General features: G+C 41.6%; 4 protein-coding genes and 1 long non-coding RNA gene across 7 annotated transcripts; 2 read left to right on the top strand and 3 right to left on the bottom strand.

Moving 5' to 3' along the window:
* Positions 1–46,455: 46,455 nt before the first annotated feature.
* LOC109870058 (uncharacterized) lies at positions 46,456–51,343 on the bottom strand. Of its 2 annotated transcripts, none has more exons than XR_004205417.1 (2): positions 51,011–51,343; positions 46,456–47,925 (listed from the first exon to the last, which is right to left on the bottom strand). It is a non-coding gene; the product is annotated as an uncharacterized LOC109870058 (long non-coding RNA). The 2 variants fall into 2 exon arrangements; XR_002252091.2 differs by lacking the exon at positions 51,011–51,343 and adding an exon at positions 50,503–50,754.
* Positions 51,344–55,677: 4,334 nt separating this feature from the next.
* Positions 55,678–62,906, bottom strand: ifngr1l2 (interferon gamma receptor 1-like 2). The gene is made up of 7 exons (NM_001360948.1): positions 62,659–62,906; positions 60,083–60,203; positions 59,633–59,805; positions 57,946–58,106; positions 57,550–57,718; positions 57,212–57,333; positions 55,678–56,939 (listed from the first exon to the last, which is right to left on the bottom strand). The coding sequence occupies exons 1-7, from the start codon at positions 62,726–62,728 to the stop codon at positions 56,553–56,555; spliced, it is 1,203 nt and encodes a 400-aa protein (NP_001347877.1). The 5' UTR covers positions 62,729–62,906; the 3' UTR covers positions 55,678–56,552.
* Positions 62,907–78,550: 15,644 nt separating this feature from the next.
* ifngr1l1 (interferon gamma receptor 1-like 1) lies at positions 78,551–98,138 on the top strand. Its single transcript, XM_020460377.2, has 7 exons — positions 78,551–78,821; positions 90,156–90,276; positions 90,554–90,729; positions 90,967–91,127; positions 93,928–94,096; positions 94,313–94,434; positions 96,241–98,138. Exons 1-7 carry the CDS (start codon positions 78,755–78,757, stop codon positions 96,625–96,627), a joined length of 1,203 nt encoding a protein of 400 aa, XP_020315966.2. The 5' UTR covers positions 78,551–78,754; the 3' UTR covers positions 96,628–98,138.
* Positions 98,139–105,879: 7,741 nt separating this feature from the next.
* On the top strand, positions 105,880–110,208 carry il22ra2 (interleukin 22 receptor, alpha 2). Its single transcript, XM_020460376.2, has 6 exons — positions 105,880–105,983; positions 106,104–106,236; positions 106,701–106,879; positions 107,002–107,171; positions 107,651–107,827; positions 108,243–110,208. The coding sequence occupies exons 1-5, from the start codon at positions 105,920–105,922 to the stop codon at positions 107,798–107,800; spliced, it is 696 nt and encodes a 231-aa protein (XP_020315965.1). The 5' UTR covers positions 105,880–105,919; the 3' UTR covers positions 107,801–107,827; positions 108,243–110,208.
* Positions 110,209–111,677: 1,469 nt separating this feature from the next.
* On the bottom strand, positions 111,678–127,593 carry map3k21 (mitogen-activated protein kinase kinase kinase 21). 2 transcript variants are annotated; one of them, XM_020460370.2, is made up of 11 exons: positions 125,876–127,593; positions 120,145–120,325; positions 119,391–119,539; positions 118,830–119,005; positions 116,776–117,016; positions 116,170–116,286; positions 115,864–115,968; positions 115,152–115,302; positions 114,956–115,053; positions 114,081–114,845; positions 111,678–113,955 (listed from the first exon to the last, which is right to left on the bottom strand). In XM_020460370.2, the coding sequence occupies exons 1-11, from the start codon at positions 126,648–126,650 to the stop codon at positions 113,561–113,563; spliced, it is 3,153 nt and encodes a 1,050-aa protein (XP_020315959.1). In that variant the 5' UTR covers positions 126,651–127,593; the 3' UTR covers positions 111,678–113,560. The 2 variants fall into 2 exon arrangements, with proteins under 2 accessions (XP_020315959.1, XP_020315960.1); XM_020460371.2 differs by lacking the exon at positions 115,864–115,968 and having other exon boundaries at positions 125,876–127,592.
* Positions 127,594–140,965: the final 13,372 nt, after the last annotated feature.

Here is a 140,965-nt window from a genome sequence, read left to right as displayed (position 1 = left end):
TCCAATGATCATAGGACACAACATGACTCATGATCACCTGAGTATCTGATGCCTGTATCAATAGAGACAATCAAAATAGTGTATTCATGCACATCAAACAGAACTTTGTTTGTTGAAAGCATTTCCTCATTATCATAGTCTTGGACATTAGTGAGACAGAGCGTTTAGTCGCAGTGATCCATCATGTGTGTGTGTAGGGTGAATCTTAGTAGACAGAAGGTGGGGGGACATTCCCCAGAGAGGGGGAAAGGAGGGAGAAGGGTTAAAGGGGTAGAGGGGGTGCCCGTGGGCGGTGGTCTGTGTGCCAGCTCCTAGCCTGGCAGAGGGCACTGTGGCTTGGCCCCACTCAGCAGGAAGTTGCTGTGTGACAAAGTGAAACATGGACGTGTGAGGAGCAAGCCATCACTGTGTCCCAGACCACAGAAGTTAAACGGACACGGCAGATACAAAGAAGCCGATACATTTTCAATGTGGGGAAAATAAATTGAATAAATTCATTTGAATTTATGAGACTAAAATGAATCAGAACTTTTGAATCAATGACGATTTTAACCTTTTGAGCGTCTCCTACTAGATCTAGGGTCCACCATTTCCAAAATCTTAAATCTAAAGTAAGCTTGCTTACAGCACTGGAAGACTGGGGAGTATGACATGCTCAGTAATCCCTCAAATCTCCTGCACAAGTCGACTATCAGCTAAGACATCCTCATTGGGGCTGGGGACCACAGGTACCCTTAAGACACACAGATTTTTTAAAATGAATTTGCTCCCTAGAAGGGATATGATTTCAAAATACATCAGATTGAACAGAATTGATACAATGAATAGTTAATCACACACACACAAAGGCTAGTCTGGACCACTAATTAGGGGCCGAATGGCAGTGTCCTCTTGTAGCTCCTTCAGCTGACACATCTCATTGGCTTCTATAATGGGGAAGCTGTTTAGCAGGGAGACGGCTGATGCGCTGACAGCTTGGCAAAATGTGCTTGCCTTAGCGCCACATGATGCTTATGGAAATGAGGAGGATGCAGATGGGACCGCGAGGGCCCGTGATCAAACTACATAGACTTGATGGGAGTTTACCGCGTGTGGACAGTTAAGGTATGGTGAGATTCAGGTAAGGGAGAAGACGCTGTCGGCTCAGTCGTGGCTCTATCCAACAGACAGAGTTTATTTAATAGCAGCCATGCGCCAACACCACAGTCCCTCCTTACCCTCATCTCACTTAACTCCATCTCACAAGTCTCTTGGCAGAGCGGCAGTTGGCAAGCCTCACCAAAGTAATCATGTGCCAAAGTGAGTCCGTCACAGTTGGTGATTTTGATCAATTTCAACTTAAACAACGGACAGACAGCTTGCCGCAACAAACAAACATGTAAATATATGTCAACACATTTGTATGAGTTGGAAGGGCTGCTTTTAAAGGGGAAGACACTAGATTGATACCAACAGCCACTTTATCAGATGATAACTACGATCTAAAGGACAGTGTATTGAATATAAAGTGGATCCGCCTTCATCCAGAGTGCACACTGTTGGGAGAGAGGAACCACACAGCCCATGCATCCCTATAAATCCTAAATGTTGAATGGAGAGCTAGGAGCAGTGAATAGATCTAATTATAGGCAGGAATTAACAGTGGTATGAAAACAGAAGCGACAGCACCAGTGGTCTGCCTGCAGCATGGCAACGAGAGCCCTGACGTCTGGATGGGCCAGTCATCATATGGACAAATCACAACTGATCTGGGAATGTAATGGCTGCCAGATGTTAGCGCTTTGTACCAAATGGCTCTCCTGGGAGCTCACCTAATCTGTGAGGAGACATCACATGGGGGGGATGTAGCGTATGTTTGTGTGTGTGTGTTTGTGTGAGAGAGAGAGGGAGAGAGAGAGAGAGAGAGAGAGAGAGAGAGAGAGAGAGAGAGAGAGAGAGAGAGAGAGAGAGAGCGAGAGAGAGAAAATAAAACAGAGAGAAAGAAAGAGAAAAAGGGAAAGCTATGGAGTAAGTAGAGTTAAGAGTGCTAGAAGCCTACTTAGCAAATGTGAAAGTCTTCCCACACCAACTTTTACTTTTACAGAGGAAAACCTTTACTAGACATTCTCTAATCTGAATTCACAACCAAGAGTTGAACAATAAAGACAAGGGGATGTTTACCAGCCGTCAAGCCCCGCTATGTTCCTAAGCTGTAGTTTTGTTTATTGAGCCCTGTGGACGGGTAGTACAGCAGTCAGTATGGTTACAGCATGGCACTCTCATTGTCTTCCATCTCACAGCAATGAGAGATGTTATAGTATGGGTGGAATTAGCTCGCTGCCTCAATCTAACCTGCTATGGTAAAGGCAGCAGATGTTGGCTGATAGGTGTTGGATGCTGTGATGGAATCCAGCAGCTGGTCACCATGACAGTCCCAATCAGGGAGGATAGTGACACACTGCTATAAAAAGGCCCCGATCCAAGCATTTGGTATGTAAAGTGTCACTTTATTTGTAGGTGGACATGCATTATGCCCACATTACCATCTGACTCAACTATGAGTACTAGTCTAGGAGATTATTCAATCTAGAAGATTTGGATGTTTCATAAATATGTGTCCTTGAGTTGTTTTGACCTGCAAGAGTGACTACAAAACACATGCATGATGGCACAGCCTGGTTTGGATAGGAAGTCATCAGTAACTGGTGAGAGGGTATTCATCGACACACTTGCATTTCAACTTGGTTGTTTTGGTCCCCCTCTCAGGCCTGTTGAGAGGGCTCACCATGCAGCACCCTCTCTCCACAAGCAGAGGATATGCGACAAGGTGTCCACTGTCACTTTCTGACAAGGGGGACTCCAAGCTTCCAATGTCCTGCGATGCCTCATCACTCAAACCTCTCATCCGTTCTGAGCCATTGGTCTGTCAGAAAGGAACTCCCCCATCTGTCCCTATCCCTGTCACTCAGGGGGCAGGACACAGCCTGATTATCCCATTAGAAAGTCATTAAGTAGCCTTAAATGTAAAACACCATCTCCACTGGATCCTAATGTTATTGGAAGCTGCATGTGAATACATGCTCCAGACCCCATGGTGATGCAGGCTCAGCCTGAGGAAGCTCTGTGCAGTTCTGTCACCACTCCAGACAATGAGCCAAAATGGCACACTTCTCTCTTGTGTTGTTGGTCTGCTGAGCTTTAATACCACTTCACACATCTGCCACACAGGACACTACAGCATGTCACTTCCTTTTTAACAGCCAGGCTCAGTGGATAGACTCAATGAGCAAATACAGATGTAGGATCTTAATTTGAGCCAGTTTGCTATTCCTGCTGCAACAGAAAATTATAATTCTTATGTGGATTATAATGTGGATTATAATTAAAGGATTTTGTAGGGTTGATACATATTTTGTAAAGGGAAAATCAAGTCTGAAATGTCAAAGTGGAAATCACAAACTTCAGACGCCTATTTAAACCTCAAATACACTACAAGTTCTCCTGCAACATGGTGATCAAATTAAGATCCTACATCTATAGAGATGCTTGCAGTATGCTCAGGTAATCAAATGAGCTGGGCAGCTATGTGTTGAAATATTTTTGCTTTAGCTAGTTTTCTTTTCAGAAAAGTTCTACATTTATGAGCCGATTTCATTTACTTGTTTCCATGGCGGCGCATTTTAAACTGCCACTTTATAATTATACTTACTCAGACAATTCCATCTAAATCTCAAAATATACAGTACATCTATATAGTGCCTGTATGAATGTATTGTGTCAGTCTGTTCGGACACAATACACGAAGAAGCAACACAAAGTGACTGACAATGACAGTTGACCAATAATAGACACCGATTAAACCAAATGGGATGAGCCTGGCTGGGGCGTAAGGCAACAGCTTGGAACATCTCTCGAAAGACAGGAAGGCTAGGTGACACGAGGCACCACTGTCACTTTCTGACAGGGAAGACCAGCAGTCATCTAAAGGACTGTCATAATTCACCTCCTCACATCCAACCTGATCAATCAGTCAATCAGAGAGAGAGACCAATTCCACCCTCTCCATCTGTCTTTATCCAGGCAGAGAAAAGAACATGATTTCCCTATTAGCAGCTCATTAAAGGTAGGGACACAGTTTCCACTCTCTCCAGATCACATTGTTAAGAGGGCCATTTGAATACCTGCGTGGGTCTTTGTTCCTGAGCCCTGGCCCAGGGAGCTCCTATGTTATGCACAGGGCTGCTGTGGTCTTAGATGGGGATGATCCAGGCTCATCCATCTCCTACTGTCAATGTGGTCACCTCCTAGAGAGATCAGTGCCCCTCCCAGAGACTGCACACACACACGATTGTCAGTAGCTTGAATCTGATGGAGAGGGGGCTATGAGGACAAGACTGCTGCCACACCCTCCCGCCCCCCACTGCTGTCTTGAAACATTCATGGATGAATTGTTCACACTTTAAACACTATTATAATTGTGTGGTGATGTGAACTCTGCTGCACCATCACCATCGAAGTCACTACTCAAAATGCCTTCTCCATTGCGCCAAACCCAACTGGAACTCTCAACAAACCGTGTTATGATTGTAGCGCTTGCGTATGAGTGCACACATACATTTCTGCTGCTACTGTAGTTACATTTCTAGGACAACTTATTAACAAATATCATTGTTATTCCAACCTGTGTTTGTTGTTCGCCATCTCGTGTTGTGTTGTGCTGTTCATTATGTTGTGTTCACTTTTTATATCTAGATAAAAACCTGCAACCTTTACCATATCCCCTTCTCTTTATACCTCCTTCTCTTTATACTGTCTTCTCTTTATACCTCCTTCTCTTTATACCTCCTTCTCTTTATACCTCCTTCTCTTTATACCTCCTTCTCTTTATACAGACTTCTCTTTATACCTCCTTCTCTTTATACCTCCTTCTCTTTATACAGACTTCTCTTTATACCTCCTTCTCTTTATACAGCCTTCTCTTTATACCTCCTTCTTTATACCGCCTACTTCATACAGTCTACTTTATACAGCCTTGTTTTTATACCTCCTTCTCTTTATACGGCCTCCTCTTTATACGGCCTTCTCTTTATACTGCCTTCTTTATACCGCCTACTTCATACAGTCTACTTTATACAGCCTTGTTTTTATATCGCCTTCTCTTCAGACCGCCTTCTCTTCAGACCGCCTTTTCTTCAGACCACCTTCTCTTTATACAGCCTTCTCTTTATACCTACTTCTCTTCATACCTCCTTCTCTTCAGACAGCCTTCTCTTCAGACCGCCTTCTCTTCAAACCGCCTTCTCTTCAAACCGCCTTCTCTTCAGACCGCCTTCTCTTCAGACCGCCTTCTCTTCAGACCGCCTTCTCTTCAGACCGCCTTCTCTTCAGACCGCCTTCTCTTCAGACCGCCTTCTCTTCAGACCGCCTTCTCTTTATACAGCCTTCTCTTCAGACCGCCTTCTCTTTATACCTCCTTCTCTTCAGACCGCCTTCTCTTTATACCTCCTTCTCTTCAAACCGCCTTCTCTTCAGACCGCCTTCTCTTCAGACCGCCTTCTCTTCAGACCGCCTTCTCTTTATACAGCCTTCTCTTCAGACCGCCTTCTCTTCAGACCGCCTTCTCTTCAGACCGCCTTCTCTTCAGACCGCCTTCTCTTCAGACCGACTTCTCTTTATACCTCCTTCTCTTTATACATCCTTCTCTTCAGACCGCCTTCTCTTCAGACCACCTTCTCTTTAAACCGCCTTCTCTTTATACATCCTTCTCTTCAGACCGCCTTCTCTTCAGACCACCTTCTCTTTAGACCGCCTTCTCTTTATACCGCCTTCTCTTCAGACCGCCTTTTCTTCAGACCGCCTTCTCTTTATACAGCCTTCTCTTCAGACCGCCTTCTCTTTATACCTCCTTCTCTTCAGACCGCCTTCTCTTTATACCTCCTTCTCTTCAAACCGCCTTCTCTTCAGACCGCCTTCTCTTCAGACCGCCTTCTCTTCAGACCGCCTTCTCTTTATACAGCCTTCTCTTCAGACCGCCTTCTCTTCAGACCGCCTTCTCTTCAGACCGCCTTCTCTTCAGACCGCCTTCTCTTCAGACCGACTTCTCTTTATACCTCCTTCTCTTTATACATCCTTCTCTTCAGACCGCCTTCTCTTCAGACCACCTTCTCTTTAAACCGCCTTCTCTTTATACATCCTTCTCTTCAGACCGCCTTCTCTTCAGACCACCTTCTCTTTAGACCGCCTTCTCTTTATACCGCCTTCTCTTCAGACCGCCTTTTCTTCAGACCGCCTTCTCTTTATACAGCCTTCTCTTCAGACCGCCTTCTCTTTATACCTCCTTCTCTTCAGACCGCCTTCTCTTTATACCTCCTTCTCTTCAAACCGCCTTCTCTTCAGACCGCCTTCTCTTCAGACCGCCTTCTCTTCAGACCGCCTTCTCTTTATACCGCCTTCTCTTCAGACCGCCTTTTCTTCAGACCACCTTCTCTTTATACAGCCTTCTCTTCAGACCGCCTTCTCTTTATACCTCCTTCTCTTCAGACCGCCTTCTCTTTATACCTCCTTCTCTTCAGACCGCATTCTCTTCAGACAGCCTTCTCTTCAGACCGCCTTCTCTTCAGACCGCCTTCTCTTTATACAGCCTTCTCTTCAGACCGCCTTCTCTTCAGACCGCCTTCTCTTCAGACCGCCTTCTCTTCAGACCGCCTTCTCTTCAGACCGCCTTCTCTTCAGACCGACTTCTCTTTATACCTCCTTCTCTTTATACATCCTTCTCTTCAGACCGCCTTCTCTTCAGACCACCTTCTCTTTAAACCGCCTTCTCTTTATACATCCTTCTCTTCAGACCGCCTTCTCTTCAGACCACCTTCTCTTTAGACCGCCTTCTCTTTATACCGCCTTCTCTTCAGACCGCCTTTTCTTCAGACCACCTTCTCTTTATACAGCCTTCTCTTCAGACCGCCTTCTCTTTATACCTCCTTCTCTTCAGACCGCCTTCTCTTTATACCTCCTTCTCTTCAGACCGCCTTCTCTTTATACCTCCTTCTCTTCAGACCGCCTTCTCTTCAGACCGCCTTCTCTTCAGACTGCCTTCTCTTTATACCTCCTTCTCATCAGACCGCCTTCTCTTCAGACCGCCTTCTCTTCAGACCGCCTTCTCTTTAGACCGCCTTCTCTTCAGACCGCCTTCTCTTCAGACCGCCTTCTCTTCAGACCGCCTTCTCTTCAGACCGCCTTCTCTTCAGACCGCCTTCTCTTTAGACCGCCTTCTCTTCAGACCGCCTTCTCTTCAGACCGCCTTCTCTTTATATCTCCTTCTCTTCAGACCGCCTTCTCTTTATATCTCCTTCTCTTCAGACCGCCTTCTCTTCAGACCGCCTTCTCTTTATATCTCCTTCTCTTCAGACCGCCTTCTCTTTATATCTCCTTCTCTTCAGACCGACTTCTCTTTATACCTCCTTCTCTTCAGACCGCCTTCTCTTTATACCTCCTTCTCTTCAGACCGCCTTCTCTTCAGACCGCCTTCTCTTCAGACCGCCTTTTCTTTATACCTCCTTCTCTTTAGACCGCCTTCTCTTTATATCTCCTTCTCTTCAGACCGCCTTCTCTTTATATCTCCTTCTCTTCAGACCGCCTTCTCTTTATATCTCCTTCTCTTCAGACCGCCTTCTCTTCAGACCGATTTCTCTTTATACCTCCTTTTCTTCAGACCGCCTTCTCTTCAGACCGCCTTCTCTTTATACCTCCTTCTCTTCAGACCGCCTTCTCTTCAGACCGCCTTCTCTTTATATCTCCTTCTCTTCAGACCGCCTTCTCTTCAGACCGCCTTCTCTTCAGACCGCCTTCTCTTCAGACCGCCTTCTCTTTATACCTCCTTCTCTTTATACAGCCTTCTCTTTACACTGCCTTTTCTTTAGACTGACTAGTTCATACAGTCTACTTCATACTGCCTTCTCTTTATACCGTCTTCTTTATACCTGAAAGGCGTAGGGGGTAGAAATCGCAATGTAGTTAACTTAAAGTGGGCAGCATAACCCTTTTGCCACAATTTAAATAGCATGACATTTTCTTAGGAATGATTTCTGAAACAACATTACAGTAAAGGCCTTTAAAGGGTTTCTAAAGGCTCATTCAGCTTTTAGAGTTACAGTTGGTTTAAGACCAAGTATTTTGAGAAAAGTGATACTTTGCCTTCACTTTCACTGGCATGTTCTTGACCAGTGTCCAGGCCATCTGTTGTGTTGTCTGAGCTGAGACGTGTGTTAGCAGTGCTTGGATTGTAACATTACTGGGCTGACCATGAAGTCATGTTTGCAGATGGTAAAGAAATACTGATTATGACTCTATTGTCACAGTAACAGTGGGAAAATATCCCACAATCTGGCAGATCAAAATAAACACATTCATATATGGGAGCGAAGTCATCTGGAGAACATAGAGACCCTGAGTAGGAATGGATTATCATTGACATCTGTATAAAAGAATGTGTGTGATAAATACAAGTCTTCTGAGGCTTTGTGTTTGTGTTTGTGTGTGTGTGTGTATTTTATTCAGTATTGTATTCAGTAAAGCACTTTTGAGCAATGCTGGAATATTGGAGAATATTATTTGTTGTATCAATATTGACAATTGCTTGTCAGAATTTATTTCAAGTTGTCAAAAACACACGGAAGACATTCTGACACAGATAAAGAAAAGCACTGATTAAAAGCACTTTTTTTCCCCCAATGTCACACATCTAACAAATAACATACTGCACACAAAAAATGTTTTAAAAAGTACTATAACATATTTCTGATTTATGAATAAAGAACAACTATTGCAAGCCTGGGGGTCAGAATAAAGCGGAGGACACCTTCTTCCTTTTTCCTCTGGACCCATGTTGTGCTGCGGCTGCACAGCCATTGTGTGCCACTCAGCAGTGTCATGAGACAATCATCAAAGCCCTGCAGCGGCCCATCGCCCTGCCTGCTCCTCTCTCTCAGCCTGGCCTCCAGGCTGCAGGCGCCAGGCCCGGCTCACCACTGAAAGCTCCCACCCCAAATTCTGAAGGGTGTGAAATCAGCATGATTAATAATTACAATTATTTGCAAATGTGCCAGCTGCTCTTGAGCAGTGGGTACCTTTGATTTATGGTGGCGTAAACGCTTCTATCCATTGTGTTCCGGAGGATGGAAGGGGAAAGAGGAGAGGGAGGGGAGATTCTTTTGGACGTCCGCCCTGAAAATATGATTTTATCTTCCGTACCCCCTTCCTGTCCCCCCTCCACCCCACCCGTCCATACCCCTTACCTATTCCAAAGTCCAGAGTGGCTTTTCTTCAGATCTCAGAGGACAAAACCTCTTCCACACGGGGCCTCATAGGCGACTGGGGCCAGGAGCGCTGTTATCATTGTCTGCAGGGTTCTTTGATCCAGATCTGCCTGCCGCCCAACAATGACAGATTCTTTATGCTTCAGAACCGATTTCAATATGAAGCAGACCATTTTTCTAAAATAATATTGCTTAAAGAACCTGTATGACGCAGATGTCCAGAGTAAGGGGATTAAAAATACATTTTAGGTGACATTTTAACTACTGTAGATCCACATTGTTGATAAACATTAGGGCTGGGAATTGCCAGGGACCTCATATGTATTGTGATTCGATACTATGATTTTATTGAGGTTCGAGGTTCCAAACATATTGCTCACGATTTGGCTGCTGCAGAGGAACAAGAGAGACACATGAGAAAATGAGTTTTGATCAGTCATGAAAATTAAAGTACTGAAAACAAATTAAAAAGCTATGAAGGAAAAATACTGGAGTTTTGGTGCAGGTACAGCCAACTAGAGCCAAAATAATATTGCGATATTGTCAAAAGAATACGATATATCGTCAAAAATAATATCCCATATGTAACTGTATCAGTTTTTCCCCCCATCACTAATAAACATGTCTGTGTTTGAGAGCAGGTTCCCATCACAATGCGTCATAGCCATAGTGGCCACTGAACCGATGCCAGTTTTCCCATGCAGCGTTATCTCAGTATGCCTGTTTGGCTCCAGACCCAGAGGAAATCAGGCTGCACTCTGGCAGGCCGAGAGGGCCCGGTGATGTGTCCATCAGTGGCGGGACGATGCACTGAATTAACACACTCATTAATCACCATCAACACAGCATTAGTCCTGATCATCTCCAAGAAGAGAGAACCTGACAGCGAGTGGCCACGAACCTGTCCAAAACCTAATTCGATTACTGTCCCACCAGCATCTGGGTCTTTTCGAGGGGGTTTGGTTGTGATGAAATGAAAAAGACAAGCCGTTCATGCGTATAATAGACATCTAAATAATCTTCATGCAGAGACCTGTGCCGAGTCGACAGGAGTTGCATGGTCACAAAGTTTTCGGATCAGGTGATGAGAATCATCATAGGATTAAACAATCTTGAATCTGTAAATCATTGTGATATATGTAGGGTTTGCGGGAGTGTGTAGTGGGGATTGCTTTATCAGTGACTAGAGTAACAGACGGAATCAGCACAGCCCCTACGAGCATTCTACAGTATGTACAACGCCTATAGGCAGCCAGGCAGTGACAGGTCATAGCCAGCAGAAGCCGCTGCCCAGAAGGCACTTAAGACCTTGCTGTAGCCGCACTGTAGCAGCCTGAGGCGAGGGGAGGCTGCCAGTCAAACAGCTCCGACTTGCAAGCGGCCCTATTCTACCTGACATCCCTCTGCAGATGGACCAGTCCCCCAGGTAGAGGCCCGCTAAACATGCCATTAATCATTGCATAAACCCAGCCCAGAGGGAGGACCTCAGGTTAGCCATCATTTGGAAATAAATTGGGTGAAAAATAGCTCTGGCAGTCTGAGGACTGTGTAAGGCTGTCCCTGGAGGGACCCTGCTAAGTGTGGAAACAGCCTTATCCAAGTCACTAAGTAATCTGTCAGTTAGTTAAAGACATCATCATTCATTTGGCCTAATAGGGCTGCAAGTGATGACAATATCGTCTGTTTGCTTTCAGCTTTTGTTATTCATCTTCTTTATTTGACTGCTTACATGCCTCTGATGAAATGCTTTAGGATGCTACGTGCCTCTGAGGAAATGCTTTAGGATGCTACGTGCCTCTGAGGAAATGCTTTAGGATGCTACGTTCCTCTGATGAAATGCTTTAGGATGCTACGTTCCTCTGATGAAATGCTTTAGGATGCTACGTTCCTCTGATGAAATGCTTTAGGATGCTACATGCCTCTGATGAAATGCTTTAGGATGCTACGTGCCTCTGATGAAATGCTTTAGGATGCTACGTTCCTCTGATGAAATGCTTTAGGATGCTACGTGCCTCTGAGGAAATGCTTTAGGATGCTACGTTCCTCTGATGAAATGCTTTAGGATGCTACGTGCCTCTGATGAAATGCTTTAGGATGCTACGTGCCTCTGATGAAATGCTTTAGGATGCTACGTGCCTCTGATGAAATGCTTTAGGATGCTACGTTCCTCTGATGAAATGCTTTAGGATGCTACGTTCCTCTGATGAAATACTTTAGGATGCTACGTTTCTCTGATGAAATGCTTTAGGATGCTACGTTCCTCTGAGGAAATGCTTTAGGATGCTACGTTCCTCTGATGAAATGCTTTAGGATGCTACGTGCCTCTGATGAAATGATTTAAGATGCTACGTTTCTCTGATGAAATGCTATCAGATGCTACAGATTTTTTATTTAACTAGGCAAGGCAGTTAAGAACAAATTCTGATTTACAATGACAGCCTATGAACAGTGGGTTAACTGCCTTGTTCAGGGGCAGAACAACAGATTTTTACTTTGTCAGCTCTGGGTTTTGATCTAGCAACCATTTTGGTTACTGGCCCAACACTCTAACCACTAGGCTACCAGCTTTGAGGGTCATTTGGAAACGAGGACAGTAGGAGAGGGAATTTTCAAATCCATGTGCTGTCAGAAAAAGGTTAGGCAAAGGTCAACATGCAACTAAACCATTCTACTAGAGCTACACTGGTAAATATATGAAATAATTTGGAGTCAAACCATAGCCTCAGATGATTAAAAAACAAAGATGGACTATGTTTTTAGTGAGGGGAGGAAATCTTATAAACACATGAACACATTGACTGACATGGTGACAGAGACCGTTGATGCTGAAATTAACTGGTAATTCATTTATAATTCCAACAACTGTCAAAAGATACACTGAACATAATGTCATAATAATATCAGAGTAACTAAAGAATTTCTGAAATGGTCTTTAATGGTCTCAAATCTATCCTTAAGGCCAGTCCAGTCATGATTGTACGCATTGTCACCTTCATGGTCACCTCTGGGGTGACGGCAGCGAGCGTTCCCGTCTGTTCTCCATGCAACGGATTAGAGGAGCATGTAGCAGAGCTGTCTACTGCAAGATGATTTATGACTGCTGGGACACTGCCTTCCACTGACTGCTTCAGCTGTATTGACACTATAGTTATTGTCAGCAGTGACAGTCCACAAAGCCTCAGGCCAGGGCAGGAGTACACGGTCATATCAGAGCCTCTGACGATGCAGTACATTTAATATTAGTCCACTTGAAACAAAGCAGGTCCATGCATGGAACTGCTTGGGTAAAATATGTAATTAATCTAGCCTGTTTCTTAGCTTAATTCGGTGACAACAATATTGGGAAAAGTTTGTGATTGGCATGTGACTAGAGGGATTCCAAGTCTTTGCAAAACATTTGCCTTTGATATTATACTGTGGACTATGGTCCCAATTCATGAGAGCAACAGCTTGTGGGGGTGTGCATTTAACAATTCTGATACAGTATTAACATTCTTAGTGAGCCCCTCTGCAATTGATTGAATTGTGGCCTACTGTAGGTTTCTACTGAGGCAAACCAAACTTGCTATAGCTACTCTTGCGCTTAATTAAGGGTGGCAGATAGCCTAGTGGGCTGAGCATTGGGCCATTAACTGCAAGATTGCTGTTTCAAATTCTAACAAAAATCTGTTGATGTCCCCTTGATCACATCAACAGAGGGTGCTGTACTACTATGTCTGACCCTGTAAAACAACACATTTCACTGCACCTATCCGGCTGGTGTATGTGATAAACCATTTTGTTTTAATACACTAATCACAATCCAGACTCCCAACCAGCACTGTTCCCACAGAGTAGCTGCATGGCCTAAATATTTAGAACCCTCTTCCCGAAAGTTAAACAACTGAACCTTCTGCGAATGTGGGGGATTCCCTTCTTTATGCACAATTTGGCTGCAAATTCAGACATTTTGGCTGCCCAGAGGTGGAACAAGCTACTCTGGTGAATTTCAGTCATGTGCTGTTTGTCAAATTATGCTGTGTTGTATGATCATTTAGATGCAAAATAACAGTTGTAGCCTATGTTACTTGTGGTTAAAATTCAGATTGTCTGCCCCATTGCAAGTGTAGACTGCATCTTGCTAGTTTGTGTTGCAATATCCTTAGTTATAACAGATAGATAAGGTTATTGGTTATTCAACTGGTGGCCCAGATCCGGCCCCTTTATTAAACTGAAATAAAAATATAAACACAACATGTAAAGTGTTGGTCCATTGTTTCATGAGCTGAAATAAAAGATCCCAGAAATGTCCATACCCACAAAAAGCGTATTTCTCAAATATTTTTGGTTTACATCCCTGTTAGTGAGCATTTCTCCTTTGCCAAGATAATTCATCCACCTGACAGGTGTGGCATATCAAGAACCTGATTAAACAGCATGATTATTACACAGGTGCACCTTGTGCTGGGGACACTTTTTTTGTTGCCGTTTTGTCACACAACACATTGCCACAGATGTCTAATGTTTTGAGGGAGTGTGTAACTGCCATGCTAACTGCAGTAATGTCCACCAGAATTGTTGCCAGAATTGTTGCCAGAAAATGTCATGTTAATTTTTCTACCATAAGCCGCCTCCAACATCGTTTCAGAGGCCGGTTGGCAGTACGTCCAACCGGCCTCAACCACAGATCACATGTAACCACGCCAGCCCAGGACCCACACATCTGGCATCTTCACCTGCGGGATTGTCTGAGACCAGTCACCCGGACAGCTGATGAAACAGAAGTATTTCTGTCTGTAATAAAGCCCTTTTGTGTGGAAAAACTCTTTGGCTGGGCCTGGCTCCCAGGTGCGTGGGCCTATGGCTGCGCCCCTGACCAGTCATGTGAAATCCATAGATTAGGGCCTATTGAATTCATTTCAATTGACTAATTTCCTTATATGAAATATAAGTCAGTGAAATCGTTTAAATTGCTGCATGTTGAGTTTATATTTTTGTTCAGTATAATTTAGACTGGCCCTTTGATCAATTCTGAACATGAATAAAATATCTGCTAAAGTTGTAATAGTAGAATGCACAAGGTGCAATTTCAAAATTGGGTAGTGCATCATCAGTTCCTCTTGTCATGTCAGTCATTGCATACCTTAGAGAGCTATCTATAACGTGTAAGAAATACCCAGATCAACTAGCCCATGTCAGCTATTGTTTTTTTAGCCAGGTTTATATTAAGATTAGATTAATTTTAGATTAATATTAATATTAGCCTTTTGATTACAATGAAGAGCAAGATGTGCCGCTTTGTTCTGAGCCAGCTGCAGCTTAACTAGATCATTCTTTGCAGGACTTGACCATATGATTGGACAATAATCAAGATTAGATAAAACTAGAGCCTACAGGACTTGCTTTGTGGTGTCAAAAATGCAGAGCATCTCTTAATTACGGACAGATCTTTACAACCATTGAATCTATATGTTTTGACCATGACAGTTTACAATCTAAGCTAACACCAAGTAATTTGGTCTCCTCAACTTGTTCAACAGCCACACCATTCATTACCAGATTCAACTGAGGTCTAGAACTTAAGGAATGATTTGTACCAAATACAATGCTCTTAGTTTTAGAGATGTGCGGGACCAGTTTATTACTGGCCACCCATTCCAAAACAGACTGCAACTCTTTGTTAGAGCTGCCCTGCAGTACACCACACTACATGTTTGACATTAGAGAAGCTTCCATTAAAGTTAAACCCTCTGAGTTCTATTAGATAGCTCTGAATCAACAACATGGCAGAGGTTGAAAAGCCACAATACATGCGTTTTCTCAACAACATGTTATGATCAATAATATCAAAGGCTGCACTGAAATCTAACAGTACAGCTCCCACAATCATCTTGTTATCAATTTATTTCAACCAATCATCAGACATTTGTTTCAGTGCACTACATGAGTTGAGTGCCCTTCTCTATAAGCATGCTGAAAGTCAGTTGTTTATTTGTTTACAAAGAAATACCATTGTAATTTGGTCAAACACAATTTTTTCCAACAATTTGCTAAGCGCTATCAGCAAGCTCCTGAGTGGCACAGTGGTCTAAGGTACTGCATCACAGTGCTTGAAGCGTCACTACAGACACCCTGGTTCGAATCCAGGCTGTATCACAACCGGCCATGATTGGAAGTACCATTGGCTTCCTTCCAGGCCTGAGGACAAAGACTTTCCTCTAGGCTCTAGGCTCAGATTAAAGATAGGAGAGGCTATAGAGTCAGTTACCATCCTCAGTAGCTTTCCATCTAAGTTGTCAATGCCAGGATGTTTGTCATTATTGATCGATAATGTTAACTTACATTATTCGTTTTTTTAATGCATGACTATGATGGCTTACTGTTTGTTGTTGGCATTTCCTACCTAAGTTTGCCACTTTGACAATGAAGTAATCATTAAAATAATTGGCAACATCAAATGGTTTTGTGATGAATAAGCCATCTGATTCGATGAAAGAGTTGAATTTGTCTTTCTGCCCATAATTTCATTTTTCCCCCATCATTCGTTATATCATTGATATTGGCTTCATAATACAGTTTGTTCTTCTTTTTGTTGAGTTTAGTCACATCATTTCTCAATTTGCAGTAAGTCAGCCAGTCAGGTGCATGTTTATCAATAATTGGAAGAAGAAATTTCATAAATTCATAAAGTCCAGCATCTGGATGCTCCTTATTAAACACAACAGACCCAAAAATATTTTGTACATCATCCACATAAGAGTCACAGCAAAATATTTAGTTTGATATCAAAATATTTAGTTTGATACACTATTTTAGGCCCAGCTGTTGGAACTTTGGTTTTCCTGGATATAGCCACTATACTATGATCACTGCATCCAATGGGCACGGATACAGCTTTAGAACAAAGTTCTACAGTATTAGTAAAAATGTGATCAACACATGTGGATGATCTTGTTCCTGTAGTGATTGTAAACACCCCGGTAAGTTGATTAACAACGTGAACCAGATTACAGGCACTTGTAACAGTGAGAAGCTTCCTCTTGAGATGACAGCTTGATGAAAACCAGTCAATATTCAGGTCCCAGAAGAAAGTATACCTCTCTGTTTACATCACACACACTATCAAGCATTTCACACATATTATTTAGATACTGACTTATCACTTGGTGACCCATAGCAACACCCCAAAAGAAAAGGCTTTAGATGTGTCAGGTGAACCTGCAACCACAACACTTCAATAACACTTGACATAAGATCTTCTCTAAGCATTACAGGGATATGGCTCTGAATATATACAGCAACACCTCCCCCACAAGCATTCCTGTCTCTTCTATAGATATTATATCATTGTATTGCTACTGCCGTATCATCAAATTAATTATCTAAGTGAGTCTCAGAAAGGACTAATATATTAATGTTATCTGATGTTAGCAAGTTATTGATTTCATGAACCTTATTTCTAAGGCTACATATATTAATATGGACTATTTTCATCCCTTTCCTGGGTAGTGTATCAGAGATAGAAATAATATGGAAGAGCAAACAAAGCAAGATAAAAAAGACTTTCAGCAGTACATTAATCAGTTGATGTGTGTAAGTGTGTGTGTGCTGCGGGGTTGAAGTTAGGAACCCATAGGTTTGTCTCTCTCATCCCTTCCAGGCTTCTGGGAGGGTGTACAATGAGCCTGTCATAGCGGACGTAAGCAATGTCCCCACGTGCTCTGGGAGCTTTCATGACTGGGATCAGTTATTTTCTCTCCTGGCGCACAGCTTCAGTATAGTCCTCTTTGAAGAAGATACAATTCATTTGGAAAGTATTCAGACCCCTTGACTTTTCCACATTTTGTTATGTTACAGCCTTATTCTAAAATTGATACAATTTAAATAAATTCCTCGCAATCTACACACAATAACCTGTAATGACAAAGTGAAAACAGGTTTAGAGACATTTGAGCAATTGTATTAAAAATAAAAAACAGAAATAACTTATTTATTTGGAGGGGCGTCAGGTAGCCTAGTGGTTAGTGCGTTGGACTTGTAACCGAAAGGTTGCAAGATCGAATCCCTGAGTTGACAAAGTAAAAATATGTCGTTCTTCCCCTGAACAAGGCAGTTAACCCACTGTTCCTAAGCCGTCATTGAAAATAACAGCTTAACTAACTAGGAATAACTTGACTAGTTAAATAAAGATAAAATAAAAAATAAATGTACATAGGTATTCAGACCCTTTGCTATGAGACTCAAAATTGAGCTCAGGTGCATCCTGTTTCCATTGATCATCCTTGAGATGTTTCTACAACATGATTGGAGTCCACCTGTGGTAAATTCAATTGATTGGACATGATTTGGAAAGGAACACAAGGTCTTGTGCATGTCAGAGCAAAAACCCAGGATTTGTCCGTAGAGCTACGAGACAGGATTGTGTCGAGGCACATATCTGGGGAAGGGTAACAAGAACACAGTGGCCTGCAGAGATATCATTCTAAAATGGAAGAACTTTGGAACCACTAAGATACTAAGAGCCTGGCCAAACAGAGCAATTGGGGTCGGGTCCTTGGTCGGGAAGGTGACCAAGAACCCAATGGTCACTCTGACAGAGCTCCACAGTTCCTCTGTGGAGATGGGAGAACCTTCCAGAAAGGTAACCATCTCTGCAGCACTCCTCCAATCAGGCTTTTATGCTAGAGTGGCCAGACGGAAGCCACTACTCAGTAAAAGACACATAACAGCACGCTTGCCAAAAGGCACCTCAGACCATCAGAAACAAGATTCTCTGGTCTCAAGAGGCTTGAATGCCAAGTGTCACGTCTGAAGGAAACCTGCCACCATCTCAACGGAAGCATGGTAGTGTCAGCATCTTGCTGTGGGGATGTTTTTGAGCGGTAGGGACTGGGAGACTATTCAGGATCGAGGGAAAGATGAACGGAGTACAGTACAGAGAGATCCTTGATGAAAACCTGCTCCAGAGTGCGCAGGACCTCAGACTAGGGTGAAGGTTCACCTTCCAACAGGACAATGACCCTAAGCACACAACCAAGACAACGCAAGCGTGGCTTCGGGACAAGTCTTTGAATGTCCTTGAGTGGCCTAGCCCGAGCCCGGACTTGAATCCGATCGAACATCTCTGGAGAGACCTGAAAATAGCTGTGCAGCTATGCTCCCCATCCAACCTGACAGAGCTTGATAGGATCTGCGTAGAAGAATGTGAAAAACTCCCCAAATACAGTATTGCCAAGTTTGTAGCGTCATACCCCAGAAGACTTGAGACTGTAACTGCTTGTTGAGCTTGTTTGGTTTGTTTAAAAGATCCTTCACCTATGATAGAGAGACACCACTGACCTCAACGGTACTCCTGCCGGCTTTGGTTTTTGTCACAGTAGCAACGTAGGCTACACTGTTACTCCTCATAGTTCCAGACAGGGCAGGTCACAGGGAAGATTGAAAACAAAAACAACAAACAGCAGGGATCTAGACAGCCACAAGCCTGAGACAATCCGCTGTCCCAGCCACAATGGTTAATGGTGTCGCGGGCTGTGTTCAAGCCCTCAAGAAACCCCCCCTAGCTTAATAAACGGCTCCTCTGACCCGGCCGGTCGGCAGGATCACTGGACATGCTGGATTTTCCCCAATGCTGGAAGAGGGGCCTGAGTGTTTCTGAAAGCTAAGATTCTCAGGAACACGTGCATACCGTACTCCTTAGAATGGACTGTGACAAAAAATGCACCTAATGACTGAGGAAAATCAATTCAAAGCATACTAGCATTAATTTGGCATTACCTGATTTGACATATATTTGGTGTTACTTATTGAGATGCTTAGTTTTCAGATGATTTTTAAATGATCTAATTACTTTTAAGAAGCTTTTAATAGTAACAAAAAACAATTGAAATAAATGGTGAGAGAGCATTGCGCCTTTTCCTTTTCAATGGTAACCACATTTTTTTGGATGCAACTTGACTCACGTTGGTTGTCTCTTATTATGTTTAGCAACATATAATAAGTAGCTAAATTGGTGTGCGTGCTTTGCTTTTTTTATACAATTTTTCCAAAGAATAATCGCATGTGGAAAATGTTCAGCCCCCCTGCAATGAACCTTTTATTATTATTATTATGATTTATTTTTACATCTGGCCCGCGTAAGGGTATAGCCCTGTTCTATATCCTAAATTAGCCTCCAAAATATTTTTGGAATGTTCATTCAAATAGCTTCTGGGTTTTTAGTTCAGCTGTTCAGAAATATGAGGCAGAGATGTAGGCTACATCATAGGTATAGTAATACATGCCCAGAGCGTGATTTGGTTGTTTAGTTCTGGTAAACAGGCATCCGGGGGTTGGCGGTACTCGGTCGCGCAGCCTCAGCCAAGATATTATATAGTTGACAGGTCTAGTAGTATTTCAACCACTTGAGAAGGTGCTTAAAATGAACAAAAGAGTAAATATGAATGTCCAGGTTACGATCCTTAAGACAAGTAGCCATCAGTATGCTTCCACGGCGCACTATGTAACAATAGGACTTAAAGGGAGAAGGCTTACACATTCCCTCTGATCTGCAGATATCCATTGTGGACTGGACTTTTGAATGAATAGGCTGCGGAGGAAGAGCATGGCCTTTGTTTGTCCCATATCTGTTTGTTCCCATTCCCACACAGTCAAGGGCACAACATGGGAGCTCATCAGTCACAGGGGTATCACTCTACCTGCCTGGCTTTGATGGCAACCTAAAAGAGGATTGGCCTGAGTCAATCTATCAACGTTGGCATGTGCTGACCTAACCTGGCTGTGTTTTAGTGAAGCCACAGTCCTTTCCCCATGAGGCTCAAATAATTATTAATCCACTGTGATTGTCCAGCAACTTTTTAGTCATTTAGGGTCATCAGGGAAAGGTCATCTGAGGGCGACACAGTGGGGATGAAACAATGTGGTGGTTTTTGGGGGAGAAAGTGGGGGTTTGGATGCCTCCCATAAACAGCTTTAGGCTGTCAACAAATGCTGGGTCAACAAATGCCAGTTTTCAGTCTGCTAACACTTGGGGACTGGTGAGTGTATATCATTGGCTCTCTATAGAATATTGTTCACCTCATGTACATTTTTGATTGAATTTATTTGCCCCCCCCCCCAAAAAACTATACTCTGCTACATTTTTTGTATTTAAAGTAAAACGATTACCAACTGCTTTATTGATAGAACTCCATCCATATCATCATGAATATCTTCTTTACAAAATGTTATGCTTCAGAAAATGCTTACAATATTTTTATCAGAACAATAATATTTAAATACATAAAAATTGTGGTAAAATATTTTAGTCACTAGTTCTATGGTGACAAAAAGTTGGAACATTTCAAAATTCATTGCAAACACTAACCAGGTTTCCATCCAACCTTTTTATCTGAGTAGTACATTCGTGACAGGCCTGATGTCCACAAATCAAAATACGCTAGACAAGGTGGGATTTTTTGTTGTCAGTAAAATGTATTATGCAAGAAATGTCACTGGAAATGCTTTTATGCACACATATTTATATAATAACCATCATATATTCTATGTGTGCGCTCTAGTCAACAGTGTGCAGATATGTCAATTTGATGGAAACACATCTCTGGTGGGAAAATGCGCATATTGTTTCTATGCAGATTTATGAATATTCGCATGAAAATCTGTCGCCAATTGTATGGAAATCTAGCTCATGACATCAAAGTCCCTTTAAAGCCAACGTTTACACAAGTTTCCCAAGGCCCTCAGAGGGACTTAACCTGGGAACCACAGGGATTTAGTATGTGGGAGCTTCCATATAAAACCCTCTACCTCAAATACAAGGCAATTTATGATGCACTCTCATTGTGGCCTAAGGAGGCTTTGTCTGGAACCATACAACACATATTCTAAAGATGTTTGGGTTCTGTAGTTCATAAATCTCCACCTCGCCTTTGCAGTGCCGTCTGAGAGCCTGCTCTATATCATATTCAGTTAGGTCTCAGTGCCACTTATGAATGGTCAGTCTGAGACTCAGACACTGGCGGGTGGTCTGCCACATGAGGGTTAAGTATGGTTCCGTCCAAAGAGCTCTCAGTACCCGCGGTTGTTAAAAAAATAAGTTATGTGGGCTTTATATCTTTTGGCAGTCAGAAAATTGACAATACTGGCGAAGTAACACATTGCTGCCCTAAGGCTGAACTTCATGCTTGAACAACATTGCTTCCAAGAAATGTATCAGACTGGTCATCAAAGCAAGGTAAGAATCTTCAAAAATGTAATTCATTGCATTCCTTTTAATCTAAGAATAGGGAAAAACAAAAAAAAGTTATCTAAACTTCACTGAAAAGACCAAGAGAGGTGCTTAAGTGTTGAGATTCATAATTTAACTGGTCGGTATAACTAACATTCAATTTAAGGGCTTTAAATAACCCTCAAACATCCAAGCAATATACATTTTTCAAATGACTACCAATGAAATAGCATTTTAAGTGAGACTGCCTGAATCTTGGCTTAGCCCCTGATTAAGAATGAGGCGAATATTAACATAATACAGTATTATATGATAGTGTAACCTGTGGATTTGTGAAGTAGTTGTCTCTACTGAGCTGATCGTATGCCGTCCTCGAAATCAATGCTTCTGGACTTCCTGACGGGCTTCCCCCAGGTGGTGAGGGTAAGCAACAACAAATCCACTATGCTGACCCTCAACACAGTGGCCCTTCAGGGGTGCAAGCTTAGTCCCCTCTGATTCTCTTGCACCAGCTCTATGCACACTCACTGGACTCTACCTACACACTCAAACATACTACACTGACACTACAACACACACACACACACACACACACACAGATACACACACACACACACACATGAATATCGACGCCACACACACACACACACACACATACTACATTGACACTACAACACACACACACACACACACACACACACACACACACACACACACACACACACACACACACACACACACACACACACACACACACACACACACACACACAGATACACACACACACACACATGAATATCGATGCCACACACACACACTACAACACACACACACACACAAACACACACACGCACACACTGCTGCTACTCTGTTAATTTTATCCTGATTGCCTAGTCACTTTTACCTACATACATGTACATATTCCTCAATTACCTCAACTACCTTGTACCCCTACACATTGATTCGGTACTGGTACTCCTTGTATATAGTCTCGTTATTGATATTTTATTGTGTCACCATTTCCATTTTTGCTAATTTTTCTTACTTTTAACTCTGCATTGTTGGAAAAGGGCTCGTAAGTAAGCATTTCACATTAAAGTCTACACCTGTTGTATTACGCACATTTGACAAATACAATTTCATTTCATTTCATTCTCTACCGTTGAAAATATCAAAGGAAATACAAATCATTGATGAGTGAGAGCTGAGACTGGAGACATGAAGACACGTCACTCAGAGCCTGACTGGAAGCTCCCCTCCTCTGCACATGGTCCATTGTTTAGCTGCCACAGAGAGCACCATCCCCATTCATCACAATGACAAAGTGTCCTTTGGGCCATTCCCACACAAACAAGATACACTTAAAGCCACAGCGGCCAGGTACATCACCACGGAGACCAAGGGATAGTTGAGAATGGGCCCGGCTAAACCGAGGGGTGGTGTCAGTTCCACGGCTACACTATAGGCTGGCGCTCACCTTTGACATGGCCCACTGAATGGGAGTTTGTTTTCTGATTTCCACGGTTAATCTTCACATGGAGGAAAACAAACACCCGTAAACAGGGTGGCTGGAGGTTCAAAGCGGGCTGGAAGGCCAGGGTCCTCGCTTCAGCTGTGTTCACATGAGAATCAATCTGTTTCCATTTTTTTTAAGTGAAAGAGGAATAAAAAAAAATTATGGGGGTCAAATTTGAAAAGGAATGAGGTTCAAAGAACTTGCAGTGGACAACACTGTACCTCTCGATCAGGGCCTCCCCAACAAGTCTCTAGATGTCTAACTCACACCAGGGACTCAGATTATCATGGAAAACATTTTTTAAACATCTAGGGCAAAATCTTATCTTGATTGCAGAAGTAATCAGACCTCAGTGAAATGTATAGTACATTACATGCACAAAAATAACTTGCTTATGTAACTACTGTTCTGGCCTCTATTGCTTATTGTCATTTCAACTTCATGGATAGACTAGCTAAGCAATTTAATTTATTGTGAGAAAACGAATAGCGAATTTCTATTTTTCATGCTATTTCATCATACAGTGTAAATTATTTTTTAAACACCAACAATTTCTCATTAGATAAAGGATTGTTTGAATTCCTAATGAGAGAGTGGTGAATAAACCAGAGGACTTCCTATATCACTCTGCATTCTGTTGTCAGGCAGTTAATTCTGACAGGAAGGAATGTTGTTTTATTTGTATTCCCTTTCGCAGAAACCAAGATTTCTGTCAAGAGACAGCACAGGGACAATGCGAGGGGGAGAGGGATGCTTTTGGCTCTTTCTTTTTTATTTCAGCACAAATGCTTAGACATCGCTCGGCTTTCAGCTAATTAAGCTGTTTTAAAGAGAGCTGGTCTAACACTGACATCTTGGTAGGGAATCATGGAGTCAATGGGGCGATAGTGAAGGAGAGACATTTATGGGGTGGCTTTTGCTATTGTTTCCCCCACAAGGATCTTTTCTACTTGGCCGCCTCTGCCGCAGTGACCTGTACAAGGAAAAGAATGCAAAACCTAACCTTGTCGTTCCCCACAAAAGGGACAATCGCAGAATAAGAATTTCACGGTGCTGTGCTATAGCTCTCCCCTGCCAAGATTCCAGGGATATTTAGTCAGTTCTTCAGGGATTGTAATTCACTCTCTTTAGAGCGACACAGTATGGCAAAGATCTGGGGCATTCTGTAACACAGATGGGCCATACTGGACATCATGGGTTAGGCCTGCTATTTCCTTTGGGCCACATGTGTATTGTTATAAGAGTATTATCATAAACCTTTGGGCATTTCAAGCCATTGAAAAGGTGATTGTTGCAAAAAATACTTCCTATTCACAATGCAGGGTTAATCAAGACACTGGAGAGACCATAGGATAATTAAGCATTATGGCCCGAGGAGGTGTGTTATGTGGCCAATGTACCACGGCTAAGGGCTGTTCTTAGTACGAGGTAACGCGGAGTGTCTGGACACACAGTCTTTAGCTGTGGTATATTGGCAATATATCATAAACCCCTGAGGTGCCCTATTGCTATTATAAATTGGTTACCAACGTTATTACAGCAGTAAAAATAAATGTTTTGTCATACCCATGGTATACGGTCTGATATACCATGGCTGTTAGCCAATCAGCATTCAGGGATCGAACCACCCAGTTTACAAATAAATACAGTTTATCCAGCCTGATGGCCACATGAATACTGTTAGCTACTACCACTAAAATTAGGAAATTGGGGAGGGGACTGTGAATCTGTTTCCGTTCGTCTGTACAGTACGTTAGTCACACGTGATATCTCAGACAGCACTGAGCACATTTTGATTAAACTTGGGTGAAAAATGCATCTTGCCATAGGGATCCAGCATTTACAAAATTACACCTATTGGCCAAAGGTGGGAGCTATAGTAATGAATTGAAATGTGTTAGTCACAAGCGATATCTCAATTGACCCGAGGGGGCACTACATCATTTGTGGGGGACGACATGTTTACGGTTGCCTTGTTTTCTCTATAAATCCATGTAAGTGTTTATGGAAGCCACTATCCATTAAAAAATATGAAATATAAAACAAAATTGTCACAAAAAGCAGAGGAATGGATAATTCAACTGACTTGGTAGCCAAATGTTTCAGTAAATTATTTAGCAAAGTTTTCAAGAAGGGAAAACAGTTGTTTCTGCCACCTGTTCCTCCTTTAATGAGTGTTCTCAACCTCTTAGATTAAAAAGGTATGATGAATGCAAATGAATGGACAGCTTTGAGAATATCCACTGGTTAATCTACAGAGGCTACAAAGCCCCCTTCTGTGTCAGCTAGCTATATTTGATACCTTTCCAACTTGTTTTGTCTGTACAAACCCAGGCTTATTGCTAATAGCAATGCGGACCCTTCCCTCGGTCAGATGGCAACACTGACGTTGGGCTCAAGACTTCTATTATCTGTAGTCACCATAACTTTTTCAAACAAAATTGTCAACACCACCTGCTACTTTTCATCACTTTGCCAATTTTGGTCTCTTTTGCTAGAGCCATGTGTTGTCATAATGTAGCGCCATTACACAAAGTGTTTAGCGTAGCTTCAGCAGAGCCAGCACATGATAAACAAAGCGCACCAATTATAGAGTCATTTATGTGTTTGTTGAGGCTTCAGATTGGTCCAGCTTTCTCTGGGTGACCATATTGCCGGGGTCACAATGAACATTTGAAATGCTGTTTTATTAGCGAACATGTGATCCCTCTTTTTTTATGCTCAAGAAAAAAAAACTTTGTTCCTTGTAACAATTTGGCTCCAAGTCTCCACACATTGCTCCTGCGTCTGTACCAGCATGTGTTTCTGGGATTGTTCTGGAAGGGAAAATGCCGAAACAGCAGGGAGCAGAAGATAAACAGGCAATTCGTGACTCATTAAAAAAGGCAATGGTGGCCAACATTGTAGAGGGTGTAAGGACCCTCGTTCCAACTGGGCTATAAAGTTTTTCTCCACCAGCTGGACCAAGCATCTGTCAGCCCGCGCAAGGAGAGATAATCTGTTACAAATGATATTGAAGCGCCGCGTTTAAAAAATCTGACGACTTACATAACCGTGCTGATTGAGAACCCAGGGAACGGTTTGAGCAATGACACAGCTTAAAGTCATCAAGTTATGGCCGCCGCGGCTGCTGTGCAGGGTGTCTGGGTGTGGCACCCTTCTCTGGACCCTAATTGTGGTCAAGCCAGGTCTTACAGACTCACCCTGGATCTGGTTTCACAAAGCAAACACTCTATTACAGTCTGGCTGGCTGACTGGAAGGACAGGGTTTAGTCCTACTTGCCTACTTGGATTGGTCTCACCTATTCCGAGAGAGAGAGAGAGTTACATTATGAAGGCTTTGCCTCATGGGCCATGGTACATTGTATACAGTAGGGTATGATATGGATTCTTTATCAATACAATGCCTTCCCCAAAGCAGGATAATTCAATTCTGCTCCTGGTGGGCCAAAATACTTCTGGTTTTCATTCTTGCCATCTAATCAGGGATTCAGGTCTGGGAAACCAGGTGAGTTGAATAACTCTAACCCTGTTGGAAATAAACTGTGAGGAGAAGATGAGATAGTAGACAGAGACTAATGTTGCACTAACTTACGGCACCTTGAATGCAAGGTCATCAAAACTACTCAACATCTAAAAAGTGTATATCAGCATAACTTTAGCATGAGGAAAGTTCCCTCCTTCCCTGGGATGTATAACTATGTTTACTACCTAATTAAAGTACAAGTGCAGATAAAGGCATGAAAAATAGATAAGCTGGGACAATGCCACATCTAGTTCCCTTCCAAAGGAGAAATGTCTTCCACTTAAAAGTCTTTGCAGCGCGACAGAAGGCTCCGTTCATCCCGCTGCATCAGGGTATAATTCAGAGTTTAAGAAACTTTACGAGTCCCTCATCTCATTTTTCTGGAATATAAAAACATCAGCATATGGCTGAGAACAGCACAGGGCTACGAAGTCAATTTCCCCGATGTCACATTGGGACAGGGGTGACATTCATATTAATACTATCCCCTTGGCCCTGTGCTCTATTTTACTTGGGACGAGACATGGGAGAGACATGGATTTTTTTGGTACCGCCAGGTTTCCTGAAGAATCGAAGGCAAATGTTTAGCATCGCCACCAGAGCGACAGAAGCGGCATGGTTCTCAGCTGCCAAAGGTTGAGGCTCTCTCCATTCTCAAAGCAGTATTAAAAACCTGCTGTTTCATGCCTATGAATTACAATATTTATGGCGTTTATTGAAATGGCCCTGTTCTTGTGCAGGGTTGTGCCCACACTGAGTCCACTCGGCAGATGGGATGCAATATGGCCCGTTTCTGCCTGGACAGATGTGGCGCCCAGCATCACACGGCCCTGAGGAAAATCTGCACCAAACCAACATCTGGAGCTGTGGGCACCTTCACCCTCTGCCAACAAGCTAACTTCTCCTTGGTGGTGAGCTAGGTTGCCAGATCAGCAGTGAGACTCACACATCTCCTAGCAGTACCTCCAGTGGTGTAAAGTACTTAAGTAAAAATAATTTAAAGTACTTTGCTGTATCGATACTTTACTGTTTATATTTTTGCCAAATTGTACTTTTACTCCACTACATTCCTAAAGAAAATCATGTATTTTTTACTCCTAACATTTTCCTTGACACCCAAAAGTACTAGTTACATTTTGAATGCTTAGCAGGACAAGAAAAATGTCTATTTCACGCACTTATCAAGAGAATATCCCCGGTTATCCCTACTGCCTCTGATCTGGCAGATTCACTAAACACAAATGCTGCATTTGTAAATGATGTCTGAGTGTTGAAGTGTGTCCCTGGCTATCCATAAATTAAAAAATCACGAAAATCTGGTTTGCTTAATATAAGGAATTTGAAATTATTTATCCTTTTACTTTTGATACTTCAGTACATTTTAAACCAGATACTTTTAGACTTTTACTCAAGTAGTATTTTACCGGGTGACTTTCACTTTTACTTGAGTCATTATCTTTGAAGGAATCTTTACTTTTAGTCAAGAATGACAATTGGGTACTTTTTCCACCACTGGTCAGGACATATCAACATTCCTCCACGTAAGGGTTGGCTTAGGACAGTAGCTGAGTGAAGAGGAACCCCTACAGTTCAGAGGGGCCATGCTCCTCCCTGTTTGAACGCATCCTGCTCAACACTTATCAAGTTACAGTCAAGGGTCTCTACCCTTTGAGTTAGGCATGGAGTGAAAGGGTGTCACTCATCCTGGCTGCTGAGGGGTCCAGTGTTGGAGAGTAGTGAACTAAATTCAAATCTAGGTAGTGATTTCAGCAGATAATAACTTTTTTTTGTTGCCATGCAACAACTGCTAGAACTACACCATATTTTTTTTGTTGCAAAAATAAAATAGAACATGAGTGAAGTAGGCAATAACTGTCTTTCTTATTCGGCGTCAGACATGCCTGTTGTGTTAAATATCCTATTTAACTATTACTGTACATATACTTTTCTTCAGATATACTACATATTCTATCCACATACTGTCCATATTGTCTATACATCCCATCACATACATATATATACAGTACCAGTCAAAAGTTTGGACACATCTACTCATTCAAGGGTTTTTGAAGATTCTTCAAAGTAGCCACCCTTTGCCTTGATGACAGCTTCGCACACTCTTGGCATTCTCTCAACCACCTTCATGTGGTAGTCACCTGGAATGCATTTGTGTGGTGCATTTGTGGGGTGCACCTCAGCCACGCTCAAGGTCCTAAACGCTATCTTTACCGCCATCGGTAAGAAACAATACTGTGCAGCCGTATTCATTGACCTGGCCAAGGCTTTCGACTCTGTCAATCACCACATCCTCATCGGCACTCGATAGCCTTGGTTTCTCAAATGATTGCCTCGCTGGTTCACCAACTACTTCTCTGATAGAGTTCAGTGTGTCAAATCGGAGGGCCTGTTGTCCGGGCCTCTGGCAGTCTCTATGGGGATGCCACAGGTTTCAATTCTTGGACCAACTCTCTTCTCTGTATACATCAATGATGTCGCTCTTGCTGCTGGTGAGTCTCTGATCCACCTCTACGCAGATGACACCATTCTGTATACTTCTGGCCCTTCTTTGGACACTGTTAACAACCCTCCAGACGAGCTTCAATGCCATACAACTCTCCTTCCGTGGCCTCCAATTGCTCTTAAATACAAGTAAAACTAAATGCATGCTCTTCAACCGATCACTGCCCGCACCTGCCCGCCCGCCCGTCCAACATCACTACTCTGGACGGTTCGGACTTAGAATATGTGGACAACTACAAATACCTAGGTGTCTGGTTAGACTGTAAACTCTCCTTCCAGACTCATATCAAACATCTCCAATCCAAAGTTAAATCTAGAATTGGCTTCCTATTTCGCAACAAAGCATCCTTCACTCATGCTGCCAAACAAACATACCCTTGTAAAACTGACCATCCTACCGATCCTCGACTTCGGAGATGTAATTTACAAAATAGCCTCCAATACCCTACTCAATAAATTGGATGCAGTCTATCACAGTGCCATCCGTTTTGTCACCAAAGCCTCATATACTACCCATCACTGCGACCTGTACGCTCTCATTGGCTGGCCCTCACTTCATACTCGTCGCCAAACCCACTGGCTCTAGGTCATCTACAAGACCCTGCTAGGTAAAGTCCCCTCTTATCTCAGCTCGCTGGTCACCATAGCAGCACCCACCTGTAGCACGCGCTCCAGCAGGTATATCTCTCTGGTCACCCCCAAAACCAATTCTTCCTTTGGCCACCTCTCCTTCCAGTTCTCTGCTGCCAATGACTGGAACGAACTACAAAAATCTCTGAAACTGGAAACACTTATCTCCCTCACTAGCTTTAAGCACCAGCTGTCAGAGCAGCTCACAGATTACTGCACCTGTACATAGCCCATCTATAATTTAGCCCAAACAACTACCTCCCCCCTACTGTATTTATTTATTTTGCTCTTTTGCACCCCATTATATCTATCTCTACTTTTCTTTCACTGCAAATCTACCATTCCAGTGTTTTACTTGCTATGTTGTATTTACTTCGCCACCATGGCCTTTTTTTTGCCTTTGCCTCCCTTATCTCACCTCATTTGCTCACATTGTATATAGACTTATTTTACTACTGTATTATTGACTGTATGTTTGTTTTACTCCATGTGTAACTCTGTGTTGCTGTATGTGTCGAACTGCTTTGCTTTATCTTGGCCAGGTCGCAATTGTAAATGAGAACTTGTTCTCAACTTGCCTACCTGGTTAAACAAAGGTTATTTTTTAAATTAAATTAAATTAAATTAACAGGTGTGCCTTGTTAAAAGTTAATTTGTGGAAATTATTTTCTTCTTAATGTGTTTGAGCCAATCAGTTGTGTTGTGACAAGGTAGGGTGGTATAAAGAAGATGGTCTTTTACCAAATAGGGCTAAGTCCATATTATGGCAAGAACAGCTCAAATAAGCAAAGAGAAATGACAGTCCATCATTACTTTAAGACATGAAGGTCAGACAATCCGGAAAATTTCAAGAACTTTGACAATTTCTTTAAGTGCAGTCTCAAAAACCATCAAGAGCTATTATGAAACTGGCCTTCATGAGGACCGCCACAAGAAAGGAAGAACCAGAGTTACCTCTGCGGCAGAGGATAAGTTCATTAGAGTTACAAGCCTCAGAAATTGCAGCCCAAATAAATGCTTCACCGAGTTCAAGTACCAGACACATCTCAACATCAACTTTTCAGAGGAAACTGCGTGAATTGGGTCTTCATAGTTAAATTGATGCAAAGAAATCATCACTGAAGGAAGGGCTCTCGAGTGGCGCAGTGGTCTAAGGCACTGCCCGTAATTGGGAGTCCCATAGGGCGGTGCACAATTGACCTAATGTTGTATGGGTTTGGCCGGTGTTGGCTGTCATTGTAAATAAGAATTTGTCCTTAACTGACTTGCCAGGTTAAATAAAAATGACATGAAGAAGAGACTTGCTTGGGCCAAGAAACAAAGCAATGGGCATTCGACCCATGTAAATCTGTCCTTTGGTCTGACGAGTCCAGATTTGAAATCTTTGGTTCCAACCTCTGTTTTTGTTTCAGTTGAACGGATGATCTCCGCATGTGTGGTTCCCACGTGAAGCATGGAGGAGGAGGTGTGATGGTGCTTTGCTGGTGACACTGTCTGTGAGTTATTTAGAATTCAAGGCACACTTTACCAGCATGGCTACCACAGCATTCTGCAGCGATATGCCATCCCACCTGGTTTGTGCTTAGTGGAACTATCATTTGTTATTCAACAGGACAATGACCCAACAGATCTCCAGGCGGTGTAAGGGCTATTTGACCAAGAAGGAGAGTGATGGAGTGCTGCATCAGATGACCTGGCCTCCACAATCCCCCGACCTCAACCCAATTGAGATGCTTTGGGATGAGTTGGACCACAGATTGAAGGAAAAGCAGCCAACAAGTGCTCAGCATATGTGGGAACTCCTTCAAGACTGTTGGAAAAGCATTCCAGGTGAAGCTGATTGAGAGAATGCCAAGAGTGTGCAAAGCTGTCATCAAGGCATTGGGTGGCTAGTTATAAACTATATTTTGATTTGTTCACACTTTTTTGGTTACCATATGAGTCCATGTGTTATTTCATAGTTTTGATGTCTCACTATTATTCTACAATGTAGAAAATAGTACAAATAAAGAAAAAACCCTTGAATGAGTAGGTGTGTCTAAACTTTTGACTGGTACTGTATATTTCCAGGCTGCATCACATCCGGCCGTGATTGGGAGTCCCATAGGGCGGCGCACAATTGGCCCAGCGTCGTCCGGGTTTGGCCGAGGTAGGCCATCATTGTAAATAAGATTTTGTTCTTAACTGACTAGCCTACTTAAATAAAGTTTAAAGAAATAAAGAAATAAAAATATATACATATATATATATATACACACATATATATATATATATATATACACACACAGTTTATAGATATACTGTACCAGTCAAATATTTGGACACACATACTCATTCAAGGGTTTTTCTTTATTTTTTACTATTTTCTATATTGGAGTGGTCTGATGCAGTCTGGCTCCACATGGGTCTGTCATGGGCTGATGGACCAGTGGATTTTCCGACCTCATAGGGGGTCAGGCAGGGGCTGCCGGGACAAAGCCTTACAGAGATAGCAGATATACACAGTTCACTTTCAAGCAAGTGCAAATGTGAACTTATTCTCTGTGAATTGTACAGATGTTGTGAGAAAAACTTCAACAACAACAAAAAAGGTCTGAAATACACAGATAATAAAGAAAAGTTCCCACAAAGAATGTAATGACAAATCTATTTCAGTTGTCTTAGAAACGTTTTGCAGTAGGTAAAAATAATAATAGACAAGGTTTGGAGCCCAATTACACAATCTCAGAACAATTTCACACTACAACAGGCAGCAAGCAATTATCCAACTTACTGATGCAATAAAGGCCTTTAATTTAGCTATTCTTATTTTACACGGTGGCATACTCAGCTGTGATATATCAGTATTGCAAGCTGCTCACAAAGTTAAAACACACAGTGCCCTCATAAGGGTAAAATCAACTGGGCAGTAATTAAAATCCATGCAAATACAAAGAGTATCATATTAATTAGATATTAAACACACGCCAAGAGTTAAAATCAGACAAGTGACATCTTAATAACCGCATCTACCAAATGTTCTATTGTGGAGAGTGGACTGTTCACCATCATCACTAATAACTAAATAACAATTACTCCCAATTTACACAGTTTGTTAGGTACACCAACCCGTTCACGAAAATGGTTAGCTCCTACAGACAGTGGGTCATGTGTCCATGGCTTTTTATATAAAGCAGGCAGACAGGCATCAAGGCATTCAGTTATTATTCAATTGAATGTTAGAATTGGCAAAACAAGTGACCTAAGCAACGGCCGGTCTCCTGGGCTTTTCATGCATGACCGTGTCTAGGGTTTACCGAGAATGGTGCGACAAACAAAAAACATCCAACAGCTTGTTGATGAGAGGTCGAAGGAGAATGGCAAGAATCGTGTAAGCTAACATGCAAAACAGGCAAATAACAGTGTAGTACAATAGTGGTGTGCAGAACGGCATCTCGGAATGCACAACTTGTCGGTCCTTGTCACGGATCGGCTATTGCCGCAGACAACCACACCAGGTTCCACTCCTATTAGCAAAAAACAAGAGGCTCCAGTTGGCACGTAATCAACAACTCTGGACAATTGAGGAGTGGAAAACCATTGCCTGGTTCGATGAATCTCAGTTCATGTCGCGTCATGTTAATGGCAGAGTCGGGATCTGGCGTAAACAGCATGAGTCCATGGCCCCATCCTGCCTGGTGACAACGGTACAGGCTGGTGGTGTAATGGCGTGGGGAATGTTTTCCTGACAGACGTTAGGTCCCTTATTAATACCAATTGAGTAACATTTCAATGTCCAGAAGAATTCAGGCTGTTCTGGGGCCAAAAGGGGTTCTGACCCAGTACTAGATGGGTATACCTAATAAACTGTCCACTGAGCGTAAGCAGACATTTCTAAGTAAATGAGCATGTGTTGGAATAGTGTGTCCAGCGGTTACAGTGTTGGGAATTATCCCATGGGAATACAAGATACTTAAAATGATGTTGTCGTATCGGCCCAGTGGTTCACTAAGATGTATAGCAAGACCAATATATTTTTTTTAACTAGACAAGTCAGTTAATTAATTCTTATTGTCAGGGACAGCCTAGGAACAGTGGGTTAACTGCCTTGTTCAGGGGTGGAACAACAGATTTTTAGCTCAGGGATCTTGCGGTTACAAGTCCAATGCTCTAACCACTAGGTTACCTGCTGCCCCAACATGGACCGAATTAATCCGCCGATGACTTACCTCACATTTAAACTTATGTGAAAAACATAGACAAATAGAACATATACAGAGCCTTCAGAAAGTATTCGCACCCCTTGACTTTTTCCACATTGTCTTAATCCCTGTAATTTGTTGGTCAACGATCTACACAAAATACTAATGTAAGGTAATGTCAAAGTGTAAGGAAAACTCTAACATAAAAAATAAAAAAATTATGACAATAAAACCCTATTCAACCCCTGAGTCAATACATATTAGAATCACCTTTGCCAGCGATTTATCATGACACAAGGCGAGAACCAGGAGGCAGATGGTTGGAGTCTTTCAATATTTATTAATCCAATATTGTAAGGCAAGAGAATTGTCGTGGACAGGCATAAGGGTCAAAACCAGTTCAGTCTAAAACCTTTGCAACTGCACCCTGGACGTTGGTTGAGTCCAATCCACCACTGCTTTCACCTTTCCAGGATCCATCTGAACATTGCCCTCAGCAATGACATATCCCAGAAAGGTGATAGAAGAACAGTGGAACTCACACTTCTCGGCTTTCATGAACAATTGATTATCCAGGAGGTGCTGAATTACCTGTCTGACATGGAGTACATGTTCTTGGGCAGATCGGGGGAAAAAACAGGATGTCGTCCAGGTAGACGAACACAAATCGGTTTAGCATGTCCCGAAGCACATCATTGACCAAAGCCTAGAAGACAGTGGTGAGTCCAAATGGCATGACCTCGTACTCATAATGTCCACTGGCTGTGTTGAAGGCTGTCTTCCACTCATCCCCCTCGCGTTTCTGAACCAGGTGTTAGGCATTCCGAAGGTCCAACTTGGAAAACATGGAAGCCTCCTGGAGAGGTTCAAATGCCGAGGAGAGGTAGGGCGTAACGATTTTTGACAGTGATATTGTTAAGTCGGCGGTAGTCAATGCACGGGCGCAGGGTCTTGTCCTTCTTCTCCACAAAGAAAAACCCTGCGCGGGCAGAAGATGCAGGAGGACGGACGGCCCCAGTGGCCAGAGACTATGTACTTCTCCATAGCAATGGTCTCTGGTCCGGACAGAGAGTACAACCGACCCAGAGGTGGTGTAGTGCCCGGGAGAAGATCAATGGCACAATCATAAGGATGGTGTGGGGGAAGGGAATTAGCACGTGCCTTGCTGAACTCTTCCAGGAGGTCATATTATTCCGTGGGATAACAGAGATATCCACCGTTTTACTAATCTCCCGAGGAAGACGACTAGGGGAAGGCTGTGCTGCTTGAAGGCAGTGAGAATGGCAAAATGGGCTCAAACCCAGGATGGAGCTTGTGGTCCAGTCAATCACAGGATTGTGCTTTTGGAGCCAGGAAAATCCCAAAACAACCGGAACATGGGGAGACGCAATGAGAAGGAACTGTATTGTCTCACTGTGGTTACTAGAAACCCATAATTGAACGGGCACAGTACTATGGGTGACTTCCCCTATAGAGTGGCCGTCCAGTGCCCTAGCATCCATGGGCACAAAGAGAGGCTGAGTGGGAATACCAAACTCCGAAGCTATTGTGGCATCCATAAGACATTCATCAGCCCCAGAGTCAATGAGCACTCGGAGAGACTTAGAATAGTCTCCCCACAGCACAAGAGCAAAAAGGTGTGTGCGGGTGATGGAAATTAGGGAACTCCCAGTCTGACTCACAATAGTACTGGTAATCAAACTGATAGCCCAGTTCTTCCCAACTGCATAGGCTCAGGAGTATCCAACTCACCCGTCATAGATTCACGAGCGAGCTCGGGTGACTTCAACGCCTCTCGGAAGAGCTTTGGATACTTCTGAATTCCATAGGAGGTGAACGCACCATATCGGGTGCACGAGTGTGCCCGAGACCAGACTTCCTTTCACTCTTGCACTCCCTTAGGCGTCCATCAATTTTAATGGTTAAGGCGATAAGAGAGTTGAGGTCCACCGGCAGTTCCCGAGCAGCTAGCTCATCCTTTACCTCCTCAGATAATCTGTGCAGAAAATAATTGAAAAGATACTCCAGATTCCAGGCACTCTTGGAGGCAAACGTGCGAAAGTCTACCGCGTCAGGCAGGATGATCAGGCAGGCGGGAAAGAAGTCCAGAGTCCATCAGGAGTCAAAACCGGGAAGACTATCAAAAGAGAATATCAAAAGGAGTACGGGAAAAACACGCTGGTTGACTTGACTAAACATACAAGATGAACAGGCACAGAGAGAAAGGAAACACAGGGATAACTACACTGGGGAAAATAAGCGACACCTGGAAGGGGTGGAGACAATCACGGTGACAGATGAAACAGATCAGGGCATGATACAGTGTCTGTTGGAAAGCAGACTGAACCAGGTTTTCCTCTAGGATTTTGCCTGTATTTAACTCTTTTCCATTTATTTTTATCATAAAAAAACTCCCTAGTCCTTGCTGATGACAAGCATACCCATAACATGATGCAGCCAACACCATGCTTGAAATTATGATGAGTGGTACTTAGTGATGTGTTGTGCTGGATTTTCCCCAAACATAACACTTTGTATTTAGGACAATTAGGTAATTTCTTTGCCACATTTCTTGCAGTTTTACTTTAGCACCTTATTGCAAACAGGATGCATATTTTTTACTATTTTTATTCTAGAGGCTTCCTTTTTTTCACATACAAATTAGGTTCGTATTGTGGAGTAACTACAATGTTGTTGATCCATCCTCAGTTTTCTCCTTTAACTGTTTTAAAGTCACCATTGACCTTACGGTGAAATCCCTAAGCAGTTTCCTTCCTCTCTGGCAACTGAGTTAGGAAGCACGCCTGTATCTTTGTAGTGACTGGGTGTATTGATACACCATCCAAAGTGTAATTAATAATTTCACCATGCTCAAAGGTATATTCAATGTCTGCTTTTTTTTAACCTCTCTACCAATAGGTCAACTTCTTTGCGAGGCATTGGAATACCTCCCTGGTCTTTGAGGTTCAATCTGTGTTTGAAATTAACTGCTCGACTGAGGGACCTTACAGATAATTGTATGTGTGGGGTACAGAGATGAGGTAGTCATTTAAAAAGCATGTTAAACACTATTATTGCACACACAGTGAGTCCATGCAACTAATTATGTGACTTGTTACGCACATTTGTACTCCTGAACTTATTTAGGTTTGCCATAAAAGGGCTGAATACTTAGACTCAAGACATTTCAGATAAAAAAAATTCATTCATTTGTAAAAAATAAAATAAAAACATAATTCCACTTTGACATTATGGGGTATTGTGTGTTGCCAGTGACCAAAAAAATCTAAATTTAATACATTTTAAATTCAGGCTGTAACACAACAACATGTGGAAAAAGTCAAGTGGTTGAATACTTTCTGAAGGCACTGTGAATCGGAATGGTCTTTTTAATATGTCCCAAATAGAATTCCAGACTCAGAGGTACAAAGCTGTGACAGAATAGGGACCTGGGATGCCACCTCTGTTCAGTTCCCTTTCTATGAATAATTAGTGATGTGTGTCAATATTGCGCCCCATAGTAACCATATGGTTAGTCCGGGCAGACAGGCGATTGTTTGGTGCTGTGAAATATTGTGTTGCCCTGTGAGTGCTGGAGCCAGTGGACGCAGGAACTGACAGTTACATTGTGTTAGTGAATGGGAAAACTTCTGAGGCAGAGATGCGAGTGGACCCAGACAGAATGTCCTGACCCTGGATAGAAAGGCCGATTTGACATGGTATAGGCTCTTCCTTCATCTCCTCAGACTAGCCATTAGGCAGACCAAAAGGAAGCCCACTTAACTTATGGATGCCTTTCAAATAGGACATTTTCAAAAAAGAATATATTTATGTCAGACATGTTGTGGGAAAAGCCTTTCTCCTCCACTTTGATTTAGTTAAACTGGTTACTTAACAGGAGTAGCGTACTGGTTAGCTTTCTTCTTTAAAAAAAATAGAGTTAATACTATGATACCAGAATACAAGTATTTTGTAAGATATACCAGAAACAATATCTCTATAAATGGTCATATTCAGTGACTGTCTTGGTATTTGGATGTCAGCCATCCACACATTTTCATTATTTTATTTGTCAGGGACCATATGCAACTTTATTGCAGTCAAATGCAGCCTTTTGATGCATTGCACCAAATTTTGCTTTCCAATTTGATTTCCATATGCAGTTACTCTATCCCACAGCAAATTCAGTGTGTATGTGAATCAGAAATGTATTATGGCAGCTAGGGACCACGTAATTGACTTTTTTGTTTGCTTATTTATTATATTTCTAAAGTAACAAATTCTAATTAATTGTGGCTACTTTCTCACCCATAACTATTTTTGGGGATTACTTAGTTATCTCTTTTGGGAGTTTATTTTCAATACTTAATATAGAAATAGTACTCAGAGCCAACCAAAACTATACTATTTATATATACAGTAGGCTATTGCTTCCAAAAATGTGTAGTAAGAAAGTTTAGGTATCTCAGAATTAAAGTAATTCCAGTAAGGCAGCTTTATACCACCATCATATGCTTCTCATTGTCATTTAAAGGCCCAACACGGCTGTTTTATAGCCTAGTGGTTAGAGCGTTGGGCCAGTAACCGAAAGGTTTCTAGATCGAATCGCCGAGCTGACAAGGTAAAAATCTGTCGTTCTGCTCCTGAACAAGGCAGTTAACCCACTGTTAACCCAATGGCCCTCATTGTAAATAAGAATTTGTTCTTAACTGACTTGCCTAGTTAAATAGAGGTTAAATAAAAAAATACAAATAATAATAATAATATCTCAGTATCAAATCATTTCTGGGTAACAAGGAAGTACCTTACTGTGATTCTTTTCAAATAAAATTGTAAAAAAAAGAACAAACATAACTACTTAGCAAAGAGCAATTTCTCAAACAAGAATTCTGCTATGACTGTCTGGCAGTGGTCTGAGTGGGCAGGCCAAAACTCCATCCCACCAAATCAAGCTGAAATTTCAGGCGGTCTTTTCAAACTACTCCTACACTAAAATGGCATTTTCACAATATTATTCCAACCTCATAGTGTGGAAAAATATACAAAACACAGGACAATCAGGTTTTTAACTGCACTGGGCCTTTAACAACTGTACAGGCCATTTGATATAGACCATATGCATAGCAATTTTGTTAAATCAATTAATAAAAACAAACAATATTAAGTTGTTCTTCCAACAAACATTTGATATGACCATGTTATTTATGATACAGTATATTGCAGAATAGCTGTGCTTAAGTCTGAGAAAATGAGAGCAAGTGCTTATATTGTATGTGCAACCTGATCAAAAACCCATATCTCCTCTGATGTAGTAATCCACATCACTTTCATCATCCCTCTGCCAATTAGCATTCTGTTAGCCCATTCGGCTTTGTTCTCTAATAAAGACAGGCTAAATTGATGCCCCGTCCGCCTTTATCTTAAAAATAAAGTTGAACAATTAAGGCTCATGTCTCTTTGCACAGCTTTTGATCCTTCACAAAGCTTTCCCACTTGCTGCTTTTGGGGATGTAATGTGAAGCGCCCTGGTGGACCTCAAGCGAGGCAGTAACAAGCATGGGACGGCTCCCTTGTTTTTGCTCAATCAGGGGCATTGAGCGGCAGCGTTTAAACTATCAGTATGATTTATTTGTCTACATTGACCTGCAGACACTGCTTAATTACCCTGGGATAATATCAGGCAGCGCCTCCTGACACCAACAGAAAGGCCAGCCCCTCGTGCTCTGTGGACCAACTGTTGACCTGATGGTCGGCATGACAGGCAGGGGTTATAGGTCAGGCCCGCACTGACCACTCCACACTGTTTCTCTGTGGAGACCGGAGCCGAAGACTATGCCCATGTAGTCAGGCCCACGAGGCTGCTGGGTAAATTATTCTCATTCCCCTTAACGAGGTGTTAAAATAGGACGATGGACAGGACAGTCCCCAGTAACGTCGTGATGGCACTTAACCAGTCAGTCTGGCCCAGAGTGATAAATCCTTGACCAAATGCACTCCTCTTTTGCAAATGCTAAGCTCATAATTGTCATGTCCAACACCTTCATCATTAAATATTCAGTGTTCTTCTGCTTTAGTTTGATTACCTAAGAAAACAGTAATGTTGGGGAATTGAACTTTTCACTTTCTTTAGAAGTTCATAATACATGACGGAAAGGAAAAGTAATTTTGCACTTTAAAAATGTGAAATAAAATGTAATCTTTGCAACAGTCAAGGTAATGAAAAAGGATATAGAATTGCTTGAAGTGAATTAAGGCAAAGTTAATTACAAGGCGAATGATGTCTGGAAAACAAACATTTAAAAAACACAGCTTGATACTAAAGAAACATTTAACATGTTCCTTCTTTGTTTATTCAATTGTGTTTTCTATATGCTTTGACACCGGGGGGTAAGCTTTTTTATATCAATTTGAACAGTCAATGAAAGTAAATGAGAAGGTATGAAAAAATCATGAGACAGAAAGTCATTAAAATCCATACTGAATCACAAAGTATTTTACCAAACAAAGTGCTGCCTTGTCATTGCAGAAAACTGAAAAGGAAGTTGTACCCTGTCATTAGATGGTTTCTCTCTGTCGCCTTGATAGAATATGATAACTTGTTGCAAGTCAACACATTATCAAAACAACACGAAATGTCTCTGATTTGGAAAGAATAGCAAACACGATCAATACAGTAAGTCTTCAAGGGTTTGGCTATGCAGCTACAGTATTACTTTGATCTCTCCTTGACAGTTCTCAGCTACAATAAACCATTTTCTTTCTCATTATTTATTATCAAATTGACTTTTCATTTCATGACTAATGAAAGTTTTTCTTTAGGTGGGTACATTTGCAGATGGAATTTCACAAATTAAAAGTGTTAAACCCTTCCATCAAGGCATCAGTAAGGCAATATAATGGACGTAAATACCTTATGTGCAAAGACAAACAAAGTTCCATTAAAGTTGTTGCCTCCTATGTTTGACTGATGTTGGGGGTGCCAGATACAGATAAAAGTAAGGTAGCCTGATTCTTCTAGTGTGAACAAAAGCCCGTCTCTGCGGGCCACAGCCGCGCTCCCCACAGACTCCAGTTACCTGGGAGCCTGCAGCCTGGAGTCTGAGTAATGCTCCCCACACAAAGAGCATGACAGCAGAAGTGTGGAGAGAGTGATGAGGCGCCCCACTGGCCCTGCCTCTGCGCCTCTTCTCTGGTTCTCTTTCAGCCCTGTCCATGCCCTAGTGCCAGAGGAGAGTAAACACTGTGTGTTCACACCAATAGCCTCTTTTCTCGTGCCGCCATTGGGGCCTGCCAGCAATGTGGCCGGAGGAGCTAGTGAAAGCCAAGATCTACTACAAACAACATCATTTGTGATTCAAATTGAAAGGGAGTTATTTGATAGACATGTCAAATTAATCTTCCCCTCAAGACTTCCCACTTAAGTTAAGCAAAATCATTACAATAATCACAATTACATTTGGTGTAATACTAAAAAATATATATAAAAAGAACGCCATCCGACAAAACAGACTGTTAAACAAATCCCAAATATTGATATATCTGATATTGAGGTACTAATGCATGTTGAATTAGAGATTGATTTGTAACCAGTAATCAATAATAATATATTGAAACTAAAATGACTCAATGCTTAAAGCCTGATGCAAAATTGCTGCTAAACAACTGGACCCTCTCTCATATCTTATCACCCACCCCATGCCATAAACACCCTCCACCCCCTCCTCCCACAGCCACAAGTGTCCCACAGGGCAGAAGCGCCAATCTCTCTCCAGGGTGAGGCAGCCCTCCCTCTACTCAGGGCCCCATTGTCAAGGAACCCACATCCCCTGGCCTTGGGAACTGACTCGCAACAGTTTGCATGTCTATGTGCTTTGCTCAGAGCCTGCAGATACCTTTGTCTACACCAGGCAGGGGAGCTGATAGCGAAGTTGGAACGTGTCATCATAGGGCACCCCAAGTCTGCAGAGCAGCCACATGGCTCCTGGGCCTCCCAGCCACCATATCCAACAAGGACATTCAAAGCACTGGCCATTCGTTAAACAGAAACTGGGACCCGGTCCCCATGCTCTTCCTGGTCTCATCGCTGTGGCAACAAACAGTAGAGTATGGAGTTGTAAAGGCTAGACGAAGCCCTGAAGTACCGTTTCTAAAGGGTCGTTCTTAAGCCCTCTTTAAGCTCTGGCTGAACAAGCCTAAGAGGCTTTTGGTTGGTTGGGGGGTATTGTCCCATTGCATCAATGCAATAATATCTACAGTGCCTTCAGAAAGTATTCATACCCCTTGACATATTCAACACATTTTGTTGTATTACAGCCTGAATTCAAAATGGATTAAATATATTTTTTACCCATCTACACACAATAACCCATAATGATAAAGTGTAAGCATGTTTGTAGACATTTTTGCAAATGTATTGAATATCTAATTTACATAACTATTCACACCCCTGAGGAAATACTTTGTAGAAGCACCTTTGGAAGCGATTACAGCTGTGAGTTTTCTGGGTAAGTCTCTAAGAACTTTCCACACCTAGATTGTGCAACATTCGGCCATTATTATTATCTCTTTCAAATTGGTTGCTGATCATTGCTAGACAACCATTTGCAGGTCTTTCCATAGATGTTCAAGTAGATTTAAGTTATAAATGTAACTCAGCCACTCAGGAACATTCACTATCTCTTGGTAAGCAACTCCAGTGTAGATTTGGCATTGTGTTTTAGGTTATTGTCCTGCTGAAAGGTGAATTAACCTCCCAGTGTCTGGTGGAAAGCAGACTGAACCAGGTTTTCCTCAAGGATTTTGCCTGCGCTTAGCTCTTTTTTTATCCTAAATAACTCCCCAGTCCTTAACAATTTGTAAGCATACCCATAACATGATGCAGCCACCCATCCTGACTGGTTGCATCACTGCCTGTTATGGCAACTGCTCGGCCTCCGACCGCAAGGCACTACAGAGGGTATTGTGTACGGCCCAGTACATCGCTGGGGCAAAGCTTCCTGCCATCCAGGCCCTAAAAATTGTCAAAGACTCCAGCCACCCTAGTCATAGACTGTTCTCTCTGTTACCGCAAGGCAAGCAGTACCGGAGCGCCAAGTCTGGGTCCAAGAGACTTCTAAACTCTACCCCCAAGCCATAAGACTCCTGAACATCTAATCAAATGACTATTTGCAATGGCCCCCACCCCCTTTTACACCTACATATTACCTCAATTACCTCGACTAACCAGTGCCACGGCACAAAGACTCTCTACAGGTACCCCCCTGTATATAGTCTCACTATTGTTATTTTACTGCTGCTTTTTAATTACTTGTTACTTTTATTTCTTATTCTTATTATTTTTTCTTTTTTTTTAACTGCATTGTTGGTTAGGGGCTCGTAAGTAAAGCATTTCACTGTAAGGTGAATCTACACCTGTTGTATTCGGCGCATGTGACTAATGGATTTGGATTTGATTTGACTATACTGAGTGGGCCTCAGTAATGTGTTGTATTGGATTTTCCCCAATTATAACACTTTATGTACACTTTGTTTGCCTTGTTGCAAACAGGATGCATGTTTTGGAATAGTTTTATTCTGTATAGGCTTCCTTCTTTTCAGTGTCAATTAGGTAAGTATTGTGGAGTAACTACAATGTTGTTGTTCCATCCTCAGTTTTCTCCTATCACAGCCATTAAACTCTGTAACTGTTAATGTCACCATTGTCCTCATGGTGAAATCCCTAAACAATTTATTTTCTCTCCAGCAAGTGAGTTAGGAAGGACGCCTGTATCTTTGTAGTGAGTGGGTGTATTGCTACACCATCCAAAGTGTAATTAATAACTTCACCACACTCAAAGGGATATTTAATGTCTGCTTTTTTTTGCCTTTTATCTAACAATAGGTGCCCATCTTTCCGAGGAATTGGAAAACCTCCCTGGTCTTTGTGGTTTAATTTACATATGTTTGAAATGTACTGCTCAACTGAGGGATCTTACGGATAATTGTATGTGGGGTACAGAGATTGGCAGTCATAAATAAAATCATGTTAAACACTATTATTGCACACAGAGTGAGTCCATGCAACTTATTATGTGACTTGTTAAGCAAATTTTTACTCCTGAACTTATTTAGGCTTGCCATAACAAAGGGGTTTGTATTTGTATGTATTATGGATCCACATTCGCTGTTGCCAAGGCAGCAGCTACTCTTCATGGGGTCCGGCGAATTTAAGGCAGTTACACAATTTTAAAAACATTACAATACATGTATTACAGAATTCACAACACACTAAGTGTGTATACTCAGGCCCATACTCCACTACCACATATCTACAACACAAAATCCATGTGTACGTGTGTGTATAGTGCTTATGTTATCATGTGTATGTGTGTATGTTTGTGTTGCTTCACAGTCCCCGCTGTTCCATAAGGTGTATTTCATCTATTTAAAAAAATCTGATACTACTGCTTGCATCAGTTACCTGATGTGGAATAGCGTTCCATGCTGTCATGGCTCTATGAATACTTACTGACTCTTGACATATCACCAAATGATTTTATTAATTTGTTCTATATATAAAAACATATTAATTAAAAATGAAAAGCTGAAATGTGTGTATGTGTATATATATTTAATCCATTTTAAATTCAGGTTGTAACACAACATGTGGAAAAAGTCAGGGGTTGTGAATACTTTCTGGAGGCACTGTAGACGCACAACATACAATTGCTTCAGAGCAGGTGAAGATGTGACATCTTGACATAAACAATGTATTATTTGAATATCAATTGACAAAACAGTTGGGGCAGGATGGCAGGATCAAGGAAAATGTTTCATTTTGGATTAGTCATTTAATACTTGAAAAGAGGTGTGTACTGCAAGTAAATGGGGAAACGCCATTATCAACAATTATTGATATATAGTGGCAATGACATAAGATATTTGGTCCTATTTGCCACTAAAATACTGATATTGTTCACATATAATTTGATGATATGTCAATAACATAATGGAAATACATATGAAAAGAAAGTTAAGGTCACCATACAGCTAGACCTTTAAAAGAGGGTTGTCTCAGGAATACCTTCCCAGAGAGTGAGCCAACAGTCAAGGCAGGAGACGTAGTCAAGCAGTTAAAGAGTGACATGGGATGAATTGTTTCTGCCTCTGCCTATTTCCCAGCCCCCGGTTGCCACAGTAAATGTCACAATGACCATGGGATCAGTTCAAAGCCCAGCAGGGAAGGTCAATGTAATGTTATGTGTGACATGATATTCAACAATTCCCGTCCTTAGCAACAACACAAGAATGCTGCTGAGCCAAGCGCTCAACAAAAATCTATGAAATTGCATTAATATCAACAATATTTCCATGTCTTTGTGGAGGAATGGATGGAGAGGTATCAGGATCAAAGGACTGTTGGAGACATTGATGGGTTGAATATGCTGCATGAAAGGGAAGGGTAGCCTAAATAATTGTAGATATTACTGAGAAGACTTTATATAGCTACAGGTGTAAAGGTTAATACACTATTTTCTACCCCCCAAAATGTTCATCCAATTCAACCAAGTGTTGTTTGTGCAACTAACCCAAATATTAAGTGTGACATGAAATTCAAACTTGGAAACTCTCCAGGCAAATAACCTAACTTACAGAGGACCACAAGGAAAAACATCAAGTGGTCAATAAACCCAGTTGAGTCGACCAAAATGCAAGAGACTAGAGGGGTATGCACAGGAGTACTGGGACGTGTGCTCTCCCTGGTGGAACAGAATGCCTCTGTTCCTGAATCTACTTACTAGGACAAGTGTCTGCCAACACACTGGCCTCGTAGTTCAGATAAGTCTACACTGCCACCAAGTGGTTATTTTTTGCAACCCCTTACGGTCTTTCAAACACTGATGGAACACAATCCCATTGAAAGTTGAGGAAGATTATCTTTTTTATTTTATTTGACCGTTATTTAAGCATAGAGTCAGATTGAAACCAAGGTCTCTTTTGCAAGGGAGCTTTGCATGTGCCATTATTCATACAAAACAATCAGGTTGTGTTCCCTGTCGTAAAGCACGAAAGCTAGGGCTCCCGGGTGGCGCAGCGGTCTGCAGCACTGCATTGCACTGCTAAAGGCGTCACTACAGATCCTGGTTCAATCACAGGCTGTACCACAACCATCTGTGATCGGGCAGTGGTCCAGTGCCTGATCACAGTTGGTCCAGCGTTGGTCCAGGCTGTCATTGTAAATAAGAGTCTTAACTGACTTGCCTAGTTAAATAAAAAAGCTAATGGAAGCAGAAAACATTCATGTCCACATCCAGTGTAGAAAACTAAAATATGTTCTGCTTCATTATCATTATACACACACAAGCATGTAGTTTACACAAATCACATAGATAGTTTCTATGGCGATTGACTGAAGATAATTCTTTTTTTTTGGTTTATCAATGGGCCTTGATTTCTATTTCTTAGTTTAGGGGTTGGGTCAAAATTGGTAAACATTGTCATCAACCATGTTTATTGTTCATATTACTTTCATATGTGCTTGCACTGTGCACCCAGCAGGCACATGTTTTTGACTGCGTACAAAACAACTTGCCGAACAGAGATGGTGGTAATTTGCAGAGCATTTAATTATGAAGTGTCATGCAGAAAGAGACAGGAGCAGGTTGCATGCATGTTCCCTCCCATGAGGGGAACAAGACTTTTGGCACCAGTGGAAGGCAGGAGCCATTTATTGCAGTGAGCCAGTGTTGGACAACTCAGTCCTCCCATCTGTACCCTTAAAGTCTGTTGTTGTTTAGAGAAAGAATGACATAACATGTACTTTCTTTTCAAGAAATGGCACTCTCTGTGCAGAGCCATGTTGTAGTGGAAACATTCCCCGGAACAAGTCGCATGTAAGACTCCCCGCTGGGGACCAGGGTTCAATCCCCGTGTCCACTGTTCCTCCCACCTGCCGGTCTCCCCCTCTGATTTCCTTACTGTCTAAATGAAGTGAAAATATCTAAAACATATATCTAAAAAAGTAATGGCACAATTTGAGACATGCTATTATGTAAATCTAACCCACCCCTAAAAGTGAAGTACGAAAATATACCATCTGCAATGATTGAATCCTGACCTTATTATATTGAAATGACCACAAGGATAAACATTCTGTTTGGTCAACAGTGATTATGAAGATTGTAGTCACAGACATAGGTAGTGGTACATTGGCAATGATAGCATAGAAAAAAATAATCTGCATTAGTACAGTATATAAAAAATTACAAATATACAGGAAGTCTCTGGTAGCTTGACTTCAGACAGGAGATATGAAAAAGGGAGGATTCCGTTGCTGTCTATATTGGTTTGAAATGTATAGGCCTTCAACATTGGATTCTCCCATCAGCACTGAGCTGTGGATGATTCCTAGCCTGGTCTCTTCATAGTAAGGTGCACCCATTTCCCTCCCCAGTATGATGTCATGTGTCTGGCCAGACCAACACAAGGGGTAAGACACAGTCAGCCTCTGCAGATGTTGTACTGTGAAAGAGCCCAAAAAGGCTGGCTTGCTTCCTACAGAGTTGCACTTGATCAGCGTGAGATGCTACACCTCCGAGTTGTTCAGCAGGAGGTGGGCTAGTTTGTGGGCTAGTTTGAACTCTGGCCTGAGGAGGCCAGAAAACGCCATCCATATCAAGCAGTACAACAGAGCCTAACCAGGGTGCCTGAGGGCCAACATCTCCAACAAGGCCCTCACACAGCACAGCAAGCGTGATTAAGACATCTCTGTGTGGGAGAGAAAACAAACCACACAGTCCATTTAAACAGAGAAGCACATCTCAATGAAGTCAGGCCAAGATGGTGCCTCTGATCCCTTTATGAAATGGATCCTGTTCCCCAGACAGAGACTGAGGAAATCTTCAGACCAAACTAAACAGCTTTTGGACGATGAAGAGAGAATGCCCAATCACAGACTGTCTTTATTATCTGTTTGTAGCTCTGTCCAGGCTGAGCTGCTCCATGGGCTGTTTAAGGCTGTCCTGACCAGCTGGAATGGAGGATATTGGCTCAGGAGCCTTGTTAGCACAGGGTCACATCTGTAAACAACAGAATGAACAGTAAATAGAAACAGTTCATCCTGGTCCTCACTCAAAGATGATTCCCACAGTACATCTAGCAAGTCATTAGACGTCTAACATGATTTTAATCTATATACTTGGAGCATTCCTGTGTCTTTCCACATTGGTTTGTATTTTCAGGCCAATGTGTGTGATTAAGTGACATATTGGCAGATATTAGCCTCATACTTGTTGTAATTGCCTGATTGTTTGGAGGTGTTATGCAAAAACACAAGAGGGCCTTGGATGGAAAAACAGATAGGTTAATTGTTTTTAGAGACAAGCTATTGCTTAGCAGTTCATTTCTAGTATGTTTCAGGGATTCTGAGAACATCTGTTAAAGATGTGAGATGTGTGACAGTAACTAGTTTGAGTGTTTGTTGGTTGTGATCACTGATCAGGAACGCAAGACACATCCAGCTGTGGTCTATTAACTCCCTCCCTGAGAGATGAGTGTGTCCCTTTGTTTCAACTCGGAAGGGTCATTGGATACTATGTGCAGTTCCTTATTGAATCATATTCACGTGCCCGCGTGGAGAGACACACACACACTTGCTGTTTAATAGTGCAGAACAAAAAATGTAATTATGGACAGGATTGCACAAAGGCTGTTGTTTATAAACTCAGCAAAAAAAAGACAACCCTGTCTACCAAAGATAATTTGTAAAAATCCAAATAACTTCACAGATCATCATTGTAAAGGGTTTAAACACTCCTGGTTTCTCCTGGTCGGAGAGTCCTTTAGGTGCCTTTTGACAAACTGAAAGCAGGCTTTTACTGAGTGGTTTCCGTCTGGCCACTCTACCATAAAGGCCTGATTGGTGGAGTGCTGCAGAGATGGTTGTCCTTCTGGAAGGTGACCGTTAGGTTCTTTTTCACCTCCCTGACCAAGGCCATTCTCCCCCGATTGCTCAGTTTGGCCGGGCAGCTCTAGGAAGAGTCTAGGTGGTTCCAAACTTCTTCCATTTAAGAATGATGGAGGCCACTGTGTTCTTGGTGACCTTCAAAGCGGCAGAATTTTTTTTGTACTCTTCTCCAGATCTGTGCTTCTACACAATTCTGTATGGGAGGTCTACGGACAATCGCGTCGAGCTCATGGCTTGGTTTTTTGCTCTGACATGCACTGTCAACTCTGGGACCTTATATAGACTTTCCAAATCATGTTCAATCAATTGAATTTACCACAGGTGGACTCCAATCAGCTCAAGGATGATAAATGGAAACAGTGTGCACCTGAGCTCAATTATCGTGTCTCATAGCAAAGGGTTGGAATACTTATGTAAACAAGGTATTTCCGTTTTCTAAACAATTGTTATATAATTTCTAAACTTGTTTTTGCTTTGTCATTGTGGTAGTGTGTGTATGTTGATGGGGAAAAAAATATGTATTTAATTTTGCCAACCAAAGTGCCTAACAGCAGTGGCTGCTTATGAAAATGAGCTAGGTAACCAACGACTGTAGTTACGTGTACAACGCAAGTTACCTTCCTTTCAAGTAGAAAGAAATCCAGCATAGACTAGTATAATGACTTGTGACCTTTTATTGTTGAGAGTACATTGAGTTGGTTAACGTTAGCACGTGTTTTGTGTAACAAACTCGTACATCGCCTTAGTCCGTACAAGTGCCCTTATTTTAGCGCACCAAAAACTTAATACTTCCAGATCAACACCATTTTAAAGCACAATTTCTCCCCTTTCCAACAGAAGCAATTACATTACCTAAACGCTGCCCGTTTCTGCATAATTCAAGCAGGAAATGAGCCCCGTCGGGTCTTTTTTAAATATTTTAAATGGCGGGTGGGGAAGCGAAACTAATGTGTGATAGTGAGAAGGAGAGATGTGTGGGATTTTTTTTTTTCACTCGATCTGTCCAACTTATCACCTCTAAAATGTAAATATAACACTATAAAGAGTTTGTGTGATTACATACCTATCTGAAGGTTTGTGTCGAATTTGAATCGGGTTTTTAGGGCGGTGCTAAAGTGATCTTAGAAGTAAACAGCGGCTTTGAGAATGATGATCACATGCAATGATGACGAAAAAAATTACTTGGTATCCCCCCCTTACCCTCGTCACTGTCCATTTCTTATTTTTAAAGGATGATAGAAGTGCTACACCTGGTGGAAAGAGATGGTAAATACAGAAATAGTTGCTTTATACGTGCTGTACGTTACGATACGTCAAGATGTAACGGAGGGTCAATTTTCTCAACTTTTCTCCAATACTATAGAGCCATTACCATGTCGATCAACGCTTGAATAGAAACCTAGTTCACACCCCCGATTTTGACGTCAACACAGTCCCACTTGGTAGCCTCATTTGAATGTTGCGGTTGCGCACATTTGTACGGAATGGGGTGCGTTTACGTTAGTGACATGCAAGCTAATGTTAGCCCACCAGTGCCGGGATACAGCTAGCTAACTTAACTATTGTCTGGTGGGCGCATCTAGTTAACCACAGATTTGACCTAAACAAAATAGTTAAAAAGGCTATAATATCTACTTGCTAGGTTACTTTGCAATGAGTTTGCATGGAGAAATGTGGAGGTTTTTCCTACCCTTAAGTGATGACGTCAAAGGTTGCGACAGGAAGTGTAGTTCTGTATGATAGCCACATTAGCGCTTCATTATAGGCAAAACGTAATGCAAACGTTTTGAAACATAGACCTTCCATAAAGTAGTTCTAAAACCCCCCACGGAAAATGTATCTTGGAAAAACAATTGGAATAATTTCCGGGTTTTACCGCTCGTTGTATAGGTATTATGACTCGAACTGTGGAACTCAATTCGACGAGGGTTGTTGACGTCAACTGCATGCGTTCAATGGAGAGACTCATATCATGAATATGCATAGGCATCCTCGAGACAACTCCAATATAAAGTGTTTTTTCTCAAAGTTGCCGGGATGTCACGTGTCCTACTTATATCAGTACTCTCGTAACAACTTAAGCATTACGAACATTTTATTATATCAAATAAACCTCACGTAGCAAATAAGCCATTCATGTTTGTTGTTGACCAAATTCGACACTCTCACTGACCTCCCATACAACGAAAAAACGTCACCTGCTGGAGGGAAAATATTTTCCGCTGAGTTGGGTCTCTATTTTCTTCTCCGTCTACACCCATTGCATTTGCTAGGTGCGCTTGAGCTACACATTGAGCAAACGGTGCAAATCCGCTGTCAGACCGAACAAACCAAAGTACCATAAATATATCAACTTTACAAATGCCGCGTTCAAAACAACTCGGAACTGGGTACTCGGTAATCTCCGAATTCTGTGCGTTCAAAACAACTGGGACCAAGGGGAAAAACGAGCTTCGATGGGGAAAAAAAGTCGTTTTGAACGGTCATCCAACTTGGAATTCCAACTCGGAACTCGGTCATCTTTCTAAAGCTCAGACTTTCTGTCCAGAATATTACTGACGTAATGATTTGATTTCGTATTCTTCGGAGTTCCCAGTTGTTGTGAACGCAGCATCAGTCAAAGCGTGGCCTTTTGGGATAAGTAGTTCCCACGTCAGGAAAATCATTATTTCCCCATACCCCTTTTCAGTCCTGTAAGCGGTGTTCAGCGGTGGTTGCTACCGGGGAGTGACGTCAGTGATAAGTTATTTTTCACCAAGACATTTCCAGTTCCAATTCCCAGTTTATGATTTGTAGCCCTATCAGCAGCACTGATTTGTTCTAGGCCTAATGTGTTTTTGACAGTCCAGACGAAATTATGATTTTTACCATCTTTTACAAAAAGGAAGATCGCACTTCTGACTCCAGGGTAATTGGTCAAAGCGTGAAATACTCGTTCTTAAAACTATTCTTGTTTGCATATGATTTTGTAAACCTTCAACATCAATTTAAAGCTGCAATATATAACTTTTTGGGCGACCCAATCAAATGTACATAGAAATGTGAGTTATAGACCAGTCATTGAAAGCAAGTCTAAGCGGTAGATCCGTTCTATGTGCGCTGTTTATATGCTTCCCATTCTTAAGTAGATTTTTATCACCTTTTACTTTTGTACACCAGCTTCAAACGGCTGAAAATACAATATTTTTGGCAAATGAAAATATATTTTACAGTGGTTTAGATGGTTCAATGATTTTCTACACTATAAATTGCTTGTTTTGTCACATCAACTGAAATTAGGCGAATTTATAATTTTTGCATCTATGAAATGGTGGAGTGATTAGAACGGCACACAGTAAGTTGTATCTTTTGTAGTTGTAAAATCATTTTTGGGTGATATGAAGGTAGACTTCCTAAGCTTTCCAAAACCGTATTGCAAGCGAGGATTATTAACAGTTAACAGAGCATTGGAACTGTTGTACACATTGGCCACACTGTGGTACATGGTTTGAATGAGAACCAAAGAGGTCTGGATATGGCCCCTTAGGAGGAATGGATGAGTCTGGGTCTGGTCTGCATGGTCTTGGCAGTCTGGGAGGATTTCTATTTCTCTATTGGGGCTCAACTGCTTGCAAAACAAAGCTCTGGTTCTATAGGGAGACCAAAACAAAGCTCTGGTTCTATAGGGAGACCAAAACAAAGCTCTGGCTCTATTGGGAGACCAAAACAAATCTCTGGCTCTATGGGAAGACCTGTGACAGATAGGAAGACCCTCTTGATTTGTTTTGTAACTGAACCAGTCATGAGTCTTCATCAAAAACAGAAAAACTATTAAGTTGATTGGCTGTTAAATTGAAATTTGACCTCCAGACATTTTGAACAAAGGCTAATTTGAACAAACTAAGAATTGTATCACCCTTTTTATCAAGCCAATGCATATAAATAACAGCCTTTGTGCAAACCTGTCCATAATTACATTTTTGTTCTGCACTATTAAACAGCAAGTGTGTTTGTGTCCGCGGGCACGTGAATGGGATTCCAGAAGGAACTGCACATAGTATCCAATGCCCCTCCCGAGTTGAAGCAAAGGGACACACTCATCTCTCAGGGAGGGAGTTAGTAGACCACAGCTGGATGTGTCCTGCGTTCCTGATCAGTGATCACAACCAACAAACACTCAAACTAGTTACTGGCACACAACTCACATCTTTAATAGATGTTCTCAGAATCCCTGGAACATACTAGAAATATACTTCTAAGCAATAGCTTGTCTATAAACACACTGCTAAATAATCTGTTTTTCCATCCAAGGCCCTCTTGTGGTTTTGCATAACACCTCCAAACAATCAGGCAATTACAGCAGGTATGAGACTAAATGTCTGCCAATATGTCACTTAAAAGGATCCAACCCTGTTTTTCAATTTTCGCCTAAAATGACATACCCAAATCTAACTGCCTGTAGCTCAGGACCTGAAGCAAGGATATGCATATTTGTGATACTTATTTGAAAGGAAACATTTTGAAGTTTGTGGACATTTTAAATGAATGTAGAAAAATACAGCACATTAGATCTGGTAAAACATAATACAAAGAAAAAAACATGCATATTTTTATTTGTACCATCTTCGAAATGCAAGAGGCTATAACGTATTATTCCAGCCAAGGTGCAATTTAGATTTGGGCCACTAGATGGCAACAGTGTATGTGCAACGTTTTGGACTGATCCAATGAACCAGTGCATATATGTTGAAAATGTTGTATCAAGACTTCCCAAATGTACCTAATTGGTTTATTAGGTACATTTGTAGGACTGTTACGCACGCCTACAAAAATTGCAAACATACAGTTTGTAAAAACAAAAACCATATCGCATCCCCAGTTACTAAACTCGTGATAGAGCGTCGGCAACCACATTTGCCGAGCCCTTCACATAGGCTATCTGTACATTTATATCCTTGTACAATCAGAGCCCACCGCATAAGGCGGCGGTTCTGATTGTACATTTGTTTCAAGAACACCAATGGATTATGGTCCGTGAAGACCATTACAGGCAAGGCACTGGAGCCCACATATACCTCAAAGAACTGTAAGGCAGGCAATAAAGCCAGTGTCTCTTGTTCAATTATAGAATACCTTGACTGACACGAGTTGAACTTACGGGAGAAGAAACTGATAGGCCGATACACTCCGTCTTCATCTTCCTGTAAGAGGACCTCTAATGACTTGCTAGATGAACTGTGAGAGTCATCTTTGAGTGAGGACCAGGATGAACTGTTTCTATTTACTGTTCATTCTGTTGTTTACAGATGTGACCCTGTGCTAACAAGGCTCCTGAGCCAATATCCTCCATTCCAGCTGGTCAGGACAGCCTTAAACAGCCCATGGAGCAGCTCAGCCTGGACAGAGCGACAAACATAAAAAAGACTGTGATTGGACGTTCTCTCTTCATCATCCAAAAGCTGCTTACTTAGGTCTGAAGATTTCCTCAGTCTCTGGCTGGGGAACAGGATCCATTTCATAAAGGGATCAGAGGCACCATCTTAGCCTGACTTCATTGAGATGTGCTTCTCTGTTTAAATGGACTGTGGTCTGTTTCTCTCTCCACACACAGTTGAGTGCTAATCACACTTGCTGTGCTGTGTGAGGGCCTTGTGGTGTTGGCCCTCAGGCACCTTGGTCAGGCTGTTGTACTGCTTGATATGGATGGAAGTTTCCAGCCTCCTCAGGTCAGAGTTCAAACTAGCCCACGTGACTGACCACAACCTGTTATACTGTGCAGGTGTCCATGATCTGGTGGCCTGTGGAGTCATCAGCCCAAGAGTGTACCTGTAAGGACCACTCATTCTTTTTGCTGCACCAGGCAGACAGCTCCAGCTTGGTGCAAATAAGATGCCTGACCATCTGGTACATGTCCCCACTCAACATGGCCCTCCTGCTGAACAACTCGGAGGTGTGGCACATCATGCTGTTTAAGTGCAACTCTGTAGGAAGCAGGCCAGCATTCTTGGACTCTTTTGCAATGCAGAATCTGCAGAGGCTGACTGTGTTGTACCCCTTGTGGCAGTCTGACCAGACACATGACATCATACTGGGGAGGGACATGGGTGCACCTTACTATGAAGAGACCAGGCTAGGAATCATCCACAGCTCAGTGCTGCTGGGAGAATCCAATGTGAAGGCCTAAACCGTTCAAACAAATATAGACAGCAACGGAATCCTCTCGTCTAGAGTGAAACTACCAGATACTTTTCTATACTAATGCAGATTCCTTTTTTTCTATGTTAACATTGCCAATTTACCACTACCTATGCCTGTGACTGCAATCTTCATGTTCACAATCTTCATGGTCATTTCAATATAGTAAGGTCACGATTCAATCATGTATTTTCACACTTCACTTATAGAAGTGGGTTTGATTTGCACAGCAGCATGTCTCAAATGGTGCCATTTACTTTTTGTTTCAAATATATATTTGAGGTATTTTAACTTAATTTAGACAGTAAGGAAATCAGAGGGGGAGACAGGCAGGTGGGAGGAACAGTGGGAAGGGTGGACACTGGGACTGAACCCTGGTCTCCGATGGGGAGTGTTATATGCGACTTGTGCAAACAGACATCCGACAGCTTGTACTCATTTAGTAATACCTTTCGAGGAAGCATTTCAATAACAGCAGTTAGGCTCTTTCCTTTTAATTAAAGGTCTGCTTCAATATTCATCAACACAATACCTGTTGTTTGGCTTTGCTGAAATATCTACTTCCTTTACGATAGAATTTAATTGACATGAAATAGAATTTCATTGACAAATGTCCTTCAGTCTACCCTGCAAGGATAACAATTTGTTTGCTCTTTCAAATCTGCATTTATTAACATAGTAATTACAATAATCCATTGAATTAGCTTTGATTGTATATTATGCAAAGAAAATACAAAAAAATGAAGACAAGGGAAATTGGGGAAAGATGATTTAAAACAAATACAACATAATTAGTTTGCACAGAAAATAGCTAAATCATTAACATTATTTTTTATATATAATTTTAGCTGTATGAAAAGTATAGCGTCAAAATTGTACACAATTAAAAACTAAATAATTAGGTATAGGGCAAACAGCAAGGCACTGATAACAACATTCATTATTATCACCACAGCAGTTCAATTGCATTGGTATAACTTGGTCATCTGAATTTAATAGGACCTAATAATACATTTTGAAACATTGTACATGTATGCCAGTCATGTAAAAAGTGCAAATAGAACTAATACACAGCACAAGACAATAACCTAATGAATATAATTAATTCTGCTCTTGCAACCCTTATTCTCTTGCTACCTTAGAAAACAGTAATGTCACTCAAGTAGGCACAGTAAAAGAATGGACAAGAGGAACACTTTTTTTGTATTTTTTTTGTTTTTACAAATATGCTGTTGGAAATGTATTAATTCTGTCTAATGAAATTCAACATTACAATGGGGCAGTTCCCAGCATTCAAGACCACTTGGTTTTCACTATCCCTGGTTCACCTGAGTAAGCAACAGTCCCAGGTTACCCCTCTGATTATCCTCTCCATCTCCACCATAGGCTGCCCATTTAAATAGTTAAAGGAACAGGGAAAGTATTGGTAGGACTCCAGGCCTAGAACAACCAATCAAAGACTAAACTGAATACCCTGCTCTACCCCAAACAGATTCAGGTGCGGTTAAGTAGATGCACGAGCTGAGCATATCTAAATAAATCACCATACTTTCTCTTGAGAGAAACTCAGATCTTGTATCCTGTAACATTGTCCCCAAGACTCATCTCCTCTATCACAGGAATAGTCACAGGTCTATGGGGGCAGTCATAGTCCGACAGCTCAGATAAGTCACTCTTCACCTCCAGTCCCAACTCTCTCGTTACCTGCAGTGAAGAGCCTGACCCCTCGTTAGGCAACATGACCTCCCCACCGCTCCACTCCTGGTCCTTCAGTCCAATGGGGAGGCGGAGGACCTCTTCCTGGGGGGTACTGATGACTGTGAGGGTCTCATCTGGCAAAGATTCCATGGGGGTCTGCAGCAGGGGGGAGCCACCTGTTTGTAACTCACTCAGAATGTCTCTTTCAGGGTGCATAAGGGACTCACCTGAACTCATATGTGACAGCATGGAAGCCTACCAGAGAAGGAGAATATGCAACATTCAGTCAAACATTCTGTGGGTGAAATATGTTTTAAAATTTGCTATTGTTTTGACAGTGTTTACAGGTAGTAGCATATCAATAGTTTGATAACTCCAATAGGAACATGACACTCCTCATTTCTACAATGTACCACCAAGTGCTCTCCTGAAACTATCTCTGCATGACTATAATCTAGTCTATATGTAGTAGCTTTATGACTAAATCCACTGCAGTGCAGGCCAAACAGTTGAAAAGCTGAACACACCAAACTCTTTGGTTGAGGGAATGAGCCGCTTGTCAGTTTACTGTATATCAGCCACACGATGAACGCAATCACCACTATGGCAACGATAGGGATCACAATGTAGAGGGCAGTGTAGCTAGGACCTACAGGGAACAAGTCCAGCAGTTAGACTGACAGTCAAACTGATTTCACATTCAAAACTGTACAGTGTTCTAATTGAGCATTTGCTGATCAAATCAGCCATAATATGACAATACAGACAAATATAACTTTCAAAGGACGTATCAGATATTAGCAGATGTGGTTTAGAGCTAATATGACTTTGACGCATCCATCATGTGAGAAATTAAGAGTCTTACCGGAATCCCCATGCTTCCCCTCAATGCATATGTTCTGGTGAGCTGAGACATGAACATTGTTCATTTTTCCTTTCATCTTGATGCAGTGCCTATCCATCTTTCCATCGACTGGTATTTCAGCCTCACACACATGGTGTTGCTTGTAGGAGCAGGTAAAACAATGCTCTTTCTGGGGAAATAAAAAAAGGAATATATTTAGCCTATGTTCCAAAAAAAACTTTTATATAATGTTCATAAAAATATAGGAAATGTGTTCCCTTTATAAAAATAAAGCTTCTTTGCTTGCAAGTGAAAACTATTTGCAGTGGGTATACACATGAGAAAAATCTAAATTTCTACAAAGGTGGTTCCCAGAAACCATCATATAGTAAGTCATGATTTTCCAGCAGTTCTCACCAACGGATCTTCTGCGACAACCGTGTAATGAAATTCCTTATGATCCGGTCTTTCATTTTTGATGATGGCATATTTGTAGATGTGAAACGGGTGAATGAATTGAACTTTGATAATTTGATCAGATACAGCAGAGATGTTGACAGGTGGGAAATCCAATGAGCCTAAAAAACACACAAAAGACCATTACTCTGTGAAGAAATCTGAGGTCAGAAAATATGTTCAAAATCTCCCGGCTCGGAGCATTGTGTGGTCAGATCAACAAAGAAATGCTACATGTGCTGCAGTACATACAGTGTACTTACAAACCCTTTCAAGATACTACCCCAATTCAATCACTACATACTGTATATTCACCTTTTGGTTAGCTCAGTGTTTATTTTATTTTTTATTTATTTCACCTTTATTTAACCAGGTAGGCTAGTTGAGAACAAGTTCTCATTTACAACTGCGACCTGGCCAAGATAAAGCATAGCAGTGTGAACAGAGAACAACACAGTTACACATGGAGTAAACAATAAACAAGTCAATAACACAGTACAAAAAAAGAATAAAGAAAAAAAATATTTTATATACATTGTGTGCAAAAGGCATGAGGAGGTAGGTGAATAATTACAATTTAGCAGATTAACACTGGAGTGACAAATGATCAGATGGTCATGTGCAGGTAGAGATACTAGTGTGCAAAAGAACAGAAAAGTAAATAAATAAAAACAGTATGGGGATGAGGTAGGTAAATTGGGTGGGCTATTTACCGATGGACTATGTACAGCTGCAGCGATCGGTTAGCTGCTCAGATAGCAGATGTTTAAAGTTGGTGAGGGAGATAAAAGTCTCCAACTTCAACGATTTTTGCAATTCGGTCCAGTCACAGGCAGCAGAGAACTGGAAGGAAAGGCGGCCAAATGAGGTGATGGTTTAAGGGATGATCAGTGAGATACAACTGCTGGAGCGCGTGCTACGGGTGGGTGTTGCCATCGTGACCAGTGAACTGAGATAAGGCGGAGCTTTACCTAGCATGGACTTGTAGATGACCTGGAGCCAGTGGGTCTGGCGACGAATATGTAGCGAGGGCCAGCCGACTAGAGCATACAGGTTGCAGTGATGGGTGGTATAAGGTGCTTTAGTAACAAAATGGATGGCACTGTGATAAACTGCATCCAGTTTGCTGAGTAGAGTATTGTAAGCTATTTTGTAGATAACATCGCCGAAGTCTGATGTTTGATATGAGTCTGGAAGGAGAGTTTACAGTCTAGACAGACACCTAGGTACTTATAGATGTCCACATATTCTAGGTCGGAACCATCCAGGGTGGTGATGCTAGTCGGGTGTGTGGGTGCAGGCAGCGAACGGTTGAAAAGCATGCATTTGATTTTACTAGCGTTTAAGAGCAGTTGGAGGCCACGGAAGGAGTGTTGCATGGCATTGAATCTCGTTTGGAGGTTAGATAGCACAGTGTCCAAGGAAGGGCCAGAAGTATACAGAATCGCCCGCAGCAAGAGCAACATCATTGATATATACAGAGAAAAGAGTCGGCCCGAGAATTGAACCCTGTGGCACCCCCATAGACTGCCAGAGGACCGGACAACATGCCCTCCGATTTGACACACTGAACCCTGTCTGCAAAGTAGTTGGTGAACCAGGCAAGGCAGTCATTAGAAAAACCGAGGCTACTAGTGTGAGAACTTACACTGTACCACCACATCTGAATACACTGTATCATCGTAGGTGAATGAAATTTCGGAGTAATTGGTATTCTGTCCAACAGCAGTCAATATGAAACGGTAGCCCTCTTCTATTACTTTGGTAAATGAGGAGACATCGCAGTGGTAGAGGGAAGTGTTTGAACAAACCAAGGCAGCACTGAAAGAAAGAGGAAAACAATTGTTGTGGGTTAGTGGCAACCTCTGATTTGGACTAAAATGTTAGTTCACAATTACAATGGAGAAGCTGACAAAGACCTGTTGACAGGACTTTACATTTGTATGGGTCTGACAGTGCATGTCAATTTTCCAATTTCTACTTGAAATTGTGGCAAGAAAGACTTAAATAATATTCACTGGCTATTTAACCTACATTGGATAACATAGGCCCTATTTGGTGAGAGATTAAGAAACCTCTTAGGTGCTGCAGCACCTACCCAGAATATTTTCTTGTCATTTCCACATTGAACTGTGGCTGCAGAGATGGTTCACTGTAGTTCCAATAGATCACATTGTGAAAATTGTGGCAGATGAGGCTCATGTTGACAGGAGGAGGAACTGTAGGATAAAATAGTAGAAAGTCAGTCAGAACCAGTTTCTAAAACTGTGCTATAATTAAGCAATAAGGCACAAGGGGGTGTGGTATATGGCCATTATACCACTGCTAAGGGCTGTTCTTAGGCACGATGCATCACGGAGTGCCTGGATCCAGCCATTAGCCTTGCTATATTGGCCATATACTGGTAAGTTGGTGGTTGAAGAAATCCCTCTAGTGGTGTGGGGGCTGTGCTTTGGCAAAGTGGTTGGGGTTATATCCTGCCTGTTAGGCCCTGTCCGGGGGTATCGTCGGATGGGGCCACAGTGTTTCCCGACCCCTCCTGTCTTTAGCGTCCAGTATTTATGCGTCTTGGGGCTATGGTCAGTCTGTATTTCTCCTGTCTTATTCGGTGTCCTGTGTGAATTTAAGTATTCTCTGTCTCTCTCTCTTGGAGTACCTGAGCCCTAGGACCATGCCTCAGGACTACCTGGCCTGATGACTCCTTGCTGTCAACTCTCTAGAGACAGCAGGAGCGGTAGAGATACTCTGAATGTGATCGGCTACGAAAAGCCAACTGACATTTACTGCTAAGGCTCCTTAACAGCTTCTACCCCCAAGCCATAAGACTGCTGAACAATTAATCAAATGGCCACCGGACTATTACATTGACCCCCCCCTCCCTTCCATTTGTTTTGTACACTGCTGATACATGTACAAATGACCTCTAACCTGTACCTCCGCACACTGACTCGGTACCGGTATCCCCTGTATATAGCCTCGTTGTTGTTATGCTATTGTGTTACTTTTTATAATTCTTTGCTTTAGTTTATTTGGTAAATATTTTCTTAACTCTTCTGTTGGTTAAGGTAAGCATTTCACAATAAGGTCTACACTTGTATTCGGCGTATGTGACAAATAAAGTTTGAATTGAATGTCTGTTTATGTGAATAAACAAGCAATGAATAGTGTAGAGAATATTGTACCATCTAAATTTCTGTGAAATATATTTTCAATAACCAAAAATATTGTATTTTCAGCTGTTTGAAACTGTGTACAAAACCAGAAGAAAAAGACGTAAGAAATAAATGTAAGAACGGGAAACAAAGAAATAGAGCACATCTACCACTTTTTAGATATGTATTTTACCTTTATTTAACTAGGAAAGTCCGTTAAGAACAAATTCTTATTTTCAATGACAGCCTAGGAACAGTGGGTTAATTAACTGCCTTGTTCAGGGGCAGAACGACAGATTTTTACCTTGTCAGCTCGAGGATTCAAACTAGAAACCTTACAGGTTACTGGCCCAATGCTCTAACCACTAGGCTACCTGCCGCCCCCATATGCTTTCTATAACTCACATTTCTACGTGCAGCTTTAAGTTCACTGGGATATATTCAAGATATGGGCTGCATTGTGTGCAAGTTAAACAACCTGATAAATCTCCAGCACAACATATGGTATAGTAAGTGATTGCAGGGAAGATAACATCTCACTTGCAGTAGAAGCCTGGCACTATTAGCTGAGGAAGGTGAATATATCAGACTGTATGAAGTCAGAAAGGAACTGGTCTCATTGTCAGGGGATAATTGGATGTTGGATATAACTAAATGTTTTTAATTCATTAATTACAGAAGAATTACTCATGTTTCAGTGGGCCATTATGTATGGTATGTAGTGCATGTACAAACGATTGAACATTTCCTCACATAGCATCTGTGCTGTTTTGGGGAAATACACTTCCGGATTTAGTTTCACAACATAAATGTTACTTTAGAGTGGAGAAAGGCAATATCCTCTGTTCTGTGGAGCACAACACACTAGACTAGATCACTCCATAAAAAACACTGAGGGTACAGTAATAACCCACACATGAAGTTAGACATGTGTCAGATCACAGAGGTGTCAGACCACAGAGAGGTCTTACTGTAACTGTATGATTTTCTCTGTGGTGTAAGTGTGAAATCTACAGTGAATTTCCCACTGAGGTTGAAGGAACAAAAAACTTGACTTAGGCTACTGGCATACAAACAGAATGCCAAAACCAACTGACAATAAACAGTGCTCACCACTTATTGCGAACTAGCACCTTATTTATTGACAACAACTGACTACTTTAAGGACAACTGTTTGTGTATCAGTCCACGCCTGAATAAAATAAAACACATGGACTGACAATATTGTAGCGAATTTGGGGGGTAGGTTCGACCGGGACTCGAACACAGGTCCAGCGACTGTCAACCCAACACCTTACGCCAAGAGATCCTCGAACATATTTTCATACTAAGTATACTTTTGGAATAGCAATATAAATTCCAAGAACATTAGCATATTGTACAGTGGCCTATATCCTGCATTATGTTGTCGAAAAAACTAAGCAGGAATACTGTACTAAATACTTAAGAGTAACATCAGCTCCAAGTGATTAATCACAAAGCAACATTTATAGCCAACCATTTTAGGGCAAGAATTACTTACCGTAAGAGTCGACATGACGTTGACTTAAAACGAATATCAGGGAAATGTGGGCTAATCCTATCCCGACCATTTTTTATTTTGTCGAGTCTATAGGCCTATGTAATACTATATGAAATGTATTTGAATGTCTATATGAATAAGCTATTCTTATTTTAGATGACTTGAGAGCCTTTTGTCTGTCTAAATAATTTGAGGCATTTCCGGTACAGCCAAACCTCAGGACGTTGCTCCAATCGGCAGGCTACACCGTACACAACTTCCAATGAAATGTTCCTGTAACCGCCATTAGACCCGCCTGCTGCAAACGTTTACTGGCAGCAGGAAAACTCCGTGCGGTGATACTATGTCGCCTTGCGCCGTAGTGAAGTTTCCACATCTCGGATCAGCTTCCTCTCCTCTCCTCTCCCCGAAACCTAACCTTAACTCAGGGAACCAGCGCAGAACGACTGCGCCCTCTCATTGCAGACGAAGTTCCAGGCCGACCAGGCGGTACTACAGGCATTGTTTGCAGTTAACAGGATCCCCCATTTTGGTGAAGGGGGAAATGGCGAACTTCGTGGTCAATCTTCGTGTAAATACTTACACATTTCGAATACAATCATGGTACCAATAATTACTTATATTACACCAGATGTATGTTATTGAATCTATTTTTTGGGGCCCTCAGCGTGATTTGGTTGCACTACTCTCTCGGGAGAGAAAATGTTCAAAGTATATTTCCTGCAGTTCTACACATTTTGCCATGTGGCGTAGAGGAAATGTTGCCGTTTTAAAGCAGGTTTTCTACAATTATACCATTTTGTCATTGGGCAGAGAGAACATTTTGCAAGTTTATAACACTTCCTGCAATTATAAACATTTTGCCATGGGGTGGAGAGAAAGGTTTGCTGTTTTGAACCACATTTCCTGCAATTGTTAGTTGACATGGCTAATTAAGTGACTGACACATCAAAAGGAATAATTGCCCATTTTCGAAATTGCGCCTAGTGTATTCTACTAGTCCAGTGCATTATCTATGCACTTGAGGGGATAGGAATCCTTCATGGTCACATAGTTCAGCTGCCTGTAGTCTGCACAGAAGTGCCTTTTAATTTTTTTTTTATTCACAACAAATCAATACATAAAGCATATGAGGGAACACAAGCATTCATAGATTACAAACAATAGACAATCGAGCTAGGGGGTACAATATCACATTACAATTACACAAGGACCTTAAGGGACATGCATATACTTACAATTCTAACAGCTTTTTTGTTAGTAGAGCATTTAACCGTCTTAAAATACAGTTACATTTATTTTTGTAGGGTACGAAAATGTGGTTTTCTGTTTGTAAATGTACATTTGTGTATATGAAATTTGGCCAAAAGAATAATGAAATTAATTACATAAATATTTCCGCTTATTTCTATTGTATGTAAAGAATCCAAACAGTACATCTCTCCACAATAGTGTAAAATCTTCATAAATGTGTTCAATTCTAAACCTACTGATGTCTTGCCACAGTTTTCTTACATGCATACAATGCCAAAAAAAGATGCTAAACTGTTTCTGGGTGGTCACAGAAGTGCCTTGAGCTGTCCTTCTTGACTAGGACTACAGAGTCCGCAAAGGGTTGTTGGATGGCTAGATGAATCCCATCTCCCGGATCTTCTGCTCCGCTACCTCTCTTCGTCAGTGGCAAGCTACGCTATGAAACCAGACACTCTTACAGAGACTTTGATATTAGGGTGATTCTGCAACTACGGGCACTTCCATGTCCTCGGGTCAATTTGGTGGATTTTGTAAAAAATAAAACAAATACAAATATTTGTATGTTAAGTGCCCTTTACATTGTTTTTTACACACAATATACCTGTCCTTTGGGAGTGGTGTCATTTCCACCACTGAGGACAAATTCCTCATTAATTAAGTTTTTTTCAAGAGAATGTTCATTTAGTTACCGTGGAAACATTGTGACACTGAAGCACATGGCTGCAGTGGACAGTTGTTCCAGATGTAATGTCCAGAAGTTTAAGAAAAATCGAGGTAAATATTGCTTGTGTACAGAATATTTTAATTGTCAGTCATTTCCGAACAGGCATTCATTTCTTTAATGTGTGGTACAACTTTTGAATAAAAAAAAATATTTTATGTGTTTAGTGTGAACGATATGCTAGCTGTAATACTAATCAAAGCATGCTAAGCTGTCAATTTTCTCCTGAAACTGGAAATTTCCATCACAGTCATTGCCATCACAAAGTCAAGTGTGGTGGAAATGACACATCCATTACCTTATTCGTTTTTATTGTACTTAAAAAAAAAAAAGTACTTTAGGCTTATTTAATCATTTAAATTAATTTAATCTAGAAAATGCTCCATGGTGTGCACAAAAACTAAGTAGTTTTTGTCTTTATTTTTAGAAGATTCCACATAAAACAGCTCAGAGGTCACAGACATATAGAAACAGTATAAAAAATGCTCATATACGATACCAGGAACATCAGCAAAAAGACGGAGAGATACTGGAAGGAAAAAGAGAAGGGAGAAGTGAAATCTATCTCTGAGCTTACAAAGCGAGAACAAAGAAACAAAGATGGAAATGTAACCAACGGAATAGAAGACAGACTTTAAAGAGAACAGTTGCAATGGAGACCTACTTATCAGCCAACACACCACCTCAGTCACCAGATGACTTGCAGCCAGAACATGAGGCCAACATACCTGCCCCCGATGCACACCCTGATACCCCCTCCTCATCGTCTGCAACATGAATGAGAAGTCGAATACTTGCTGGAAGGAAAAAGGTTGGAAGAGGTCGCTCAAAAGCCTACAGAGATCTTAATATGACAAATGTCAAACTTGATAATGCTTTACGGAAAGCTGAGAAATACAAAAAAAAGGTACGATCGACTGATGAACAAAATGAAGAGACAAGATTCCCCAAAGACAAAACAGCAAATGAAGGGAACTCCAAAGAATTTGAGAAGGATTTTATTGTTTCAAAATGCCATCATTGCAGAGTTAAAACAAAAGTATTTAAAAAATGTGCAGTGCCAAAGGACAAACAAGTGGCTTCAAACATGCTCAGAGGAAACATCCTGAGAAAGTATGGGCTGGTCAAAGCTACAAACAGAATTAGGATTTTCAGCAAAAGCAATGAGTGCAAATGAAAACAGGCCATCAAGTCTTCAAAAAATCAGTGTAACAGAATTAGCACAGCCACAGAAGAGAAAATCATTAGATTCTATGAACGTGATGACATCAAAACAACAACAGGGAAAAAGGACCCACTAACGAGGAACAAGAAGAAAAAGCAGAAGCGCTTCTTGAATGGCACAATTCAGAACCTTTATCAGAAGTTTAAGAAGGAATATTTAGAAATTCAAATTTCCTACTGTGAATTCTGCAAAAGATGTCCTTTTTGGGATGTCAAGCCAACAGTTCAGGATAGGGACACATGTCTCTGCAAAACCCACGCCAACCTCCAGTTCATGGCGGGCAAACTACAGTATCACAAAGTGATCAGCTGCAGCAACACTGAGAAAGTGTTTGAGTCTTTGTGCTGTGTGAACCCGAAGAAAGAGTGCATGTATAGAGAGTGCTCCCATTGCCAAGCAAAATAGCTTAAATTAAGAATTTATGCTATTGCTAGCAATCAAGAGGAAACTCTGAATTAACGACTCAAAAAGACCTCAGGTTATGCTCTTCAAATGGATGTTAACTGTGAGGGCCAAGATGCCCATGCACCCAATAATGATAGTATTCAAAAAGTTTAAGCTGCCTATCAATCATTGTTTTTGAAACCAGTGGAAACCCAGTGACAATGTGCTATTTCAACAGCTACAGAATCCCAGCCTATGGAATAAAAGTGGGGCTTTTATTGCTCAGCTATTGCATGCTGATAAAAAAATATTTAATCCATAGGCCCAATGGACAAATGTTCAAACTCATACACTTTTGACAGACTTAAAGGGGCAATCTGTTGCTACATCCATTTTTGGACATACAAATTATATATATATCCATTGATTTTTGAAGAATATAACTTATAAATGCCTCAGGAGCTTAGTTCAACTGTCACACTCCATAAGAACCCAAAATACAAGCTTGTTTTTCTCCAATGTTTGTAACATTATAAATGTAAATAAACACTGTGTAGCCTCATAACATGGTTAAAACAATAATTTTGATATTATGGATGGTCAGGCTAATCTGAGAGTGGTTACATTTCTCCAGGCCCATCCCTTAATTACATTTTTGGATTATCAAGATACCAAATTGTCACCAACAAAAAGTTTATCAATAGGCCTATAGCAAATGCAGCACATGGCATTCATTTTTCACATGTAAATAGCACTTTTCAAAGCATGCCATTTCATGAGCGCAGCATTTATTTTTCAACTCGAATCAATGAGCCCAATCAGTCCTCCATGACAACAAAATCATAAACAACAGAGTAGGGTTGGCTAATAAGTCCTTAGTTTTGGGGTTATGCCCAGGTAAAACAATTTGGCTAATCTATACATATATCCATATTTCCAAGTCCTATTCTTGAAGATCAAGGGGTATAACATTTATTGGAATGACTGGAATTCTGATAGACTTTGGTTTTTAATTGAAAGATATAATTTTAATCATATTATTATATGAAGTTGAAAGCGATGGTTTAGAAGAAGTCTACATAACCAACCAATAAAGTAGAATTTAACATCCATATATGGCCAGCTATGTAATCTTTAACATTGATTTATCCTGCAATAGATGTGGTTCAATTGGTACCATACATTTTTATCTTCTTCGAATGCCTCTTAAGGGAAAAGTAATCCGAAAGTAACTGAATGTAATCAGATTACATTACTGAGTTTGGGTAATACAAAAGTTACGTTACTGATAGTAAATAGTAACTGTTTTTTAAGAAGTAGTTTAAAATAAATGGTCCAATTCACACACTTATCAAGAGAACATCCCTGGTCATCCCTACTGATGATCTGGTCGACTCACTAAACACACATGCTTAGTTTTGTAAATTATGTCTGCATGTTGGAGTGTGCCCCTAGCTATCTGTAAAAAAAAAAAAAAATGGTGCCATCTGGTTTGCTTAATTTAAGGAATTTGAAAACGATTTGTACTGTTACTTTTGATCCTTAAGTATAGTTTAGCAATAACATTTATTTTTTATACTTAAGTATATTCAAAACCAAATACTTTTAGACTTACTCAATTAGTATTTTACTGGGTGACTTTCACCTTTACTTGAGTACATTTTCAGTTTTTTTCAGTTTTTGATTTGTTAAAAAAGTTTGAAATATCCAATAAATGTCGTTCCACTTCATGATTGTGTCCCACTTGTTGTTGATTCTTCACAAAAAAATACAGTTTTATATCTTTATGTTTGAAGCCTGAAATGTGGCAAAAGGTCACAAAGTTCAAGGGGGCCGAATACTTTCGCAAGGCACTGTATCTGAGCTGTTGTCAGACAGAACTTAAAACCGTCTGGTTTTTGGGAAATTTTCATTTTACACAGAAAGAGGTGGTCTGAATGGAACTCCTGAAAGGTAACTTTATAATAATAATCTGGGGAAAAGGGAGGTTCGTAGGGATTGGGGTCATTTCCAATAGGGCAATCTGGATCCCCAATGAAGGGTGAAACAGTGGCCAGATCCGTCAGGTGATTTAAGTTCACTTCTGTGGTCATGAACATTTGGTGGGGAGGAGATACTGCTGTTGGGAGGAGATACTCCTCTCTCAAATTCATAGTCATAGTAGCCCCGCACGACCATCCTGAACTCGCAAGCTTCTACTCTGTTTCACTCGCGGTTTCAAACTGATCAGAACAGTTGAAGCTCATGAGATTTTAAGATGGTATTATGAAGCTATAGTCATAGGTCTAAACGGCCATAGGATGGCCATAAGTGACATCCCATTGGGATTTTGAAGCCATAAAAGATTTATCTGTCATGGAGACGTTTGTGTGTGTTTGATTCTTAGTTGAGGAAATAGATACAGATGTGATTGTGCAACCTGGTCCCACAGCATTTCGTATTATTTTGTACTTAAATCCGAGACGCTCCATTTATTATGATATGTTACCTTTCGTATGGTATGTATTAATTTGTGGATGTCCATCACCCATTTCGCATGATATGTTACGAATTCTAGCTAGGTGGCTAACGATAGCTATCTTGCTAATGTTAGCTAGACTAGGGGTTAGGGGTTATGGTTAAGTTTAGGAGTTAGGTTAAAGGGTTAGGGGAAGAGTTAGCTAACATGCTAAGTAGTTGCAAAATAGCTAAAAAGTAGTAATTAGTTGAAGATTTACAAATTTGCTAAAATGATAAAGTTTTCCATGACGTGAACTCGCAACCTTTGGGTTGCTAGACGAGCACATCATACACGCACCCATAAACCCAGACCAATCACCCTCCTTTCATTTTTGCCTTAAGAAACCATCTGTCTCATGTAACCATTTGAAACTTAACATATAATACTAAATGGAGTTTCTCAGATTTACGTACACATGCTCAGTGTATAGCGAGTGTGCCCACTCTGGTACATGCGCTCTAGCCAACAGCTCGCAGGTATAGCCTACATGATGAGATTATTATGGAGAAAATAATGAGGTTATTCTTATTTGTCAAATGGCAGCCAAGCATTGATCATCATGTCACCAGAATAGGACCCTCAATATTTATTGGAAAGGAGCAGCAAGCTCATCACCTTGCACTTTCACCACTCTGTGAAGTTAATCATAATTGATTTAATCTGTAGCCTAAAAAATGTAATGCTTTCCCGACGAGTCATAGCGGGAGGACCACACAACATCTCATCGCATGACTCCAAGTTTACTTGAAATCAAATATAATTTTATTTGTCACATGGGCCGAATACAACAGGTGTAGTAGACCTTACAGTGAAATGCTTACTTCAACCCCTGAACCAACAATGCAGTTTTAAGAAAATACCAACAAAAAAAACAGTAAGTGACCAGAATAACAAATAAGAGAGCAGCAGTAAATAACAATAGCGGGGCTATATACAGGGGGTACCGATACAGAGTCAATGTCAATGTGCAGGGGGCACCGGTGTCGAGGCAATTATTCAAGTGACTATGCTTAGATAATAACAGAGAGTAGTAGCAGCGTTCCAGAGGGCGGGGGGGTTATTAGCTGTTCAGGAGTCTTATGGCTTGGGGGTAGAAGCTATTTAGGAGCCTTTTGACAATTTTTAAGGCCTTCCTCTCACACCGCCTGGTATAGAGGTCCTGGATGGCAGGAAGCTTGGCCCCGGTGATGGACTGGACCGTACGCATGACCCTCTGTAGTGCCTTGCGGTTGGGGGCCGAGCAGTTGCCTTACCGGGCAGTGATACAACCCATCAGGATGCCCTCAATGGTGCAGCTGTAAAATCTTTTGAGGATCTGAGGATCAATTCCAAATCTTTTCAGTCTCCTGAGGGGGAATAGGTTTTTCCATGCCCTCTTCACGACTGTCTTGGTGTGCTTGGACCATGTTCGTTTATTGGTGATGTGGACACCAAGGAACTTGAAGCTCTCAACCTGCTCCACTACAGCCCCGTCGATGAGAATGGGGTGTGCTTGGTCCTCCTTTTCCTGTAGTCCAGAATCATCTCCTTTGTCTTGATCACATTGAGGGAGAGGTTGTTGTCCTTGCACCACACGGTCAGGTCTCTGACCTCCTCCCTATAGGCTGTCTCATCGTTGTCGGTGATCAGGCCTAACCCTGTTGTGTCATCAGCAAACTTAATGATGGTGTTGGCCGTGCAGTCATGAGTGAACAGGGAAAACAGGAGGGGGCTGAGCACGCACACCTGAGGGGCCACCGTGTTGCGTGCCGGATGTGTTGTTACCTGCCCTTATCACCTGGGGGCGGCCCGTCAGGAAGTTCAGGATCCAGTTGCAGAGGGAGGTGTTTAGTCACAGGATCCTTAGCTTGGTGATCAGCTTTGAGGGCACTATGGTGTTGAACGCTGAGCTGTAGTCAATGAATAGCATTTTCACATAGGTGTTCCTTTTGTCCAGGTGGGAAAGGGCAGTGTGGAGTGCAATAGAGATTGCATCATCTGTGGATCTGTTTGAGCGGTATGCAAATTGGAGTGGGTCTAGGGTTTCTGGGATAATGGTGTTGATGCAAGCCATGACCAGCCTTTCAAAGCATTTCATGGCTACAGATGCGAGTGCTACGGGTCGGTAGTCATTTAGGCAGGTTATTTTAGTGTTCTTGGGCACAGGGACTATGGTGGTCTGCTTGAAACATGTTGGTATTACAGACTCAGACAGGGAGAGGTTGAAAATGTCAGTGAAGATACTTGCCAGTTGGTCAGCGCGTGCTCGGAATGCCTGTCCTGATGCTCTCATGCATATTTCAGTGTTACTTGCCTCGGAGCGAGCATATAGGTTATTTAGCTCATCTGGTAGGCTTGTGCCACTCGGCAGCTCTCGACTATGCTTCCCTTTGTAGTCTGTAATAGTTTGCAAGCCTTGCCACATCTGATGAGCGTCGGAGCTGGTGTAGTATGATTCGATCTTAGTCCTGTATTGATGCTTTGCCTGTTTGATGTTCATCGGCGGGCATAGACGGATTTCTTATAAGCTTCCGGGTTAGAGTGCCGCTCCTTGAAAGCAGCAGCTCTACCCTTTAGCTCAGTGCGAATGTTGCCTGTAATCCATGGCTTCTGGTTGTGGTATGTACGTACCAAATGTTTTATTGTGTATTGCCTTGTGAAACTGTTTTATTAACTCTATTGATTAACTGTATTCCCTCACTGATGTTCTCCCCAGGCCAGCCTATTTTTATTTATTTTTTACCCCTTTTTTGTGGTATCCAATTGGTAGTAGTTACAGTCTTGTCTCATCGCTGCAACTCCCGTACGGACTCGGGAGAGGCAAAGGTTGAGAGCCATGCGTCCTCTGAAACACAACCCAAACTAGCCACACTGCTTCTTGACACAACGCACATCCAACCCGGAAGCCAGCCACACCAATGTGTCGGAGGAAACACCGTACACCTGGCGACCTAAAAATGTATGAAAAACGTATCACTAGCCATTTAAAAAAATGCCACTTCATATAATGTTTACATACCCTACATTACTCATCTCATATGTATATACTGTACTCTATACCATCTACTGCATCTTGCCATCTTGATGTAATACATGTATCACTAGCCACTTTAAACAATGCCACTTCATATAATGTTTACATACCCTACATTACTCAACTCATATGTATATACTGTACTCGATACCATCTACTGCATCTTGCTTATGCCGTTCTGTACCATCACTCATTCATATATTTTTATGTACATATTCTTCATTCCTTTACACTTGTGTGTATAAGGTAGTTGTTGTGAAATTGTTAGGTTAGATTACTCGTTGGTTATTACTGCATCGTCGGAACTAGATGCACATGCATTTCGCTACACTCGCATTAACATCTGCTAACCATGCGTATGTGACAAATAAAATTTGATTTGATTTGGTCAGTGTGCACTGTGCCCAGCCCGCCACACGAATCGCTAGTGCGTGATGAGACAAGGATATCCCTGCCGGCCAAACCCTCCCTAACCCGGACAACTGTGCGTCGCCCCATAGACCTCCAGGTCGCGGCCAGCTGCGACAGAGTCTGGGCTCGAACTCAGAATCTCTGGTGGCACAACTAGCACTGCGATGCAGTGCCTTAGACCACTGCACCACCCGGGAGGCCACCAGGCCAGCCTATTACGCAGACTCTGACGGCCAGGTCCGACAGGGCAGAGGGAGAAGAGGAGGACACAGAAACATGGATACTACCGGTAGCTTCAACCTGAGGGTTAAGAGAGAATACTAACGCCACAGTGGAACGTGATTGCTTATTAATCTAGTAAATGAGATCATGTGTCGTCATTGTTTACCACATGGTAAATGTAAAGTTGTTTTCCTGTCTTTCACAGGCATCTCCCCTGAGGAGAAGAGAGGAGGCCGTGGGCCCTCAAACTTTAGTTCTGTTTAAGACCCTATGGGCATGGGGTGAGGTTAGCACCATATGGAGATTAGTGACAAAAGTAAACATAACAGTTTTATGATTTTTCATAAATGCTAGTGCTGTGATAGATGGTTTAGAATGGTTGCTGTCCCCTCTGTAGTGATGTAGGGATGGGCGTGATGCCTGATGCAGTAGGCATCCCACCTAAGGATGCCCAACAGCCTGTGGAGATGGAGGTGGAGAATCAGTGAGTCTCTCACACGCACACACACACACACAAAATATATGTGGGGGAACCAGTGAGTACAGCACACACCACAACTGAACAACTTTTGGGGGTAATAACATTGATTGGTACTGGGAAGATGTACAGTGCAACAGGTGTATAATTCAATTTTTAGTGGTGGTAATATGTGTATCATATCCCTCCCATTCATCACAGTTCAGAGCAGTTTTATTTTTAAGTGAACATGGCTGGCAAATGTAAAAAAAGAAGAAAAAAAGAAGAAGAAGAAAGTAATAATAAAACAAAGTGTTATTGAACGAAATACAGACAAGACAATAACAACAATTACAAGACAACGATACATGTACAATTTTGTGAGGTAAACAAACCTCTTTCTTGAAGCATGAAATAAATCACCACTTATGTACATACAGTTGAAGTGGGAAGTTTACATACACTTAGGTTGGAGTCATTAAAACTAGTTTTTCAACCACTCCACAAATTTCTTGTTAACAAACTATATAGTTTTGGGAAGTCGGTTAGGACATCTACACAAGTAATTTTTCCAACAATTGTTTACAGATTATTTCACTTGTAATTCACTGTATCACAATTCCAGTGGGTCAGAAGTTTACATACACTAAGTTGACTTTGCCTTTAAACAGCTTGGACAATTCCAGAAAATGATGTCATGGCTTTAGAAGCTTCTGATAGGCTTATTTAATTTTTATTTCACCTTTATTTACCAAGTAGGCTAGTTGAGAACAAGTTCTAATTTACAACTGCGACCTGGCCAAGGTAAAGCATAGCAGTGTGAACAGACAGCAACACAGAGTTACACATGGAGTAAACAATAAACAAGTCAATAACACAGTAGAATTATTTATTTGTTTTATATATAAAAAAAAGAGTCTATATATATTGTGTGCAAAAGGCATGAGGAGGTAGGCGAATAATTACAATTTAGCAGATTAACACTGGAGTGATAAATGATCAGATGGTCATGTGCAGGTAGAGATACTGGTGTGCAAAATAGCAGAAAAGTAAATAAATAAAAACAGTATGGGGATGAGGTAGGTAAATTGGGTGGGCTGACATAATTTGAATCAATTGGAGGTGTACCTGTGGATGTATTTCAAGGCCTACCTTCAAACTCAGTGCCTCTTTGCTTGACAACATGGGCAAATCAAAAGAAATCAGCCAAATCCTTAGAAAAAAAATTGTAGACCTCCACAAGTCTGGAACAATTTCCAAATGCCTGAAGGTACCACATTCATCTGTACAAACAATAGTATGAAAGTATAAACATCTAGGGAGGGGTGTCCATTAACATAACATTCTGTTTGTTTTTATGTAGCACATGCGCAGGACGTCGCCATGTTTTTATTACTGACAATTGTCTGAATCTGGTCCCAAAGACAATGGTGAGTTTTATTTAAAAGGGCTGGTATAATCCATGTGCTCCGAGCAGATATTTAGTGCATGATAATCATGAATGAAATGAGGGTCTCTTTAGGTTCATCTTGTGTGTAAGACTGATTTACTATCTGATGGTATGGTTCATCAAAACAAGTACAAAAATACTTACAAAGTACAAATAAATTGTTTTCCATATATCAAATAACTTGTTTCCAGTTTAAGTACAGGAGAATGAAAGAAAGCTGGAGATTATTAAGTAGCTAAGTGGTATTATTAAACGCTGAAACAGTTAGGCACCCTGGTTACATACTGTATCCACTAGCTTCACATCGACACTTCATTGCATGCGTGGATCATTTTCTTTCTGTAGGTTGTCCTTCAGTGTTTTCCCCAAAATCCTATATGTTAACTTGAAAAGATGAGAAGCGATTCAGCATCAGTCATTTTGATAGCATACCTTTTTATAAATATGATATCCATTCATCAAAATGTAATATCTAATAGCAATATTCATATATCTATCAATATTGTAAAAAAAATGTACTTAATATATTATGTATCAGCCTAATTAGCCTTATATTATGTATAAGGCATGCCTAATTAGCATGGGGTGGCAGGTAGACTAGTGGTTAGAGTGTTGGACTAGTAACCTACAGGTTGCAAGATCGAATCCCTGAGCTGACAAGGTAAAAATATGTTGTTCTACCCCTGAACAAGGCAGTGTTCCACTGTTCCTAGGCAGTCATTGAAAATAAGAATTTGTTCTTAACTGACTTGCCCCCATCCCCCCAAAAAACATTTACATGGCAGCCTCAAGCTGTGAGGCTTAAAGCGAATTTGATAGTTCTGTCAGAAATTAATCTCACTGACTGTAAATATGTAGTCCACAAAAGCTAACAACCAGCATAGATACCTAGGTCTTTAAGAACGCTAACTAGCCCAATATTGGACTAAAGGAGCAAAATGTTAGTCCAATGACCTTATATTTTCTGTTTAAAGGGCAAATTGCCTCTGGAAGACAAATACTCCATCTAAACGTATATTGATTCTCAATTGCAATTCGGTTCTGGAAACATAAATCCCTCACGTCAAAATAATTTCACAAATATATACTTATTTTCCACTATTTTAACCGGTTGTAACAGTTGCAGCCAACAGTATTTTTCAGTGACAACATGTTTGTGGCATCTGTCTTGCATTGACATACAGGTGTTAGAAGACGCAGATAACTAATTAGCACAGGTAGTCCACTGTCCTCCATAACAAGCGCTGTAACATGGACATCTGGTTGTGTGATCCCTAACCCTAGAAAAGTGTGGATCAATTTAACCTTTAGTTTTTTTTATAAGAAATTCTCGCCGATATGAAAGATAAGGTCCTTATACTTCAAAAACCACACCACAAGCGATGCATGTTAATGTTCAGATGGAGTGTTGCAACTCTTAACAAAAATATATATTTTTCCCCCTACAGAAGATGCCTTCGTCCAATGACTCTTACGTGTAATGTAACGGTAGTAAGAGTCATAATCAAGGGCCACCTAGTTAACTAGCTCACAAGACTAGCTAGCCCGACTAGCAAGCTATCTTACAAACACAAAAATATTGCTAATCTACAACAAATCAGTCTGATATAATATCAGTGTTATACCAGTAAATCAAATCAAATCAAATTTTATTTGTCACATACACATGGTTAGCAGATGTTAATGCGAGTGTAGCGAAATGCTTGTGCTTCTAGTTCCGACAATGCAGTAATAACCAACAAGTAATCTAGCTAACAATTCCAAAACTACTACCTTATAGACACAAGTGTAAGGGGATAAAGAATATGTACATAAAGATATATGAATGAGTGATGGTACAGAGCGGCATAGGCAAGATACAGTAGATGGTATTGAGTACAGTATATACATACTCATCTCATATGTAAACAAAGTGGCATAGTTAAAGTGGCTAGTGATACATGTATTACATAAAGATGCAGTAGATGATATAGAGTACAGTATATATGTATACATATGAGATGAATAATGTAGGGTATGTAAACATTATATTAGGTAGCATTGTTTAAAGTGGCTAGTGATATATTTGACATAATTTCCCATCAATTCCCATTATTAAAGTGGCTGGAGTTGAGTCAGTGTGTTGGCAGCAGCCATTCAATGTTAGTGGTGGCTGTTTAACAGTCTGATGGCCTTGAGATAGAAGCTGTTTTTCAGTCTCTCGGTCCCAGCTTTGATGCACCTGTACTGATCTCGCCTTCTGGATGATAGCGGGGTGAACAGGCAGTGGCTCGGGTGGTTGTTGTCCTTGATGATCTTTATGGCCTTCCTGTGACATCGGGTGGTGTAGGTGTCCTGGAGGGCAGGTAGTTTGCCCCCGGTGATGCGTTGTGCAGACCTCACTACCCTCTGGAGAGCCTTACGGTTGTGGGCGGAGCAGTTGCCGTACCAGGCGGTGATACAGCCCGACAGGATGCTCTCGATTGTGCATCTGTAGAAGTTTGTGAGTGCTTTTGGTGACAAGCCGAATTTCTTCAGCCTCCTGAGGTTGAAGAGGTGCTGCTGCGCCTTCTTCACGATGCTGTCTGTGTGGGTGGACCAATTCAGTTTGTCTGTGATGTGTACGCCGAGGAACTTAAAACTTACTACCCTCTCCACTACTGTTCCATCGATGTGGATAGCGGGGTGTTCCCTCTGCTGTTTCCTGAAGTCCACAATCATCTCCTTAGTTTTGTTATAAAGAATACAGTACATCACATTTGTTTTACTTCACTTGAACTAAAAAAATAAAAATAAAAATAGGAAGTCCACATTAATTACGATTCGCTGCGAGGTTATTTTCCTGACACCACACTCCAAGGGCCCTCACCTCCTCCCTGTAGGCCGTCTCGTCGTTGTTGGTAATCAAGCCTACCACTGTTGTGTCGTCCGCAAACTTGATGATTGAGTTGGAGGCGTGCGTGGCCACGCAGTCGTGGGTGAACAGGGAGTACAGGAGAGGGCTCAGAACGCACCCTTGTGGGGCCCCAGTGTTGAGGATCAGCGGGGTGGAGATGTTGTTGCCTACCCTTACCACCTGGGGGCGGCCCGTCAGGAAGTCCAGTACCCAGTTGCACAGGGCGGGGTCGAGACCCAGGGTCTCGTGCTTGATGACGAGCTTGGAGGGCACTATGGTGTTAAATGCCGAGCTGTAGTCGATGAACAGCATTCTCACATAGGTATTCCTCTTGTCCAGATGGGTTAGGGCAGCGTGCAGTGTGGTTGAGATTGCATCGTCTGTGGACCTATTTGGGCGGTAAGCAAATTGGAGTGGGTCTAGGGTGTCAGGTAGGGTGGAGGTATAAAGCTACCTTAATTAAGATGTTAGCTATAAATACAAAAAAAAGTTATACTATTGAAAATCTGCCAGTCAAATGAAGCCTAACAAGATGTGAAAATGTGCCTCGTTGATTGGGGTGAAATCTGCACAGCGTTCACAATTGGCTCAGAGCAGAAGAGGGTGTGCCACGATTAGCTGCCTTCAAGGTACTGCTGAGAACAAAAGTTCCTCTGTGAGATTTGTGACATAAATGCACAATTTGAGCTACTCCAGGAAATGGACTTTGCATGTTAGCTAAATGCTGCCCCTTCTATTAAACATCTCAAGTTGAAGGCCGAGCAAGATGCTGCAGGCAGTCATTAGCTACAAAGTTATCCTTCCAGGACCGGCCCTGGGCATAAGTGACAAAAACTCACTTTTTCCATGGGGGAGGTGGGGGGGACAACGACTCCGTAGGGGTTTCAACTGTTAGAATAGTAGAATACACAAAGTTCAATTTCGAAATTTGGTTGTGTATAAGCAATTTTCCTCCTGTTATTTCAGTCACTGATAGTCACTCAATTAGCCATGTCAGCTAACAATTGCAGGAAATTTGTTTCAAAACTGCAAACATTTTCTCTCCACACCATGGCAAAATGGATGGAATTGCAGAAAATTAGCTGTAAAATGGCAAAATGTTATTTCTTTCCCATGGTAAAATGTGTAGAATTGTAGAAAACGTGCTTTAAAATGTTATTAGGGCTCCCAAAAGGCTCGGGCCATCCCTGACTGTGTGCAATTTTAAAATAATCGGTTCAGAGACATACATCTGGTGAAATATAAGTAATTATTGGTACCAAGATTGTATTCGAAATGTGTACTTACACAAAGATTGACATTTCACCTTTGATCCTCGATGCATAGCTATTTGAAACTTAATCACGACGCACTGCAGCATCATTTCGCCGCACGTGACTTTTCCTATTCCTGTAAAAATGTGTAGTAGGCGGGTCTGGTAGTTGCGACAGGAACAGTTCATTGGAATTTGTTAACTGTGTAGCCTGCGGTTTGTCTGTATGTTTTAGTTAGACAGACAAAAGGCGCTCAAATAGGTATAGCCTATTCATATGGACATTCAGATACACTTCATATAGTTTTACATAGACACGACAACATTTGAAAATGGCCTGGGTAAGGATAGTCCGCATTTCCCTGATCTTGGTTTTAAGCCAACAGGTCGTCACTTATGGTAAGTCGTTTTTGCCCTAAAATAGTTTGCTTTAAATGACGCATTGATTAATCAATTGGAGCTGATGTTACTGTAAGTATTTAGTACAGTATTCCTGCTTAATTCTTTCAACAACATAATGCAGGCTATAGGCCACTGTACAATATGCTAATGTTCTTGGAAATGATATAGCTATTCCAAAAGTATACTCGATATATAAATATATTGTAGATTTCTTGGCCTAACACAGTCTGTGGCCAATAATGTTTAACGTTACCATGTTTTGTGCTGCTAACGTTACCATGTTGTGCTGCTGCCATAATGTTGTTGTCATGTTGTGTTGCTATCATGCTGTGTTTTCATGTGTCACTGCCATATGTTGTTGTCTTCGGTCTCTCTTTTATGTAGTGTTGTGGTGTCTCTTGTCGTGATGTGTGTGTTCTATATTTCTATTGTATTTATTTTTTTGTCCTAGCCCCCGTACCCGCAGGAGGCATTTTGCCTTCTTGTAGGCTGTCATTGTAAATACGAATTTGTTCTTAACTGACTTGCCTCACAAAAACAGGTGTGCCGAAAATCTTCCCCCAGACAAAATTCCCCCCACCTCTTCTAATTTCCTTAATTTTGAGTCAAATACTTTCTATAGAACAGACTTCAATTAATAATGCATGTATGTGTGTTATATTAAACAGAGGAGGGAGTAAAATGTTGGCAAGCAAGAAACATTTCAGAACAACTATGGCTGAATTATTATCCTTACACTCTAAAATATACTAGTCGAATAAGACCTGGGAGAGATGACGAATTTTGGCAAAGAGATGTATTTATAGATTAATAAAAATCAGTAGGGGATTTAGGTACGGGCGGCATCTTGGCAGTCGCGGCGGTGAAGGGGCGTCGTCCAGGGCGCCATATAAACTAGAACCGCTACATACACTTGAAACAAATAGCCAAACCGAAAATTGCAGACAAAAATACTTTCTGCTACTAAGATCAGTGAAATGTAGGCTAAACTGACAACGGAGTGAATAGCAGAAATCTGAACTAGCAAGCAAGTCGTAGCAATGAAGAACGCGAAGGGGGAGAATTCTAGCAGGGGGGAGATTTTTGGGCACAACACCGAAACCTCTCAGTTTTGGAAAGTTTTCTTTCCCGAACCTATTTGTTCAGAGATCCTGGCGTTACATTTTTTTTCTTCAGTTTTTGCAATATAAAAAGCGGTCAAAGTTCATTCGTGTTGCCTCTTTGTTAATTTTCCTGCCCCCACAAAAAAATTATAATGTGAAAAAGTAGATTTTCAGACTGTACCTAATATTATAAGAGTTGATTTAGGTTGGGCCTGCCCAGGTTTATGGTTTACGCAACATTGTAACCTATGTTTGAGAACCAACATCTGCTCTGATAGACATGAGCCTGCAACTCTCATCTCTCCAGTGTTGCACTTTCATTTCCTATAGAATCATATCCATGTGAGGGATTCTAAATGAACTGCAGCACCCCTGATAAATTGAAATGTACTTCAAAAATTGTACTGATATACAGTTCATATAAGGAATGAGTCAATTGAAATAATTTAATTAGGCCCTAATCTATGGATTTCACATGACTGGGCAGGGGTGCAGCCATGGGTGAACCTGGGAGGGCATAGGCCCACCCACTTGTGAGCCAGGCCCACCCACTGAGGAGCCAGGCCCAGCCAATCAGGAGTTTTTTTCCCCACAAAAGGGTTTTATTACAGACAGAAATACTCCTCAGTTTCATCAGCTGTCCAGGTTGCTGGTCTCAGACGATCAGCAGGTGAATACGCCGGATGTGGGGGTCCTGGGCTAGTGTGGTTACATGTAGTTGCCGGTTGGACATACTGCCAAATTCTCTAAAACAACGTGGGATGATTATTCTGTTTAATCCGCTTCTTGATATGCCACACCTGTCAGGTGGCTTGATTATCTTGGCAAAGGAGAAATGCTCGTTAACAGGGATGTAAACAAATTTGTGCACAGAATTTGAGAGAAATAAGCTTTTTGTGCATATGGAAAATGTGTTTACATCCCTGTCAGTGAGCATTAGGGCTAGGATATTGATGGATTCAAGACAAGGTCCTTTTTATGGATATCTTTCTGAGTTTGTCAATGTGAAAGTACCTGCCATTTCGATCATTTGTGCAGTATAAAAAAAATATGATTACCGCAGTCATGTAAAATGACAGAATTGCATGACATTCGTTTATATAAAGCCAACATTTTCCAAGGCCCTTGGCTACTAAAAATGCTCCCCTTGTTTGCAACTTCTGTATGTGCCTCTACTCTACTGCTCTATGCCACTCTAATGCAATGATATGCATGCAATGCTTGATTATCACCCCCTCTTGCACTCACTTTTTGTTTCTGCATCTCCCAATTTACAGATTAAGCACTGGCTGTACATGTGGCTTGGTGTAGAGAAGGGACATGCTCTCCCGGGGGTAGTGTAGCGACCATAATCCAACACCTAGTGACCTCAAGAAGAGTTTTGGATCTCTTGGCGTAACGGCTGAGATGTTGGGTTGACAGTTGCTGGACCCGGGTTTGAGTCAGGACTAACTCCTGATTTCGCTACAATATTGTCAGTCCATGTGTTTTCTTTTATTCAGGCATTGGACTGATACACACAAAGTTGTCCTTAAAGTAGTCAGTTGTTGACAATAAATAAGGTGCTAGTTCGCAAGTGGTGAGCACTGTTTATTGTCAGTTGGTTTTGGCATTCTGTTTGTATGCCAGTAGCCTAAGTCAAGTTTTTTGTTCCTTCAACCTCAGTGGGGAAACTCATTGTAGATTTCACACTTACACCACAGAGAAAATCACAGTTAAAATAGACCTCCCTGATTTGACACATGCCTATCTTCATGTGTGGGTTACTACTGTACCCTCAGTAGGTTTTTATGGAGTGGTTTATGGAGTGTTTTTTTTCCAACACCGATACCAATTTATTGGAGGACCAATAAAAGCCGATTCCGATTAATCTGCAGATTTGTATATAAATGACAATTACAACAATACTGAATGAACACTTTTTTTTATTTTAACTTCATATCATACATAAATAAAATCAATTTAGTCTCAAAATAATTAATGAAACCTGTTCAATTTGGTTTAAATAATGCAAAAACAGTGTTCAAGAAGAAAGTAAAAGTGCAATAAGTGCCATGTAAAAAAAGCTCAAGTTTAAGTTCCTTGCTCAGAACATGAGTGCATATGAAAGCTGGTGGTTCCTTTTAACACGAGCCTTCAATATTCCCAGTTAAGAAGTTTTAGGTTGGAGCTATTATAGGAATATACCTTTTGACTATTGGATGTTCTTATAGGCACTTTAGTATTGCCAGCCTAATCTTGGGAGTTGATAGGCTGGAAGTCATAAACAGCGCTGTGCTTCAAGTATTGCTAAGAGCTGCTGCTGCCTACCACCACTCAATCAGATTGCTCTATCAAATATCAAGCTATATACTTAATTATAATAAACACACAGAAATAAGAGCCTATGGTCGAATCCGGAAACAATCATTTCGAAAACAAAACATTTATTCTTTCAGTGAAATACTGAACCGTTACATATTTTATAGAACGGGTGGCAACCCTAAGTCTAAATATTACTGTTACATTGCACATCCTTCAATATTATGTCATAATATTGTTTAATTCTGTCAAATTAATTACGTTCTTTGTTAGGAATAAATAGCCTTTCAACAGTTCGCAACAAGCCAGGCGGCCCAAACTGTTGCATATACACTGACTGCTTGCACGGAACACAAGAGAAGTGACACAATTTCCCTAGATAATATTGCCTGCTAACATGAATTTATTTTAACTACATATGCAGGTTTAAAAAATATATACTTGTGTATTGATTTTAAGAAAAGCATTGATGTATATGGTTAGGTACATTATTGCAATGATTGTGCTTTTCGCAAATGCGCTTTTGTTAAATCATCATTTGGCGAAGTTGAAGTAGGCTCTGATTCGATGATAAATTAACAGGCAACGCAGAACAAGCTAGTTAACCTAGTAATATCATCATCCATGTGTAGTTAACTTAAGGTATAGGGGGCAGAATTTTCACTTTTGGATAAATAGCGTGCCCAATTTCAACTTCCTGCTACTCATGCCAAGAATATAAGATATGCATATTATTAGTTGATTTAGATAGAAAACACTCTGAAGTTTCTAAAACTGTTTGAATCATGTCTGTGAGTATAACAGAACATATGTAGCAGGCAAAACCCCAGAGGACTAGCCATTCAGATTTGTTTTGTTTTTGAGGTCTGTCTGTTCAGTGATTTCTCATTGGGAAACAATATTTCTTAGGCACTGGTTTGCAGTTCCTACCGCTTCCATTGGATGTCACCAGTCTTTGGAATTTGGTTGTGGTTATTCCTTTGTGCAATGAAGAAGTACGGCCATCTTGGAACTGGGTAACACTTTTGAGTGTTGCGCAAGACTTGAAAAGTAGCGTTGGGTTGTTGTCTTCCTGTATTGAACACAGATAGACCCGTCTTCAATTTGATCGATTATTAACGTTTAAAAATACCTAAAGTTGTATTACAAAAGTAGTTTGAAATGCTTTGTCAAAGTTTACAGGTAACTTTTGAGATATTTTGTAGTGACATTGCACAAATTGTAAGCTGTTTTTTTTCTGGATCAAACGCGCCAAATAAATTGACATTTTGGATATATATGGACAGAATTAATCGAACAAAAGGACCAATTGTGATGTTTATGGGACATATTGGAGTGCCAACAAAAGAAGCTCGTCAAAGGTAAGGCATGATTTATATTTTATTTCTGCGTTTTGTGTAGCGCCTGCAGGGTTGAAATATGCTACTCTCTTTGTTTACTGTTGTGCTATCATCAGATAATAGCTTCTTATACTTACGCCGAAAAGCCTTTTTAAAACCTGACATTAGCTGTATTCACAACGAGTGTAGCTTTAATTTAGTGTCTTACATGTGTGATTTAATGAAAGCTTGATTTTTTTATATCATTTTATTAGAATTTGCCGCATTGCATTTTCCCTGGCTTTAGGCCAAGTGGAACACTAGCGCCCCCTATCCTAGAGAGGTTAACTAGTGATTATGGGAAGGTTTAAACATTTTTTTTTTTTTTTTAAAGATACGTTTAACTTGTTATGACTGCAATCCCGATATATCGGGATAAGTGTCATCAACAACCGCTGAATAGCATAGCGCTACATTCAATAAATATTACTACAAATATTTATATTCATGAAATCACATGTGCAATATAGGAAAACACAGCTTAGCCTTTTGTTAATCCACCTGTCGTGTCAGATTTTGAAATTATGCTTTTCAGCGAAAGCAATCCAAGCGTTTGTAAATTTATCGATCCCACTACAAAACATTAAGTACACTTAGCATCAGGAAGCTTGATCACGAAAATCAGAAAAGCAATCAAATTAATCGTTTACCTTTGATCTTTGGATGTTTTCACTCACGAGACTCCCAGTTACACAACAAATGTTCCGTTTGTTCCATAAAGATGATTTTTATATCCAAAATACCTCCGTTTGTTTGTCGCGTTATGTTCAGAAATCCACAGGAAAGAGCGGTCACGACAACGCAGACAAATTCCAAATAGTTTCCGTAATGTCCACAGAAACATGTCAAAGTTTTTTATAATCAATCCTCAGGTTGTTTTTCAAATATATAATCGAAAATATATAAACCGCAAATGTCTTTCACAGTAGGAGAGGGAAAAGCAATACCTATCCAAATTTAGTTGCGCGAGCAAAACTTATGTGACCACTTGACGCGACGTTATCGTTCTGGCTCATTTAAAAAAAATAAAAGCCTGAAACTATGTCTGAAGACTGACACCTTGAGGAAGCGATAGGAAAATCTGGTTCATATCCCTTTAAATCCAGCGAAGGGAGGCTATGGAACATGAAGTTTTCAAAATAGAAGCCACTTCCTGTTTTGATTTTCCTCAGGGTTTCGCCTGCAACATCAGTTCTGTTATACTCACAGACAATATTTTGACAGTTTTGGAAACTTTTTAGTGTTTTCTATCCAATACTAATAATAATATGCATATATTAGCAACTGAGACTGAGGAGCTGGCTGTTTACAATGGGCACCTTTTCATCCAAGCTACTCAATACTGCCCCTGCAGCCATAAAAAGTTAATGCTAGCTAGCAACTTACCGTGGCTCCTTGCAGCCACAAGGTCCTTTTGATGCTGCACTCACGTAACAGGTGGTCAGCCTGCCACACAGTCTCCTCGTGGATTGCAACGTAATCGGCGTCCAAAAAGGCAGATAACGGATTATGAAAACTTGAAATCGGCCCTAATTAATCGGCCATGCAAATTAATCGGTCAACCTCTATTCTAGTGTGTTTGTGCTCCACAGAACAGAGGACATTGCCTTTCCCCTACTCTAAAGTAACATTAATGTTGTGGAACTAAATCCGGAAGTGTATTTCCCCAAAACGGTGCAGATGCTGTGTGATGAAATGTTTAGTGGTGTAAAGTACTTAGTAAAATACTTTAAAGTATTTTACTATTTCTATTATTGACCACTTTTACTTTTACTTCACTACGTTTCTAAAGAAAATGTACTTTTTACGCCATACATTTTCCCTGACACCCAAAAGTACTTTGAATACTTAGCAGGACAGAAATGGTTCAATTCATGCACATCCCTGGTCATCTCTACTGCCTCTGATCTGGCGGACACACTAAACACAAATGCTTTGTTTCTAAGTGTTGGAGTGTGCCTCTGTTCATATTTATTTACAGATAGCCAATCATACCATCTGGTTTGCTTAAAATAATATTATTTACTTTTGATACTTTAGTATATTTAAAACCAAATAGTTTATACTTTTACTGAATTAGTGTTTTACTGGGTGACTTTTACTTGAGTCATTTCCTATTAAGTTATCTTTACTTGTACTCAAGTATGACAAGTGGGTACTTTTTCCACCATTAGAAATGTCCAATCGTTTGTAATACCACCTCTGTATGTCCACTACATACCATACACAATGGCCCACTGGAACATGAGTAATTATTCTGTAATCTTTTTTATCCAGGCTTTATGTCCAATTCCAAATATTTCCCTTGACATTAATGTCATTTCCTTTCTGACTTCACAGGCTGATATTTTCCCCTTCTTTAGCTTATAGTGCCAGGCTTCTACTGCAAGTGAGATGTTTTTATTTAAATTTAATTGAACCTTTATTTAACTAGGCAAGTCCGTTAAGAACAACTTATTTACAATGATGGCCTAGGAACAGGGGGTTAACTGCGTTGTTCAGGGGCAGAATGACAGATTTTTTTACCTTGTCAGCTCATGGATTTGATCTCGCAACCTTTCGTTTACTGGCCCAATCCTCTAACCACTAGGCTACCTGCTGCACCAAAATGTTAGCTTCCCTGCAATCACTTACAATACCCTCTTATGTTGTGCTGGAAGATTTATCGGTTTATTTAACTTTTACACAATGCAGCCCATATCTTGAATATTTCCCAGCAAACTTAAAGCTGAAATATGTACCTTTTTGGGCAACTGACCAAATTCGCATAGAAATGCGAGTTATAGATTGGTCATTCTCATTGAAAGCATATCTAAGAGGTGTCTATTCTATGTGCTCTATTTCTATGCTTCCAGTTCTTAGGTTTCCTTTTTGTGTCTTTTACTTTTGGTTTTGTACACTAGCTTCAAACAGCTGAAATAACAGTGAAGTACTGCTGTGTTCTGTTGAAACATTTCAGACATAGTGTTCAACATCAGACATAATGATCCCCAGAGTTGTTCAGGGAAATAAAAAAACATTGTTTTGTGGATCTCCCTGTTACAATTTTGATCTGAATCAGTTTTCTTTTAATTGATACAGACGAGTATGCTTTACCTGTGGATTGAGTTTAGCAAAAATTCCTTTACAAATAAATAAGGAGCTAGGTCGGTCGGTCGATCGATCATCAATCTGTATCTGCAGTTGTGTCTGAAAAATAGTAAAGGCTGAACCGAGAGTACAATGTAGAATGGGCACTATTACAGTTATATTAGGTGCCAATGGCAGACAAGGTTTATTCAGATAATGGTTCGCTACACCACGCTCCTCTGTATTGATGGCTCACAGTAAAAGTGAGTGTGTATAAGTGGTTATATTGAAAATAATAGAAAGGAATAACCATGATTATAGGCTTACATACAATATACAGGCCCAGTGGAGGTATAAACTAAATATACAAAACAGACAGAATGACCAGGTGAATCCAGATGAAATCTATGATCCCTTATTGATGTCACTTGTTAAATCCACTTCAATCAATGTAGATGAAGGGTAGGAGACAGGTTAAAGAAGGATTGTTAAGCCTTGAGACAATTGTGCCATTCAGAGGGTGAATGGGCAAGACAAAATATTTAAGTGCCTTTGAATGGTGTATTGACACAAACCAGCTGCACTGCTGCTGAGTTTATTACTCTCAAGTTTCCTGTGTGTATCAAGTATGGTCCACCACCCAAAGGACATCCATCCAACTTATCTCAACTGTGAGAAGCATTGGAGTCAACATGGGCTAGCATCCCTGAGGAACCTCGTAGAGTCCATGCCCTGATGAAATAAGGCTGTTCTGAAGACAAAAGGCGGGGTGCAACACAATATGTCTGCTGCAGAGGAACAAGAGAGCCATTTGAAAACAAGTTTTTATTAGTCATGGAAATGAAAGTTCTGAAAACAAATTGGCTCCCCATTTTTTTAAAGATGGAGAACAACCTTTAAAGGGAAAATACTGCCGTTTTGGTGCAGGTACAGCCAACTAGCACAAAAATGATATTGTCAATATGATATATTATCAAACATAATATCCCAATATGTAAATGTATGATCCCCCCCCTCCCCCTTCACTACAGTACACGATAGCATGAGGATACAAAAGGTTGCAAATGTACATAAACACGGCTATTAAAGCTACTATGTTTATAATATACAGTATATTCATTTCAAATTTATTTTTTAAGAACTCTGTTTTTGCCATAGTCCTCATTGGCTTCCATGCTTTTGAAACGAGATCTTGTCCAAGGACGTCAGACACAAGCTTGGTTAGAGATGGTTGCTAAGCAACGGAGTACTACGATTGGTTGCCCAAATATTCTGGGGTGGGGCTTGGTAAATTTGAATGACTGGCAGTAAGGCTTAATCCTGATTTTACTTATGCAGGAAAATAAATGTTGTCATAATTATAAATACAGTTTATACATGTTTTATACACATTTTCTGTACAAATAGATTTTAGAGGCTATGTAAACAGACCATAAATGTAGTTTTTGTTTCCTTGGAAAAATGTATGCTATTATATGATACAGTATCAGTACTTGTTGCATTTACAACTTGTCTAATCTTCAACTGATTTCAGCCAGTGTGTGGCTTGATTACATTGTTTGAATGGAATGTTGGCAAATTGTCAGTTCATCTAAATTATTAATGGAATAAAACTAAAACTGGCTAGCTAACAAGCATAGTGCAGATAAATGATTCAATTTCCTTATTTTACACTATCTTATCACAGCACTGGCAAACCATGTTTGACCAACTCCCTGCCCAAAATGGCTGACCTTTATCCCATCATAAGAAGGTTCATATCCATTCTAGTATTTTAATGCCTAATTCTATGGGCCAAACTCTCAAAATACATTGCTTCGGGACAAAACAATCAGGAAAACACCAGAAAACATGGCATCTGGGTCATTTCAGCAAGCCATGACACTCCCCATCTCAAATTATTCTGAAATTGTTTCTGCTGTTAGAAACCACTTAAGATTAGCATCCCAGAAACATTATTTTGTTGAAATTTAATTTGGTCTCTGAGAAATTAAGCTAATTGATTGCACGCAAATTGTCAACTTTAAATGATAGGCTTCACATATTGAACAGCTTATAGTACCCAACATCCGATTTGGACCAAACTTATTCTTGCAATTGACTAAGACATAAGGAATCAAACAAAATTGTCAAAACCCATTCACGGACCCTCCACACCTCACTCCAATCCCAACCCAACAACCAGTATACAGTATCAGTTCTCTATGTTTGACAAGTAGTATGGAGCTGCAGCTTGGAGTATTGCTTCTTCACCATTTGCAAAACACTATACAGTGTGTGTTTGGGACTTTTACCATAGAAGAACATTAGTGACCATAACATTGAACCATTTGGATCTGCTGTAGCCAAATGGTTTGCTTGTTCACCAGAAATGGTCTAACTAATCCATACCTTTTCGGAGAGATTAAAGCACACACAAGGGTGTTTCCTGGACACACAAAAAAGCCTAACAACATGACAAACTAAATTGCTTTCATGCTTCAATTGTGAGGATGACCATACAATCTATTTCCATCATGAGCAAAAACTATTGGTTTTCTACCCAAATTTGCAAAGAAAAGGTTGTGATTTAATAAACACAATAGACCAGCCACATTAAAAAATGTGTGGTGGTAGTAGCGAGAACAGCAGCATCTAGTGGGCAAAACTTGGTACTTCCACACTAATTTATAGTAAACGATGTAAGCAACTTCAATGGCTAATTTCTCTGAACTGGGAAAAAACATCACCGAATGAAGAAGCAATACTCTAAGCAGCAGCTCCATACTACTTGTCAAACAGAAAACCGATACTGGCTGTTTGGGTGGGGTGTGGAGGGTACGTGGGTGGCTTTTGATCAGTTTATTGGATTATTCATGTTTTACTCATTGTTGGTATAACGTATGGTCCATTATTGAAGATTTTATATGAATCCTATAAATTTAAAATGGCCAATTTGGGTGCAATCAATAAGCTTAATTTCTGAGATGAAATATAATTTGAACTAAATGTTTTTATTTGCCCCGCACCCCAAGTTTTCTGAGCTAAAATAAATAAATAATAAATCAATGTTTTGTTGTTGGACAAGACTGTAAAATCTCCAATTTAGAAAATCTGTTCCCAGGTATTCCCACACATAAATAGAGAGGCATATGTAGTCAAGGTTTAAATCATGGTTCTGTTTTTGTCAAGTACTATATCTGTTTTTCGGATTCTTGCGGTCATTTTGAAGTGCACAAATGATTTATAACTATGTTTTGGTCCCCTTAATATTCGCTCAAGAAAACATTGGCCCACAACTGACTGTAATTGGGGACCCCTGGTATACAGGTTATTGTTGCAACATCACTTGGATAGATTTAATTGCTAGTATGTTATGCTGTTGATAGATATAGCACAGTTTTTTTTTTTTTTACGTAGTCATTTATATGGTAATTATACAACTCTGTCTGGACTGAGCTTGTTGATTCGGACTGACTTTCTACTATTTTATCCTACAGTTCCTCCTCCCGTCAACGTGAGCCTCATCTGCCACAATTTTCACAATGTGATCTATTGGAACTACAGTGAACCATCTCTGCAGCCACAGTTCAATGTGGAAATGACAAGAAAATATTCTGGGTAGGTGCTGCAGCACCTAAGAGGTTTCTTAATCTCTCACCAAATAGGGCCTATGTTATCCAATGTAGGTTAAATAGCCAGTGAATATTATTTAAGTCTTTCTTGCCACAATTTCAAGTAGAAATTGGAAAATTGACATGCACTGTCAGACCCATACAAATGTAAAGTCCTGTCAACAGGTCTTTGTCAGCTTCTCCATTGTAATTGTGAACTAACATTTTAGTCCAAATCAGAGGTTGCCACTAACCCACAACAATTGTTTTCCTCTTTCTTTCAGTGCTGCCTTGGTTTGTTCAAACACTTCCCTCTACCACTGCGATGTCTCCTCATTTACCAAAGTAATAGAAGAGGGCTACCGTTTCATATTGACTGCTGTTGGACAGAATACCAATTACTCCGAAATTTCATTCACCTACGATGATACAATGTATCCAGACCTGGTGGATGTACAGTGTAAGTTCTCACACTGAGCTAACCAAAAGGTGAATTATGGGAACAATGTTATACAGTATGTAGTGATTGAATTGGGGTAGTATCTTGAAAGGGTTTGTAAGTACACTGTATGTACTGCAGCACATGTAGCATTTCTTTGTTGATCTGACCACACAATGCTCCGAGCCGGGAGATTTTGAACATATTTTCTGACCTCAGATTTCTTCACAAAGTAATGGTATTTTGTGTGTTTTTTAGGCTCATTGGATTTCCCACCTGTCAACATCTCTGCTGTATCTAATCAAATGATCAAAGTTCAATTCATTCACCCATTTCACATCTACAAATATGCCATCATCAAAAATGAAAGACCGGATCATAAGGAATTTGATTACATGGTTGTCGCAGAAGATCACTTGGTGAGAACTGCCGGAAAATTATGACTTAAATGACTGGGGAGCACTTGTAGAAGCTGAGATTTTTCACATGTACAGTTGAATTCAGAAGTTTACTTAAATTTAGGTTGGAGTCATTAAAATTGTTTTTTCAACCACTCCACAAATTTCTTGTTAACAAACTATAGTTTTGGCAACACCATGAGACCACGCAGCCGTCAGACCGCTCAGGAAGGAGACACGTTCTGTCTCCTAGAGATTAACGTACTTTGGTGCGAAAGTGCAAGTCAATCCCAGAATAACAGTAAAGGACCTTGTGAAGATGCAGGAGGAAACGGGTACACAAATATCGATATCCACAGTAAAACGAGTCCTATATCTACATAACCTGAGAGGCCGCTCCGCAAGGAAGGATCCAATGCTCCAAAACTGACATACAAAAGCCAGACTACGGTTTGCAACTGCACATGGGGACAAAGATTGTACTTTTTGGAGAAATGTCCTCTGGTCTGATGAAACAAAAATGGAACTGTTTGGCCATAATGACCATCGTTATGTTTGGAGGAAAAAGGGGGAGTCTTGCAAGCCGAAGAACACCATCCCAACCGTGAAGCATGGGGGGTGGCAGCATAGTGTTGTGGGCGTGCTTTGCTGCAGGAGGGACTGGTGCACTTCACAAAATAGATGGCTTCATGAGGGAGGAAAATTATGTGGATATATTGAAGCAACAGCTCAAGACATCAGTCAGGAAGTTAAAGCTTGGTCGCAAATGGGTCTTCCAAATGGACAATGATCCCAAGCATACTTCCAAAGTTGTGGAAAAAATGGCTGAAGGACAACAAAGTCAAGGTATTGGAGTGGCCATCACAACGCCCTGACCTCAATCCTATAGAAAATGTGTGGGCAGAACTGGAAAAAGCGTGTGCGAGCAAGGAGGCCTACAAACCTGACTCGGTTACACCAGCTCTGTCGGTAGGAATGGGCCAAAATTCACCCAACTTATTGTGGGAAGCTTGTGGAAGGTTACCCAAAACGTTTGACCCAAGTTAAACAATTTAAAGGCAATGCTACCAAATACTAATTGAGTGTATATAAACTTCTGACCCACTAGGAATGTGATGAAAGAAATGAAAGCTGAAATAAATAATTCTCTATAATTCTGACATTTCACATTCTTAAAATAGGTGGTGATCCTACCTGACCTAAGACAGGGAATTTTTACTAGGATTAAATGTCAGGAATTGTGAAACTGAGTTTAAATGTATTTGGTTAAGGTATGACATGCTATTCTATAGAATTATTTCTCCATAATTAATATTACCCGATTGAGCTAATCATGTAAATGTAATTAACTAGAGTCGGGCACCACAAAATAATATTTATAGAGCTGTTATCTCCTGAATAAACTCTTAAAGACCTAGTAATATTTTACATCAATAGCAGTCAATATTAATCGTCATCTTAATTCAGTCTCATCTGAAAGTTGTAAATTCTTAGTTATCTGTATGAACCCTGGCTAACAAGTTGAACCAGCAATACAAAATTGGGTTTAATTATTTATTTACTAAATACCTAACTAATCACACAGAATTACACATACACATAATTAAATCATAACTTGATTACAAATGACATCATAAAGGAAAACGTCCCTAGCTGGCGGAACAGATATGACAGCTTGTTACACAAAAGAAAAGGGGCCGGGTTTGAGTGAAAGAGCGGGAAGACTGAGGAACAAAGGGCGGAGCTGTGCTATCGTAAATACAGTATCTTATGCATTCTAAATTACCGCCCATTTGGAAAATGCAATAAATATTTACTCTGAGCTGCGCTTCGGTAGGTTGGTGGTAGATGGAAGGCCATGTTGCCCAACCGAGTCCTTTGAAGAATGTCTCTGCTGGTAAATTGAATACGTTGTAGTAACGTCATTGTGTGGTAGACGGGATACTCTGTCTGTTCCTTCCTAACCCTCGTTTGCAGCGGCTGTTGCTAACTCAACGGCTAGGAGGTATCACTTCTGTAGTGAATAAGAGTTCAAAGTTCATACCATTCGCAACCAAAGCTCACGCTGATGTTGGCTTCGTTCTGTAGTTATTATCTGAACCATTCTGACATCGGACCGTCGTCCTCGGAACAGGAGGTTATATTGTCGTCAAGGGCTTATATAGGAAGGGAGAGGAGGGTGTGTTTGAAAAGTTTTATAGCCCATGTCCTTTCACAGGGGCGGGCCTCTGATTGAGCAGAGCCCTATTTTATGAAAACCCAAATCTCACATTTTAGAAGCTAAAATCACATTTCATCCCATCACGAATAATTTCATTTTCAAACATTTAAATTGAACAACAATTCCATGTGAATCTGATAAACTCTACAGTGGAAAGTCTACACAGAGGTATGTCATCTTATCTTTGATGAGAACGTCTCAGATGACAACCGAACTGACATCATATTCATTAAGTACCACCGCATATGTTCAATTGTTCGGATTACCAGAATATAGTTCATTTCCCCCCACCTTCTGATGTTCCCAGAATCTCTATGTTAACCAAGGGTTTTGCAAATGTAACATCAGTAGGGTAGAGAGAGGAAAAAGGGGGGGAAGAGGTATTTATGACTGTCATAAACCTAGCCCCAGGCCAACGTCATGACAAACTTCAACTGTATCTACCTGCTGCAAATTGTTTTCACTTGCAAGCAAAGCAGCCTTATTTTTCAAAAGGAAACACATTTATATCCTTCAAATATAAACGTTTGCATATTTATTTTTATTAACATTGTTATAGTATAGCCTAAATATATTCCTTTTTTTTCTTATTTTTCCCAGAAACAACACAGCTTTGCCTGCTCTTACAAGCAACACCATGTGTGTGAGGCTGAAATACCAGTCGATGAAAAGATGGATAGGCACTGCGTCAAGATGAAAGGAAAAATGAACAATGTTCATGTCTCAGCTCACCAGAACATATGCATTGAGGGGAAGCATGGGGATTCCGGTAAGACTCTTAATTTCTCACATGATGGATGCGTCAAAGTCATATTAGCTCTAAACCACATCTGCTAATATCTGATACGTCCTTTGAAAGTTGTATTTGTCTGTATTGTCATATTATGGCTGATTTGATCAGCAAATGCTCAATTAGAACACTGTACAGTTTTGAATGTGAAATCAGTTTGACTGTCAGTCTAACTGCTGGACTTGTTCCCTGTAGGTCCTAGCTACACTGCCCTCTACATTGTGATCCCTATCGTTGCCATAGTGGTGATTGCGTTCATCGTGTGGCTGATATACAGTAAACTGACAAGCGGCTCATTCCCTCAACCAAAGATTTTGGTGTGTTCAGCCTTTCAACTGTTTGGCCTGCACTGCAGTGGATTTAGTCATAAAGCTACTACATATACAGTCCTGGCCAAACGTTTTGAGAATGACACAAATATTAATCTCCAAAGTTTGCTGCTTCAGTGTCTGTAGATATTTTTGGCTGATGTTACTATGGAATACTGAAATGAAATGCTTGTAATTATACAAGTGTCAAAGGCTTTTATTGACAATTACATGAAGTTGATGCAAAGAGTCAATAGTTGCAGTGTTGACCCTTCTTTTTCAAAACCTCTGCAATCCACCCTGGCATGCTGTCAATTAACTTCTGGGCCACATCCTGACTGATGGCAGCCCATTCTTGCATAATCAATGCTGGGAGTTTCAGAATTTGTGGGTTTTTGTTTGTCCACCGCCTCTTGAGGATTGACCACAAGTTCTCAATGGGATTAAGGTCTGGGGAGTTTCCTGTCCATGAACCCAAAATATCGATGTTTTGTTCCCCCGAGCCCCTTAGTTATTACTTTTGCCTTATGTCAAGGTGCTCCATCATGCTGGAAAAGGCATTGTTTGTCAACTGTTTCTGGATGGTTGGGAGAAGTTGCTCTGGGAGGATGTGTTGGTACCATTCTTTATTCATGGCTGTTTTCTTAGGCAAAATTGTGAGTGAGCCCACTCCCTTGGCTGAGAAGCAACCCCACACAGGATGGTCTCGGAATGCTCTACTGTTGGCATGACACAGGACTGATGGTAGCGCTCACCTTGTCTTCTCCGGACAAGCTTTTTTCCAGATGCCCCAAACAATTGGAAAGGGGATTCATCAGAGAAAATGGCTTTACCCCAGTCCTCAGCAGTCCAATCCCTGTACCTTTGCAGAATATCAGTCTGTCCCTGATGTTTTTCCTGGAGAGAAATGGCTTCTTTGCTGCCCTTCTTGACACCAGACCATCCTCAAGTCTTTGCCTCACTGTGCGTACAGATGCACTCACACCTGCCTGCTGCCATTCCTGATCAAGCTCTGTACTGGTGGTGCCCCGATCCCGCAGCTGAATCAAATTTAGGAGACGGTCCTGGCGCTTGGTAGACTTTCTTGGGCGCCCTGAAGCCTTCTTCACAACAATTGAACCACTCTCCTTGAAGTTCTTCATGATCCGATAAATGGTTGATTTAGGTGCAATCTTACTGGCAGCAATATCCTTGCCTGTGAAGCCCTTTTTGTGCAAAGCAATGATGATGGCACTTGTTTCCTTGCAGGTAACCATGTTTGACAGAGGATGAACAATGATTCTGAGCACCACCCTCCTTTTGAAGCTCCCAGTCTGTTATTTGAACTCAATCAGCATGACAGAGTGATGCCCAGCCTTGTCCTCGTCAACACTCACACCTGTGTTAACGAGAGAATCACTGACATGATGTCAGCTGGTCCTTTTGTGGCAGGGCTGAAATGCAGTTGAAAAGTTTTGTGGATTCAGATCATTTGCATGGCAAAGAGGGACTTTGCAATTAATTGCATTTCATCTGATCACTCTTCATAACATTCTGTAGTATATGCAAATTGCCATCATACAAACTTTGGCAGCAGACTGAAAATGTATTAATATTTGTGTCAATTCTCAAAACTTTTGGCCATGACTGTAGACTAGATTATAGTAATACAGAGAATTTCTACAAGGTACCAACATGTGCTCTCCTGAAACTGTGTGTCATGTTCCTGTTGGAGTATATGCTACTTCCTGCAAACACTGTCTCAACAATAGCACATGAAAAACATATTTCACCCACAGAATGTTTGACTGATTAATGTCTATTCCCCTCTGGTAGGCTTCCATACTGTCACATATGGGTTCAGTTAGGTCACTTATGCTCCCTGAGAGAGCCATCCTGAGTGAGGTACAAACAGGTGGCTCCCCCCTGCTGCAGACCCCCATGGAATCTTTGCCAGATGAGACCCTCACAGTCTTCAGTACCCCCCAGGAAGAGGTCCTCCGCCTCCCCATTGGACTGAAAGACCAGGAGAGGAGCGGTGGGGAGGTCATGTTGCCTAACGAGGGGTCAGGCTCTTCACTGCAGGTAACGAGAGAGTTGGGACTGGAGGTGAAGAGCGACAGCTCAGATAAGCCAGACTATGACTTCCCCCATAGACCTGTGATTATTCCTGTGATAGAGGAGATGAGTTCTGGGGACACTGTTACAGGATACAAAATCTGAGTTTCTCAAGAAAAAGGATGATAATATTTTATAAATGTATTTAAACTGGGAAATCCCGTTTGAGACCATTGTGCCATTTTACAAGGGCAGTAACATACAAAACACAATCATGAAAAACAAACACATTTGTCTTTGCACATGCTCAGCTACCAATCATTTCCCTGTTCCTCTCACTATTTAGGTAGTCTATGGTGGAGATAAAGAGGGTAATCAAAGGGATGGCCTTCATTATGGTTTTTCCAATTCATCACTTGGGACTGTTGCTTACTCAGGGGAACCAGGGATAGACCATGTGAAACCCAAGTGGTACATAGTGGTATTGCATGTTCAGAACAAGTTTTCTTTTAAATGTCCTCATTCCTGACCTGCATGCCCTATTGGCATGTTGAATTTCATTAGGCCAAATTTAAGACAGTTCCTATAGCATCTTTGTACAAAAAAACCAAGTTCCTTTTATCCAGATATTATTTTACTGTGCCATTCATGTTTTCTAAGGTAGCAAGGGAATATAAGGGTTGGGAGAGCAGAATGAATATATTCAATAGGTTATTGTCTTGTGCTGTGTATATTTGTTCTATTTGCACTTTTACATGGCTCTCATGCATGTACAATGTTCTAAAATATTATTAGGAACATGTCCTATTATATTCCGAATAACACGTTATACCAATGCAAGGGGATTGCTATGGTGGTGATGATTTCTGTTGTTGCTGTAATTTCTGATGCCTTGCTTAGATTCCGATATGGAATTCATCTTACTATCCAAATGCATTGTATGCAGCCATGGTTAGAGCGTTGGGCTGGTAATCGAAAGGTTACTGGATCGAATATCCGAGCTGACAAGATGAAAAATCTGTCGTTCTGTCCCCTGAGTAAGGCAGTTAACCCACCTTTCCCCGGGTGCCGAAAACATGGATGTCGATTATGGCAGTCCTCTGCACCTCCCTGATTCAGAGGGTTTGGGTTAAATGCTTTAGACACATTTCAGATGAATGCATTCAGTTGTACTATTCACTAGGTATCCCCCCCCCCCCCCCCCCTTCCCTCTACAGTTGTAGCCCATTTAACGACGAGAAAGCTGAAGAAAACATGGACAATATGCATACTTTCTTCATGAAACACCATTTTCCACCTCCATGATCGAGTGGCAAATGCCTAGGAATGCTACTTCCTGATGTTGCACCCCGCGTTCAGCCTAGGGTAAACAACAGACTGCTGCAACCTGATTGGCTGAACGTGATGTGCAACATCCGGGACTAACATTTAGCCACTATCATGGTGGTGGAAAATTGTTTCATGAGGAAAACATGCATAGTTTTCCTGTTTTTATCCGCCTTCTCGCCAATAAATTAAGGAGGAAATCGAAGCCTTTGCAGCCTGAATGGAGAACGTTTTAGGTATGAACCTGTCCACAGGGGATACAAGTATATTGCCAGCTGCATTTGGAAGGTAAGATTAACTCAATATCGCCATCTGCGGTCTTTAGATTACCTCATACCTAATAATTTAGGTTTTTATTGTGCACATCTGTATATTGTATTTTTCATATAGCTGCAATTATCTTTTTTAAAATAAATAATAAGGCTGTTTTTAAAATATTATTTTCCCCTATCATTTCCCAATATACAATAAATAAACTCGGCAAAAAAAGAAACGTCCCTTTTTCAGGACCCTGTCTTTCAAAGATATTTTGTAAAAATCCCAAAAACTTCACAGATCTTCATTGTAGAGGGTTTAAACACCGTTTCCCATGCTTGTTCAATGAACCATAAACAATTAATGAACATGCACCTGTGGAACGGTCGTTAAGACACTAACAACTTACAGACTGTAGGCAATTAAGGTCACAGTTATGAAAACTTAGGACACTAAAGTGGCCTTTCTACTGACTCTGAAAAACAACAAAAGAAAGATGCCCAGGGTCCCTGCTCATTTGCGTGAACGTGCCATAGGCATGCTGCAAGGAGGCATGAGAACTGCAGATGTGGGCAGGGCAATAAATTGCAATGTCTGTACTAGAGGTCGACCGATTTTAATCGGAATGGCTGATTTTTAATTAGGGCCGATTTCAAGTTTTCATAGCAATCGGTAAACGTCATTTTTTTGACACCGATTGTGGCCGATTACATTGCACCCCACGAGGAGACTGCATGGCAGGCTCACTACCTGTTACGCGAGTGCAGCAAGAAGCCAAGGTAAGTTGCTAGCTAGCATTAAACTTATCTTATAAAAAACAATCAATCTTAACGTAATCACTAGTTAACTACACATGGTTGATGATATTACTAGTTTATCTAGCTTGTCCTGCGTTGCATATAATCGATGGGGTGCCTGTTCGTAGCATGTTCGTAAGCATTCATTCAAACATCACTTTCATGCATTTGCCAGCAGCTCTTCACTGTGCTTCAAGTCCCGTGATCAGGCTTGTGTAACCGATGTCAAATGGCTAGCTAGTTAGCGGGGTGAAGCACTAATAGCGTTTCAATCGGTGACGTCACTCACTCTGAGACCTTGAAGTAGTTGTTCCCTTTGCTCTGCAAGGGCCACGGCTTTTGTGGAGCACTAGGTAACGATGCTTTGAGGGTGGGTGTTGTCGACGTGTACCTGGTTCGAGCCCAGGTAGGGGAGAGGAGAGGGACGGAAGCTATACTGTTACAATGGCAATACTATAGTGCCTATAAGAACATCCAATAGTCAAAGGTATTTGAAATACAAATGGTATAGAGAGAAATAGTCCAATAATAACTACAACCTAAAACTTCTTACCTGGGAATATTGAAGTCTCATGTTAAAAGGAACCACCAGCTTTCATATGTTCTCATGTTCTGAGCAAGGAACTTGAAAGTAAGCTTTTTTACATGGCACATATTGCACTTTTACTTTCTTCTCCAACACTTTGTTTTTGCCTTATTTAAACCAAATTGAACAGGTTTCATTAATTATTTGAGGCTAAATTGATTTTATTGATATATTAAGTTAAAATAAGTGTTCATTCTGTATTGTTGTAATTGTCATTATTACAAATAAATACATGGAAAAAATAATTGTCTGATTTAATCTGTATCGGCTTTTTTTGGTCCTCCAATAATCGGCATCGGCATTGAAAAATTATTATCGGTTGACCTCCTAGTTCGTACTGTGACACGCCTAAGACTGCGCTACAGGGGGACGGGATGGACAGCTGATCGTCCTCGCAGTGGCAGACCGCGTGTAACACCTGCACAGGATCGGTACATATGAACATCATACCTGCGGGACAGGTACAGGATGGCAACAACAACTGCCCGAGCTACACCAGGAACGCACAATCCCTCCATCAGTGCTCAGACTGTCTGCAATAGGCTGAGTGAGGCTGGACTGAGGGCTTGTTGTAAGGCAGGTACTCGCCAGACATCACCGGCAACAACGTCGCCAATGGGCACAAACCTACTGTCACTGGACCAGACAGGACTGGCAAAAAGTGCTCTTCACTGACGAGCCGCGGTTATGTCTCACCAGGGGTGATGGTCGGTTTCACATTTATCATTGAAGGAATGAGCGTTACACCGAGGCCTGTACTCTGGAGCGGGATCGATTTGGAGGTGGAGGGTCCGTCATGATCTGGGGCGGTGTGTCACAGCATCATCGGACTGTGCTTGTTGTCATTGCAGGCAGGCAATCTCAACGCTGTGCGTTACCGGGAAGACATCTTCCTCCCTAATGTGGTTCCCTTCCTGCAGGCTTATCCTGACATGACCCTCCACCATGACAATACCACCAGCCATACTGCTCGTTCTATGCGTGATTTCCCGCAAGACAGGAATGTGAGTGTTCTGCCATGGCCAGCGAAGAGCCTGGATCTCAGGTCTGGGACCTGTTGGATCGGAGGGTGAGGGCTAGGACCATTCCACCCCAGAAATGTCCAGGTGCCTTGGTGGAAGAGTGGGGTAACGTCTCATAGCTGGAACTGGCAAATCTGGTGTATTCCATGAGGAGGAGATGCACTGCAGTACTTAATGCAGCTGGTGGCCACCCCAGATACAGGTACTTTTGATTTTGACCCCCCCCCCCCCCCCCCCCCCCCCAGTTTATGTCTCAGTTGTTGACTCTTGTTATGTTCATACAAATAGTTACGCATATTTGCTGAAAATAAACGCAGTTGACAGTGAGAGGATGTTTATTTTTTTGCAGAGTTAACAATAAATATACAGTGCATTCGGAAAGTATTCAGACCACTTGATTTTTTCCCCCACATTTTGTTACGTTACAGCCTTACTCTAACATTTATTAAATAGTTCCCCCCCCTCATCAATCTACACACAATACCCCATAATGACCAAGGAAAAACAAGTTTTAAACATTTTTGCAATTTTATTCTAAATAAAATAATGAAGTACTCAGTACTTTGTTGAAGCACCTTTGGCAGCGATTACAGCCTTGAGTCTTCTTGGGTATGACGCTACAAGCTTGGAACACCTGTATTTGGGGAGTTTCTCCCTTTCTTCTTTGCAGATCCTCCCAAGCTCTGTCAGGTTGGATGGGGAGCGTCGCTGCTGCTATTTTCAGGTCTCAATGGTGATGTTCGATGGGGTTCAAGTTTGGGCTCTGGCATTCAAAGACTTGTCCCTAATCCATTCCTGTGTTGACTGTGCTTATGGTCGTTGTCCTGTTGGAAGGTGAACCTTCTCCCCAGTCTGAGGTCCTGAGTGCTCTGGAGCAGGTTTTCCTCAAGGATCTCCCTGTACTTTGCTCTGTTCATCTTCCCTTTGATCCTGACTAGTTTCCCAGTCCCTGCCGCTGAAAAACGGTATGATGCTGCCACCACCATGCTTCACCGTAGGGATGGTGCCAGGTTTCCTCCAGACGTGACGCTTGGCATTCAGGCCAAAGAGTTCAATCTGGGTTTCATCAGAGCAGAGAGTCTTGTTTCTCATGGTCTGATATTACTTTAGGTGCCTTTTGGCAAACTCCAAGCGGGCTGTCATGTGCCTTTTACTGAGGAGAAGCTTCTGTCTGGCCACTCTACCATAAATGCCTGATTGGGGGAGTGCTTCAGAGATGGTTGTCCTTCTGGAAGGTTCTCTTATCTCCACAGAGGAACTCTGAAGCTCTGTCAGTGACCATCGGGTTCTTGGTCACCTCCCTGCCCAAGGCCCTTCTTCCCCAGTTACTCAGTTTGGCCAGGCGGCCAGCTCTAGGAAGAGTCTTTGGTGGTTCCAAACTTCGTCCATTTAAGAATGATGGAGGCCATTGTGTTCTTGGGGATCTTCAATGCTACAGACTTTTTTTTTTTGTACCCTTCCCCAGATCTGTGCCTCAACACAATCATTATAGGGTATTGTGTGTAGATTGATGAGGGGAGAAAAAGGCTGTACCGTAACAAAATGTGGAGAAAATTGAAGGGGTCTGAATAGTTTCTGAATGCACTGTATACTATTTATATCTAATATAAGCAAATAAAATTGATTATTGTAATTACTATGATATTAAATACAGATTTGAAAGAGCAAACAAATTGTTATGCTTGCAGGGATGTCTGAAGGACATTTTCATGTCAATGAAATTCTACCATAGAGGAAGGGAAGTAGGTATTTCAGCAAAGCCAAACAAATAGTATTGAATGAATAGTGGACCAGATCTTAACAGGAAAAACCTCAACTGCTTTTATTGAAATGATACCTCACAAAGGTACTACTACTAAATAAGGAAGAAACGCCGGATGTCTGTTTGCTTTCATTTTACATTTTAAGTAATCACTACCTGCTCGTTCCTCTAAATGGCATGGGCAGACTGTGCATCAGGAAGAGGCCCCTAGACTAGTTCCCAGTAAGAGGAGACAATTCCTCTGCCTTTAATTACTACCAGTGAAAAGTAAATCAGATATTCCCATTGTTCTAGTTCTGAGAATGTATGTGAAGTGGGAGCCTCAGGGCCATTACAAAAGCCTGGCTCTCACGGGGGAGCAGGTGTAAATCAACAGGAGGAGAAAGGAGGGCCGCAGTGAAACAGTGATGGGATAGAACAGCTGGGGATTCCCCAAAATGGCTCCAAGGCAACCACGTTTGTTGTCAGGATACTTTCACAAAAACACTCTTCTTAACTCTTTGTATGCCTGCACATGATTTGCTTCTTCTTGAGAACTTCTAAATGACCGTTGTTGTCACACAAGGATATTCATAAAATATACTGAACAAAAATATAAATGTAAAGTGTTGGTTTCAATGAGCTTAAATAAACTATCCCAGAAATGTTCCATATGTTGTGCACAAATCTATTTATGTCCCTGTTAGTGAGCATTTCTCCTTTGCCAACATAATCCATCCATCTGTGTGGCTTATCAAGAAGCTGATTAAATTGCATGATCATTACACAGGTGCACGTTGTACTGGAAACAATAAGGTCACTCTAAAATGTGTAGTTTTGTCACACAACACAATGCCACTGATGTCTCAAGTTTGAGGGGGCATGCTGACTGCAGGAATGACCACCAAGCTCTTGCTAGAAAATTGAATGTCCATTTCTCTACCATAAGCCACTGTCATTTTAGAGAATTTTGCACTATGTCCAACCGGCCTGACAACTGCAGACCATGTGTAACTATGTCAGCCCAGGACATCCACATCAGACTTCTTCACCTGCGGGATTATCTGAGACCAACCTCCTGGACAGCTGATGAAGCTGGGTTTCCACAACCAAATAATTTTTACACAAACTGTCCGATTTTTGTTTAGTATAGAATAAAATGGCATAGAATATACTTTTATTTATATAAAGTGAATCATACAATATTCTACGTAGGATCATTTGTTTTTCTTATGATAATGCACTTTCTAAATGCAATAGGTAGTATGTTTTGATCAACTGCAATGCCTAATTTGACTCAAGGTCATTGGTGTTTATTCATTTATGCTTTGTCACAGGTATGGACAAATTGCCATAAATGGCAATTACTACAAAGTTGAAGTAAGTTTGAATTGAGGAAGTATGGTAAAGGTCAGCTTTTTATCTGTTCCAGACCCTGTGTTCCAGATGCCTATTCATACAACACCCACACACACCTCAAGCCAACATCCACCCACACACCTGAACCCATTACACTGCTTTACGCCTCTACACTAGCACGTTAGTATTCATGCCAGCATAATATTATCTTGTTTTTGTGTGAAGGTGTGATTTGCCCACACACATTGATCCTAAAAAATATTCTAACATACTTCACACAACTTTATGGCACCAGTTGCATAATTCAATTAATTTATCAGACAGTGCAGTAGTGTGTGTGTGTGTGTGTGTGTATACATACATACATACATACAGTGGGGCAAAAAAGTATGTATGTATGTATTTAGTCAGCCACCAATTGTGCACGTTCTCCAACTTAAAAAGATGAGAGCGGACTGTAATTTTCATCATAGGCACACTTCAACTATGACAGACAAAATGAGAAAAAAAATCCAGAAAATCACATTGTAGGATCTTTAATTAATTTATTTGCAAATTATGGTGGAAAATAAGTATTTGGTCAATAACAAAAGTTTCTCAATACTTTTATATACCCTTTGTTGGCAATTACAGAGGTCTGGTAGGCTTTGTTTTCTGTAAGTCTTCACAAGGTTTTCACACACTTGCTGGTATTTTGGCCCATTCCTCCATGCAGATCTCCTCTAGAGCAGTGATGTTTTGGGGCTGTTGCTGGGCAACACGGACTTTCAACTCCCTCCAAAGATTTTCTATGGGGTTGAGATCTGGAGACTGGCTAGGCCACTCATGGACCTTGAAATGATTCTTACGAAGCCACTCCTTCATTGCCCGGGCGGTGTGTTTGGGATCATTGTCATGCTGAAAGACCCAGCCACGTTTCATCTTCAATGCCCTTGCTGATGGAGGTTTTCACTCAAAATCTCACGATACATGGCCCCATTTATTCTTGCCTTTAGACGGATCAGTCGTCCTGGTCCCTTTGCAGAAAAACAGCCCCAAAGCATGATGTTTCCACCCCCATGCTTCACAGTAGGTATGGTGTTCTTTGGATGCAACTCAGCATTCTTCGTCCTCCAAACATGACGAGTTTAGTTTTTACCCAAAAGTTATATTTTGGTTTCATCTGACCATATGACATTCTCCCAATCTTCGTCTAGATCATCCAAATGCTCTCTAGCAAACTTCAGATGGGCCTGGACATGTACTGGCTTAAGCAGGGGACACGTCTGGCACTGCAGGATTTGAGTCCCTGGCGGCGTAGTGTGTTACTGATGGTAGGCTTTGTTACTTTGGTCCCAGCTCTCTGCAGGTCATTCACTACGTCCCCCATGTGGTTCTGGGATTTTTGCTCACCGTTCTTGTGATCATTTTTACCCCACAGGGTGAGATCTTGCGTGGAGCCCCAGATCGAGGGAGATTATCAGTGGTCTTGTATGTCTTCCATTTCCTAATAATTGCTCCCACAGTTGATTTCTTCAAACCAAGCTGCTTACCTATTGCAGATTCAGTCTTCCCAGCCTGGTGCACGTCTACAATTTTGTTTCTGGTGTCCTTTAACAGATCTTTGGTCTCGGCCATAGTGGAGTTCGGAGTGGGACTGTTTGAGGTTGTGGACCGGTGTCTTTTATACCGATAACAAGTTCAAACAGGTGCCATTAATACAGGTAATGAGTGGAGGACAGAGGAGCCTCTTACAGGTCTGTGAGAGCCAGAAATCTTGCTTGTTTGTAGGTGACCAAATACTTATTTTCCACCATAATTTGCAAATAAATTCATAAAAAATCCTACAATGGGATTTTCAGGATTTTTTTTCTCATTTTGTCTGTCATAGTTGAAGTGTACCTATGTTGAAAATTACAGGCCTCATCTTAAGTGGGAGAACTTGCACAATTGGTGGTTGACTAAATACTTTTTTTGCCCCACTGTGTATATATAGTGCAGTAGCCGGTACAGATGTTAATATTGCACATATTGGCACAAAGTTTTTTTTTCTCTATCCATCTTCACAAGGGTTAAACCAAAATATTATCTACAAAGTAAATGTACATTTGTTTCCTTTACAATTTTCTGCTTGTTTATCTATATTACCATATGTGCCGTGTCGTCACAAACCTTTTGTTCCCTCTTTTAACTTTTAACTTCCATAGTTAAAAATGGCACTGAGTTGAGCTAAATCTGTCATAATACCTGCATATCATCTATATTACGGAGAAAACGTCACAAACAAGATAACTATGCCTCTCATGGAAGTTAAAAAAGGGAACTATGGTTGGTTAAAAAGGGCACAGAGCTGAACCAGGTCTGTATGTCATAATAACGCGCTACAGCTAACATGGCATCCCTCCTGATCCCCACTCTACTGCTGTGCTACAGCTCGCTCAGTCGCTGCTCAGAGAGTAAGTCCCGTCTTAATATTCAACATGATGCATGGTTATAATATCGAATGCCTGCAATGTGTATCTCTCTTCCAGTTTAGGGGAAAATGTCTTGGTTTATGACACTGGTCTCCATTTCAGGCAAAGAATATCCTCTAGATGTCTTCGCCCCACAGGAGGTGAAATTCCACTCCCTAGACTACAGAAATGTCTTGCATTGGAAGCAACATGCCAACTCTACCAACGACCAACAATACTTTGTCCAGTGGAAAGTGTGAGTATCAAAACTGTTTGAGTCAAAGCTTTGTGAATCTGTTATAGGCTACTATATGAACACACATATGTTTACTATATCGTCCTATAGCTCAAAATCATGTAGGACAATGAGCTAGGCATGTGCTGATTGCAATTCAGGAGTTGTTGTTTAATTTTCTGTTCAAACAAATGAGAAATGCTTTTCAGTATGTTTTCTTATAAAAACGGTACATTTTACAACAAGTAAAACACAGGTGAAAAAATTTACATGTATCAAGACCTGACATGCACCTCTCCTACTTTGTTTCAATTTATATTTCTGGGCCTGTATTCGTAAAGCGTGTCAGAGTAGGGGTGCTGATCTAGGATACGTTTTGTTTTATGGATCATGACGAATAAGATTATATAGACCGGGGGGTTGCTACTCTGAGACGCTTTATGAATACAGGCTCAGATTATTCCTTAAATTTCTCCCCACCTCAGATATGGGGAGAAGCAGTGGACCAATGCAAAGGAGTGTCATGGCATCAGCCGGCTGCTCTGTGACCTGAGCAAGGAGACATCCAACTCCAGAGAATGGTACTACGCCAGGGTCCATGCAGCCCACTCAGGGACCCAATCATCATGGGTCATATCTGCCAGATTCAACCCTAAGTGGGAGAGTAAGTGCTTCTCATTACTATCCATGGTAAATGGGTAATCAGAAGTGTTTTATGTAAACAAGGATTTACAATTTCAGAGCTGTCATTACTAGACAGCGTGGTTTGGCCTCTGTATCTTGCAGCCTCTGTCAGCCCACCGACTATGAAACTTCATGTGACGGAGAAAGGCATTGTCGTCCGGCTCAAGCCTCCACGCTCTCCCCACAGGAGACCTAATGGCAGCTGGATCAGTGTGAGGAGGCTGCAAAGAATGTCATTTACTATACACCTCATGCAGAGTGATGTTGAGGAGGTAACTAGCTTCTATTTTTTTAATAATTTGTCAATTGTCCTCAACAATGGAATTTTCCAACTTTAACTCAAATGCCCCGTTTATACCTTGCGCTAACGTGTTTTTGGGGATCTGATTGCGATGATCCAATCACTTCTTATCAAGGTTTGTTGCGTCTACACTTGGTAATTAAAAGGTGTCTTATCTGTCCACTGTGTCTGCATTGTAACCAGATGTCCTTGTCCCTCTGTGTATGCAAATTACATACACAGACAAAGGTTGCATGTTAACATCAGGTATAAAGGGAGCTTAAGACTTGAGACAAAATGGTCACAGAATAGTTATAAACTACTGAAATAGTTGAGGTTCACAGAATCCTTCAAGCTTTTTAGTTGATGAGTGCTGCCAAGTGATTCAGAAGTCTTCAGAGTTATGATTAACAACTCAAAATATCTCTAGCACTTCTGTCTAAGCCTATTCTCTGACTAATCCTTGTGAAGGAAACATTTGAAATGGAGGGCTGTGCCAAACAGTTCCTGATCTCAGATCTGAGCCCCGGGACCACCTACTGCCTGACGGCCGAGAGTCGCTTGCACCTGCTGGGCCGTAGAAGCACCCGGAGCCCTAGGGCCTGCATCACCACACTGTGAGGGCCAGGATCTAATGTCTTCCCCCAGGTATGCCTTACGTTACCCAGCACTTTGCGCCTCGGGAGCAGGCAACACCTGAGACAGCCAGCTGAGGCTAGCATCAGAGTCTGGCCTTTGTTGGTAGCCTAAAGTGTAGACCGGTTGTACACTCTCAGGGAGTCAGGGAAGAAAGGCTGTTCAAAACAGGCTGCCGGCCAGGACAAAAGATTACAAAATGAGGGGATAAGTATTACCGTCATCTGGGAGAGAGAAATCTCTCCCTAGAGAGATTCATATGGGGCGAGTAGTGCCTTGGGATTACATTTGCTTTGTCAAATCTTCCCTTTGAGTTAAAAACTTCATTGTTCTGTATTTTTAGATTATTGACATGTGCAAAGTCATCCAGATTTGTTTTAGCTTTGAGACACTTAAGTTTCTATCCTCTTTTTATTTCCCCCTGCAGGGGAAAATGTAGCCCTGGATTTCTCTGCCAAACCGGAAACTCAACATGATACTGTGACAATCAAACCTCACTTGAAGTATACACTGATTTATCCATTATTACCTCAGGTACTGCACAGGGATGCACTTTTAGGATCCTTCACATTTCTTTCATCGATAACTTTTGTTGACTAATGTTGTACTTAAAACAATGAGTAGACACCAAACAATTAAACATTGTGATATGTCATCAATAATTAAATTACAGCACACATAGCAGGGGTAGGTAACTAGATTCAGCCACGTGCTGATTTTTGTCAGAGTGGATGGTTGTGGGGGTTAGAACACAATTATAATAATTTGTGCACTGCAGATTGACCACAACTAAGCCAAAAATGAGATTTCCTAAATCAAAATCATTTTTAGATGAATTCTTGGTGATTTGAAAGTATTATTTTTTTAACCAAAAACGTAACATTTTGGGAGGACAAAATATCCCACTTGCGGACTGCCTGTTGCAAATTAAAATGAAAGGGGGATACCTAGTCAGTTGCACAACTGAATGCATTCTGCCAAAATGTGTCTTACGCATTTAACCCAACCCCTCTGAATCAGAGAGTTGCGGGGGCTGCCTTAATCAATGTCCACAGGAGCAGTTGTTGTTGGGGGTTAACTGCCTTGCTCAAGGGCAGAATGGCAGATTTGTCCACCTTGCTGGCTCTGGGATTTGAATCAGCAACCTGGCCCAACGCTCTTAACCGCGAGGCTACTTGCCGCCTCACTATGCTAATAGGTAGATATTGATAAAGCACAATCATTCCTATCCTTGTGTAGTTGGTGCTTATGTAGTTGGGGTGGGGTTGCACTGTAGGATAGATGTGAAGGAGCTCTGCTGTTCTCTGCAGTCTGTGTTGACGAGGGACAAAACAACCTACCGTCTCCTATATAATTGCTAAGGTTGCTTTTACACAGGCAGCCCAATTCTGATATTTTTTTCACTAATTGGTCTTTTGACCAATCAGATCAGCTCTGAAAAATACTTGACGTGATTGGTCAAAAGACCAATAATGGGGAACAAAGATCAGGCTGCCTGTGTAAACACCGCCATAGAATCCCAGTAAATTACAGTCTCCTGGGTCCTGATTACATTGACATGTAATCAATGAATGTAATGAATCAATAATTCAAATAATGAATCAGTTTTACTAGCACTGGTTTAGCAGAAAGCTGCTTTTTAAAATTTGCAATGACTGATATGTGGTTGTCTTACCTACCTTACTTGAATGCACTGACTCTAAGTTGCTCTGGATAAGTGTCTGCTAAATTACTCATTACACTGTCTGTATTCAACTGCAAATAAAACCTACTCATTTTGCTTTGACAAACATATCCTTGCGGATATCTTTATTGAGGTTGATTTACAGAAGGGACACTAATAATTCAAAACAAATATGAACAATAATTGTTTATCTTATACTACAGTCATCTCAGACAACAATTCAAATCTACAATTCATAAATTGCAATTTCAGATCGTACAACAAATCCTTTTGTGTAAGATCAACAGTCCATTTGATCGCTCTTTATGAATGCATCCTACCTCATACTGTATCTTTAACATCATATCACTATAGATTTGTTCTGTTTCCACCAACCTGTATGGAGCATGACACGGGACAGAATCATATATTTCACATTTCATTATTCAGTCTTACGCATGCAGCAACAATTTTAACCCTGAATAAAATTACTCTCACTATTATGCTCTGACTTAAATTGTTTTGAATTGTAACAGAATGGCAATATGTTTTCAGACTGGTTTTTGATAAACATCAAATGTGTGTATAATACATATATAATAGGATTTTTTGTTTTTACAAATCATACATTTTCATGTTTTACAGGTTTAACCTCCTCTATGAAGGAAAAAAATCTTATTACAATGTATTCAATTTCTTGGGATAAACACAATACAGATGATTCATTCAGGAAATAACTAGAATACATACACTAGGTCACAAAAATAAAAGTATGTACATGGATACTACATAACAAGTCAACTTTATTTTTTAATAAAATATATTTGTCAATTTTACTTTTACATAATTTCACAAACCAAACAGCTGATTTAAAAATACAGTATCAAAAATCTGTCTCATGGAATGTGAGTGACTTTGAGCTTTGGTGAAAGTGTTGGGAACATAGGAGACAGGTTGTTTTCTCCCTCGTCAACACAGAGAGTCTGCAGATCAACAGCAGAGCTCATTCACGTCTATCTCAGGGTTCTCCCCCCCCCACCACTACACAGCTGATCCTCAGGACCAAGTTTGGGAAACCCTGCTATAGAGTACCACAGTATGAGTCATAGATACCCATAGAACCTAGCAGGGAAATGGTTTCAATCATTTTTCCACCATTCATTTTACACTTCAAATAAGGGCTGTGTAGGCTTACCCTAGCGTGACGTTTTGATAACAGTCACACATCTACACACAATACCCTATACAGAAATATCTGATTTACATAAGTATTCACACCCCTGACTTAATACATGTTAGAATCACCTTTGGCAGAGATTACATCTGTGAGTCTTTCTGGGTAAGTCTCTAAGAGCTTTTCACACCTGGATTGTACAATATTTGCACATTATTATTATTATTATTAAAACAATTCTTTGAGCTCTTGTCAAGTTGATTGTTGCTTGATGGTCATGTTCAAGTTTTGCCAAGCATACTCATAACATGATGCAGCCACCACCGTTTGAAAATATGAAGAGTGGTACTCAGCGATTGTTGGATTTTCCCCAAAATAATGCTTGGTATTCAGGACAAAGTTTAATTCCATTGCCACATTTTTTGCAGTTGGACTTTAGTGCCTTATTGCAAACAGGATGCATGTTTTGGATTATTATTCTTTTTCTGTACAGGCTTTCTTTTCACTTTGTCATTTAGGTTACTAATGTGGAGTAACTACAATGTTGATCCATCCTCAGTTTTTTCCTCACCAGCAATTTGAGTTAGGAAGGACGCCTGTATCTTTGTAGTGATTGTGTGTAATTAATAACTTCACCAATGCGCAAACAAATATTCAATGTCTGCTTTTACCCCTCTACCAATAGGTAACCTTCTTTGCGAGGCATTGGAAAACCTCTGGTCTTTGTGGTTGAATCTGTGTTTGAAATTCACTGCTCGACTGAGGGACCTTACAATTATCTGTATGTATGGGGTACAGAGATGAGGTAGTCATTCAAAAATCTTGTTAAATACTATTGCACACATGCAACTTATTTAGGCTTGCCCTAAAAGGGGTTGAATACTTGTTGAATCAAGATATTTCAGCTTTTCATATTTAATTCATTTCTAAACATTTCTAAAAAAAACATGGTATTGGGTGTAGGCCAGTGACACAATTTCAATTGAACCCATTTTAAATTGACTAAACATTTTTGAAAAAGTCAAGGGGTGTAAATAATTTCTGAAGGTATGTATTTAGATTTGTTTAGTATGGTCGTCTTGAGTTGATTTACATTTCCAGAAAGAACATGGGGGGTTTCTGAGGATTCATGCTGGTTGAAAGAGCTATCATGCTAATCAGCCATTCTTGAAGTGGTTCAAGTATAAAAGAAGGTTGAGGTCAACTGATGTATTACTTAAAGCCTGTGATTGTTAATATGGGGATAAAACAGCACTGGGATTCTGCGGTGTGAACAAAATGTGATAAAACAAGTTTCAAAAAAATAAATAACGAGATCTGTAAATGTCTGTCTCAATCTCTTGCACGGTTCTTCTCCCAAGCACAGCAAACACAAAGTATGAAAAAGAAAGCCTTATCAAAGTTGTTGTATTAATGGCAGGCATAACATGTCAGGATATAGCAAGGACCCCATAAATGATCTAGCTATGACAATGTGATCTCAAAGGCAGTGTTTCATTATTTTTTTTAAAATAAGATATTCTTCCAGTTGTACTAACTTCAACAGCTGACTGGAATGTTGATTTAAATAAGAGAAGTACTCAAGATTTAACAGTACTACAAAAGGAGATTAACTTTCAATATTTCTTGAAAACCGTATAAAACGGGACAAACAAAAATACTGTACGTTGGATATTTACAGGAAAGTTTTACATGTTGCTCGGTACTGATGACTTGCATGGGACTGAATATTTAGACGATAACAACTTGAATAGTTTAGGTGCATCAAAAAGGCGGTTCCTGTCAACAATCATTTTCATATTAACAAAAAGCTAAGGAATACTGCATCTGTTACTCAAACAAGTATTGGAATATGTTTTTTCAAAATGTCATTCCATCTTTAGGAGCAAAGGTGTGAAATCAATACTGTAATGATAACCATTCATACAGAATATACATTTATGATAAGCCAAATAAAACACCTTCATACTTTCCCCCCATCCAATCACCATTTCTTTGTTCTTCAAAATAGTGTTTGCACAGGAAGCTAGGTAGTCTAAGCCCCCATGTGAATTGGTTTCGAGCCAAATGGTCATATTCCACAAAAAACACAGCAGCGAATAATGCTGAATAGTCTGTACAGTAGTGGTACTGGTTCAGTTGTTTGTAACGCTTGTCTAGTCGTATAGTGGTAAGGTAGTGGCTGACCAGGCCTTGCTTAGTGTTTCAGTGTTGAGACTAGGATCTCCAGTGTTGTTGGTTGCACTGTTACTCTACATCTGTCAGTTGAGCCACATGTTGACTTCCAGACAGAAGTCAAAGATAAGCCAAAGACATTCAATATTACCTCTGACATTGGACAGAACTTGTCCTAAAATAAACACTGTGGCATCTATAAAATAGAATCGATGAACAAAATCAATAGAAAACAAAATAATAACCAACATTAAATCAAATTGGAGAAAAATATATTTATAGACAAAAGCAAATGAACATTGTTTGACATTTTGAAAGTACGCATCATTTCTAACTTGAGATGCCACGATCCAAACCAGTGTGTGTGCAGAAATGGCACCATTTTTGCAACAAAAAATGGAATGTGTTCAATCAACCTGATGCTATTGAAATATGTTTTTTTCCCCCAATATTAAATTACCAATCAAAATATGACAGATATAAATAAAAAGCACAGGTATCATCAAGCAGCAGTGGCCCACATTCAGGTTAAAAAGCACAGGTATCATCAAGCAGCAGTGGCCCACATTCAGGTTAAAAAGCACAGGTATCATCAAGCAGCAGTGGCCCACATTCAGGTTAAAAAAACATGAGGGCAGTGGAATGCCCTGGAATGTCAAATAAGAGTTGTTGATCCAACTCAAACGTTAAAGATTCTGCTCTGGTACCCTGGTAATAAGGCAGCTTATTTCTGCTATGACAAGAACTTTTTCTCTAGTTCGAAGACGGAGGGGCGACTGGGGCTGCTCTGAATTCGGCAGAGGGGCACGGTGCAGTCACGTTTCTGCCCCTCCGTGTCCATGTCAAGCAGAGAGCAGTCCATCTTGACCTCAGCGGAAGAGAGGACGATGTTGAGGCTCCTGGCGCTCTTCTCGCCAGAGTAGTGGCCCAGGGAGTAGCTCTTGTTTTGGCCCCTCAAGAGACCCCAGGAGTGGGGTTTGCCACGGAGGGACAAAGGCCGGGGTCTGGAAGCAACAGTCTCCCCACTGGCTGCTCTCTCAGGGGTCTCCTCCCTGTCAGACTTCTTCTGAGAGGTCGTGGTGGAAGATTGTCCCGACGAGGTCGTGTGACAGCCAGATGTACCATTAGCTGTGGAAATAAATTAACAGTCAGTTTCATTGCAACAGTTCTGGACGCAGTTGTACAGTGGTGTCACCTCACAGCATTAAACAACATTACTGCATTATACAGTCCTGACTGTCACTTTCACTCACTGTCCTGAACGACAGACGAGTTCTTAATTCGGAGGCTAGAGCCCATGCTCTGAGGCGGAGTCTGCTCTGGGGCTGCAGGCTGGGGGAGGGGCTCGACCTCAGCTTGAGTCCTGCTGCCCGGACCCTGTGGCTGGGAGCCGCTGTTGGGCTGTGCTCTGGGGTCTACCTCCTTCACAGGGATGGGCTCAGGCCCCTCCGCGTCCGACTGCAGGAGGCACTTGGTGGAGTTGCACTCTGAGATGGAGGACATGGAGATGAGGTTGACAGGGCCTTGGGAGCCCGCCGACAAGGATAAGGCTGCTTCCTCCTTGCGAGAGGAACGTCCACAAGGGGGGCTGGTGCTGCGGCGGAAGCGTGTGGCGCGCTGAAACAGACCCTCTTTCTTCTTCTTCTCCACGCTGGGCTGGGGCTCAGGGTCGTCTCCCGGTGGGGCCTTGAAAGTGTCACGCAGGTCGAAGCCCAGCCCCACCGAGGCAAGCATTGAGGCACAGACGTAGAGCACGGTATCTGTTCGGCGGCGAGCTGAGGCCCTCTTCAGACTGTTGGTGGGGGTGTGCTGGGGGGTGGTGCTGGTGGAGCTGGCGGAGGTGGTGCTGGGGTCCTCCAGGCCTTCCCCAGGGCAGCCTCCTGCCGTCCCCTCACCCCCCTGCTGCTGCTCATCCTTCCACAGAGGTAGATCGATGTAGACCTGATTAGGGAACTTCAGTTGCTTTGGTTTGCTGTTGTCCGAGCTATCTGGTGAGCATATCTCATCTTTATTGGTCCCTAAACATGAAGGACGAGGACAGAGACAAATGGTAATTGATAAGCTTTCGACAGGGACTAAGAAATGTTATTGTTGTATCTGATTATATTAGAAAACATATTTCTCTCACCTTGCTGCTCTGCAAACAATGCAGCCAATGGAACGGACTTCTGGGACTTCACCAGACTGGTGGACCAGGGGTTGTTTCCATCAGACAGTGGCCTCACTCTGCCAGGACAAGTCAGTTTCATCAAACAACCCACACAGACACCAGATGACAGAAGAAATACTGAACGGAGATGGAAAGAAACACTAATGTCCTGTACCTTTCAGCACAGTTTCCCCGCTCCTTGGTCTGAACGGAGCTCGGTCCCCACGTTCGCCCCTTCTTCTTAATCCCCTTCTTGACGTCATCAAACTCCTCTGGCTTGTAGATGGTGCTTCGTCCCCATGTCCTGTTGCTCTCGTCCAGAGTCACTGTGATGAAGGAGCGAACATCAGTCAACAACTGGCAGAGTACTCCAATGCCCCAGTGACAAATCTCTGTGAGAGTCCAGGCCAACAGCAGATATATTAGTCTTCAAACACCTGAGTAGCTAAGCAATTAGAGGACTGGATTATTTGAGAAGACAACCTCCACCGCAATAAGAAATATAATCCCTGCAGCTGAACACTGGTTAGGAAATCAAAAAGACCCAGTATTTTGATGTCAATATTTCAAGAACAGGTTGGGTTGCAAACAACAAAAAAACACCTTCTGTGATAAACATTACAGGTTATAAACAGCCTCTGACGCATCCCAACGTGTTCTTCATTTCAAAGCAAACCCATATTATTATTAGTAGTAGTAAAAACCCTGAAACACCCTGGGCTTTTCAGAGGAAAAATCAGCGATGATGATAGTCCATCAAGTTGTCTTAGTAGCCAGAAGCACACAGGCAGCAGCTGGTAGCCCGTTGTTAGAACTTTAGCAGTTGAGAAACACGATAGCCGGTGCACACACAGCGGCCACATCCCAACAATGCCACAGTTGCTTGCCTTTCTTCCTAAACCCAGTAGAGGGCTGGCACTCGCTGGTGATATCCACATCCTGGTGATACACATACATACTGCCCCTTCGAATACTGTCAATGCGGGCACACACTAGAGGGAGAAAACATTCACGCAGAACCACATCAGCATTTGGAGAGGGAAGCTTACCCAGTCATAACAGCTATGCCACAATGAAGCACACATAAAAATACTTTATTTGATAGTTACATTGTTTTGTTATGCATTTAACCCAGGTCTGTCGTGTTCCTGTGTTAATGCAGTATGTGGATTGATTGTCTAAGGTGCACTTACACTGGATGGCCCGGAGGCGGGGAATGAGTGTGGGGCTGCTGGGGGGGCTGGAGCTGTTCAGACTCCTCCTCTTGTCCATGGAGGGTGACGCCTGAACCGTGATCTTGTGCTGAAAATCTAGAAAACAGAGACACAGGCAAGGGTGGTTGGTCACTTGTTTAGCTTTTACCATTCGCGTAATCTCTAGTGGACAGACTACGCAACATAAATGGTATCGTAATGTCTGTCAAAAGACTGGGATGCGATGACTAACGAACAACAGTAGTTCCGGTGCTTTGGTTTTCCATCACGGGTTATTTTGAGATGATTTGGGTGAGGTGGGGCGGGATTTCAAGCTTTGATTTTAAGTGTAACACTTTTTTGGCTGAGAGTTTCCGTTTAGGGGGGTGGAGACTTTTTTAATCTCGTTAATATCTTACCTCATACATCTATGAGAAAGACAGAACCTAATTGAGCATTTGAACAAATAACGCAACATTTTTGTTCTGGGTGTCCGAGATTACCATTGGTGTAAAATTTGTTGAACTTTTTTTCTCAACTCGAAGATAACATTGACTTAAAGACAGACTATCTCAACAAGACAGAAAGACGGTCAGAAACACCCACCTGACGGTAGGCTGATGCGGTTGCCGTCCTTGAGTTTGAGGCGGCTGCGTTTGAACTTGCCCTTCCTCTTCTTGACGTTGGGCTTGTCCTTGTTGAGCTGGAAGATGAGGATGTTGAGTTCCCTCTCCAGCACGTTGATCTCCCGCTCCGCCAGCTGCTGCTCCCTCCTCTTCAGCAGCTCCTCGTGGGACTTCTGCTGCAGCGCCGCACGCGTCAGCTCCTCCTCACGCGAACGCAGCTCCTACAGGAAGGAAGGAACACATGTAGGAGGGTCACATGACAGACAACTCTGTATAATATAGTTTTTCCCCCTACATTTTTCATTCGGTGGGGTGCACGACTCGCCCAAAGTAACAAAATTATAAATTGAGACCAATCGAAGCCAAGGAGGAGGAGGGAGGGAGGGACAGCGATAGGCAGGTGTGCCCACCTCTGCAATACAATGATAGGGGAAACACTGGAAAATTATCCACATCGACAGGTTCTAGACAGGGCATTATTTCCTTATCCCTTCTATCATTTTTTCTAAAAATAATTCACAAATACCTTCCTTGTTTACAGATTTACCTTTGCAAATAACAAAGGTAAATCTGCAACATAGCAGTGATCAGTGCCCTGGAGCAGAGCCCTGAGTGAAGGAGAGCTCTTAAGAGAGGCTGGCCAGCACTCACAGGTTGTAAATCCCAACTGGCTTCATGGAGCTTTGCAGAGACCTTGTGGTGTGTGGGGAAGCGATGACATAGCCAAAGACCACAAGCTAAAGGGGGCCCCTCAGTTGCTGAGGCACAGCTACAGAGTGGTAGAGAGGCATTGGACTGCCTGGCTAAGAGGCTGCCAATGCTTGATTGTCAACTAGGTTGCAAATGAGTAGGGTTAACAAAATCTCCTCTACAGGGCAGCATTTGCATTTCATGTTCATGATTTTGTTTAGGTTCCTCTCATAAAACGGAATAATCCTTAATGAATTACTTCTGCAAAGCAGCTTTACAAACTCACTGAAGTGAAAATTAGATTTATGTTGTGTAACAACGTTGCAACTTGTAATGTTGAAAAACTATATAATCATTTGTGTTAAAAATAACTGAAACAATAGCCCTATATACGTCCGGCAAAAAACGTCACTGAAGTTTTAGAAGAAAGATGAACCTCATTATACCTACAGTAGGTTTAGACTTATGGTCCCTCAGAAATATAGATGGATAAGCATTTTAGATCATATGCAACCTTTAACAATGGAATGTAGAAACTCACACTGGAGGAACAATAACACACAAACACACACACAATTGTACCTCTGTACATTTCTTGTGGTCAAGTTTCAGTACAATAACTTGTTCTCCAATGTGCTTCTGTTACCTTTTAGGAGGTAATGAAATGAACCGGTGTCGTATGGGGAAATAACATGAAGAATTGACATGCTAGACAATCCCTGGGAGAGGTTTGACATATTTCGCAATTTGCCAAGTTTGCTGCTTAACAATTCAGCTGAATTTACATGAAAGCGCATTTGATACAGCAATTACAAATCCCATTTGATATAAGAGGAAGGACTAAGGGAAGCAGCTTGTCATATTAACAAGGGGAAATAGTTTAAACCATTAACACTAATACCTTATTTTGTTAGACAAGATTAGCTCGCTCCCAGAAATTAACCATTCAAATTATAGCATTTCCTTAACTACAGGTTTATTGCACAGCTGCCTTCCAACCGCTTCTAACCTTATACTTCTCAGTTTATACTTGAGCTATACACCTTACCTACTTAATGAAGCAACAAAGGATGAGTAAATTATAAAACAGGACAAATGTACTTAGTGAAAATTCTAAATACATTGCACAACATCTCGCACTGTTTCCCCGAGTGCCGACATAGTGCCTCTCACGATTCACATCACGGCATTATGTTTGAGATTACATGCCCCTACACTGATCAAATGAACGAAGGCATATGGGGAGGGATGTGACACTTTATGTTATTACAGATTCATGGTGTTAATTTGACCTACATTGTCACAGCAACAAAAGAGTGATCAAATAAACTCCTAAACCTGTACCTTCTCCTTTGTCCTGAGCTCGTCAAACATCTCCTGGATCTCCACCCTCCAGTCCTCCTGCATGGAGTGGAAGGAGTCTTGGGGCATAGTGGCCATCACCGCCTCCTCTATGGCTGTCAGCTGCTCCAGGATAGAGGCAAACGACGGCCGGATGTGGGGGTCCTGCTCCCAGCACTCTGAGATAAACAACAATGTGGAACCAAGATTGGGATCAATGTTCTGGAACTAAATCAATACCAATATCTAGTTGTGTGATGTAATTATTATAATTATTTTGAAGTATCTTTGATTTAATGTCACATACACCATATAGGTGCAGTAAAATGGGTTGTTTTACAGGGTCAGACATAGTAGTACGGCACCCTGGAGCAAATTAGGTTTAAGTGCCTTGCTCAAGGGCCCATCTGCAGATTTTTCACCAGTGTCGGTTTGGGTATTTGAACCAGCGACCAAATACACACACAAATGTCCTGGAATGAGAATGTATTATCCTACAAATGTACTTCAGGCAACATGAGTTCTTCAAAAATGGGAACAGATGGTCGGACTTGGTGAGAGCACCTTCCATGAGCTTGGCGAAGGGTTCTGGGCAGGTGGATGGAATAGGGAGGGTTAACTTGTTGACAGCCACACCATAGGCCACAGCCAGACCATCAATCCCACGGTAAGGTACCTCTCCTGTCAGCAACTCCCATAACAGGACCCCATAACTAGTAGAGAGAACACAGATACAGTGAGCACAATGTCCTAATATTATAACACTATTTTAACACTCAAATTCACATTGCCTAAACCTTTCTTGTTGTGCTTAAATCTGCTGTTTAGAGGAACTTGTTCTTGAATAATGGACATGTTGAATACTAAATAATGGCAGTAAAATGTATTTTACCTGTACAGTGCAAACACAAATGATCCTGTTGAGATTAAGCACCAAGCCTACAGTAATCATCATTCATGAAATTAATGTTAGCTCCTGATGTATATAAAAATACATTTGATTTGTTATTTTGTTTAAACCAAAACTGTTTTATCAGATAACTTTCTGTACATTCTGTACTACTACTATGTGCAGTATAGCCTACAGTGGCCCTGAACACCCTCCACCTAAAACCCCAAACAGCAAGCAATGCAGGTGTAGAAACACGGGAGAGCACTTATCAGAAATAGGCCGGGACAAATGTTTCTAAATGTCTTAAAATTAAAGGAGTATCATGGTGCCACCTTTCCAAATCATCATTTCCTAAAAACCCTATTGATTCCAGTCTGACTGTGTTTGGAACAGAGAGTAGAAGGAGCGTGCTGTTATTTTTTTTACCTCCAGACATCGCTGCCTTTGGAGAAGAGGGAGGACTTGATGACTTCGGGGGCCATCCATGAGTACGTGCCAGCAGCACTCATCTTGGTGGTGTTGTGCCACTCTCTGGCTAGGCCAAAGTCTGTGATCTTCAAAGTCTTCCTTCCAATGTCATCGTTCTCTATTTTTTCAAGCAACAAAACTAGGTAAAAAGTAGAGGACAGAGGAGAGGGTTGGTTTGGCGACACACAATGGGATATCTTCTAGGTGTAAAAACAAATGTAAAAAATCTGCTTTTTCATGGGTCGTGTGTTCGGCTTTTTCAAGATGACAGCATTATAATAGATCTGTCCCCAGGTCTTAAACATTCTTTATACTGATACATACAGAACCTGTCTGTAAGGCAAAACCGAACACACCACCCTTTAACTGAATGAATAGGCTAGAAACAGTATGAAGTGTTCTCAGAGGACTGCAGTTTTTGCTTTATTTAAAGACGAATATAAAGCACTTCAAGCGATTCAAACAATATAAATATGCAGTGAAACCCGATTACTACTCCTCTAATTTAGAAGACATTCTTCCTCATGGACATATAGACAATATGGATATCACATACTGTACCCAAACTATAGGCCTAGCTAAAGAAGGGAGGCCATTGTTTACTTTGGCAGGTGTGCCACCCTCTACTTATTAAGAACCTATTAACATTGGCATTCACCCCAGGTTTGGACACCTGTTGATTAAAGAGAATGTGTAACAGTCTCTAAGACTGGGGGTGGTTGCCTGAAAGTCAGATATCAGCTCATTCTGTCCTTGACTCCTCCATATCAATACCATATCCAACTTGGCCAAGCTAACAAAACACCATTATCTAAAAACTACAACACATATTTAATTTTACAAGGGAACACTTTTAACTTTCCCATGCCCGGAATGTTAATAATAATCTACTCCAGAATAGAGCATAAAGTAGATAAGGACAGCCAGAAGAGACCTTGACTCTACTGCCAGCTCACAGTCACTGACTTGCCAAATGAGAGGGTGACAAAGCACACAACATAGGCTACATCTGGGGGGTAATGTAACAAAATCACAGTGGACAAGGATAGCAACAATATTGTGGAGAGCTATGGCAGTGTAAGATTATTTTTGTCCTTATTTGTGTGTTATTTGTAGAAAATAAATATACTGTAACTGACATAGCAACAACCTTCATTTAGATTTAAATATGTTCCTTAGAGTGGCACAATATTCAAGTAGGCTTATAGGAAGAAACTAGACCTATTCCTAAATGTGAACTTTGGCATTCCATTTCAAAACAGGTTTTTCTGGCTTAATGAGAGCCTATAAAATACAGCGGTTTCATCTCATTGTTCATGATTCTATAAATTCTGATTAGGCTAGTTACCCGACATAAAACTCTATATTTTTCCCGAACAGGATACAGAAAAGTGGTATGTTCATTGATAACAGACTCCCTGATGACATGATATACTAATGCTAACCTTACCCTGAATGCTGGTCCAAACCTCTGAATACAAGTCAGGTTGACATAGGCTGTATTTCAGTGAGCACATTTCAGGCCTTTAAAGGAGTTTCCTCAGATGTGGATGTCGGAACCTGAGCTCTGCCATAGTAATTAACATGATTCAGTAGCAGGGAGGGGAGCAAACCACAGCCTAAAGGACTAGACCATCTTTAAAAACCAATTTGTTGAGTATTTCTAACATAGACTAGACCTATAGTTGGTCTATTTGGCCATAGGCCTGGGTGGCACTGAGAACAATGTCTTTCCCCCTGTTCTTTTTCAGACCATTTCCCTTGTGTTTCTACCACACTATATAAACAAAAGAGTTAGCCTTAAAAAGGTACCAGCTGAAGGTGATCATTTGTAGACAGAACACTGGGTTGAGTCAGTCAGGTTTTCTCCAGCTGTTGGGCTATTCAAGATGCCGGATAATAGGCAGTTCTTTGGTGGCAATAATAAAAAATACTCAAAGCTTTTCCAGTTCTCCTTTCAGAAAAAAACTACAGTAAGCGAACTACTCATTATTGTGGTTAATTGCAGGGAAGTAAAAAAAAAAAAGTTTCCTTGCAATCTATAGTAATGCTTAGCTTACTTAAGCCCCTCCTCTGTAAGGGCATATATATTTACAGTAACAATTTTATAGGTTAGGGTGTAAACTTGAGCGCTAGACGCAAAAATAGCCATGACTTGGATACACAAAATAACACTGTGTGCACTCCAACAGGGCACTATTGTTACCTCCATTCTGGAGCGAGATTCTTGACATTCTTTAACCTTTGCATCTCTGTGCCCGAAACTACAAAATTAAAGTGTTATGAGGGCTGGCAAGAGGCCAAGTTTCAGTGTGCTCTGCACTGCCTGCCAATGAACATTGCGTCCATCTACAGTACCTCTCTACTCTCCAGCTCCAATCAGCAAGAAGGAATAACCTCTTGTAAAAAAATTTTTTTTAAGAATTTAAAAGTTGCAGCTGTTGTGGAGATTAAATATAATGAAATTAAGCCTTTCAGACCCGGGAGTCTGGGCATTCTTGTGGCTGCTGTCACCTAGCAACTAGTGCTTGACCACTCCATTGTGCAAACTTATGTTAAGCTTTTGCCCCTCATTAGCGGCATTCCTCCTTCGACCGAGGTATTAAAAGATTAAGACACACAAAGACACACAATTTCACTGACTTTTTGATAATCCCTTAAAATAATCATTGATCAAATCAGTGTGTAGTACTACACCAAGTAAATTGTGGGTTGATCAGTTCTGAAGGTTGAAGGTAGTTGGGTCGTGAAAGTTTGTGCACTGCATTTTGCCTCATCTTACAACACATGCTCAAGACAAACATTCACAACAATATCCGACAGATGAATTGCCCTATGGGCTCCCTTATTTGTGGCTGGTGTCCTAAGTAACTGGTTTAAACAGAAAGTATATAGTTCCCAGTGAGGGTCAGTGGGTAAATTTAGTGAGCCCCTTAAACAAACACATTTCCCCCCAATTAAATTCAGCAAGCTACCAGTGCTGTCTGTCACAATAATGTGGAAAGATACACATACTAACTTGTGTTAGCAGTGCAGTGCTGCTTGGGCGTGGGGTGTGAGCCAGTGTCTATTGTCCATTTAACATGTGCTACCCGAATAGCTGTTCAATAGAAGAGGTTGGGTTTGCCCACACCCCCACATCTGACAGTACTATGTAGACACGTGTAGGATTCCCCGGTGAAAACAAAAATACAGCAAAATGAATTGACGAACAAGGTTCACCTTCTGAGAAATCTGAACCTGATAAGACAAGCCACTATCGGTATACCGCAGAACGGACACTGTGCCAGAATCATGTTTCACACAACACAGCGGTGATGTCTCACTCTGAAGTACATAGACACAGTCATAGTAAACTCAAAAATGTTCATGCATTATTTAGAGGGACGACTCAGAGGCCTCAAAAGCCCCACCAAGGTTTGAGTCTAAATATTCTCACCAACTGAAAAACATGCCTAAAACCCAACTGTAGCAAGGGTCAGTTCTAGAATCTTCATGTTTTCTAGTGGCTCAGTTTGGGTTGGTTCTTGCAACACCAGGATTGTGGGTTTGATTTTCACATGGGCCATATAAGCCTAATATGAGAGGCTTAGGGAAATGACCATATTATCATTACAGTTGTGAGCTCCAACATTATAACAGCACTCATGTAATTTAGGAGCACATACACTGATGACATGGTTTGAAGTTGAGTGTTTAGTAAATCAGGGGCTTAATTTGAGACAATATTTCTGGGGTGTTGGGGTTAGGGACCCCAGCTGAGCAAACGTTGATCTTACTTCACATCCTCTCAAGGGTCCCCCCCCTGCATACAAAGATCCTTCTTTAGGGCCCTGCCTGGTTCTCACATGCACTGAAGAGGATCTGGGATTCTGAGGATCAGCCACATGCCTAACAGAACGACAAGCAGATGGAGAGCTCTCAGCTGCTTGTACAGGCCTCTGAAGTTCATAGGGGTGACCGAAAAGGACAGTTGGGAGAGGGAAAGTTGCCTGTGTACTGTGGAAATTAATGGAATGCGGAGATGTTGCAATTTCATAGCAGCAATGATTCTGCACTTCCCAAAGGCAGACTGACGTATTTGGGTCAGAATGTAAAACATTACTGCTTTGGCCAACTTAAATTAAATCTGTAATATGTAACTTTTTGGGCAACCTGACCAAATTAGCATAGACATGTGTTATAGATCTGTCATTCGCAATGAAAGCAAGTCTAAGAAGGGGTAAATCTGTTCTATGTGCACTATTTCTATGCTTCCAGTTAAGTTTCGTATTTGCGTCTTAATTTTGGTTTTGTACACCAGCTTCCCAGCTGAAAATACAATAGTTTTGTTTAGTGAAAAGATATTGCACAGCGGTTTAGAAGGTAAGATGATTCTCTACACTTGCTTGTTTTGTAACAAACTGAAATTAGGCAAACTATTATAATTTTAGCAACCCGGAAATGGCGGGGCGATTTCTGCATTTTGCACCTTTAACTTAATGTATTGTCATAGAGTTTCCGTTCAATTATGTCACGCAATATGGGACAGATACTGTACCAATACTTTTGGGGCTCACATTTTGTGTCGGCTCTGTTCTTGGGATTTTAAATGATACAATGACGATGGAGGTTAACATGCAGATTGTCAGCTTTCATTTTATGGTATTTACAACCATATTGGGTGAACACGTCTACATTCATATGGAAGCTACCATGATTACAGATAGTCCTGAATCAATCGTGAATAATAATATATACTCAAAACATGCTAATGTCTCACCATTAAAATATCAGGGGAGGTGAGCATTTTGGGCGGGGGGGGTATGATATTTGTGTAAATTTCAAGCTCATCATTATTCACGATTCATTCAGGACTATCCATAATCATGGTAGCATACACATTAATGTAGTGCTTAAAAATATACTATTTTCTTATTTACAATAAAAGTGACTCTAAAATTACAATACATTACTTACCATTCATTGCTATTGGGCACAAAATAATCTGAAACAACCAAACAGTTTGTCAAGTCACAAGCTTGATGCAATCATTGCCTGCTATTAATGTGGTCTCAAATACTGAACGTTTGACTACTTTAATACACGTAAGTAAAATTTGACCCAATACTTTTAGTCCTCTAAAATGGGGGGGGACAATGTTCAAAAAGTGCTATAATTTATAAACGGTTCACCCGATATGGATGAAAAAACCCTCAAATTAAAGCTGATTGTCTGCACTTTGACATCATTGTAATTGTACAATTTCAAATCTAAAGTGGGATTAGCATAAGAGGGTTTCAGAGAGTTTGTGTGATAGTTTGAACAGTCATGGCGGAGAAGACCTTGCTCTGGGTTCCACAAATCATTACTTCAAATGCCAACCCTCAACTCTCAGTTGCAGGCCTATCTACAACGTTCATGCAGTGTCACCTGAAGTTTAAGTACAGCAGCTGAGCTAACATTACAATAGCATTCTAGGTAGCTTTCCTAATCAGACAATGTGCAAAACCCAACATTTCTTGGTGCTAGGAGATATGTTTGTCAGTTTTACAATGATAGTAAAAGTGTATTCATGAGCTTTAGGGTAATGTTTTAGTTGGTAGAGGAGATTGTTGACCATTCCTATGGCCATGCTCAAATTCTCATCTGTTCTGAAAAGTGATGGATGGTTATTTTGAGCAGATGGTAATATTGATATGTTGCTTACTGTTGCAGGATTTCAGGTCACGGTGAATAATGGGCACAACAGCCTCCTCGTGTAAGTAGTGCATGCCCCTGGCGATTTGAACAGCCCAGTTGACAAGAATGTGTGGGGGTATCCTGCGGCCTGTCAAAGCCCGGTTAAGAGTCCCTCCACGAGCATATTCCATCACCAAGCAAAGGTTCGGCTCCTCAAGACAGACACCTTCAAGTTTTATTATATTGGGATGTTGTAGCATGGAGAAGAGCTTGGCCTCTTGTTTAACACCATCCGAAGTTGCAGTAATGTCTTCGTCAGGATCCTGTCGGGCTGCCTTTACAGCAACCTCTTGGTCCTTCCATGCCCCTCGGTAAACTTTACCGAATCCCCCGACACCAATTATTTCCTCTAAAACGAGTTCACTAAAATCTATTTGCACGGGAGTACTCGGACGCTCCCGCACCCCTACAGTGCTACCGTCGGGAAGTCTGTAAATTGCAGGTTGATAAGTAACATAATTCGCAGGGAAAATCCCAACTCGGTGGTTAATTTTACCCGTCCACCATCCTTCATCTCCCGAGATCGCAGCATCCTTCGAGAGGACCTCAACCACGTCCCCCCGCCGCAGACTAAGTTCGTCTTCTCCAGTACTTCCATAGTCAAACACAGCCGTCCACAGCGACCGGGAAAGAGGAGCAGAATGAGCCCAAGCTCTTGCGTTGGGGGAATCTGTCCAGTCATGCTCTCCAGTGTCTTTCGGTCGCCCCTCACCGTTTGGGAAACCAGCCTTGGAAACATCCATTTCTCAGTGTCTGTAGCAGAACCATAGGGTGCAAAGCTGCTGCAAAATCAAACGACCTCTACACTCATTGGAATGCTCGTGAATCGTTCAGAACGATTTCACAAATGGTCAAGACGGTCCCAACATGGTATTCCAATGTCCTGGTAAGACACGTTTGCCACTTTCCTCCACGTCGCCACTCTGGTCAAGTTTATTTGTGGATCAACTTCTGAAACGTAACTATTCATTAAGTTAGCTAGTAACGTTACCTAGTTAGAGTGCTAAGACTAGCTAGCTAGTCACCTATAAAGTTATGCTAGTTTTAAGGAACAGGGCACATTTATGTAGCTAGCTACTTATCAGGGTGTACGTGGACGTTGACCCAGTTCCACTACGGACAGTGAAAAATAACCCCCAATTACTGCTAGCTAGCTTAGTAACTCGAAAAAAACCACACCAACAGTAGATGTGCTAAAGTTAGCTCCTGAATTATCTAGCAGGCTATGAAGTTTAAGTGCCAAAATAGTAACGTTACCTGCACATTCAGTCGAAATAAACTTGGGTTTAACACCAGAAACATACGCAAACAGTAGTAGCTATATCATTGTTGGTAGCCGAGCTACGTTTTCATCTAACTTTTAGCTGGCAAGTTTAGCTAACGTTAGTTTAATCGCTCTCCAAACCTTTAGTTAGCTAGCCCATTCGTTACGCTAGCTAGCTTAGGTCGTCAGCCCATTGACACTTTAAAAAGTTTGAATATAAATGCAGCTAATGTCTTGTCAGTATGAATCCTCGTGTAGCCAACAATACGAAGTTTTGTTGCGTTTTAATGATTCGCTAGGATCCGAAAGATAACCAAACGTTCCATCAACTTTCCTCAGGACAATCTGCACGGCCCCCGATATCGCTCTTACTACACACACTGGGCTGCCTGAGCAGCGGGCTGGTCCTGTTGGGAAGTTTTCTCGCTCGCTCCAGCCTAGCTCTTGAACACGCAGATTGGTGGATTTCCCCTCACGTGACATGAATGTCTCTACAGGAAAACAAGGGGAGGAGCCTCCGTGTGCAGAAGAGTGCGCGCAGTGATGGCATATTATGCCATATTATTGATGACAGCAGTAATAATGAATTACATTGCTGCCATGTGTAAAACCATTATCTCATGAGCACCAACACGACAATCACAACTTCAACCAAACAGATATAACTGTTGATTAATTATACATAAACTAGCCTACATTCATTTTGTCTATAAGTTAGGCATATCATTTTTATTTTATTTTATTTCACCTTTATTTAACCAGGTAGGCTAGTTGAGAACAAGTTCTCATTTGCAACTGCGACCTGGCCAAGATAAAGCATAGCAGTGTGAGCATACAACAAAGAGTTACACATGGAGTAAACAATTAACAAGTCAATAACACAGTAGAAAACAAAGGGGGGGGGGTCTATATACAATGTGTGCAAAAGGCATGAGGAGGTAGGCAAATAATTAAAATTTTGCAGATTAACACTGGAGTGATAAATGATCAGATGGTCATGTACAGGTAGAGATATTGGTGTGCAGAAGAGCAGAAAAGTAAATAAATAAAAACAGTATGGGGATGAGGTAGGTGAAAAGGGTGGGCTATTTACCAATAGACTATGTACAGCTGCAGCGATCGGTTAGCTGCTCAGATAGCTGATGTTTGAAGTTGGTGAGGGAGATAAAAGTCTCCAACTTCAGCGATTTTTGCAATTCGTTCCAGTCACAGGCAGCAGAGTACTGGAACGAAAGGCGGCCAAATGAGGTGTTGGCTTTAGGGATGATCAGTGAGATACACCTGCTGGAGCGCGTGCTACGGATGGGTGTTGCCATCGTGACCAGTGAGCTGAGATAAGGCGGAGCTTTACCTAGCATGGACTTGTAGATGACCTGGAGCCAGTGGGTCTGGCGACGAATATGTAGCGAGGGCCAGCCGACTAGAGCATACAAGTCGCAGTGGTGGGTGGTATAAGGTGCTTTAGTGACAAAACGGATGGCACTGTGATAGACTGCATCCAGTTTGCTGAGTAGAGTGTTGGAAGCCATTTTGTAGATGACATCGCCGAAGTCGAGGATCGGTAGGATAGTCAGTTTTACTAGGGTAAGCTTGGCGGCGTGAGTGAAGGAGGCTTTGTTGCGGAATAGAAAGCCGACTCTTGATTTGATTTTGGATTGGAGATGTTTGATATGAGTCTGGAAGGAGAGTTTGCAGTCTAGCCAGACACCTAGGTACTTATAGACGTCCACATATTCTAGGTCGGAACCATCCAGGGTGGTGATGCTAGTCGGGCATGCAGGTGCAGGCAGCGACCGGTTGAAAAGCATGCATTTGGTTTTACTAGCGTTTAAGAGCAGTTGGAGGCCACGGAAGGAGTGTTGTATGGCATTGAAGCTTGTTTGGAGGTTAGATAGCACAGTGTCCAAAGACGGGCCGAAAGTATATAGAATGGTGTCGTCTGCGTAGAGGTGGATCAGGGAATCGCCCGCAGCAAGAGCAACATCATTGATATACACAGAGAAAAGAGTCGGCCCGAGAATTGAACCCTGTGGCACCCCCATAGAGACTGCCAGAGGACCGGACAGCATGCCCTCCGATTTGACACACTGAACTCTGTCTGCAAAGTAATTGGTGAACCAGGCAAGGCAGTCATCCGAAAAACCGAGGCTACTGAGTCTGCCGATAAGAATATGGTGATTGACAGAGTCGAAAGCCTTGGCAAGGTCGATGAAGACGGCTGCACAGTACTGTCTTTTATCGATGGCGGTTATGATATCGTTTAGTACCTTGAGTGTGGCTGAGGTGCACCCATGACCGGCTCGGAAACCAGATTGCACAGCGGAGAAGGTACGGTGGGATTCGAGATGGTCAGTGACCTGTGTGTCGACTTGGCCTTCGAAGACCTTAGATAGGCAGGGCAGGATGAATATAGGTCTGTAACAGTTTGGGTCCAGGGTGTCTCCCCCTTTGAAGAGTAGGATGACTGCGGCAGCTTTCCAATCCTTGGGGATCTCAGACGAGATGAAAGAGAGGTTGAACAGGCTGGTAATAGGGGTTGCGACAATGGTGGCAGATAGTTTCAGAAATAGAGGGTCCAGATTGTCAAGCCCAGCTGATATGTACGGGTCCAGGTTTTGCAGCTCTTTCAGAACATCTGCTATCTGGATTTGGGTAAAGGAGAACCTGGAGAGGCTTGGGCGAGGAGCTGCGGGGGGGGCGGAGCTGTTGGCCGAGGTTGAAGTAGCCAGGCGGAAGGCATGGCCAGCCGTTGAGAAATGCTTATTGAAGTTTTCGATAATCATGGATTTATCAGTGGTGACCGTGTTACCTAGCCTCAGTGCAGTGGGCAGCTGGGAGGAGGTGCTCTTGTTCTCCATGGACTTCACAGTGTCCCAGAACTTTTTGGAGTTGGAGCTACAGGATGCAAACTTCTGCCTGAAGAAGCTGGCCTTAGCTTTCCTGACTGACTGCGTGTATTGGTTCCGGACTTCCCTGAACAGTTGCATATCACGGGGACTATTCGATGCTATTGCAGTCCGCCACAGGATGTTTTTGTGCTGGTCGAGGGCAGTCAGGTCTGGGGTGAACCAAGGGCTGTATCTGTTCTTAGTTCTGCATTTTTTGAACGGAGCATGCTTATCTAAAATGGTGAGGAAGTTACTTTTAAAGAATGACCAGGCATCCTCAACTGACGGGATGAGGTCAATGTCCTTCCAGGATACCCGGGCCAGGTCGATTAGAAAGGCCTGCTCACAGAAGTGTTTTAGGGAGCGTTTGACAGTGATGAGGGGTGGTCGTTTGACTGCGGCTCCGTAGCGGATACAGGCAATGAGGCAGTGATCGCTGAGATCCTGGTTGAAGACAGCGGAGGTGTATTTGGAGGGCCAGTTGGTCAGGATGACGTCTATGAGGGTGCCCTTGTTTACAGAGTTAGGGTTGTACCTGGTGGGTTCCTTGATGATTTGTGTGAGATTGAGGGCATCTAGCTTAGATTGTAGGACTGGCGGGGGGTGTTAAGCATATCCCAGTTTAGGTCACCCAACAGAACAAACTCTGAAGCTAGATGGGGGGCGATCAATTCACAAATGGTGTCCAGGGCACAGCTGGGAGCTGAGGGGGGTCGGTAGCAGGCGGCAACCGTGAGAGACTTATTTCTGGAGAGAGTAATTTTCAAAATTAGTAGTTCGAACTGTTTGGGTATGGACCTGGAAAGTATGACATTACTTTGCAGGCTATCTCTGCAGTAAACTGCAACTCCTCCCCCTTTGGCAGTTCTATCTTGACGGAAGATGCTATAGTTGGGTATGGAGATCTCTGAATTTTTGGTGGCCTTCCTGAGCCAGGATTCAGACACAGCAAGGACATCAGGGTTAGCAGAGTGTGCTAAAGCAGTGAGTAAGACAAACTTAGGGAGGAGGCTTCTGATGTTGACATGCATGAAACCAAGGCTTTTTCGATCACAGAAGTCAACAAATGAGGGTGCCTGGGGACATGCAGGGCCTGGGTTTACCTCCACATCACCCGCGGAACAGAGAAGGAGTAGTATGAGGGTGCGGCTAAAGGCTATCAAAACTGGTCGCCTAGAGCGTTGGGGACAGAGAATAAGAGGAGCAGGTTTCTGGGCATGGTAGAATATATTCAGGGCATAATGCGCAGACAGGGGTATGGTGGGGTGCGGGTACAGCGGAGGTAAGCCCAGGCACTGGGTGATGATGAGAGAGGTTGTATCTCTGGACATGCTGGTAGTAATGGGTGAGGTCACCGCATGTGTGGGAGGTGGGACAAAGGAGTTATCAGGGGTATGAAGAGTGGAACTAGGGGCTCCATTGTGAACTAAAACAATGATAACTAACCTGAACAACAGTATACAAGGCATATTGACATTTGAGAGAGACATACAGCGAGGCATACAGTAATCACAGGTGTTGAATTGGGAAAGCTAGCTAAAACAGTAGGTGAGACAACAGCTAATCAGCTAGCACAACAACAGCAGGTAAAATGGCGTAGACTAGGCAACGGGGCCAACAGATAAAACAAACAAGCAGAATGGAGTACCGTGATTAATGGACAGTCCAGCGTGCATCAGCTATGTAGCCAAGAGATCAGTCAATTAACTGTAAATACTGTCTAGGATGTTATGGCAGAATTGGGGGGAGCTGTTGTAACTTCTCAAGGGTTATCTTATTGTTTTGTGTTGGACTGTGATGTTATGCATTTCGTAGAGTCCTATTAGCATTGCACCCTAACACTAATACTGTGTTCTTGAACTGTTGCTTGTATAAAAGGACTGTTGTGTAAACAATATGATAGTATTATCACCTCCCACTATTTCAGGGACATGTAATCATTTATTCTTCAAGCTCTTTCCCTGACTGCGATCAGAGGGGGATCTACCTTACAGCTGCTCATATGTATTAAAGATTCACTATTATAATTTTAAATTAGTCTCTGCCTAATCTTTGGCTCGAGTTTTCCACAACATTTGGTGCCATGACCCTGATGAGAGCAACTTGACTTTTTGACCTGTTTGGCGCAGCTTGGACCCAGACATCCCTCTGGCCACAACTTAAAAAGATAAGAGACATTCAAAAATCTCTGTGAGGGACCGGGGATGCCTTCTGGGCCGGCAGCCTTGCGAGGGTTAACACGTTTAAATGCTTTACTCACGTTGGCTGCGGTGAGAGCCCGTAGATTTTGGTAACACTGTATTGTCCTCAAAGCGAGCAAAGAAGTTGTTTAGTTTGTCTGGGGGCAGGACATCGTGGTCCGCAATGGGGCTGGGTTTCTTTTTGTAGTCTGTTAATTGACTGTAGTCCCTGCCACGTTGAATTGCAACTCTACTTTGTCTCTTTTATTTTTTACATTTTTTTTACATTTTACCTTTATTTAAAGGTAAAGGTATTTATCTAGGCAAGTCAGTTAAGAACAAATTCTTATTTTAAATGACGGCCTAGGAACAGTGGGTTAACTGCCTGTTCAGGAGCAGAACGACAGATTTGTACCTTGTCAGCTCGGGGATTTGAACTTGCAACCTTTTGGCTACTAGTCCAACTCTCTAACCACTAGGCTACCCTGCCGTCTCTATACTGAAGCTTAGCTTGTTTGATTGCCTTGCGGAGGGAATAGCTACACTGTTTGTATTCGGTCATGTTTCCTGTCGCCTTGCCCTGATTAAAAGCAGTGGTTCGCGATTTCAGTTTTGCTCAAATGATGCCATCAATCCATGGTTTCTGGTTGGGGAATGTTTTAATAGTTGCTGTGGGTACAACATCACCGATGCACTTGCTAATAAACTCGCTCACCGAATCAGCGTATTCATCAATGTTATTGTCCGACACTATGCAGAACATATCCCAGTTCTGTCACGCCCTGGCCTTAGTTATTCTTTGTTTTCTTTATTATTTTGGTTAGGTCAGGGTGTGACATGTGGGATTTATGTGTTTGTCTGGTCTAGGCGTTTTTGTATGTTTATGGGGCTAATACCTTTCTAGGTAGTTTGTAAGTCTATGGTTGCCTAGATTGGTTCTCAATTAGAGGCAGCTGTCTATCGTTGTCTCTGATTGGGAACCATATTTAGGCAGCCATATTCTGTGTGTACTTTGTGGGTGGTTGTCTTCTGTCTTTGTGTCATTGCACCAGATAGGGCTGTTTCGGTTTTCACATTTGTTATTTTGTAGTGTTCTCTTGTATGGTCTTGATTAAACATGTTGAACTCTAACCACGCTGCATTTTGGTCCTCCTCTCCTTCCCAGGAAGAAAACCGTTACAAGTTCACGTGATCGAAGCAATCTTGAAGTGTGGTAAAAGAGAGATGAAGTGATAAATGTGTGTATGATGGGTTAATAGAGATTTTATAAATGTGTGTATAATGGGTTACTAGAGATTTGATTAAGTAACAATACAAAAACCTGGAGAAAACAAAAATTGAATTGATTTGGTGTAACAATAGGGGACTAAGAAAACAATTAGAAATCATGGGTGATAAACCCTCTAAATGTACTGTTAAATTGGCCCCTTCCTCAGCTCCCGTAACACAGCATCAACCACCACCACCAGTGGTTTTGTGTCCTCCACTGAAAACAGAAGCCCTAACAGCAGTAGTGTTACACCGCTATGCTACTCGAGTAGATTGGACAAAAATTACATCCTGTGTTTCGAATGATGGTGAAGATGCCCATGGTTTTTCGATCAGAATGAGAGACATATTTTTTTAAGCACTCTGGAATGGCGTCTGATGCGGAGGGGGTTCACAGGCCCCCTGGTATCAGCATTATGTGTGTGGGTTTCCTAACATGCTGACCAGGCCGGACATGTCGCATGCGCAAGCATCGCAAAATACATTTAGAAATCCATGTTATTAAATTATTGCACCCACACTGCTTGCGCGCGCCAAAGAGTGTCTGCGATGCTAAGGGCTAAAATAGAACTCCTTTCTATTTCTGACGCAGATCGCGCTGAAAGTCCTGCTTCTCCCATCTCCTCATTGGTTTATAGAAGCAGGTACCCACGTGCCATCTCCTCATTGGTTATACCCACGTGGGTGATTGGAAGACAAACTGTTTTGCCGGTAGTCGTGGTAATACTATGAAAGTTTAGATGCCGATCACCATATAAGTTCAAAGATGAAAAGGCCCGGAAGGAGATGACTAGAAACGATTCGGTTGGCTATTTTATGTGGATTAATTGTCGTAGTAGAGGACCTTGTGCATTTCAGGTAAAATTACAACTCAATGTTTATATCCCAGGACAAATTAGCTAGCAACAGCAAGCTAGCTAAATAGGACAAATTAGCTAGCAAGTGCAAGCTAACTAGCTAAATTGCATACATGTTTAATGCTTTTCGACCTGTCCCCAAATTAATGTAATTGGTTCCGAGTTTGTTTAGATATTTTAACCTGCGTGTCGTGATCGCGTTTGGTGTAGGGGGACAAAATAAATTGATGCACAATAGCGCACGCTGGCGCATGCGCGCAACCGGTTTCGGTTCCGTGTTAGAAGGTCTCTGAGATACTCAACCAAATTACTCCAGGTTGGCAAGCTAAAACCCTACTGGAAGTTACTATCCTACTTCAGCATTGCATGGAAACTATTAAACATAAATCCACAAAAACTGACCATCAGCTACAGTTTAACATGACAGGAGCTTTTTCAACCTGGGGGCCGCGGTTGTAGCAGGGGACGGGGGTCGCAGCCGTGGGTGTGACAGGGGTTGTAACAACGGAGCAGCTAGGGGGGATAGAGAGGGATAGGAATAGAGATAAAGGCAGCTTCTATTGTCACGACCCCAATCACTGAAGAAGTGAATGCTCAAAAATAAATTAAATGCCAGCCACAATAGGGACATCTCTCAGGGGAAATAACATCCTTGATACAGTAATGCCCACAGGTAAAGGTGGACCAATCTGGCCCAAACATTATGGTAAAAATACAGGGAAAATAAACTCCTATTTTGGTAGATATGGGTGCTACTACATCCACCTTTAGTGAAGAAACTGGACTTGACTTACCCCTAATCAATAAAACTGTAACCGCTTATGGGATTTCCTCCACTCCGTACTACATTTTGAAACAAAACCCATGCCCTGTTCTATAGGACCAGTAAATGTTGAACAGGATTTCCTATATTCAGCCACTCAAACATTTAATTTACTGGAAAGAGACTTGCTGACAACACTAAACGCTACAATTTATTGTACTACCAATTAAGTTTTTGTTGATATCCCTAACAATTCTAAACCAATTCATGAGTAGGGAAATTGAACCTCTCCCTGAGACGGAGAGGGAAACTGTCTCTGTCTCAAGTTCCAGACTCATTATGGACAGACCACTCCAATGTCAGTGGACTGATAGGCAGTGCAAGCCCAGTTATAATAAATGTTGATCTTAAAAGAAACTCTAGTCTCGACAGCTACCTTAAAAAGGAAGCTCCCTCCAGTTTCTCTCCCCTCCTTCTGAATTGGCTGATGTATTCATAATTTCGGCGCATTACATATTAATCTCAAAATAGAAATTTAATGAGTGTGAAACAGAAAGTAAATATCCAACGGAAATTGGATATTCACTAAAATACAAACAATGCCTTCCAATAAGGAAAAGTAAAAGGGGGCAATGGCATCCCGGTGAACAGATGTTTTTGTTGCTCTAGGTACAATAGGGGTGAGAGCAGAACATTGTTTGAGAGTGATCCATGTGTATTCACAGAAGTGATTCAGAGGGCTTTCCTATTGGAAAGAGTAAAGTGTCCTAGTTAAAGGAAACAAATATGGAGACTAGTGAACGTAACAAAGACAGTGATAAGGAAAGTAAAATGGAAAGATTCATGTTAATCATGATCTTTCAGTTGATGTCAAATGTAATGAGTGCTGACAGTATGGTGAATGGTAGTACTGTATGTTATTAGTGGCTTCAGATAGTACTCTAATAATGCAATATCTTAGTAATTTGGAGACGCATTCGTCACATGACGAATACAAGTGTGAAAAGCATTTGGTTGCCATTGCTTGGTATTATTATGCACCTAAGCGAACAGAGGGTTTGAGCTTGGGTCTGTTATTAAAATAGAGGCCGCCATTTGGTGTTTGGGTTCAAGATCAGCTTCCTGTGGACCCATAGATAAGCCACCAGTGAAAGTGAGCGGTACTCATTGAACTCAGGCTGTAAGGGACACAGTGGGAACATTTGGAACAGAGGTATGAATAATAATTTCCAATAATTATTATTTATAAATTTGTTGGAGGTGAATAATACCAGTGATTTAAGTAAGAAGGTAATGTCATCGAAAACAATTACGTAGAACACTGTCCAAAACTGAAGTGAGTAGAAGTACAAGGACTGTGGAAAAAACAAGAAAGAGCTGATAAGCCAGCACCAACTTTTTGAAGGACCTAGCAGATTTCATATTTTGACTAGTTGATGTCCCAGGGACAGAAAATACATACAGTGGGGGAAAAAGTATTTAGTCAGCCACCAATTGTGCAAGTTCTCCCACTTAAAAAGATGAGAGAGGCCTGTAATTTTCATCATAGGTACACTTCAACTATGACAGACAAAATGAGAAAAATAATCCAGAAAATCCAATTGTAGGATTTTGAATGAATTTATTTGTAAATTATGGTGGAAAATAAGTATTTGGTCAATAACAAAAGTTTATCTCAATACTTTCTTATATACCCTTTGTTGGCAATGACAGAGGTCAAACGTTTTCTGTAAGTCTTCACAAGGTTTTCACACACTGTTGCTGGTATTTTGGCCCATTCCTCCATGCAGATCTCCTCTAGAGCAGTGATGTTTTGGGGCTGTTGCTGGGCAACACGGACTTTCAACTCCGTCCAAAAATGTTCTATGGGGTTGAGATCTGGAGACTGGCTAGGCCACTCCAGGACCTTGAAATGCTTCTTACGAAGCCACTCCTTCGTTGCCCGGGCGGTGTGTTTGGGTTCATTGTCATGCTGAAAGACCCAGCCATGTTTCATCTTCAATGCCCTTGCTGATGGAAGGAGGTTTTCACTCAAAATCTCACGATACATGACCCCATTCATTCTTTCCTTTACACAGATCAGTCGTCCTGGTCCCTTTGCAGAAAAACAGCCCCAAAGCATGATGTTTCCACCCCCATGCTTCACAGTAGGTATTGTGTGGATGTAACTCAGCATTCTTTGTCCTCCAAACTCGACGAGTTGAGTTTTTACCCAAAAGTTATATTTTGGTTTCATCTGACCATATGACATTCTCCCAATCTTCGTCTGGATCATCCAAATGCTCTCTAGCAAACTTCAGACGGGCCTGAACATGTACTGGCTTAAGCAGGGGGACACGTCTGGCACTGTAGGATTAGAGTCCCTGGCGGCGTAGTGTGTTACTGATGGTAGGCTTTGTTTCTTTGGTCCCAGCTCTCTGCAGGTCATTCACTAGGTCCCCCTGTGTGGTTCTGAGATTTTTGCTCACTGTTCTTGTGATCATTTTGACCCCATGGGGTGAGATCTTGCGTGGAGCCCCAGATCGAGGGAGATTATCAGTGGTCTCGTATGTCTTCCATTTCCTAATAATTTTGTTTCTGGTGCCCTTTGACAGCTCTTTGGTCTTGGCCATGGAGTTTGGAGTGTGACTTTTTGAGGTTGTGGACAGGTGTCTTTTATATTGATAACAATTTCAAACAGGTGCCATTAATACAGGTAACGAGTGGAGGACAGAGGAGCCTCTTAAAGAATAAGTTACAGGTCTGTGAGAGACAGAAATCTTGCTTGTTTGTAGGTGACCAAATACTATTTTCCACCATAATTTGCAAATTCATTAAAAATCCTACAATGTGATTTTCTGGATTTTTTTTCTCATTTTGTCTGTCATAGTTGAAGTGTACCTATGATGAAAATTACAGGCCTCTCATCTTTTTAAGTGGGAGAACTTGCACAATTGGTGGCTGACTAAATACTTTTTTCCCCCACTGTATAAGGGCACAAGGCGAAACCCAAATGCAGATACAGGAGGCAGGCAGATGGTTGAGCTCCAATATTTATTATACCAAAAGGGGTAGGCAAAAGGCAGGTCGGGGACAGGCGAGAATTCATAAACCAGGTCAGAGTCCAAACAGTACCAGGCGATAGGCAGGCTCGAGGTCAGGACAGGCAGGGGATCAGTGAACAGGTTCGAGTCCAGACAGTACAAGGGGATAGGCAGGCATGAGGTCAGACCAGGCAGAGTGGTCAGGCAGGCAGATACGGTGTCAGGACAGGCAAGGGTCAACACCAGGAGGGCTAGGAAAAAACAGAGACTGGGTAAAATAGGAGCAAGGAGAAACACTGCAGACTTGGCAAAACAAGACGAACTGGGACAGAGAGACAGGAAACACTGGGATAAATACACCGGGGACAAATGGGGAAAACAGGAGACACCTGGAGGTGGGTGGAGACAATCACAAAGACAGGTGAAACAGATCAGGGGGTGACAGTAACCCCCCCTATCTAAGGACGTCACTTGGCGTCCTACCTGGGCGCATACCTGGCTGACCGGGATGTTGGCGGTGAAAGTTGGCGATGAGGGCCGGGTCCAGGATGTCTCTAGCGGTAACCCAGCACCTCTCCTCCATGCCATAACCCTCCGAGTCAACCAGGTACTGGAACCCCCTGCCCCATGGTTGAACACCCAGGAGGCGTTTCACCATGTATGCTCGATGGCCATTGATGACACGGGGGGAGGGATGGGCCTGGAGACAGAAGACAAAGGGCTGTGAGACACGGGCTTAATCCTAGATGCATGGAAAGTAGGGTGAATACGGAGTAACACAAGACGTACAGCAGTGGAACTAAGGACCCTAGAGATGGGAAAAGGACCAATGAAACGGGGGGACAGTTTGCGGGACTCCACCCGAAGGGGCAGGTAACGAAGTGGAAAGCCATACACACTGCCCAATGCGGTAGCGGGGAGCTGGAGTCCGGCGGGGGTCCGCTTGTTGACGATACCTGGAGTTGGTCTTGAGAAGTGCCGCCCAGACATCTTGGCTCAGGGTACGTTTAGCTAATGTTCTTGTTCTGGGAAGAGTGGAGGTTGATTCCCCATAGAACATTCAAAAGGGGAGAGTCCCGTGGCTGAACAGGGAAGGGTGTTCCGGGCATACTCCACCCAGACCAGTTGTCGGCTCCAGGAAGTGGGGTTGGTTGAGGCCAGGCATCTTAGGGACGTTTCTAGGTCCTGATTAGCTCGCTCCGACTGGCCGTTGGGTTGGGGATGGAATCCGGAGGACAGGCTGGCCGACAACCCAAGAAGGGTGCAGAACGCTTTCCAGAACTGAGACGAGAACTGAGGACCCCGGTCGGAGACCATGTCCACCGAGAGTCCATGGATCTGAAAGACGTGCTGCACCATAAGCTGGGCCGTCTCCTTGGCAGAGGGTAGTTTAGGGAGAGGGATGAAATGGGTGGCCTTGGAGAACTCAGAATGACAGTGTTGCCATCAGACGGAGGGAGCCCAGTGACAAAGTCCAGAGAGATATGGGATAAGGGACGATGAGGGACAGGTACTGGCTGAAGGAGGCCAGAAGGAGCTTGCCGTGGAATCTTGTTCTGAGCACACAGCAGTATCTCCTCCCCACCAGATGTTCATGACCACAGAAGTGAGCTTAAATGACCACTGTCATTTAATGGCCACTGTTTCACCCTTCATTGGGGATTCAGATTGCCCTTTTGGAAATGACCCCGATCCATATGAGCCTCCCTTTTCCCCAGATTATTATTATAAAGTTACCTTTCAGGAGTTCCATTCAGACCACCTCTTTCTGTGTAAAATGCCAATTTCCAGGAAACCAGTTTTAAATTCTGTCTGACAACAGCTCAGATATATCATGAATGGTGATGCTTGTGGTTTCCATAGCATCAAATGGGGTATTGTTGTGGCAGAATTGGGGTGAGCTGTTGTTACTTCTCAAGCATTATGTTATTGTTCTGTGTTTGACTGTAAAATGCATTTCATAGAATCCTGTTATCACTACACCTTAACACAAGGCCATTGTGTTCTTAAAATGTTGCTTGTATAAAAGGACTGTTGTGTAAACAATATGATAGTATTATCACCTCCCACTATTTCAGGGACATGTAACCATTTATTCTTCAAGCTCTTTCCCTGACTGCGATCAGAGGGGGATCTACCTTACAGCTGCTCATATGTATTAAAGATTCACTATTATCGTTTTAAATTAGTCTCTGCCTAATCTTTGGCTCGACTTTTCCATGAGGCCTATTTATTAACCTTTTAAGACCATCTTTTTGAACTATTACTTGTGAATAGCTGGTTTTTTTTTCAACTATTACTTGCCTGTAAAATTCCCACTGATCAGCGGGACACGTTTTGTTTGTGGGTTTTGACAAAGGCTACTGTTATTATCATGTTCGATGGGGACGTTGCATGATTCGTGGCCTATCTATGCTTTACATTCAATCACCAAGATGATACTTTTTTCTTTCAATAATATTTGTAAAAATATATAATATCAGTACGAAAGAATAGAGAAACATGTTTTGTTGTTGCTTTAGAGTCAATTATAAATGTGAAACGATGTCAATAACCATAAGGTCGATTCAATTCAGGATCAGCTCATAAACCGCATGAGGGTTTATGAGGGTTTAGTTTTAGTGATGCAGCACCGTATAGCTAGAGTGGCTGCTGCTCGTGCTGTCTCACGAGCTGCGCATCTGGACCAGTGATGTGTATAAACCCTGGATGACTAACAGGGGGCACTGTATTGAAGCCGCAGCCATCTTGGTACTCCTCCTTCGTAAAACATTTTTTGTTTGTTGAACGATAGAAATGCATGTATTAATGTCT

Source organism: Oncorhynchus kisutch, linkage group LG25 (assembly GCF_002021735.2).
Source record: "Oncorhynchus kisutch isolate 150728-3 linkage group LG25, Okis_V2, whole genome shotgun sequence".
NCBI classification, from domain to species: domain Eukaryota; kingdom Metazoa; phylum Chordata; class Actinopteri; order Salmoniformes; family Salmonidae; genus Oncorhynchus; species Oncorhynchus kisutch.
The sequence above is the reverse complement of the archived record's forward strand: the minus strand, read 5'-3'. Positions and strand labels throughout refer to the sequence as shown.

Excerpts from the sequence above, each read along its gene's own strand:
- ifngr1l2 (NM_001360948.1), bottom strand. The coding sequence starts at position 62,728 with ATGGTCGGGATAGGATTAGCCCACATTTCCCTGATATTCGTTTTAAGT. Across the intron at positions 58,107-59,632 it reads TTCAGATGTGGTGGTACAGT|GCTCATTGGATTTCCCACCT; the intron begins GTAAGTTCTCAC and ends TGTGTTTTTTAG. Across the intron at positions 57,719-57,945 it reads TTGTCGCAGAAGATCCGTTG|AAAGAGCATTGTTTTACCTG; the intron begins GTGAGAACTGCT and ends TTATTTCCCCAG.
- ifngr1l1 (XM_020460377.2), top strand. The coding sequence starts at position 78,755 with ATGGCCTGGGTAAGGATAGTCCGCATTTCCCTGATCTTGGTTTTAAGC. Across the intron at positions 78,822-90,155 it reads CCAACAGGTCGTCACTTATG|TTCCTCCTCCCGTCAACGTG; the intron begins GTAAGTCGTTTT and ends TTTATCCTACAG. Across the intron at positions 90,277-90,553 it reads ATGACAAGAAAATATTCTGG|TGCTGCCTTGGTTTGTTCAA; the intron begins GTAGGTGCTGCA and ends TCTTTCTTTCAG.
- il22ra2 (XM_020460376.2), top strand. The coding sequence starts at position 105,920 with ATGGCATCCCTCCTGATCCCCACTCTACTGCTGTGCTACAGCTCGCTC. Across the intron at positions 105,984-106,103 it reads GCTCAGTCGCTGCTCAGAGA|GCAAAGAATATCCTCTAGAT; the intron begins GTAAGTCCCGTC and ends TCTCCATTTCAG. Across the intron at positions 107,172-107,650 it reads TGCAGAGTGATGTTGAGGAG|GAAACATTTGAAATGGAGGG; the intron begins GTAACTAGCTTC and ends ATCCTTGTGAAG.
- map3k21 (XM_020460370.2), bottom strand. The coding sequence starts at position 126,650 with ATGGATGTTTCCAAGGCTGGTTTCCCAAACGGTGAGGGGCGACCGAAA. Across the intron at positions 115,054-115,151 it reads CGGGGAAACTGTGCTGAAAG|AGTGAGGCCACTGTCTGATG; the intron begins GTACAGGACATT and ends TTGTCCTGGCAG. Across the intron at positions 113,956-114,080 it reads CTCGTCTGTCGTTCAGGACA|CTAATGGTACATCTGGCTGT; the intron begins GTGAGTGAAAGT and ends TTATTTCCACAG.